This window comes from Phoenix dactylifera, chromosome 10, assembly GCF_009389715.1.
Source record: "Phoenix dactylifera cultivar Barhee BC4 chromosome 10, palm_55x_up_171113_PBpolish2nd_filt_p, whole genome shotgun sequence".
NCBI lineage: Eukaryota > Viridiplantae > Streptophyta > Magnoliopsida > Arecales > Arecaceae > Phoenix > Phoenix dactylifera.
The window spans coordinates 8,677,705-8,821,883 of NC_052401.1; the positions used below are offsets into that span (position 1 = coordinate 8,677,705).

General features: G+C 41.4%; 5 protein-coding genes across 7 annotated transcripts; 2 read left to right on the plus strand and 3 right to left on the minus strand.

Moving 5' to 3' along the window:
* The first annotated feature begins 3,230 nt into the window (after nucleotides 1-3,230).
* LOC103715847 lies at nucleotides 3,231-4,013 on the plus strand. The gene has a single exon (XM_008803614.4). It carries the CDS (start codon nucleotides 3,391-3,393, stop codon nucleotides 3,691-3,693), a length of 303 nt encoding a protein of 100 aa, XP_008801836.1. The 5' UTR covers nucleotides 3,231-3,390; the 3' UTR covers nucleotides 3,694-4,013.
* Nucleotides 4,014-12,880: 8,867 nt separating this feature from the next.
* Nucleotides 12,881-34,030, minus strand: LOC103715849 (chlorophyll a-b binding protein 7, chloroplastic). Its single transcript, XM_026807996.2, is given in 7 exon segments — nucleotides 12,881-13,095; nucleotides 13,232-13,507; nucleotides 32,315-32,421; nucleotides 32,424-32,549; nucleotides 33,219-33,256; nucleotides 33,389-33,571; nucleotides 33,930-34,030. Coding segments are annotated over 6 exon segments (717 nt in total). The 5' UTR covers nucleotides 33,541-33,571; nucleotides 33,930-34,030; the 3' UTR covers nucleotides 12,881-13,077.
* Nucleotides 34,031-47,624: 13,594 nt separating this feature from the next.
* On the minus strand, nucleotides 47,625-52,065 carry LOC103715850 (splicing factor-like protein 1). Of its 2 annotated transcripts, XR_003387319.2 has the most exons (3): nucleotides 49,653-52,065; nucleotides 48,711-49,231; nucleotides 47,625-48,623 (listed from the first exon to the last, which is right to left on the minus strand). XR_003387319.2 is itself a non-coding variant. In XM_008803616.4 (2 exons), the coding sequence occupies exon 1, from the start codon at nucleotides 51,987-51,989 to the stop codon at nucleotides 49,689-49,691; it is 2,301 nt and encodes a 766-aa protein (XP_008801838.2). In that variant the 5' UTR covers nucleotides 51,990-52,065; the 3' UTR covers nucleotides 47,625-49,231; nucleotides 49,653-49,688. The 2 variants fall into 2 exon arrangements, 1 of the variants encoding a protein (XP_008801838.2); XM_008803616.4 differs by having other exon boundaries at nucleotides 47,625-49,231.
* Nucleotides 52,066-56,185: 4,120 nt separating this feature from the next.
* LOC103715851 (ubiquitin-like modifier-activating enzyme 5) lies at nucleotides 56,186-93,513 on the minus strand. 2 transcript variants are annotated; one of them, XM_039130982.1, is made up of 14 exons: nucleotides 93,145-93,513; nucleotides 92,533-92,601; nucleotides 92,322-92,435; nucleotides 86,849-86,977; nucleotides 86,522-86,590; nucleotides 72,060-72,212; nucleotides 71,835-71,871; nucleotides 69,286-69,368; nucleotides 63,889-63,963; nucleotides 62,133-62,207; nucleotides 61,729-61,815; nucleotides 61,500-61,615; nucleotides 56,614-56,663; nucleotides 56,186-56,524 (listed from the first exon to the last, which is right to left on the minus strand). In XM_039130982.1, exons 1-14 carry the CDS (start codon nucleotides 93,241-93,243, stop codon nucleotides 56,382-56,384), a joined length of 1,299 nt encoding a protein of 432 aa, XP_038986910.1. In that variant the 5' UTR covers nucleotides 93,244-93,513; the 3' UTR covers nucleotides 56,186-56,381. The 2 variants fall into 2 exon arrangements, with proteins under 2 accessions (XP_038986910.1, XP_038986911.1); XM_039130983.1 differs by having other exon boundaries at nucleotides 92,533-92,592; nucleotides 93,145-93,511.
* A 26,187-nt stretch (nucleotides 93,514-119,700) lies between these two features.
* Nucleotides 119,701-121,347, plus strand: LOC103715856 (F-box protein At1g67340-like). The gene is made up of 3 exons (XM_017844878.3): nucleotides 119,701-120,065; nucleotides 120,168-120,330; nucleotides 120,425-121,347. The coding sequence occupies exons 1-3, from the start codon at nucleotides 119,776-119,778 to the stop codon at nucleotides 121,148-121,150; spliced, it is 1,179 nt and encodes a 392-aa protein (XP_017700367.1). The 5' UTR covers nucleotides 119,701-119,775; the 3' UTR covers nucleotides 121,151-121,347.
* Nucleotides 121,348-144,179: the final 22,832 nt, after the last annotated feature.

Genomic DNA, 144,179 nt, shown 5'->3' on the forward strand with positions numbered 1-144,179 from the left:
CTTAATAGGCCATGCAACATCTAAAGAGCATCAGTCGAATGAAATTGAGGAATCGCCTGAAATGCAGATTAAGCTTTCAAAAATTCAAAGTATACACGGAGTAAAAGTGGCCTATTCAAAAAAGGCTAAGTTCAAAAATTGAGACCAATCAAGTTTTGTGTCTTCTGTAAATTGAGACCAATCAGGTTTTACATCTTCTGTAGTTTAAGCCATCAGCCTAGCAAAAAGGCTATGATATAAATATAGAATGCAGATAGTTACAAAGGAAATAAGATGTGGAAAGTGGAACAAACAATCGAAACTAACTATTGAAACCACCAAGAGAAGTAGAGGATAGGTAGTGATAGGTCTCAACATAGAAAGCAAATAATTGTCTCAGAAAACAAGTCTTTCGTCAATCAGAAGCAATTAGTTCCTTTACTTTATCTTCCAATTATTTTCATTTATCCCGATTTTGAGTTATTCTTAGTCCATAGGTTATAGCATAGTTGCATAGCCACCACTTCTTTTTCTCAAAAGGTGACATCTTAAGAATGAAAGTCCTTGAAAGTCAAGGCAGTATGACCCATTATTATTCGCATCTCTTTCTAATCATACACTATGGTGCACTCATGCAGACAACCGACCTCCTTGTAGGCTTAGATCCCCTCTCCATCCTATCTTTGGAGATGAAGGTGCGAACATCTACATACAAAAAGATGCAAAAATTTCAGAGAGAGAATATTCCATGGTTTTAGATAAAAATATTTATTTTTTTCCCAATTATCTTCCAAGATTTCTATATGCCAGGTGAACCCTCACTATTTTTATCAGAAAATGCTTCATCTCACCCAAAAATAATGTTTAGGACCACCAACACAAATTTGAGCCAGATCCTACCCAAATATGTTTGTTGGGAGAGGAAGGATTGGAGTTCGATCCAAATTTTTTGAGATGTCCTACGAAACTAAGGAGCATGACCATTGACACAGGCCCTATGCTGATCTAATACAAGTTAAAAAAATAAAGGTTAGTACAATATTTTGGCACCAACACTCCAAATATATATAGGTATAGCATGGCTGACTGAATCTTGGTTATATTTGATTGTATGATATAGGAGGATATTAGAGGATTGAACTTTATGAACGCAATACATCTTAGCTTAGGTTGTTCCGATTGGGAGAAGAAAGATATTTTTTCTAATAATAAAATCTATACCTATACTAATATAAGAGTACATATAATTTTTGTTCATGAGCATTAACAGCTCTTCAGTCTCCCTAAATAAATCTTGGTCATCAATACAACAACCCAGGCCATATATATGCTTTCCTAGCTCAATAGAGATTCTTAAGGACTTCTGTTTTAGACCTAAAATCCTACCCTCATGGGTCATAGTGACATTCTCAAACATTTCTTAATTGCCCCATGCACCTCCCCATCATCCCCTCGTCTCGCACGCTTATCAATGTGACCGAAAGCGAGAAGACAGGCCATAGGAGGTTAATTGGCATTCAAGATCGATGTAACTCCGGACTAGACCTCTCCATGAGGGTCCGCCCGCTTAAGCTTGAAGCTTTTTGGATGGGCTTGGACTAAAAGTTTTATATTTAGTAGGTTGGGCTTAGAAAGTAAGCCTTATTAAACGGGCTGGACTTGAGCTCGGGTATTAAAGCCCAACACAAGCCCGGCCTGATCCGAAATTAAAAAGATCCAGATTTTTATGATTAAATACCAGGTTTTATTGATACGTTAATTTAATAGGAAAAGATCTAGAGAGGATTAAAATTGATGATGGAAATATTTAGTTATTCATTTTAGACATTTTAAAGTACTTTTAAGTATTTTTTTAGTATTGTCCCGTAATTAAGAAAAAGCCTTTGGCTAGAAGCCCAAACAAAGGCTGAGATGAGCTTGGACCGGAAAGTAGGCTTGAAGATTAGACCGGACTAAGCCTGAGCTTAAGTAAATTGAGTTAACCATTGCGCAAAATCCTACCCGCCTCAACCCATGAATAGACTTACTCAAAACCTTAATAATTAAGAGACGAGGAGCCAAGTGTTGTATCTAATAATCTTTCTCTAAAGATCGATGTGAAGTTCATTAAATTAAAAAATATCAGAATTCCTCTTCCATTTATGAGTTATATGACATCAAATGCATTATATGCATCCAGCCTCCGTTGAGAGAAATTTACGGTTATATATTAATATTTTGAGTTTTTTTATTTATCATTGTATTGTATACTTGACATTGTGATGCACATGTATCGCGAACCGCTATGCAAATACTGAAGTCCGTACTATAAAAAGTCTTCGTGTGACTTAGTTTGCGGTAGGTTGTTTGTTTATGACTTTGATTTTCTACTAGTTCAATCTAATTTTGTTAGCTCTTTCACTCCAAGCAGCCATAACTTCCTCACCTTTCTTCCTCCAACTTTTCCAACATCCAATCTCCCCATCAATTAGAGCCCAATTTCGGTCAAAAAAGAATTCGTTATGAACAAAGAACAAGTTACGACAACATGATTAAAAGGAATAAGTCAATTAGACAAAGAAACATTGACATGTGAAGAACCTTTGCAACTGAGATCCGATCTATCAATCCAACCTATGAACGATCCACTTTAAACAAGTTTGAGTTTGACATAACTAGGTTACGATCATAATGGGTCAACCCGTCTGAACTTGTTTTTTAAATGAGTTGGTTCAAAATTTAATATTTAACATGTTTAACCCATTTTGATCTGTTTAATAATTAAATCAGATTATAATGTGATCCCTTTAATCTGTTTAAAATCTGTTCTGATCTGTTCAACCTGTTTAAATCTATTTAATCTGTTAAAAATTTGTTAAATCCGTTTAACTTATTTAATAAATGAGTTACTTGAGTCGAATCAAGTTATATATTTAATAAAAAAAGATTATATTCAGATTTGAAAGTTTGACTCATTTAATAAACACATCAGACTTTGGGTTGATAAATTTTTGACTCTATGCACATTCAATCCGATCCGACTATATTGCGCCCTCCATTCGCAACCCTCAAAATCTCCAAATGCCAAAATAGCCTTCTACGGTTCGTTCCGTCCCACAAAACGGAACCCCGGAAGTCCACAGGAAAGGAAGCAAGAAAGCGGAGCCCCCCACGCCTCCCCTATCCCACTCCCTTCCAAACCCCGTCCGGCCACTAAAATCCCCAATCCAAAAATATATCGGAACTCCCTCAAACACGCCAGACGTGGACTCTTCCTTCCCCAAGCAAAACATGTGACACCTGATCTCTCACCCACGTCCTATATTATATAATCTCTCACCCAATCTCTCCCCCTCTCCAATTATATTCTTCCGTATATACCATTAGATTTCTTCCCCTAGTCCGCGGCCTCCCGGCGGAGGAGTTTCTCTGATGGGTCCGTTGGTGGTGGTGTCGCAGCTGGCGACGGGGCTGGGGGTGCTGGCCGGGGCGATGCTGGTCAAGTCGGCGATGGAGCAGCCGATGGCCGGGCCCGGGGGGTGGCAGCCGCCGCGGTGCGCCACGTGCAACGGCACCGGCCGGGTCGCGTGCCTCTGCTCCCGGTGGTCCGACGGGGACGTCGGGTGCCGGACCTGCGCCGGATCCGGCCGCATGGCCTGCAGCAGCTGCGGCGGGTCCGGCACCGGCCGGCCCAGCCCGGTCCAGATCAACCTCCGGTCCAACCGGCGGCCGTAGGTACAAGAGAAGGAGAAATATTGAAGATCAGCTTATGTATGGGGTTAGTGTACAAGATGGAGCTGATGCCTGTTCTTTCCACTGTACTATATCAGCATCTAATTATAGAAAAAAAGGAAAAGAAAAAAAAAGAGACAAAACTCAGTTTACGAAGCAAGATATGTTGTTGCTTTCTATCTTTTTGCTATGTTACACTTAGTGGTCACTTAATTTTAGTGGTGTATTATGACTCTTTTGAGGAAATTTTGATGTGATATGTACATCTGGATGTTCAAGTTCATAATATATGCTAACATGGCTATAAAAAAGTTCGATTTTGAGGGTCTTGCGTGATGATTGTTGTGAGTAATTCTAACTTGAACTCGTATGCTAGAACTTGAAATTTGTGGACTTATGGCACTGAAGTTTCATCTTCCGATTTTTTTTTAATAAAAATAATTTTTTTTTACTTGCTATATCTTATTATTGATGGTGCTATGAATCTCTTTCTATGACCTTGTAAAGGCAGTGAGAGACATGGTTGTATTGAGATGGTATTATCACGCCCCAAATTTAATGCATAACGGATGCTGCATATCTATATAGCAGACTATATAACCATACAAGGCTATAGATCATATCAAAATAATAATAATTTCGAAAAAATTAATTCAATTAAGAACTTTTTTAAATGGTTCTTATTCCAAAGTGACATAAGTCAGCATTTGCTAATTATTAACATAAATCAAATAAATTTTTCTAACTAGTCTGACTAAAACTTCAATAGCTAAAAGTATCTTTAAAGAACTAGCGCATTCCCCAAGCCCCAAGCAATCATACATCCAAATATGAAAAACAGAAAAAACATAATAATGAGCTAAACTAGCCCAGTAAGTAACATAACATCCCAAAATGGGGTCAAGCATGCCAAATAAAAATATTAACTAAAAAATAAATTATTTCTCAAATAATGCATATTTTTTTAAAAGTATATTATTGTTTTTATAAAGAAATACCAAAAATTCGATATCAGGCTATGGCCTAATGGCCATGTAACTCAGTGGCATGGATTAGAATGCACAAAGTGCCAAATACTATTATTATTAACCATCGGTGGTATGCTATCCAAATACCACTATTTTAATCACCGGTAGTGCAGTGTCGAAACTAGTTTCTCACAAATTGCAAGTTGACAGAGTTAACGAATAATTTTCATTGGTGGAGCCAGATTATAACCATGCTGAAAATGCATACATATAAAATAATTTTTTCATAATTTACCTAATCATATTTTTTAGATTTCATGACATACCACATAACATATTTTTAAAATAATTACTATCATAACATTAACATGTCTGACCCATTTAACTAAGAATAAAAAAGATAATCTAATCAAATTTAATCAAATAATTATTATTTTACCAAAAATTTGAAAAACATACTTTGAAGTATTAGGTTATTTACCTCTTTTTGCTTTAAAAAATTTCGCTTCAGTTAGACAGGTCAAATACACCTATTTTAATATAATTAAACATCATAAATTTCGTTATCATTGTAGAAGTCAAAATTAAATACTACTGGAGAACGATCTCATGCCCCTATATTAGGTCAGTCAAGTGACAGTGCCTAATTGCCCAGGTCGGTCCAAGTAAGGAGAAGTTAACTGGTCACGTAAAGATCAAAAGTGACCAAATTTCAAGAGATCTACCTAAGATTGTAATAATGGGCCGGTCCACTGTCCGAATATCAAAGCGATTTAGGGTCTCCAAACTGGGTCAACTTGGATCCGAGCAATAAGAAAAGTAAGGCTTACACTAGGATTCCTGAGCCTGTTTAGAGAGAGAAAGAGAGAGAATCTTAGCCCGAGTTCAACCAGAGGTCTGGGTTTGGTCCATCGATGGTACAGGCCATCTTGGATCATCAATGTATCTAGTCCACGAGTCAAGTAGAAAGAGAAAGAGGATTTGTGAGTTAATCCATAGATAATACATGAATAAATGATTGGAAGGGAACAAAAGGATTAGAAGAAGAAAAAGAAGACAAAAGGGAAGGGAAGAGAAGAGAGGGAGAAGAGAAGGAATAGAGAAGAGGGAAGAAGGTATGGCGGTGGCTGGGCCTTGGTGGCGAGGGTCGACATCCAGTCGACGACTGCTAACAGCACCCGGCGGGGCTTGCGGTGACCGGCGGAAAATAGAGGAACGAGCTCGGCTTGGGTCGGAATAGAGGAACAGAGGCTTGGTTAGCTTGGAACAGAAGAACAAGAGGAAGAGAGCTTACCAGCAGGCGACAAAGATGGAGGATCTCGGCCGCAGATTGCTCAACCGGTGGAAATTTTCAGCAGAAGGAGGGCGGTAATGCTTGATCCAAAAAACAGGGTGACAGGAAAACGAGAGATTAAGAGGGATTTTCGAGGGTGGCGAAACTCAAAGGTGGTGGCGCGTTGGTCGTGGGAGGCAAGGAAGAAGAGATGGGAGCTTGATGGTGGATCAATTGCAAAGGGATAGGGGATTTATGGGAGCGCTTTCAAGGGGGATAGACTCGAGGGTCGTTGTACTGCCGCGATTCTTGCAGCGGATGCGGTCGACTGAACGGCCAACAACCGTTCAAACTCTCCACGGAGTTGGGGTTCTACTACCCACAGAGTTGGCCACGATTCTGCGGCCTTATCTCCCTGAGGAAGGAGTAGAGAATCGCGATCATGATTTTCTATTCTGGTTCTTCCTTGAAATTTAACATACCTTAGATTACAAAAAGTTCCGGATATTTTTTCTTTATCTCATTCTCCAGTCCCAAGTAGCCACATGTTCTGAGTGGTTACTCCATTGGATCTTGATATAGGAAATCAAATGCCTTCTTAATACTTGTTTCTTTCTATCAACAATACGTACAAGCTGCTCATCATATGTCAAGTCTTCTCTAAGCTGCAAGCGAGTCATTTCTACCACATGGCCTACATGTAGAACATACATTTTTAACATAGAAACATGGAATGCATTATGAGCTCTACACAGTGAAGGTGGAAGTGCTAATCTGTATGCTACAGCTCCAACTCTTTTCAGAATTTCAAAGGGTCCCACATAATGCGGACTGAGTTTTTCATGAATTTCAAATCATATTACTCCTTTAGTAAGAGATACTTTCAAAAATACTTGATCTCTGATATGAAATTCTAATTCTTGCTTTTTATTATTTGCATAGCTTTTCTATCTGCTCTGAGCTATCCAAAGGCATTCTCTGATTAGCTAGATCTTCTATACTATTTGTTGAACAATCTCGGGACTCATAAGTTTTCTTTCACCTACATCATCCCAATAGATAGGAGATCTATACTTCCTTCCATAAAGAGCCCGAAGGGGTCATCTGAATATTTGTACAGTAACTATTATTATATACAAACTCAACCAAAGGCAAGTGACAGTCCCAAAAACTCCTCATATCAATCGTACAAGCTTCAAGCATATCTTTCAAAATTTAAATGGTCCTTTCCGACTGACCATCGATCTAAGGGTGAAAAACTGTGCTGAAACTAAGAGTGGTCCCTAAAGCTTTATACTGACTACTCCAAAAATGTGCTATAAACCATGAGTCCTTATCAGAAACAATAGATATATGTACCCTATGCAACCTCACTATCTGCTCAATATAGAGTTCTGCAAACTTTTCCAATATCATTCCTACTTTAAATGCCAAGAAGTGAGCTGATTTTGTCAATCTGTCTACAATTACCCATATAGCATCATAACCCTTAGGAGTAGAAGGCAACCCAGAGACAAAGTCCATTGTGCTGTGTTCTTACTTCCATTTAAGGATTGAAAGAGGACGCAACAACTCTGTCGGTCTCTGGTGTTCTACTTTAACCTGCTGAACAAACTGTGTGATCTCTCTCTTCATGTTATTCCACTAAAATATATATTCTTTAAATTCTTATACATCTTAGTACTCCTAGGATGCACTTTATACCCGATGTTATGAGCTTCTTTCGTAATTTCTCTTTTTAACACATAATCATTTGGAATACAAATTCTATTCTTGAAACCCAATGATCCATCCTTGTGCATTCTAAACTCTGACTAAGAACCTAACTCTACATCATTTTTAATCTTTTGCAGCTGAGGGTTATTTACTTGGGTAACAACCTTGTCGGTCTCTAATGTTCTACTTTAACCTGCCGGCAAGTCAAACATTGAGCTACGAACCGTGTGATCTCTCTCTCTCTTTATGTTATTCCACCAAAATATATTCTTCAAATCCTTATATATCTTAGTACTCCTAAGATACACTATATACTTGGTGTTATGAGCTTCTTTCATAATTTTTCTTTTTAACTCAAAATCATTTGGAATACAAATTCTATTCCTGAATCACAGTGATCCATCCTCGTGCATTCTAAACTCTGACTAAGAACCTAACTTAACATCATTTTTAATCTAGTGCAGCTGAGGGTCATCTACTTGGGCAATCTTGGTCCTCTCTATTAAAGTAGGTTGGACACGCAAGTTAGCCAAATACATATCAGGATCATGCCAACTTACTTCAATTTCTGCTCTTCTTAGATCTTCCAAAATACCTCTTTGGGAGGTGAGTAAAGTAGCAATATTGCATGTATATTTTCTGCTTAGTGCAACAACCACCACATTAGCCTTTTCGGAAACCAGGAAGATCTTTTGAAAAGACATAAGGGTATTCATTCACTACTGGGATATCTTCCAATCTCTAGTCTGATTATCTGGTATCGACTAATGTGGCAATGTATGCCATATTTTTCTTTCTGAGTAGTCGCTTTATTTGTATAGCATAGACAACTTAAGAGAAAGTATAAGCACCACTACCAATAAAGCTAAATTCAATATCCCCAAATATTCAAAATTTATCCGTTTATCATAGCAATCAATAGTAGCAAAATATGATGCTAACTAATCCATACCCAAAATTATGTCAAAGTTATGTATGTCTATAACTATTAAATTAGCAATTAATTCTCTACCTATTATCTGAACTGAACAAGACTTGTAGATCTGATTAGCAATCACCCCACCCTCGGCAGATGTGCTAACATACAAATCAAATTCTAATGGCACACGAGGCAGGTTATGCTTTTGCACAAATACAGATGACACAAAAAATGTGTAGCACTAGAATCAAATAACACATGAGCATAAATAGATGAAATTAGCAATATACTTGATACCATGATATTGGATGCCTAAGCATCTTGCTGAGTCAATGCATAAACATGTTCTTGAGTTCGCGGTCTCCCCCCCTTCTGAAGCTTGAGAGACGAAAATTGAGCTGAAGCAAGAGAAGCTTGCACTTGCTGAGTCTTAGTAGCTTGAGGCCCCTGAACTGATTAAGATTTCTATCGATTGCGAGGGCACTTTGCTATCTTATGACCCTACATTTGAAACAAGCACCGATTAACTGCCTACAATTCTCAATCTTATGAGTACCACCACATGCTTCACACTTCGGTTTATCCTGCTGAGTAATCTTCCCATAAGATTCTTACTTCCCTGAACACCAAGATTTGTCACGAGATCCGCCAGAATTCTATCTACCGTGAGTATCAAAATCTTTGCCCCTCTTCTCTGGCTTCCCACCTTTAGTATCTTGAGTTTTCTTCCAAATAACCTCCATATTCTTGGCACTATCTACCAAATTATCATAGTTTGCTGAGTGTACTGTGACCAATTTCCGACGTAAGTGAGACTTCAATCCTTCTTCAAATCTCCTCATCTTGGACTCTGCATTCATGATGAGGGTAGGAGCAAACCTGGATAGTCTGTCAAACTCGGCCTCATATTCATCCATAATCATAGCTCCTTAAGACAAATTAAGAAATTCTCTCTATCTCTCTCACTCGATTAGAAGGGAAGTACTTGGAGTAGAAAGCTGTGTAAAATCTCTGCCAAATAATTAGCTCATGCTCGAGAGCCAAATTGCGCTCCATAGACTTCCACCAATGATGGGCTCTATCCTGAAGCATAAAGATGACAAATCTGACCTTTTCTTCATTAGTGCACTCCATTGCCCTGAAAGCTTTCTCCATTTCATTAATCCAAGCTTCTGCCTCATGAGGATTAGTAGTGCCTTTAAAAACCAAAGGGGTCATTTTTCTGAATTCTGTTATACCCTTCTTTGATCAGCTGGACCAACATCCTGCCTGACTGAATGCTGAGGTTGCTGTCTCTACTGACGTACTAATCCAACAACCTCCTCAATCAATTCAAGCACCTAAGTTTGATTTTCAACCGCATTCCCTTGAATTATTGTTGACTGATCCAAAATTGGCTGATTTACAATTGATTGACCAGCCCCTCCTTACTGAATTTCGGAGGCCACATTCTGGTGCCCCGGACTTTAAGATGCCTCGACCGCTTGGTTAGTGGAGACTCTACCCTGAGGGCCCCCAACTGCCTCATTCAGACTACGAGCACGACGAGGCAATATTTTGATTTAGTAAAATAAAACAAACATCGTAAATTACATCCAAACAAAATAACACAAGGTTATTAACAAAAGTAATTAATATTATCCCCTTGTCTAGTTCCTACCCATCTCTCAACCTTTTCGACGAATTCTAAGGATCCTAAAATCTAGGCTTTGATACTACCAAATCTGTCACGTCTCGAATCCAGTGCATAATAGACGTTGCATACCTGTATAGCGGACCATACAAGCATGCAAAGCTATAGATTATATCAAAGCAATAATAATTTCCAAAAATTTAATTTAATCAAGCACTTATTCAAATAGTTCTTACAATAGTTCTAAAGTGACATAAGTCAACATTTGCTAACTATTAACATAAATTAAATAAAATATTCTAATTAGTTTGACTAAAACTCTAATAACTGAAAGTATCTTCAAAAGAATAAGTGCACTTTCTTAGCCCTGAGCAATCATGTATCCAAATCTGAAAAATAAAGAAAATATAATAATGAGCTACACTAGCCCAGTTAGCAACATAACACCTCAAAGTGGGGTCAAGCATGCCAAATAATTAGTTACAAACACGAAATATTGACTGAGAAATAAATTATTTCTCAAATAATACATTTTTTTAAAAAAAGTATACTATTGTTTTCATAAGAAAACATTAGAAACTCAATATCAGGCTATGGCTATATAATCCAGTGGCATGGGTTAGAATGCACAAAGCGCCAAACACCACTATTATTAACCATCGATGGTACGGTGTCCAAATGCCACTATTTTAATTACCAGTGGTGCAGTGTTGAAGCCAGTTTCTCATAAAGTACAAGTCGATAGGGCCAACGAATAATCTCTATTGGCAGAGGTAGATCATAGCCATGCTAAGAATGCATCCATATAAAAACAAATTTTTCAAAAATTGTCCACTAATATTTTTAGATTTTATAACATACCACATAACATATTTTTAAAATAATTATTATCATAACATTAACATGCCCGACCCATTTAACTAAGTATAAAATAGATATCATAATCAAATTTAATCAACCAATTATTATTTTACCAAAAAATTAGAAAATATATTTTGAAGCATTAGGTTACTTACCTCTTTTCGTTTTAAAAATTTTTACTTTAGTTAGACAAGTCAGGTGTACCTATTTTAATATAATTAAAACATCATAAATTTTATCATCATTCTAGAAGTCAAACAAGGTCAAAATTAAACACTATTGGAGAACAACCTCATGCCCCCAAATCAGGTAAGTCAGGTGACAGTGTCCGACTGCCCAGGTCAGCCCGAGCAAGAAGAATTTAACTGGTTAGGTGAAGATCAAAAGTAGCCAAATTTCAAAAAATATAACTAGGACTATAGTAATGGGTCAAATTTCAAAAGTGGTCGAAGCAGTTTAGGGTCTCTAAACTAGATCAACATGGATTCGAGTAACAAGAAAAGCAAGGCTTACATTAGGATTCCCAAGCCTATTTAGAGAGAGAAAGAGGGCGAGGAGAGAGAATCTTAGCTCGGGTTCAGTCAAGGGTCTGGGTTTGGTCTGTCGATGGCACGGGTCATCCTAGATCATCAATGTATCTAGTCCACAAGTCAAGTAGAGAGAGTAAAAGAGGATTTGCGAACTAATCCACAATTAATAAATGAATAAATGATTGAAAGGAAGCAAAAGGATTAGAAGAAGAAAAAGAAGACAGAACGGAAGGGAAGACAAGAAGGACTTTTGAACTATCTTAAAAATAGATACCGGCATAATCTAGAAAAGTCCTTGTAAAATGCATGATTTAAAGAGGCAATGGTTAATTTTCTTCAAGAGGGATAATTATAATTGGGTATCTAAAGCCAAATTTAGATGTTAGATGGCCTCCGAATCCCAAATGTTATACCCTTCAATGAAGGAAAAAAAAAGAGGGAGACAGAGTATCTCTCTATGTGGTTCCAATCCCAAACATTGCCAAGGGGATTGCTATACCTAGCCAGTTTACAGAAAAAATCTCTTTCCCATTTATCAGTTCAGTCAGTTTTTATGACAAAAATATATCTTCCGCTGATGTGCAATCTGAGTAACCCCCCATATCCATATCTGATCTAATGATCTTGGGGCTTATGCTCTCTCCTGTTCCTCTTACACAAGTCTCCATTTACCATGCCTTCCTGGATAATTAGACACCCTAGATCCTTCTACATGTGAATTAGCTAGCAGGTATTTTTCAGCTATCTTTTCCTGTTTTAACTATTTATGATAGGAGAAGTACGAGGGGACTGAGATCCATCTATGCAAATGTCTTGATGTGTTTATATGTGTCTTCGGCATGTGAATGTGAGTGTAAATACCTCCCTCCACCAACAGATACACACAAGAGACAAACTGCTGCGTCACCTTCTGATGCACATTTTAAAGTTAGTGTTTAAACAGTAATTTTATTTTTTTTTTTGTGTCTGTTTCCAGAAAATGATACAGAGTTTCTTCAAATTACTTATGAGATTGTTCAGCTTATTGAATAATTTAACCGGTCTAATTACAGACCACTACTTTTTGTAAAAACTTTTTATTATTTTTTTTTTACAAATTTTTTATAAATAGTTAATGTAAACTTCATTTTTCTAATAAAGGCTGGATGGCTTTGTCTCCCTCTCCATCAAAAAAAAAATATTTGACGGTTTGTGTTAACTTGCTTTGTTAACAAATAAGGTAGCGACTATTCAACTTGATCTTTTCCGTCTATCTTGCTGTTAAAGTCCTCATATTTGTTCTAATCCACATGCAAGCTTTCTAAAGCTATTTGTACTCGATTAAGTTGTTATATTAAACACTCGAGTATAAAGCAAGTATCATTTTTAATGATACAAACATCCATGTCAGTTACTCTCCTCTCTTCAGCTTAGCTTCTATTCCTGCAAAAGAGTTACATCATTATCTTTCCGATGTCGACTGCAACCAATGCTCCTCTGATCCTTCTTCACTTTGGGGTGAAAGCCTGAAATGAAATGGAGATATACTCAGACATTGCATTCTAGAGATTATGTATCCATGTAGTCATTCCATGCTGCTTAACTCTAGAAGTTTACTTGCACAGGAAATTAATGGAAGCTTATCTTGGCAAGGGCACTTACAAAAATAGTCGCATGGCCAGGGTCTGCGAGGTGAGCAAAGAGGTTATCGATTGGACCAGTGCCGGTGTAGATGGCTTGGAACCAGGCACCCATCACTGCCAACATCGCCAGCCTTCCATTCTTGATCTCCTTCGTCCTCAGCTCCTTGACCTTCTCAGGAGAACCACTTCCCCATCCCAGTGGGTCAAACCAGAACCCTCCCGGGTATCCTACATCAGTCCCCGTGAGCTTGTTGTTGGGGAAGACAGGATCAGTGTTCACACACCCAGGCTTGATGTGTTGGAATATTTCAAAATTCCGAGTCTGCCCTTCTTTGTCTTTTGTCTTTTTGTCTAGTGTACTTTCTTTAGTCCCACATTGGAAAGGAACAAAACTCAAAAGATCTTTATATAGTATTCAACCTTTTAACTTGGTGAAGCAAAGAAAGAAAGTAGCCCACGCGCGCATGAGCCCAATGGAGGTCCAAGCCAAAATTGGCGATTATCACGCGCAGGGGGACCCCCCCCCGCGGGTGTGGGCTTGAGCCAGGTTTCTTTTTGCCGTTTTATTTTTTGAATTATTTTGTTTGATAACGTCGCGTCTATCAGATCCGAGGATTAAGATAAGAAAACTTATCTTCCTCTCTCTCTGTTTTTTTCTGCGTTCCCGAGAGTCTTCTGTTTTCTGTGTTCCCGAAGAGGACTTCTCTGTTCTATCTTCCTGAGCGGTTCTGGGCTGTTCGATAGTATCACTGCATCTGCGGGTGTACGCTTGGAGTGATCCAGTTGTTGTATCCTGGAGGATAGGCCGCCATTACCTGCTACACCGAGATCCATTCTCCGAGGGGCGCGATCTATTCTTAAGGACAGTGAAATCACGCCTCAACTGATAAGTTCTTCCTTCTCTCCATCTATAATTTTACAACAATCTTAAGAATAGATAGATCGACATGGATTCTGCTATGATTACTGCTAGATCAATTCCTGATACTTCTAAAATTGAAAGTTTCAATGGTATGTATTTTAAGAGATGGCAAGAACGTGTTTATTCTGCATTGGATATGCTTAATTTTGCTCGGTATTTAAATCAGTCAAAACCGATAGAAGGGTCTGATGATTTTGACACTAAATTCAAAGAGTGGGAACATGGAAATAAAATCTGTAGACATACAATTCTGAGTACACTGTCAAATGAACTTTTTGATGTCTATTGTTCATACAAAGAAGCTGCAGAAATTTGGGAAAATCTGAATAAAAAATATGTGTTAGAAGATGCTGGAGTACAGAAATATGCTATAGGAAATTTTCTGCACTTTCAAATGTCTGAGGATAGGGATGTGTCATCACAAATCCATGATTTTCATAGGCTGGTTACTGATCTTAAAAATGAAGACATAATACTTCAAGAAGTTTTCCTAGCCGGCTGTCTGATTGAAAAATTACCTGAGTCTTGGAAAAATTATAAAAATAGCATGAAGCATAAAAGGAAACATATGAGTCTTGAAGATGTTATTGTTCATATTAGAATTGAAGAACAAAATCGAGTTAGAGACCGAGAACAATTGGCCAAGGAAATGACTTCCAAAGCTAATGTAATAGTCAGCAAACCAGGTGGGTCTCATTCAAAGTCCAAGAAGCCTTATCTCAAAAATGATAAGAAACCTAAGTTCCAAGGTCCTGGTTTTAAAAGAAAAGGAACTTGTTTTGTTTGTGGAAAACCTGGACATTATGCTAATCAATGCAGGTTTAGAAAAAGGAATGATATATCTGCTAAACCAAATGCTAATTTGGTGGAGACAGATATTATTGCAGCAGTTGTGTCTGAAACCAACATGGTTATGGCAGCAAAGGACTGGGTGGTAGACTCTGGGGCTACTAGACATATTTGTGGCAATAGGAGTGCGTTTACTTCCTACACTCCATTGAATGAAGGCGAAGAACAAGTGTTCATGGGTGATTCGAGACCCTCGCCAGTGGTTGGCAAAGGAAAAGTACTCCTCAAGCTAACATCAGGAAAAGTCCTTTCTCTGAATGATGTGTTGCATGTTCCTAATATCCGTTGGAACTTAGTATCTGTATCTTTATTAGGAAAAGCTGGAATTAAAGTGTATTTTGAGTCTGATAAAATTGTAATGACTAAGAACAATGTTTTCATTGGGAAGGGTTATTGTAACCAGGGTTTATTTGTCTTGAATGTAACCGAAACTATGAATGAAAATGTATCATCTTTTGCTTATTTGATTGATTCTGTTGATGTATGGCATGGTAGATTAGGACATGTTAATTTTTCTTATATCAAGAAAATGAAAGACCTAGGCTTGTTAAATAATATTACCTTTGGAAATGTGAATGATAAATGTGAAGTGTGTGTAGAATCTAAATCTACTAAAAAGAGTCATAAGTCAATAGAAAGAGAAACTGAATTACTTGGATTAATACATTCTGATTTAGGAGATTTGAAAAACACTTCAACTAGAGGAGGAAAAAGATTTTACATAACTTTTATTGATGATTATTCTAAATACACTAAGGTATATCTACTTAGGACTAAAGATGAAACTTTTGAAAAATTTCAGCAATATGTTACTGAAGTAGAAAATAAATTTAATAAGAAAATTAAAAGAATAAGGACTGATAGAGGAGGAGAATATGAGTATAATCTCTTCAATAAATTTTGTGAAGATAAAGGTATAATCCATGAGATTACCCCACCATATTCTCCTGAATCTAATGGAGTTGCTGAACGTAAAAATAGAACTCTAAAAGAAATGATGAATGCTATGTTAATAAGCTCAGGAGTACCTCTTTATTTGTGGGGGGAAGCTATTCTCTCTGCTTGTCACATTCAAAATAGAATACCTTATAAGAAAATTGGTAAGACACCCTATGAGTTATGGGAAGGTCATGTACCTAACCTTACATATCTTAAAGTGTGGGGGTGTTTGGCCAAAGTTCTATTACCTGAACCAAAGAAAAGAAAGTTGGGACCTAAAACCTTTGATTGCTTATTTATTGGTTATGCATTAAATAGTGCTGCTTATAGATTCTTGGTATTAAAATGTGAATCTAATATTATGGAACCCAACACTATAGTAGAATCTAAAAATGCTGATTTTTTTGAACATATCTTTCCTATGAAACTAGGTAAAGAAAAAATTGACTCTCAGTCTCATAATAAACAAGAAAAGGAGGCACATGAAAATTATGAAATTGATTTAAGAAGAAGTAAAAGAACTAGAAAAGAGAAAAATTTTGGAAATGATTTTTACACCTTTCTTGTTGATAATGAACCTCAAACTTATAAAGAAGCAATAACTTCAGCTGATGCACCTTTTTGGAAGGAGGCTATTAATAATGAAATAGAGTCTATTATGTCTAATCATACATGGACCTTAGTTGATTTGCCTCCAGGTGCTAAATCAATTGGTTGTAAGTGGATTTTTAAAAGAAAGTTAAAACCAGATAATTCAATTGATAAGTTTAAAGCAAGATTAGTAGCAAAAGGATACTCACAAAGAAAAGATATTGATTATTTTGACACCTTTGCACCAGTTTCTAGAATTTCATCTATTAGAGTACTCATTGCATTAGCATCCATTCATAATTTAGTAATTCACCAAATGGATGTAAAAACTGCATTCTTGAATGGAGAATTAGATGAAGAAATTTACATGGAACAACCTGAAGGTTGTGTTGTTCCTGGTAATGAGCACAAAGTTTGTAAATTAGTAAAATCCTTATATGGATTAAAACAAGCACCTAAACAATGGCATGAAAAATTTGATAAAGTATTGGTATCTAATGGCTTTCTAATTAATGAGGCTGATAAGTGTGTTTATAGTAAGGTTGTTAATAATGTTGTTGTGATCATATGTTTGTATGTTGATGATATGCTTATAATGGGAACTGATTTGAATATAGTTATAGATACTAAGAAATTTTTAGCTTCAAATTTTGATATGAAAGATATGGGTGAAGCTGATGTAATTCTTGGGATTAAAATAACAAGAAGTTCTAATGGACTTATGCTATCACAAGAACACTATATTGAGAAAATTTTAAGAAAATTTGAGCATTATGATAGTAAACCCGTATCTACTCCATATGATGCTAGTATACATTTAAGGAAAAATAAAGATAATGGTATTTTACAAATAGAATATGCTCGCATCATTGGTAGTTTAATGTTTTTAGTTAACTGCACTCGTCCTGATATTGCTTATGCAGTAGGAAGATTAAGTAGGTATACTCATAATCCTAGTAAGGACCATTGGAGTGATGTTCATAGAGTACTAAGGTACTTGAAAGGAACCATTAATTATGGTTTGTTATATCGTGGATTTCCAGCTGTACTAGAAGGGTATAGTGATGCAAATTGGATCTCTGATTCAGATGAGATGAAATCCACGAGTGGATATATCTTTACTCTTGGTGGGGGTGCAGTAACTTGGAAATCATCCAAGCAAACATGCATCGCTCGGTCTACAATGGAGTCCGAGTTTATTGCCTTAGAAAAGGCAGGTTCTGAAGCTGAATGGCTTAGAAATCTTGTGGGAGATATTCCATTATGGAATAAACCAACACCTTCTGTGTCTATTCTTTGTGATAACCAAGCTGCTATATATCGAGCTAAGAATAAAGTTTATAATGGGAAGAATAGACACATAAGGTTGAGACATAATATTGTAAGGCAGCTGCTTGATGATGGGATTATATCTCTTGAGTTTGTAAAGTCAGAGTTGAATTTGGCCGATCCTTTGACAAAACCACTAGGTAGAAAACTAGTGAGTGAAACATCGAGGGGGATGGGACTAATGCCTATATCAAAGTCAATAACGACAGAAACCCAACATGTGTGATTGGAGATCCCATGAAGCATGTTCATATGGGTAATAACAAGTCGCTAGTTGACTGTGAGTACACTATCGTATTTAATTTTGGAAAATCCATCCCTATGGTGTAGATAGTGCAAACTGCAGTAGATAAGGATGAGGTAAAGCTCTTAATGGATACCATAGTCCTTTAGGATGGTGTGTATACCTGCAGTACACACTTGATGGATCCACCTATATGGGTGTGGGAGTGGGGCCGCTTCCTATGAGAATTAGGCAGTTCTCTAAAGCACTCATGAATATCCAGGTAAGGTGCATGGCCTATTTGCACCAACCCGTTTAGAACAAGCCCAGAACTTGAGAGGTCAATGTGGGCTATGAGTCACTGTTTTACGTAAAGGACTTTTGGTTCATAGAAATTTTATGTTTCACCAAAAGTTCTGTAAGTCATACTTACTAGTCCTAAAAAATGGTTCATAGTCTCAAAGACACCAATTTGATGCATTGAACTCTCGCGCTCGTTAACTTATTATTGAATTTTAAAATATGTGGGAGATTGTTGGTGTTATGGGGGAATTGAGCCGCCATGCCCCACGTGATCGGCACGCGTATCCAGGAAAGCTACGGCTGCCCTATGATCCAGCATTCCGACCCCGAGTCGGACCTCCTCGGCTCCGCAGCCCGACCCCGGGTCGGCTGCCCTATGATCCAGCACTCCGACCCCGAGTCGGACCTCCTCGGCTCCGCAGCCCGACCCCGGGTCGGCTGCCCTATGATCCAGCACTCCGACCCCGAGTCGGACCTCCTCGGCTTCGCAGCCCGACCCCGGGTCGGCTGCCCTATGATCCAGCATTCCGACCCCGAGTCGGAGATCTTTTGATAACGACAGGCTATTCTCCAGAGGCACGCCGCGGCCTCCTGCTCCACTACTCCCTGCAACGGCTGTACCCGATGCTGCCCACGATCTCCTGTATCAACCGTACAAAGCGGAGCTCCACTACGCCCTGCCATGACCGTACCCGGCGCTGCTCCACGACGCCCCGTAACGGCCATGTCAGTGGCCATTCTATCGTGCCCCACGACGACAAACCCCCCTGAGAGACCTCCCAGCCAGGTATATATGCGGCTGGGGGGAGAAGGGGGGGGGTAAGCAATACCTCCCAGAGCACTCTCTCCCACTTGTGATTATCATCTCTCCTCCTCCAATCTCCTCTGACTTGACCGTCGGAGGGCCATCACCACCCTGGTGGTGGTGCAAGGCTTGTTTGCAGGTTCCTTGGCGGAAGGTGGAGCGCAACCAGCACCAACCAAGACAACTCAGGCGGAACCCCGTTCACACCGTCGTGTCAATCGTTCTCGGTTTGGACCACCAGCAACAGTTGGCGCTAGAGGAAGGGCCGAATCTCAGAACGATCGTAATGGCACGGCGAGGTGGTCGCGGAGCTTCCAATGCTTCCGGTCGCGGAGCCTCTCGCGCCTCTGGCCGGGAGGCTGCTGCGTCCCCAACACACTCTCAGCAGCATTCCACCGCTTCTCCTCCCATTCAGACGGTCGAACCTGCTCAGTTCGACCAGCTAGCCCAGCAGGTTCGCACCCTCGCGGAGGCAGTGCAGAATCTGCAGGGTGTGATCTCTCGGGTGCCGCAGCGGGCTCAGGAGCCGCTGCTCCCCGAGCACTCGCCTCTTCCTCACAACCCGCGCTCCTCCCTCTCCCATGGAGAGGAGCGCCGGCGCGGGGAGGATTCTCGAGTGCGGTCCATTCTGCCAGGACCTTCTCATCGGAGCTGCGCGGGGTACGAGAGGCGGACCCGGGCGCGTTCTCAGACACCCCAGTCCTCGAGGGGCCCGCACTCCAGTCGGTCCCCCTCGCGCCGCTCCTTGTCTCCCACCCACCGGTCGCGCTCCCTGGACCGGCGGGTGGACGATCTCCACAGACAGCTCCAGGTCCTGAAGGGCCACTCCAAAGATCCCTTCGCCGACTTGGAAATCTCCTCCCAGCCGGCGCTTGCCTCAAGAATCCTGCGGACCCTAAACCCGCCGGGATTCAAAATGCCGGCGATCGAACCCTACGACGGGGCGGCGGACCCACGGGACCACGTGGAGAGTTTCAGGACTCTTATGCTCCTCCATGGAGCATCGGATCCTCTCCTCTGCAAGGCCTTCCCGGCGACCCTCCGCGGCCCGGCAAGGGCGTGGTTCGCCGGCCTGGAGGCTAATTCCATCCAGTCCTTCCACCAGTTCACCCGTCTCTTCATCAGCCATTTCGCCGTCAGTAGCCGGCGAAGACTGGTCTCCAACTCCCTCTTCGATGTCCGGCAGAATGAGGGAGAGAGCCTGCGGGATTATCTCACCCGCTTCAACAAGGCAACACTGGAGGTCCGGAATTTGAGCCAGGAGGTGGCTCTCTCAGCCCTGAAGCGAGGCTTCCGGAAGGGCAGACTCACCTTCTCCCTGGACAAACGCCTGCCGCGGAGCTTCCCGGAGCTGTTGTCTCGGGCAAACCAGTATGCAGACGCCGAGGAGGCAGCCTCCCACCGGAACAAGGAGGCCGCCGAGGCTCCTCTAAAGCCCGGGAAGAAAAGGCGAAAAGAGGCACCCCAGAGGAGGAGCCCGACGCCTCAACGCCGGCGCAGAAGCCCGTCACCAGCAAGGAACCACGGCGCCACACGCCCTCGTTCTCCGCACCAACGCTTCAACCGGTACACCCCACTCCTGGCCCCCCGGGCCCAGATCCTCATGGAGGTCAAGGGGCGGGAGGACCTCCCGGTCCCGAGGCAGATGAAGAAGATCCCTGGGAGGAAGCCTTCTCGGGCGTACTGTGAGTACCACCGAGACCACGGCCACGATACCGAAGACTGCTTCCAGCTTCGGGACGAGATCGAGGCTCTCATTCGCCGAGGGCGTCTCGGTCGATATGTAAACGACCGACGTCCCCCCGCAGACCCGCGTCCAGCCGACCCGGCCCCTCAGGAGCCTCGGGAGCAGAATCGACCCGTTGCGGGAGTGATCCACACCATCACTGGGGGCTGCTCTCGGCCCGTGAGGAACGCAGGGGGCTCGGCGGAAGTATCAGGAGTGGCCGTCGCGAAGAGGCAGCGGGTCGGAAATGTAATCACTTTTTGTGATGAAGATGTAAAGGGGGTTCAGACTCCCCACGATGACGCCATGGTGATCTCTCTCACTATGGCGGACTACGATGTAAGGCGTGTTCTTGTGGATAGTGGAAGCTCAGCTGATATTTTGTATTACGAGGCCTTCCAAAAGATGGGCTTTTCCCGACAATTGTTGCACAAAACATCCACCCCCCTCATAGGATTCACTGGAGACGCTATCTCGGCCGAAGGTGTCATCGAGCTGCCTGTGACTGCGGGCATTGCACCCGCAGAAGCCACGGTGCGGCTCGGGTTCTTGGTCGTCCGTGTCCCCTCGGCCTACAACGCTATCCTCGGACGACCCGGACTGAACGCCCTTCGCGCGGTGGTTTCTACCTACCATTTGCTCATGCGGTTCCCCACAGCGGCCGGGATTGGAGAGGTCCGAGGTGACCAGCCGACCGCACGGCAGTGTTTCCTAGCAACTCTCAAAGGGAAGAAGCCCATGGAGGCCCTAAGCGTCGAGTCACTTGACGCCAGAGACGAAGTGGCCTTGCGGCACGGGGAGCCGGCCGAGGGCGTAATCGAAGTTCCCCTCGAAGAAGGCCGCCCGGACCGCACGGTCCGGGTCGGTGCCAACCTCGACTTGGAAGCTCGGCTCCGGTTAGTGGAATTCCTCCGAGCCAATGCAGATGTGTTTGCCTGGTCGGCGGCCGATGTACCTGGGATCGACCCGGAGGTCGTTTCTCACGCCCTCAACGTCGACCCGACCCACCCGACCAGTAAAGCAAAAGAAGAGACACTGTGCCCCGGATCGGATCCGGGTGGTCGACCAGGAGGTAGACAAACTCTTGGAGGCAGGTTTCATAAGAGAGGTGAGCTACCCCGAGTGGCTGGCAAACGTCGTACTTGTCCGGAAGGCGAGCGGAAAGTGGAGGATGTGCGTCGACTACACCGACCTGAACAAGGCGTGCCCCAAGGATAGCTTTCCGCTTCCACGGATAGACCAACTGGTCGACGCGACTTCCGGATATCAGCTACTGTCTTTTATGGACGCCTTCTCCGGCTACAACCAAATAATGATGGCTCCACAGGACGAGGAGAAAACTGCCTTCATAACAGACCGGGGGCTGTACTGTTACAAGGTAATGCCCTTCGGTCTGAAGAACGCTGGCGCCACTTACCAGCGCCTCGTCAATAAAATCTTCAAGGAGCAGATCGGCCGGAATATGGAGGTGTACGTGGACGATATGCTGGTAAAAATCCGCCATGCAGACCAGCACATTGCAGATCTGGAGGAGACTTTCACCACCTTGCGAAAGTTTCGCATGAAGCTAAACCCAGCGAAGTGCGCTTTTGGTGCTTCGGCCGGGAGGTTCCTCGGTTTCATTGTCAACCAGCGCGGGATCGAGGCCAACCCGGACAAGATCAAAGCCATCCAAGATATGTCCCCTCCGACCAAAGTGAAGGAGGTTCAGGAGCTCGCTGGAAGGGTCGCCGCGCTCGGACGATTTGTGGCAAAGTCGGCCGAACGCTGCCAACCATTCTTCAAGGTGTTGAAGCGCCCAAAAGACTTCCTCTGGACGGCCGAATGTCATGCGGCGTTCGACCAGCTCAAGGAGTACATGGCGTCTCCTCCCCTGCTGTCCAAGCCGCAAGAGGGGGAGATGCTCTACCTTTACCTGGCGGTCTCCCCAACCGCAGTCAGCGCAGTACTGGTTCGGGAAGAGGCAAGACTTCAGAAGCCTGTATACTACATCAGCCGAGTCCTCCGGGATGCCGAGACGCGGTACACGAAGGCTGAGAAGATCGCCTTCGCGCTGCTGACTGCGACCAGGAGGCTTCGCCCCTATTTCCAGGCTCATTCTGTCACCCTTTTGACCGATCAACCACTGCGGCAGATTCTCAGCAATCCAGAGAATGCGGGACGGCTGGTGAAGTGGGCAGTAGAACTTGGTGAGTTCGACATCCGCTACCAGCCCCGACCAGCCATCAAGGCCCAGGTGCTCGCGGACTTTCTCGCTGAGTGCACTGTGCAGGAGGCGGAACCTAAGCCGCCGGAGACACCCAGCCTCGATCTCCCGATCTGGACGCTCCACATTGACGGGTCGTCGAACCCTGAAGGTGGAGGGGCTGGGCTGGTCCTCACCAATCCCGATGGAGTGATAGCCGAGTATGCCTTGAGGTTCGGATTTCCAGTGACCAACAATGAGGCGGAGTACGAGGCCCTAGTGGCGGGACTCAAACTCGCCAAGGAGCTCGGCATCCGGCGTCTGAAAGTCTTCACCGACTCCCAGCTGGTGGTCGGGCAGGTTCGAGGGGAGTTCGAGGCGCGGAGCCCGACCATGCAGAGCTACGTCCGGAAGGTGCAAACACTCATTCCCGACCTCGGCAGTGTTGACATTCAGCAGGTCCCGAGGAGCGAAAATGCCAGGGCCGACAGGTTGTCCCGCCTAGTGGACTCAGACGCGCACAACTTGTCGAGGGCAATCTACCTGGAGACCCTGGATGCCCCGAGCATTGACGGGGCTGGAGCGGTGATGGCAATTGATCCGGAGCCGTCTTGGATGGACCCGCTCGTCGCCTACCTCGCCGAAGGAATCCTCCCTGAAGACGAAGATCAGGCCCGGCGGCTTGTAAAGAAGTCCGCCCACTACGTACTTTATGAAGGGAGGCTGTATCGGACCTCGTTTACCGCCCCCCTCTTAAGGTGCCTCCGCCCCGCGGAAGCGGCCTACGCCCTCGGCGAAGTCCACGAAGGCATCTGCGGATCGCACTTGGGGGCTAGGTCCTTGGTGCATAAGATCATGAGGCAAGGCTACTATTGGCCGACCTTGTTGGAGGACTCGAAGGACCACGTGCGGAAATGCGACGCCTGCCAGCGCCACGCCAACGTCCAGAGAGTCCCCTCTGTCCCCTTGGCGCCAATCACCGCGCCCTGGCCCTTCGCACAGTGGGGAATGGATATCCTCGGACCATTCCCCGTCGCTTCGGCCCAGCGGAAATTTTTGATTGTCGCCATCGACTACTTCACCAAGTGGGTGGAGGCAGAGCCACTGGCCACCATCACGGAGGCACAAGTCCGGAAGTTCGTGAAGAAGAACATCATTGTCCGATTTGGAGTACCTCGGGTCCTCATCTCGGATAACGGTCGACAGTTTGATAACAAGCACTTCCGGGACTTCTGCGAGGAATTCGGGATCGAGCATCGGTTCACATCCGTGTCGCATCCCCAAACCAACGGCGAGGCCGAGGTCACAAATCGGACAATCCTCCAAGGTATCAAAGCGCGGATCGGCCGGACGGGGCAAGCTTGGGTCGAGGAACTCGAGAATGTCCTTTGGGCGTATCGGACCACACAACGGACTCCTACTGGAGAGACGCCTTTCAGCCTAACCTATGGCACGGAAGCCGTTGCCCCCGTGGAGCTCGGACTCCCCTCGCCTCGGGTGGCCGCGCACCGACCCGAGGCCAATTCAGAGCAACTCCGAGGGAACTTGGATCTCTTGGAAGAGGCAAGGGAAATGGCTCAGGTACGGATGGCAATGTATCAGCAGAGGGTGGCCCGATATTAACAACTCCAAAGTCCGACCGAAGCTTTTCAGAATTGGAGATCTGGTGCTGAGGCGAGCTAAGGCATCTCAACCTACGGAAGGTGGGAAGCTAGCGCCAAATTGGAAAGGCCCGTATAAAGTTCGTTGGGTAAACCGACCTGGCTCCTACCAGTTGGAAGCCCTAGATGGCCGAGAAATTCCAAGGGGCTGGAATTCCGCTAACCTGCGGATGTATTACCAGTAGAACAACAAGGCCAGAAAGACAATTTAAAAAGGTGCAATACTTTTCATTTCAATAATTTCTGGTTACAGTGGCGTGCTCGTGTGATTACAAGGAATTTCCAGAGGGGAATTAGGGAGTAAAGAAAGTAAAGAAGAGGTGGGGACCCAAACCCTCAACCCAGGGCGGCTGCAGTCCCACCAGAAGTGGGTGCTTCTAACCGGAGGCGCCATCCAGCACCTCACCAAAAAGAGGAGGAGCCGCCGCAGAAGAAGCTCCCGCTGCCCCCAGGGGAACGCCGCCTCCAAAGGATATTCCCATCTTCCCCAGTGGTAGGGAAGAGAAGGGATTCGAGGGGGAAGAGTATATGGAGGCGCGGTCCCGGATTGAGCGTCCGGCGCAGAGCTCAACCGGGAGGCTGAACTTCAAGGAGGGGAGATGTGATCCCGGATGAAACGCCTAGAACGGAGTTCCGCCGGGGAGACCCTCCTTGTTGATCCCAGATGAAACGGCTAGTTGGCTGAAGTTGTAAGGGGAGCGCCTCCCCTTTCCTTCGACAGGAATCTCTCAGTCATATGCCAAGGAGGAGGTCCGCGATCCATGGCAACCTGCAGCTCCGGCTTGGCAAATTCCATCGTACCTGCACCTGTATTTATAGCCAAGCTGCGGCCCCCTGGTAGTTCCGATACGGGTGGCTCCAATAAATGCAGGCGCACTGAATCCGGAGCCGTTCCGGCTCCCGAGGCGTATCTCCCCGCGATTTCCTAAGCGTCATTCTCCTTAAATCGCATTCTTTGTGCAGGACGATCCGGGTGACGTATACCCCTAGGTCCACGTGTCTCCGCTCGCGCCCAGGCCGCATCCTCCTCGAAGAACCCGCGTATCGCGGCCGCTCAACTAACACTCCTCACCAGCAGCAACTGGCGATCCGATTTCCCAGGTAACGCATTAATTAGCGTTTAATACCCTTCTCGTGTTCCCCCCAGGCAACGCTTGGAGGAGAGGAGAAACACGGTCGCGGCTGGGCACAGAGAAACCCCGATGGGCGGCGAGCGACAAGTGGCCGACCAACGAGTGGAATGTCCCGAGGCTCGGCCCTCGGATGCCTGGCTAACCCGATGATCATCCCGGGAGCAAACTAGCCGGAAGCCCCGACCGGTCGCCTCGGCTTGCGCCAGCCTTGGCCGACCAACGAGCGGAATTTCCCTGAGGCTTGACAACCCTCAGATGCCTGGCTAACCCGATGATCATCCCGGGAGCAGACTAGCCGGAAGCCCCGACCGGTCGCCTCGGCTTGCGCCAGCCTTGGCCGACCAACGAGCGGAATTTCCCTGAGGCTTGACAACCCTCAGATGCCTGGCTAACCCGATGATCATCCCGGGAGCAGACTAGCCGGAAGCCCCGACCGGTCGCCTCGGCTTGCGCTAGCCTTGGCCGACCAACGAGCGGAATTTCCCTGAGGCTTGACAACCCTCAGATGCCTGGCTAACCGATGATCATCCCGGGAGCAGACTAGCCGGAAGCCCCGACCGGTCGCCTCGGCTTGCGCCAGCCTTGGCCGACCAACGAGCGGAATTTCCCTGAGGCTTGACAACCCTCAGATGCCTGGCTAACCGATGATCATCCCGGGAGCAGACTAGCCGGAAGCCCCGACCGGTCGCTCGGCTTGCGCCAGCCTAGGCCGACCAACGAGTGGAATCTCCCGAGTCGGCCCTCGGATGCCTGGCTAACCCGATGGTCATCCCGAGAGCAGACTAGCCGGAAGCCCCGACCGGTCGCCTCGGCTTGCGCCAGCCTTGGCCGACCAACGAGCGGAATTTCCCTGAGGCTTGACAACCCTCAGATGCCTGGCTAACCCGATGATCATCCCGGGAGCAGACTAGCCGGAAGCCCCCGACCGGTCGCTTCGGCTTGCGCCAGCCTTGGCCGACCAGCGAGCGGAAGAATTTCCTGAGGCCTAACCCTCGGATGCCTGGCTTAGCGCCGGAAGAATTTCCCTGAGGCCTAACCCTCGATGCTGGCTTAGCGCCGGAAGAAGTTTCCTGAGGCCTAACCCTCGGATGCCTGGCTCAGCCGCCGGGAAGAGTTTCCTGAGGCCTAACCTTCGGATGCCTGGCTTAGCGCCGGAAGAATTTCCTGAGGCCTAACCCTCGGATGCCTGGCTTAGCGCCGGAAGAATTTCCTGAGGCCTAACCCTCGGATGCTGGCTTAGCGCCGGAAGAGTTTCCTGAGGTTTAACCCTCGCGATGCCTGGCCTAGCGCCGGAAGAGTTTCCTGAGGCCTAACCCTCGGATTGCCTGGCTCAGCGCCGGAAGAGTTTTCCTGAGGCCTAACCCTCGGATGCCTGGCTTAGCGCCGGAAGAATTTCCTGAGGCCTACCCTCGGATGCCTGGCTTAGGCGCCGGAAGAGTTTCCTGAGGCCTAACCCTCGGGATGCCTGGCCTAGCGCCCGGAAGAGTTTCCCTGAGGCCTAACCCTCGGATGCCTGGCTCAGCGCCGGAAGAGTTTCCTGAGGCCTAACCCTCGGATGCCTGGCTTAGCGCCGGAAGAATTTCCTGAGGCCTAACCCTCGGATGCCTGGCTTAGCGCCGGAAGAAATTTCCTGAGGCCTAACCCTCGGATGCCTGGCTTAGCGCCGGAAGAGTTTCCTGAGGTTTAACCCTCGGATGCCTGGCCTAGGCGCCGGAAGAACTTCGGGAATCAAAGTCAGCAAGAAGCAACCAAGAGCTAAAAAAAAAAAAAAAAAAAAAAAGAGGACGAGGGCGAGATGAAGAAATATTCAACGTGCATTAATTTTCAAGGGCCGAGGCCCATACAATTGGGCAAAGCGCCGACATACAAAAATAAAAAAGACAATGAAAGGTACAAGAGGTCAGCTTGGAGGAACTCCCGGGTCGGGAACGCCGGGGCTCGTCCGCGGGAGGTAGGGAAGCAGCAGGAGAACCAGCAGGCGATGGCGCCGGAGAGGAGTCCAGGAGGGAGATCTCGCTCAGGTCAACTTCGGGATACTTAGCCGACACCCTTTGCCAGGCCCTCCTCGAAGCCCAAGGTGAAGGCTTCGGCCCCCGCGTCCGACGCGTCATGGACAAACTCGTCAGTACTAGCGATAGGTCCGCACTGCCTCCGACATATCATGGGCGAACTCGGCGGACTGGCGATAAGCCTCTACCGCCTGACTCGCCGATTTCCGCCCTCTTCTCGGCCAGCTCCGCCTCAGCTCGCTCCATAATCTGAGCCTTGGCCTCCAAGACCTTCGCCACAATCCGGCCTTCGGCCTCAGAGGAGACCCCTCAGCAGATCAGCCTGAGCCTCTTTATGCTCGCCTCGGGTAGCAACCCGAGCGGCCTCGGCTTTCCTTCAGGCGCGAACGGAGCTCTTGGACGTCCGTGCATGACTTCTCCAGGGCCGACTCCAGTTCGCCTAGTTGGCTTCAAAAGAGCGGATTCGGTCGCAGGCGTTGTCGGCAGACCGCTGGGCCTTCTCCCCACCGCTCTCGATAGTCCGCGATCTTCCGGGACTGCTTTTCAGCCCGTTCCTCCGCCTTCTTGACCCTGCTTTCGAGGCCGAGGCGGCTTTGAGTTGCTCCCGAGCCTCTGACAGTTGCTCCTCCAGGGCGGCGAAGCCGAGTGCCCGCTCTTCGGCTCCCGGAGCCTCGCCTCGAGGTCCCCCGGTCGTCCTGCCTGCCGCAGCCCGGCCTCCCTCTTCCATTGCTTTCAGCCGGTCCTCGGCCTTCGCCCAAAAGCCCCGCCTGTTCCTTGTAGCACTTCCTCCAGACGGATCATGTACTGGGCGAGCTAAGAAATAGGAAAATAAGGGAGTCAGGCGGAGAACAACAGAGCCAATAATGGTGAATAGACGGCCAGAAGAACTCACCGACATGAGACAGAACGCAGCTGGCGAGCCCCAACGTCAGAGACATCCAACTCCCGGACCCGCCGACGGTCCTTCTCCAGCAACACTGTTTCGATGAGATTTCGGGCGCCATCGTAAGTGAAGGCAGACCCCCGATTTCTCCCCGGAGCCGAGATGGTGGTTCTGGCAGCCTTACCCTTATCCATCGCCTGGAGAGAAGAGTCCGGCTGATCGCGCTCGGGGGCGGGGGTGCCCCCAGGAATTGATAGGGTCCCGCTCGGGCCGGGGCCTCGCGCGTCCCTCCTCGAGTCAATCAGGATGTCCGACCGCAGTCCGCAAGGCCGGGTCGGGGGACCGATCACGTCCGACCCGTCCGTCTTGAGCAGTGCTCAGTGGCACTTCCGGAGTAGCCGGCAACCTACCACCGGAGGGCTGATACAGCGTCAGCTGCCGGTCGGTGCCCACGACATCTCCCCTGACCGGTGGGCCCGGACTCGTCGGTCGGCATCGGAGGTATCTCCTTACGGGACTTCTTCGCCGGTGGGGCCCCGCTCGGAAGAGCTCGTTTCCTCCTCCGGACTGCTTCCAGCAGGGACGCCCTACCAACAGCCTTCGACTTCACCGACCGCATGACGTCGTCGACCTCTGCAAGAAGGACGGGATGGTCAGGGACTGAGAAACCGAAAGGAAGAAGGAACGAAAGAGAAGAAAAGAGCTAAAGAAACGATGGCGGACTCACGGTCGGTGGGGACCGAGCTCAAACCGACGTTCACCAAGGTATCCTCAGAAATAGGCGGCCCACCGGGGGAAGCTGGCCCTCGGCGACCAACCCCTTCAAGGCGGCGACGCCCCTCGGATTCCTCCCTCGACAACTTCGACAGGCCAATTGGGGACTTCACCGGCGTCCCCCAGATTGCCCTGATTTCCCAGGAGGGGTCTGCATCAACGAAAAAGAAGCGCTCCTTCCAGTGGTGAATGGAGGTAGGGACCCTCCTTGACAAGGCCGCACCCTCGCCGCCGCTGCGAAGCACGCACCACCGCCTTTTGTCCTGGGGGTGGCCTGACTCCAGGCCCGTCAGAGCTCCCAGAAAAACGTTTCAAGGGGCCTGGAATCGCATGCAAGCGACAGAAGAGACCTGGCAAGACGCGTCAGCAGCACGCACCACGAGTTCCGGCACCAAGTTGCGTCGGCTGCCATTCCTAAAAACCCCGGAGCACCTGTAAGGCACTAGGTCTGAAGGGGGGCAAAGCGGAACTCCCGGCCTGGAGGATGCCCTCATTCGGATGGGGATCTCCCTCGAGGAGGATGTAGACAATCCTCTCCTCGAGGCCCTGGAGCGTTGACATTGCAGGCCCTCGGAAGGTACGAGTACCGAGCCACAAATCCCGCTCTAAGTTCCTCGGGCGACCAGTTTTATGACTTGATGCATATCTGACCTCCCACTCGCCCATCCCTAATGGCCAATCTACGGTCAGGACGGGGTTCAAGAAGGAGGGAAAGGCGCGGAACGACTGGCGGCTGCACTAGTACAAAAAGAAAAAGTATGAAGAGCTCAAAGTAGAAGAGTGGAAACTCACTTGAAGAGGAGGAAGAACGGCTCCGAGAGCGTCAACAGGAAAAGCAAGCGAACGTTTCGGCGGCACAATGGTAGCGCAAAGGAGAAACTCGAAAATGTCCGTAAAGAAGAAGACGGACGGGGGAGGCCCCCGATTAAATAGGCGAAAGGGCAAGTGACACCTCGATGACGCCAGAAGACGCCTGGCCGCCGAAGGGTCGCTCGCACCCCAAAGGCGAATCGACACCATTAAGGAAGGATGTCCGCCGGAAATCCTCAGGTTGCCAGGTCAGCATCGCCAACCGCCATACGCCATAAAGAAGGCGGGAAGCTTGAAGCGCTGCGCGCCTCTCCGAAGGATGGCGGCAATCTCGACAACATCACTCCCTTCACCTGTTCCCCTTCTGGTTCCAGGCTCGGAAGCGGGGGGCTACTGTTATGGGGAATTTGAGCCGCGCATGCCCCACGTGATCGGCACGCGTATCCAGGAAAGCTACGGCTGCCCTATGATCCAGCATTCCGACCCCGAGTCGGACCTCCTCGGCTCCGCAGCCCGAACCTGGTCGGCTGCCCTATGATCCAGCACCCGACCCCGAGTCGACCTCCTCGCTCCGCAGCCCGACCCCGGGTCGGCTGCCCTATGATCCCAGCACTCCGACCCGAGTCCGGACTCCGCGCTTCGCAGCCCCGACCCCGGGTCGGCTTGCCCTATGATCCAGCATTCCGACCCCGAGTCGGAGATCTTTTGATAACGACAGGCTATTCTCCAGAGGCACGCCGCGGCCTCCTGCTCCACTACTCCCTGCATAACGGCTGTACCCGATGCTGCCCACGATCTCCTGTATCAACCGTACAAAGCGGAGCTCCACTACCGCCCTGCCCATGACCGTACCGGCGCTGCTCCACGACGCCCCCGTACGGCCATGTCAGTGGCCATTCCTATCGTGCCCACGACGACAAACCCCCTGAGAGACCTCCCAGCCAGGTATATATGCGGCTGGGGGGAGAAGGGGGGGTAAGCATACCTCCCAGAGCACTCTCTCCCACTTGTGATTATCATCTCTCCTCCTCCAATCTCCTCTGACTTGACCGTCGGAGGGCCATCACCACCTGGTGGTGGTGCAAGGCTTGTTTTGCAGGTTCCTTGGCGGAAGGTGGAGCGCAACCAGCACCACCAAGACAACTCAGGCGGAACCCCCGTTCACACCGTCGTGTCAATCGTTTCTCGGTTTGGACCACAGCAACAGTTGGAATATTTCAAAATTCTGAGTCTGCCCTTCTTTGTCTTTTGTCTTTTTGTCTAGTGTACTTTCTTTAGTCCTACATTGGAAAGGAACAAAACTCAAAAGATCTTTATATAGTATTCAACCTTTTAACTTGGTGAAGCAAAGAAAGAAAGTAGCCCACGCGCGCATGAGCCCAATGGAGGTCCAAGCCAAAATTGGCGAATCCGATCCGGAAACGTTTAACCGGCGCGTTGCGATTATCACGCGCAGGGGACCCCCCCCCCCCCGGGTGTGGGCTTGAGCCAGGTTTCTTTTTGCCGTTTTATTTTTTGAATTATTTTGTTTGATAACGTCGCGTCTTTTGTTTTGTTTTATCTCTTGATAAAACGTCGCGTCTTTTAAAAACGCCCGTATCTTTTCAAAACGCCTCTTCCTTTCTTTTTAAACCCTATCAGATCCGAGGATTAAGATAAGAAAACTTATCTTCCTCTCTCTGTTTTTTTTCTGCGTTCCCGAGAGTCTTCTGTTTTCTGTGTTCCCGAAGAGGACTTCTCTGTTCTATCTTCCTGAGCGGTTCTGGGCTGTTCGATAGTATCACTGCATCTGCGGGTGTACGCTTGGAGTGATCCAGTTGTTGTATCCTGGATGATAGGCCGCATTACTGCTACACCGAGATCCATTCTCCGAGGGGCGCGATCTATTCTTAAGGACAGTGAAATCACGCCTCAACTGATAAGTTCTTCCTTCTCTCCATCTATAATTTTACAACATGATGATGTCGGCCCACCTCCTCCCCTCAGCCCAACCAATCAAGATGAGCTCGATCACAAAGAGGGTGGTGGTGTCTGTGAAGTATTCCAGTTCTCCAGCAGTATACCATGAGGAGTGTTGAGAATGCCAATCTTCGTAAGGAGTTCAGGGATGAAGATTCCTGCAGCGCCCAACATTGCCCATCGGCAGTGCACGAGTTCTGCTTGCTGGTTCCATCTCAAGCTCTCTGGATCAGATCCTGTGGAACACCCAACAACCGTCAAATGTGCATAAGGGAATGCTTCTTTTTCCGAAGCTCCAGTTGACAAAACGGTTTTCGAAACTCTTTTCCTGGTGAGAAGCATTGATTATCGATTTATATGTGCAAGCTAACACATTATTTTTGAGTTCATAAGGTATTTAAATATCGTATAGTGAATATTTAGAATGCATGATCCAGTCAATATCTCTATTTTTTGTTTCAAATTGAAACATACATATAATGTGAGGACCCGTGCGGACATGTGTTTAGCTCCTTCGAACTAGTCATTTTGGATGAAGTCCTGAATTGTTACAAATGGTCATAGTGGACCCAACTCATAACCTATATGGACTAGGGAATACTGCAGTATGAATCAATTAAGGTTGACCACAGGTCGATCGTGATGCTTGTGATTAGATTTGAATTTTTAACCTGATAAAGGACATCAGGGCTTAAATAGGGAGAGTATGTAAGGATCCATGCGGACGTGTGTTTAATTTCATGTCGGTTATTTCCTAGGTAGATCGCTAACCATTTTGGGTGAAGTCCAGGCTTGTTAGATATAAAAAGATCAAATTTCAAAATATATATTTGCATACATTGTTTACTTACCGGTTTTAATCTTATCCTGTATAATAGTATAGTCTCGATGGATATTAGACTTACCAAGGCCTAGGGGATCAAATCCAAAATCTCCTGGGAGGCTGCATCCATGGAAGTTTAAATCGAGTTAATGCAAATCCTGCTTTTTTTGCTTCTTGATTTTCTGAGAGTGAATTATGAAAGGGAAAGATGTTGGGAATGATCAAAGAAAGGAGAAAGGAAGGAGTCTTCGCCTGCCATCAAGCCATGGAGGAGGGGTGCTGCCTGGGAACCAGAGGGGCCTCTCAGATGTTGCTTCAGCAGACACTGAAAGTGCTCGGCGTGCAGTGGGTGCTGTCGACTTCTTCTGCCTTAATTTTGTTCCTCCAAGGAAGGATGCCTTCATCGCACCCAGTCCATTCCCAGTCTTCTGAGAACTGAATTGCATCCATTCAAATTTATACAATGATCAGATATTCAGACATTTCCTTTCCTCGCACATTCGCTTGAGATATATCACATTGGTCAACAAAGAACCACATAAAATTTTAAAAAAATCCATGCCAAACAACTCGCCTTCATTTTATGCATATCAACCAGAAGGAAAAAGAAAAATCAAAAGCAAAAATTTTCTGTAAGCAAAAACTAATGTCGTATCTGTAAATTATAACAATTTACATGGATTTGTAGAACAGGCACACACACACACAACACAAAAGAAAGCAAATCTAAAACTTTTACTCTTTAGGAGATATTTTAGTAGAAGGAACTATTATAGAAATAATTTAACATTACATTCTTGGTCATTAAGCGCTTTTGAAGAAGATAATCTTGCCTGGCAACAGCAGAAGTGGGGCACAGACTGAAGCCATGTTGCTTTCTTTCTGGTGGTAGCTAGTGGGGAGCAGGATAAGAGGCACCAGTTTAATGCATGGAGCGGGCTTATCTTGGAGAGATAGGAGGCCGGTCTTGTGAGGTTCTTGTGTCTTGACACGTGGGACAGAGAATCTGGGTCTTGGATCCTTCACAAAGTTAGCTGACATGGATGTATGAAAATCTTGTGGCTTGTGGCTGGCGCCAAGCAGACCTTGGGCTGTGATAAAATCTTGGAAGGATGTGGTTTGGCAGTTGACAGCTTGGGGTGGTGATCCAATTATTAGAATCAGATCAAAGGTTAGCCCTATTCTCTCTTTAATCCTTTGAGGTTCCAGAAAATCTGTTAAAACATGACAAGATCTGATCCAGTTTGGTTAAGAACTTCGATCATGACCGTCAAATTTGAGTCTTATTGCATCAAGCGCCGCCCAATTGGGTCCATAATATCATTGCATGCATGCTGGATTTGAGTTTGTGTTCCTCTTGGATCTGGATTCATGGGTCATGATGAGATTGAAACCTAGCCTACGCAGTTGCCAAGAAGGACCATGGCTAATAGCAAGACCATAACAAGATTATCAATAGCAACTACATCTTATCTCGTCGAAATGGAGATAGCTCTTGGGCTTAAACTTTAAGCAGCAAGGCTCCATTAAAATAACTCTATATTTACAGACAGTGTGAATATGGTCCATTAAAATAACACTATTTTACTTTAGGATGCTATTTTAAATAGGAAGGCTCCATGAAAATACAGATGGCAAGCTTAGATTCTTGTCAAAGATTTAGATTCTTGTTCATAATTTTTTATTATTTTATTTTAAAATATTCAAATTCAGCATGTTACAAGAATTTTTTTTTTTCTGCAATCGGAATAAGTTGGTATCGGAGCTTCAATATTCATCGATGGGGATATTATTTTGGGGGAATCTTGCTCAGCGGTCCATTTATTGACCGAAACTTTAACCTTAAATCCCTGTTGACCGGTTGTTTAACAACTGGTCCATATATATTTTAACATTGCTTTATGGGACAAAAATGCCCCACTGCCTCTCCCATTCCCAACCGAAGAAGGAGAAGAAAAGGCAGCCGCCGGCCACGCCCACCCCTCCCGCGCTTGCCGCCGGCCACAGCCCGCCCCCTCCCCGCACCCCGCTGCCCCCCTTCCGCGCCGCCGAAATACCTCCGCCCCCACGGTGGGGAGGTGCCAAAGAAGAGGAGCCCGCTGCACCCCCCCCCGGTGGCCCCATCATGCGGCCGCCACCGTCCGACCCCCTTCCGTAGCTGCCGGCCTCGCGAGAGGAGAAGGAAGAAGAAGAAGGAGAAGGGAAGAAGAGAAGAAAAAAAAAGAAAAAGAAAAGAAAAAAAGAAAATGAAAGAAAAAGAAGAAAATAAAATAAAATAAAAATAAAAATAAAGTTAACTGTGTTCCTAGACAAGTTACTGTGTTCACAGACAACTTAACTGTGTTCACAGACTGGAGTCGACCCCCTTAACAGCAACGAGTCGACCTGCTCACCTGGAGTCGACTCTCAGGCTTTCCTAGACAAGTTAACTGTGTTCACAAACAAGTTAACTGTGTTCCTAGACAAGTTAATTGTGTTCCTAGACAACTTAACTGTGTTCCCAGACAAGTTAACTGTGTTCCCAAACAACTTAACTGTATTCCTAGACAACTGTGTTCCTAGACAAAATTAACTGTGTTCCTAGACAAGTTAACTGTGTTCCCAAACAACTTAACTGTATTCTTAGATAATTGTGTTCCTAAACAACTTAACTGTGTTCACAGACAACTTAACTGTGTTCCTAGACAACTGTGTTCCTAGACAAGTTAACTGTGTTCCTAGACAAGTTAACTGTGTTCCTAAACAATTTAACTGTGTTCCTAAACAACTGTGTTCCTAGACAAGTTAACTGTGTTCCTAGACAATTTAACTGTGTTCCCAGACAAGTTAACTGTGTTCCCCAGACAAGTTAACTGTGTTCCCAAACAACTTAACTGTGTTCCCAAAACAACTTAACTGTGTTCCTAGACAACTGTGTTCCTAGACAAATTAACTATGTTCCTAGACAAGTTAACTGTGTTCCCAAACAACTTAACTGTATTCTTAGATAACTGTGTTCCTAAACAACTTAACTGTGTTCACAGACAACTTAACTGTGTTCCTAGACAACTGTGTTCCTAGACAAGTTAACTGTGTCCTAGACAAGTTAAACTGTGTTCCCAAACAATTTAACTGTGTTCCTAAACAATGTGTTCCTAGACAAGTTACTGTGTTCTAGACATTAACTGTGTTCCAGACAGTTACTGTGTTCCCAACAATTTAACTGTATCTTAGATAACTGTGTTCCTAACAACTTACTGTGTTCACAGACAACTTAACTGTGTTCCTAAACAACTGTGTTCCTAGACAAGTTAACTGTGTTCCTAGACAAGTTAACTGTGTTCCCAAACAATTAACTGTGTTCCTAAACAACTGTGTTCTAGACAAGTTAACTGTGTTCCAAACAACTTAACTGTATTCTTAGATAACTGTGTTCTAAACAACTTACTGTGTTCACAGACAACTTAACTGTGTTCCTAGACAACTGTGTTCCTAGACAAGTTAACTGTGTTCCTAGACAAGTTACTGTGTTCCAAACAATTTAACTGTGTTCTAACAACTGTGTTCCTAGACCAAGTTAACTGTGTTCCAAACAACTTAACTGTATTCTAGATAACTGTGTTCCTAAACAACTTAACTGTGTTACACAGATAACTTAACTGTGTTCCTAGACAGTTAAACTGTGTTCCTAGACCAGTTAACTTGTCCCAAACAATTTAACTGTGTTCCTAGACAAATTAACTGTGTTCCTAGACAACTTAACTGTGTTTCCAGACAAGTTAACTGTGTTCCCAAACAATTACTGTGTTCCTAAACAACTGTGTTCTTAGACAACTTAACTGTGTTCACAGACAACTTACTGTGTTCCCTAACCAATTAACTGTGTTTCCTAGACAAGTTAACTGTGTTCACAGACAAATTAACTGTGTTCACAGACCTGGGGTCGACCCTGCTCACATGGAGTCGACTCTCTCAGGCTTTCCAGAGAGCTGTTTTTTCTGCCTGATTTCAGGGGTCGACTCCAGCTCTTTAGGGGTCGACCCCAGGTCTTCAGGGTCGACCCCAACTCTCTTTAGGGGTCGACCCCCCGAGTCGACCCCAGCTCAGCATAAGTCCTACAATAATTTTCTAATAACACTTAACTGTGTGCACAGTCGAAATAACTGTGTTCTGGGTAGAATAAGTGTGTTCCGGGATGATTTAAATATGTTCCAAGCTTATTTAACCGTGTGTCATGTTAGATTAAGTGTGTTCCAAACTTATTTAATTGTTCCAAGCTTATTTAACTTTATTTTTATGTTTTCCTTTTTTTCTTCTTCTTTTTTTCTTTTTTTTTCTTCTCTTCTTCTTTCTTCTTTTTTCTCCTTTCGCGAGCTGGCGGCACACAGTTAAGTTGTCTGCGAACACAGTTAACAGGACTGTGCACACAGTTAAGTGTTCTTAGAAAATTATTGTAGAAGTGAGCGAGTCGACCCAGATTCTCACGAGTCGACCCCAAGCAGAGCAGGAGTCGACCCCAGTTCAAACTTTTTCTTTTCTTTTTCTTTTTTTTCTTCTCTTCTTCCCTTCTTCTTCTTTCTTCTCTTCCCGCGAGGCCGGCGGCGCCGGAAAGGGGCTGGGCCACGGCGGACGCTGGAGGAGGGCGGGCCGTGGCCGGCGACAGCCGCAGGACGCGGGACGGCGCCCTTCTTCCTCTTCTTGGCACCTTCCCACCATGGGGGCAGGGGCGGAGGCATTCCCGGCGGCGCGGCCGCGGGAGGGGGCTCGGGAGGAGGCGAGCCGGGCCGGCAGCGGCCGCGGGAGGGGGCAGGCCGCGGTCGGCAGCAGCCGCGGCTGGGGAGATTACAGTTTGGAAAGTCTCTGAAATTCTTCTTCTTCGGAAGGATGGGAGATCATGAGGGAAGGGGCATTTTCGGTATCTTATTTCAAAATAAAAGGGGCTCAGGGACCGGGAATTACAGTTTGGAAAGTTTCTGGACCGGTTGTTTTAGATTTAATTAACAAGGACTTTTTGTTACAGTGGAGTTTTTAGAGGGATGGGAAAGTCAATTACCCTATTATTTTATGGTCCAAACCTGTGCATGGTACAAGCGGACTGAAGAACAACTATTGGTGCTCGAAGTATAATAAAGGAAAGGCAAAGATGCCTACTGCTTCTATTTTAGCAGATAATGATGTGAAGGGTCGTCTCGCACAACTTAAAAGAGTAGATCACTGAGCTCGTGTCCCGAATAACACTTGCTGTTTCTGCTGCCAAAGCTATCTCAAATGATTTGGGTCAACAAGAAGTCGAGCAGTGAGTTAAAATCAACCCATAAGCACTCAAAATCCCCAACTTCAGCCTTTCAAAGTTGACGCACAAACTTTACCTGGAGCACTTTGATCCTTTGGATTGAAGGTTGGAGAGTTTTTCAGTTCCGAAGGTGGCAGAAGTTGCTGATTCAATAGAATGGAGCAATGCGTGTGGCTGATCCAAGAGGAAGGAGGATCTGATGTGTGGTCCTCCTGTCACGAGTACAGAAAAATCTAGCTCTTTGCCAAGAGTTAATATATTTATTCATTTATTTATTTGCTTCATAGGGACTGTTTAATTGCTGGTAAGTCAATTACATAGTTGGCCTTTCAAACATTAAGTTTCTAAGAGAACAATTATGCTAGGTTTACCTTTTCTGTTATGATACTAAAAACACTATTGCGTGCTGTTGGGGGAAAAATGGATTGCTCAAAACAACATGGATATATCGCTGGCACTTGATGGCGGGCGCAATGGCGGCAACCCTCAAGGCACCCGACCTCAGCGCGCCCGACCTTAAAGCTTGCAGCCTTGATCTCGGCTAAGTTGAGCCCGATCGACCTCAAGCCCTAAGAAGATCCAGTCAGAGGAAGAAGCAAACCCTTTCACTCCACCGAAAATCAAGTCCCCCTCCTCCTCATCCGGAATCTAATTCCGCAATCTTCGCCTCAACGGCTGCCAACGATTAAATGCGCACGATCTCAATGAACCGCCAGCCAGCCCAAAATCTTGGGCCTCTACGGTAATTTATTAACTCACACGATCACGTCCAATCACTACGATAACTCATTAATTCGCACAATCACGTCACAGATAACCTTCTGGAAGAAGATCTTTTTTTTACGTAATCTCCCTGTTTGTTCCAAAAAAAACCCTCTGACTTAAGTATCGGAGGGCCGGTGCCAGAACTCCCGCCACCGACTTCTTGCAGATCTCTGGAGAAAGCTGTCCACCGCCGCATCCCCTGCCGGAGCTCCTCCTCCTCAGTCCACGGTCACCCCCGGATCCAGTTTCCAGCAACACGTACATCCTTTGATGCATCTCTGCAACCGAAGGCGGCGCTTGCACCATCTCCGGCATCTCAATTGGCGATATGATTTCCATACCAGATGATCCACTGCTCTCCATATCCTCATCTAAAACATCATCCTGATGGATGAATGCTGTTATGGAGGATGTATGTGGCAGTTCCTGATTTTTATTTTTTTTTAAACACAATGAAGATGACCTGGATTTTTTTTAATTTTTCCCATGAGCTTGCTCGGTTGATTTCTGGGAGAACCTGTTCGTATTGGAGATAATGAGAATCGTCTAAAGTGGGGTAGCAATGACTCGACTGAGGTCAGATCCAAGGATGCTTACAGAATAGTTTCTGGTGAACAATCACGTAATTGCTAATTTAGCTGGATCAGGCTGATCCCTGGATCAACAAGAGCACAAACCTGATGATTGAAAGCTTTCATGGGGAAATTGCCCTGTAAAACCTTGTTGAAGGGTGGATTTCTTTGATACGGTTACCATCAAAGGGATTTTTTTTTTCTTTTGTTTTTTTAAGCGGCTGCTATATAGCACTGATGTGAATAAATCCACTACTATCAATCACCAAAATATCTCAAAAATGCCCAGGAATAGCAGCTGTAGGCTCCCATCAAACCATCAAAGAGAATCCAAAACTTGCTCCGTGGCAGACATCTCTAGGCAACTTGCGCCTTCAGGTGTTCAGACATATATGGTTGGGTTATGGAGATCCATATGAAAGCAATTGTATTACAGAATGAGTATCACAAAGCCAACATGTTCAAAACTCACCACCGCACTTGGAAGCCTTGGCTCATCAAGCCCTTCTAGGTCTACTTTAGTTAGAAGTAGCAATTCATAACCCATTTATTAACCCAATCCGCAATAGATCCATTTCAGTTTTACATAAATAGATTCAGATCATAATATATCAACCTATCTGAATCTATTTATTAAACTAATCAGATTTATGTTTAACTTATTTCTGTCCCGTCCAACCCAGCGCATATAACCATTTAACCCCATTTAAACCTATTCAACTTGTTAAAAATCTACATGTTAAAAATCCACTAAACTTGCTTTACCAAATTCATCCTGCTCAATAAACAGATCATGCGGGCTATTTTGGATCTCAATTTCTCTGTCCAATAAGTCAGGTTTGGTTCGATAAATTTTTCACCCAACCTGGTCCAATTGCCATCCCAAACCCATAATTATTTGAAAGGGCCTGCTACTGGCGTCATCGAGGTGAACTCCAATGGTACACTTTGTACCGAGGGGAGGCTAAAGAAGCATATGCTGGTGCGGATTTCATAAGGATATTAAAATATCGATTACTGGTTGCAAGCGACTTATTTGAAGTTGCTGCTGCCTGGGAGGGTCTAGGGCACGCCTGCAAGATTATCCACGCAAAGCACGCGTGGCTGAGAAGGGATTGCAAGACGATGATCACTGGACCTGGGCCAATAGAAACGTAAGTCTTACCAATCCATAGATGCGGGCGTATCACCCTCTTATTCTATCACATCCTTGGATCATGCCACAGAAAAACAAAAGAAAGAGAGAAAAAAAGAAAAGAAAAAGGAAAAAGAAAGAAAGAAAGAAAGAAAGATGGATCCCGATGTATGTGAAGAAGATGAAGAAGAAGAATGGATGACAGTACACCCACATCAGCTGCAACTGGTACCGTTGATCCAAAATTTCTGATCACAATCAGACCGCTGGCATGGGCCACCAATCTGTACAGTCCAGGTGATCCCCACACACAATAAACATGCTCCTGACAAGTTAATGATCTGAATTTAATGATATGATTTTGAAGCAGCACTTCCATTTCAGCAAAATTGCTTTTCCAGGGATGTTCACAAACTAGTAATAAATTTGCAGTCAACACTAATTCAATCAAAATACATAACGAAGTAGCATTTCAGAAGCACAAATCACAAGTATCCGTGAAACATAAAATAAAATCAAATTTGAGTAAATGGCTGACAAAATCAGTGTGTTCAATAAATTTGATATATGCAGGATGCACAACACTATTTATTCTGTGATCTTCACATCAATATTGAAAAATCTCCAAAAAGCAGCACTCTTTATCAGACCCATAGACAATTCAAGAAACTTTGCAGCATTAATTTGTAATTCTATTACTGCGTGGGAAAAAAGAAAAGAAGAAAAAATAAAAAGAAAAGAAAACTCTCCTTACAGATGTTAAACAAAAGATGAACAAACAAAGAACTGCAAACAGGTAGGAAGAATGCACATTTCCACAAGTATCTATGATTATAGTTAATGAAATAAATAAGCCTTACTCATAATTGCCATGGATTGGTTTTAATGAATTCTGAATTCTTGACTATTCTTTTCTAACAAAGGCAATATCTATAGTCATTGCAAGTTTCCATCAGATCTATCAGAGATTCCACCTATATCAGATTCCTTGACCTGACACCTCCATATATCTTCAAACCAACAAGCTCTCCACCATCTCATTCTGGCTGTTGCAAACGCTGTACTTCCTCCAACAAATTCATACTTCAACATAACCTCCCCTCCCCACATTCAACATCCATCATATCAGTCCTTTTTTCTTTTGAAAAGCAAATAAATACATTAAATATAGAATATAATTGATACAAATGTAGTCCTTAGTATATTGGGTGCATGCAAGCCAAATATGCCAAGCAGTAGCATGAAATGGCACAGTAGATATCATGCCAGTGCCAGGCCAACACACAGAACTCCGATCCTCTCAAACAAGGAGTAAAGTGCGATGTTGTGCCAAGACATGCCAAAGCCTGGCATGCACCGGCACAACCAGCACACATGCAATAGGCATGCAGTCATGTCACATACTGATAAGGCACTATCATAGCAGCTGCCTGACCGGCGCAAACAACATGTGGAACCTTAGTTTGAGCCTTCTATATCACACCCAACATTCAAATATACATGACAAAATAGCGTACACCACTCCTTTACCTCAAGCATCAACCACATATCACCCAGAGGCACCTCAGCAGTTTTGCATCTTGAATCCATAAAATATTTCTTGTTTGTTAATTTTCATTTGCGATAAATCCAAAAATAATGATAATAAATAGTTTGCATGATCTTTTGTTGATGCTATACCTTATTTTTCTCAAATCCCATAAAAAATTAAATCCATAGAATCACTGTTTTGTTCTTTTGATTGGGTCCATGCACTTTAGCTGTCCTAAAAACCAGCCCCTCGTCTACCAATCTCAAGTTAGCATTTAACACTAAACTCATCAACTCACGTTGTATCATCTTCAACATCACATGTTACATTATTAAATAACAAGTTCATCCAAGGTTTGCCGAACCGGGCTGAATCGCCCGGTTCAAGTAGTACCGAGCCAACCCGATGCAAAACCGGATCGGTTCGCCATTTTAATTTGGTTCCGCCCCGTATTGGCCGAAACTGCAAAGAGACCGGCTGGAACCGATTCTTTTCTAGCCGGAACCAACTAGAACCAGCCGGTTCGATGCCGACTTGGTGCAAACCGGTCAGTTCGCACCAAGTCAACCCAGTTTCAGCAGGTTGACTGTGGGCACTGTGGCATTATTGTCATAGTGTTGCACCATTCCGATTCGGTACCGAACTATACCGACCCTCAACCGGTATGGATTACGGTACCGGTTCGGCGGTCCTTGAGTTCATCCATGACCAAGGATCGCCGAACCAGTACCGGTAGGCGTACCGGTCGGCCACCGGACCGGTTCGGTACCGGTTCGAACCGAACCAAATTGGTAATGATTCGCGCATCCAAAAACCCAAAAAAATTTGGAACCGGTGTGAACCGACCGGTTCGAATTGGTAATGATTCGCGCATCCAAAAGCCCAAAAAAATTTGGAACCGGTGCGAACCGACCATGCGGACCGGTTGGTTCGCACCGGTTCCTAGCCGGTACCGCTTTTTAACGTCGAACCGGACTGGTTTGGTACGGGATGAACTGGCCGGTACGGGCTGAACCGGCCGGTACGGGCCGGTTCAACATTTCTTGTCCATGAGAAGCATAGATGGAGTGCCATATGTTATCTTGTTCAAATCTATAATATTGCTACCGAGTCGCATGTAAATAAATGTCAAATGGAGACGTACAAGTCGTTGACAAAGCAAATTCACAAAATCTAGATTATATGCAGATATACATTGGAGCAATATCTAAAAAACTGAGAGGCAGTCCTCGTGTTGTTCTACAAATAAACATGGACAAAAATTAAACAACAAAGAAATACAGCCAGATGTCCACCATAATACAGGGTCAAATATCTGATATAGGACTCCTATCATCATTATCATCATCCCAACATTTTCCCTTCAATACGAGATTAAGTCACCAAGGCTTCGTAAAAGGAATTAATTAAACTTTTATACTAGATTGTTAGTGTAACATATACCATTAAAAAGTGGGCACCCGTTGAACTTTAGATAAGAGGGCCATCAAGCCATGCCACAACACCAAAAATTATGGTTGCCTAGCAGAGACATCTACCTTATTACTTGGAAAGAGCTTTGAGAAAGAGAAAAGATGACAAGGATTAATTTAAATTACTACATTCATCTTCCAGACACAGTATGAACCAAAGAAAACAATTGAAGAACTCCTAAACTTGACCGAAGTGACTCAACTAGACAATGCTTTCAATCAAGCATAAACACAATACAAAAGATTCAAAATGCTCAAATGCTCCCCATAGCTAAATTTGACCTGCAAGTCCTTTCACTAACAATGTTATCCACATAAAAGTCTGTTATCGAAACATGAATCATTTAGAAACGCAAGGGATTTGACCTCTCAATCAGCTGATGCAAAGGGCTCATTTTCCCCAAAGGTTTATAAAACTAAGAAAACTAACATGATAATTAGGTGATGTTAAATCTATAGGCATCATATTTCTCCTTGATGACAACATATAATCAGAATTACACATTCCAGATATCAGATGCGAACAAATCTTGGTAATGAATGCATTTCCCACCAAACTTACATTTGGAAATTGAGTATAGACATATGAAATATATGACATAAATAGTTTCTATTGGCAGTGGGAGAAAGAGAAGCCTAAGATGTATGCCTCCCGTATATGAGGGAACTTAAGGTGCAAGGTGCATCCCCTGTTGGAATCTCTTGAAGTCAAATGTCCCACTTTACAAAGTCTCACCAATGAGATTCAGCATTTCTGGAAGCCTCATCTTGAGGCTTGAGGCATGAGGCAAGGCAAGCCTCAAACTAACCCATGTACAGAACAATTATTTTCAAACAATTTGTTAAGAATATACAATAAGTGGAAATAATTGTGAGAAAATGAACTCATCATCCATTGACAAAGAATTTGTTCCCTATTTTAGTAATAAAGTAATAGTAAATATAGTCTTCTGACTTAATAGCTTATAGAAGACTATCCATATCAATGGCCTGCTGATAGAGTTTGATATAATGCTATTGAAGTGCATCAAAGAACATTTTATTCTTAAGTTTCTTAAGAGGCAGGGCACTTGCATAACACGTCAAAAAATCCAATCTATCATCCTGTTCAAATATAATTTTCACACAACTCCAAAACCAAAACCCCTGGCTAAAGATAGAACTAAATCAAAATTAGGTCAGCTTTTGAGTTTTCTTTTGAAACCAACTCATGGAACCAACTAAATTTATATGTATGGGGAATAGGCGCTGATTTGTCTACTTCTTTATTTCCTTAAAATTGGGAAGCATTTTCCCATGTTTAAGCTCAGATTTACAAGAACAGGCAAATGGAAACATTGACAATGTCATTACAAAGAAAATTTAATTGTAAGAAAATTCATTAAAAAGGGGGAAAAAATCTTTTCAGTGACACACCAGCTAAAGTCACTGCTAGCTTTTTTTTTTCAGTCTAGTTCCTCTCAAAGCAGGAACTTTCTTCAAGTCGCTTCAAGGCAGCCAAATGCCTGAACTGATTCCCCATCTCTGGAAGTGACTTCTGATGCCCATTTAGAGGCAACCAAACACATTATCCAAAGTATAGCATGAAAGATCAAGTTATCCAAGTATAGCGTAGAAGTTCAACTTATCCAAAGTGTAGGGGCAATTTCCTTCCTCAAATTTGCAAGATATGTGGCAAACCAAACAAATTGAAAAGTAGATCTTCCTTTTCATATTCCATCAGTTTCCTTATGACCAAACAAAACCTTAAAAAACCTATTAGGGATTTAGGGAATAAATATACTTTCCTAATGTTAGTATGGTTATCCTACACTAGAGCACAAATATCATGTAGGTTATCATGTGTTAGATTATCATCAAACAATGAAGCAATGTTTTATTTTGAAACAATGTGGAATATAACATCTTAACTTTATTTTCAAGGTCCTCATGCAAAACCATTGCAACTGTACAGCCCGAAGTCCCAAAAGAATTCTATACCTTGTAAAGTAATGTCTAATTTGTTTGTCAACTGGTTTTCGTTCAACTATTTCTCTTTGTTTGCTAGACATTTCCTGGGCTTTTAGTATTATTTCAGCTGAAACTACAGAAATATATTTGGAACCACCACAATGTCCAAAACTCCAAAAGCTCGGATCTTAGTTTGATGACAATGAAAACCATGTTTCTAATTGCATATTAAGCTTCCCAGCTCATATAGTACATACCACTTCAATATTTGAGTTGCACTTCTACACTTTATTCAGACCAACGAATAACAACAGCTAATTATTCTGCAATAGAAAAATAATTTGCTGAACACTTTTACACGCAACATAGAAAATATTAATAGTCTTGCATGAAGTGACAACCAAGATACTATAAGGTGTAACATTTCTGCCAAGGAGGCAAGCTTATGCCAAGAAATGCAAAAAAGGGGACAAACTAACAACTATTTCAATGAAGTTGTACATCACTTCTCACATGGTTGTGATACCACTAAAAGTACAACATATCCATTGACAATGCACATAGCTGAAAGTATTATGTCAATAACATACAAGATGATGCCAAGGAGTAAAACCATGGGAAAGCACATGGTTGAAAGTAATATGAAGTGAATGATAAAGAATCTGACAAGTGACGAGAAGAATTCAGAAGTGGATATCATATAAGGTTTTTTATTAATTCCACCAATAAAACATATATTAAAAAACAAGAGTGTTTAACATTGAAAAGGTTCTATCTATTAACTTTTTGATTGCTAAAAGATATTTGATTCCTATAAGAAAACTTGAATATTAAGAATACATATAAATCAGTTATAAAAGTAAATAAACGAACTTGTATACAAACTCCCACAATGGCTTCTCTCTCTCTCTCATGACCATTATCTCCCTCAAACTTCTTTCTCTTCCTACCAACTTTATTGAATAGGCTCAAGTCTTGTGGCCTTTGTACTTCTCATGTCTGCCTCCTGATTCTAAAGCGAATAATCATGCCATTTATTTCAAAAAATTAAATATTCACTAAATGCCTAAACTTGTCTTTAAAGTCTGCGGAAAGGAACTTTAATGCCACGTTTAGATATGTATCTCCCCTTTGATCTTTATTCATTTCACAAGAAAGAAATAAAAGAAAGGAAAAAAAAAACATTCAAGGGTTTGATGGAGTTTGATCTCCAAAATAAATGCATCCAATTCATAGTTTCACTCCACATTCTTATCAGTGTTTCCACATCTTTGGCCAGGTCAACAGTTTCAAGAAAATAGAAAAATGGCAGATTTAGTCATTCAGTGTTAAGTACAGCAATGTGGTAGAGGACTAAACCAACTCCAAAGAAACAACATTAGGCAAATAAAGTAGCTATCTTGGGTTTATGATGGATACAAGACCTCATGTATATCAGGGTCGTGAACATGTACGATTCAGCACTCACCAAATTTCTTTAAGTTTCAAAACTTATAAGCTTTTCTCTCTCCGTGTGTTAGTTGCAGGAATTTTGCTCCCATACAACATATTCCGTGCTTGCTCTCAATTCCTTCGGCAGGAAATAGTGGAGATCTGGTGAATTGACAGAGTTGACTTCAAGTTAAAGAACAAGCACCTGACTGATCAAAGAATTATTACTTTATTATTTGGATTGGTTTGCTTTCCATTTCGCTATGATGTTTCACTTCATCCCCCCATCCCCCTCCTCGCCCCCGCCCCCCCACCCCACCCTCCCCAACACACACACAAAAGATAAGAAGAGGAAAAATATAAAAACAAAGCAAAATAAATTAAAGATAATCTTTACAAAACAAAAGGTCGAATGTTTATACTTCAAATTGAATCTCAACAATTATATGACTTGAGAATTCCTAGTTTTTCTTATTATAGGGATGTTTTCATACTTCCCTACAGATTATGAGAATTAACATTTCCAATTTTATATGTTCTACATTGAGAAGAGCACACATGATAAAAGATTAAAGTTTGAGATTGCTGCTCCGAAGGAATTTGCCCTCCCTGCTGAACTGCAAGAAAATATAAGACTTCAAAATCTGCCTAAACAGCTTGACTTATCTAAGATTCGAAGAAACCCAAATAACATAATACCAAGGCAATGGGCTGCTTTTGCCCAACTGCATATAAGTTTTTCCTGCCTACCTAGCTTTAAGTCTCTCTTTAACACATACCCGTGGTGAATTTCTTTGACCTCCGGAAGATGGTAATATCTGCACCTTACCAGTAGCCCCACCATGTATCATGACCAAGCTAGAGCAATTCAGTTATCTACATTCTCCATTTTGCATCAAGTCATATTGCACTTGCAGCAATCATGTCACTAACAAGTTAAGAGTGCATAATATGATAAATAAGATTTTTTCAGAAAAGAAGCCAGCAGAGCCATAGGTTGTGAGAATAAAATATTGTCAAAGGATAGAAGAACTGGCATGCTGATGAAGTGGCACCAGTAATGCAGTGACCAAAGAAAGGATCCATCATCCTGCGGCTTATGCTCAAAAGGACAAAGCAACATCAATGGATAACAACATCAACTCATAATACATTTAAAACACAATGTAACCATATGGCTTGACAGACATCACCGATGCTGCAGAACTTCGTTAGAATATCAAAATGAACAAAGGGAAAAAAACATATATGCAATTTTTTTTTAAAATATGCCCCATTTCCATCTGAATTCCAGGCAGTACCTGATGAACTAGTGATTATCAATTTTCGCAGCATGTCCTCCCAGCTCTCACCTATAAACTGGGAAACATCTCTAAGCAGTCTATGTTAATAAAGCAAAAATGAAAAGCATCAATATGTGAGTTGCGGAGTAAATTGAACATTTACCCACTCTGCAAACTGTATAGCCAGAAGGCTTCCTCTGAAGTGTGACAGCCAGAAATTTCAGCCAGATCCACGCATTCAAAAATGTGTAGAACAGCAAGAAGATAATTGCACAAATGACAATAAAATATTAAGCAGTTAGTGAACTAGATAATCAGCCAAAGAACAATAAGTCATATAACATGTCTCAAATAAGAACCATCATGAAGTAACCAGTAAACAACCCCTAAAGAAGTTCCAGACGAAAGCGGACAGGGAAAAGAACAGTATCTTGGTGTGCAGGTTGCAGAAAACCCCTCTGCCTGAGAAAGAAATCCAAAACCACAGAAAAATTGTAACTATCAAGCAACAGATGTATCAAGTACATAAATTTGCCACTGTGAAAATGATCAGGTCTTTCAGCCCAGCAGTTTCTGCAATGGTCATAAGAGCACAGCAAGGTTAAAGATGTGAGTCCCAAACTTCCAACTAGGTGAGCAAGAGGAAATAAATCAGGTTGACAATATCTCCAAGAAACCTCAAGCCTGCCAAAAAATTTATCACCAACAGTATCCAAGTTAAGAACTGCCAAAACATGAATACAACCAAACAACAATGCGCAACAATAGACAGTGCAATTATTAGGTCATGAAAAGAAAAGGGACAAATGGAAGCACAGCACGGCTGTTTCCAGACAAGCTAAGCTGAAAATGCCTCCTGCTCAATAAGAAACAAAAATGTTGAATGCTATAGTAAAGAATATACACTAATGAATCACTTCATATGAGCACGTTTTTCCCCCAGTTCATGTTGTCCATGACTTAACTTTATAAAATCCACGACAAGCTTGCAAAGCTAATGTTGATCAAAATTTATTGACTTCATAAAATTAATCTTTGCAATTAATCATGACTTCACTATGATATGATCTAAGAAAAAGCACGTATAGGCAATCTGAAGCCTTACCTTTCTGTGCAGAAGCAAAATGCTTGCTGATCAACATCACTTCATCTCTGACATGAATTTCTCATAGTCCGTGTCAGCACCATAAGATGCCGACTGTTCTGCAGTTGAAGCGGGCTGAGGCGGCGGTGGATTGGAGGCCCATGGTGCATTTGCAATGGTTTGAGTGGGATCAACAGCCAGAGGCGGCACTGGTGTAACTGCAGAGTAATAAGGTGTATATCCATAAGGAGGAGGAGGTGGATACATTGGAGGAAAGTTCGGAGCAACGGTACTGCTGTAAACATTGTTTGGCACAGCCTGGACAGGTGTGGTAGTGCTTTGTGATTGCACCCCGGGAGGGTAATTCTGCATTGAATCACTTGAAGATGCAGATTGAGGTGCAGTGCCCAGAGGAGCAGTTTGAGATGGAGTGCCAGGAGGAGCAGTTTGAGGTGCAGTGCCTGGAGGAGCAGTTTGTGCCGGAGGAGGGTATTGCATGCCATAAGGTGGCACAGACTGGCCTTGAACGGGGGTGTACATGCTCGAACCTGGTGGCTGCGGAGAATATGAAGCATATGGAGGGGGGACTGGAGGACCCCATGGAACTGGTGCATAACTACCAGGTGGTGGTGGAGGGTTCGCGACAGGCGCACCAGCCATATACTGTTGAGAAGGATATGTAGGTGTAACAGGAACCGGAGGAGCAGGAGGCATAGCAGGCTGAGGAGGTTTCCCTGCTACTCTTACAGCTATAACTCTGCCTTCTAGATGATACCCATTCATAGCAGCTATTGCGGCATTAGCCATAGAAACATCTTCATACTTCACAAAGCCATAACCTTTGCTCAACCCAGTGGTCCTATCCTTGATAACCTTAGCCATCACAATATTCCCGAAAGAGGAGAACAATCTAATCAGTCCGTCATCATCGAGAGTAGGCGGCAGATATCCTATATATAAGTTTGTCTCATCGTATTCCTTCTTGATCCCATTGGCTGCTCCAGTGCCTGCCGTGCCCCCAGCCCCACTACCACTAGCCCAAGGTGGATTGCTCCCCGAAGAGCCCGAACCGATAGCCAACACCGAGCTCTGCTTAGTTACAGAATCTGGCGCAGTCCCGCCAAGCTCGGCCAAGAAGTTCTGGTACTCATCATCCATCTTCTTCCCTGATCCTTTCATTGGGCAATCTATCGTGGGGTGCCCTCCATCACCACAAATCTTGCACTGCACATCGATCTTAAAGGTGGTCGTTCGGGCAGGGCAGGCATACTGCCGGTGCCCGGGCTCGCCACACAGCCTACAGAACTCGTCATCCCTGATGGTTCCATTAAGCGCGGCGAGCTCTCTCAGCTGCTGCCTCTTGTGTTCATTCAATACTTCATCGACAGGCGTCAAGAGCTTCTCCACCATGGCAGCAGCAGCATCCAAAGCCTCCTGAGTCTCAGCCTCGACCAACACGTGCAAGTCCTCGTTTTCCGAGAGGTCCGGCTTCAAGTCCCTCTTCTGCTGCAATCTCCCTTCTTTGACCGACCCTTTGCCCCGGATCACGATCTTGGCACCGGTCTCCTTCTCCATCCTCTTCTGGGTGTTGCCCCTCGGCCCGATGATGAGGCCGATAAAATTGTATCCCGGGTACTCTTTCATGGGGATGTAGAGCTTCTTCTGGAGCTTGGGGGGGCGGTAGTCGGCCGGGGGCTTGAACGCCGGGTTCCTCTGGATGAGCTGGGAGATGATCCCCTGCCGCTCCTTGGTGAGCCGCTCGCGTGCCCGATACTCCCTGGTGTTGATCCTGATGCCCATGTTGTCGTAAATCGGCTCGGGGGAGGGGGATCGGGCGCCCTCCGGTCGGTCATCGAGGGGCATGCCGGACTGGAGGAGGCGGCTGATCTCAAGGAGCCTAAGGTTGAGTGCCTGGACCTCAGGGTCGAGGTCGGCGGCGAAGTCCTTCATGAAATCCGGGAGCTGGACGACCGGATTCGGCTCCTCGTTGGCCCACCGGGACTTCCGCTTCTGACCACAGCTAGACCCATCGCCGGCGCTGTCGCCGGACTCTGCCGGGGTCTCCCAGCGGCTGCGGCGGCGGCGGCGGCGGCTGGTCTCCTCCTCCCCAGCCGACACCTCCTTGTCGGTGCCGCTGTGGGTCACGGCGGACTTTCCGTTCTCGGAGACCAGCAGCCTCTCGGCGGCGGCGGTCTGGCCGTCGGGTTGCTCCGGCGGGGGGTTAGGATGTAGCATTTCCGGAGGAGGGGGAGGCGGAGGGGGGTTGTGGGGATCTAGGGTTTGGGGTGATGGATTGGAGGGAAGATCGAGAGGTTGGGGATAGGAGGCTAGGGTTTCGAATTGGGCGGATTCCTCCATTGCAGAGGGAGGGAGAGAGAGAAGAGACGAGCGGAGAAAGCTGAGTCGGTTCGGAGTTGGATGCGAGAGACTAAATGTTTCGTGTACCACCTATATATGGAGGAACACGGTCTATGGTTGCGAGGACCGGAGAAGATGGACGGTTGTGATCAACCGACTGAAGTGATAAGAACCGGATCACGGATGATCCGACGACCCATGTGACCGCTGCTTACGTCACAAATATCCCGTACTCCGGCAAGGGTTCGGCGGTACCTTTCGCTCGAAAGAACGCTTGATCTTCTGAATCCCAGCAATCAAAGATTCTGAGTATGTATATTATATATCTAGACTTGAATAACTATGACATAGGTGGATCTATTTCCCTTTCTCCTATTAAATAAATTTTATTTGAACTTCAAACTTTTGAAATATGTCAAGTATTATTTACCACTATATCCAGAAATAGAAAACAATAACAAAAAATGGCATCATTATTTGAGAAAATTACTACTATCAAACAAAAAAAAAAGACTGAACAAATAAATGATAATCTTTTCAACTAGCACAAAAATCTCAAATTAAAAAATTATTTTATTACCATTATCCTCCAAAATTACTATCATTCAAATAAAATTTTCATTGAATAATTTTTCTTTTTATAATAAATGATGATTTTTCTTCTTTCGAAATATGATGATTTCTCAATTGGCACAAAAAATTGGAAAAAATAATTTTACCCTTTGTAAATAAACGTTCTTTAATATTTAATAAAATAATTTTAAGATTTATTTATATAATGTAATAGATCCTATGTTGATACCGCATCTTAACAATCTAGCTTGTGATTAGGAACAAATGCTACATGGATTAAGGTTCTGTTTGGCAAAACTTTTGGAAGACTAGAAAGTATTTTTTGGTTCTTCAAAAGTACAATGATATAGTAGTGTTCCATCTATCTCATGGCAACACGGTTGTGCCAAGGACAGTGCTACTGAAGATTGAGCGGCTACTTCGGGGCTTCCCATGAGGCTCGCATGGAGGCGGTCGAGGGGAGGAGGGCACTTGATGGCGTGGGAGAGCATCTACCTCCCATTCAATGAGGGTGGCCTTGGGGTTCTGTCTCTCCTGAAGAGATGGGAGATGCTCATTGTCTGGCATGCAGTCCGCTTTCTTTTAGAGCCGCAGAAAATCTGGAGCCGAACCATGGCAGCCCGCTATGGGCGGGTGGGCCCTGAGGCATGGGCCCGAGAGCGGAGATGTTCCTTCATGTGGCAAGAGATTGCGAGGTACCTACCTACTGCGTTGGTTCACACCATATTACTGATAGGTAATGGGCGCAGCATTGATGTGGCTGAGGACTTGTAGGTAGATGCCCTCCCCTTGCGGCATTGGCCGACTATGGTTAGTGTCGAGGTTGCGGAGGGCCTGTGTGTCTGTGCTCTCCTTGTCCCTAGGGGGGCTGCATGGGACGAGCTTAGGCTGGTCCAGCTTTTCGGGGGGCATTTGGCGAAGAGGGTTCGATCCCTCCTATTACCTAGGTGCACAGGTCCAGACGTGCGGGTTTGGGGCACCTTTACCAGGACCAGCGTCAGGGTGGGTGACCTCTTCCGCATTCTCCGGCAGTAGTACGAGCCTGGGCCAGACTGCGCTTGGGCCTCCACCCAAGGGTTGCACTGTTCCTCTGGAAGGTGGTTTGGGACCGTCTTCCGACGAGAGCAGTATTTAGTGGATGAGGATTTCCTCAATATGTGGGGATTGTGGTGCATATGAGACGATGGACTATGCCTTGTTCCAGTGCACATAAGCTAGGGTGACCTGGCGACTGGCAGGGATCCCGCGGGAGGTTTGGGGCTGGAAGGATTAGTTTTTACAGGACATGCGCCAATGTTCGGGTCCCCACTGCTCCGCCAGGAGGCGGCTCAAGCGATTTGCACGTCCTACCAGATTTGGCTGGCTAGAAACGCTCGAACCTTTGGCGAATGCAGTATGCCGCCGAGACTTGTGGTAGAGAGTGCCCCAGTGGAGATCAGTCACATCATACCTGTCGAAGGAACCTTAATAACTTGGGACATTTGGGGTTTTCATTCTACTTCGGCAGCATCTCATACCATGTTTTTCACCTGAGAGCCTCATCTCCAAGTTTCCTCAAGGTCAACTTCGATGGATCTGTCTTGGACGGAGGTACGAGGGGCGGCGCAGGTTTTATTATTCAGAACCCGTCTACCAAAGTCGTGGCTGCAGGGGCCGTCAACTCTTTGACATATCAGTTCCGCGTGCAAAGTTGAGGGCCGTTTGGGCGGGCCTTCATCACGCCCGGCGTGTTTTACGGGCCAATTCCATCATCCTGGAGGGGGACTCGGCCACGATCATCAGCTGGATCCGAAGCGTCTAAGGGGTAACGGTTGCGTCCACCCTTTGCTCCGAGATATCTGGACAATGGTGAGGGATAGAGGGGCCTTCCAGGCCAAACATGTCTTCCGTGAAGCTAATAGGGCCGCGGACTAGGTGGCTGCTTATGTAGCCAGTCACTCGGGTAGTACCTTATGGGCTAGAGATGGAGAGTTGCCCTCGGCACTCCGAGGTATTTTGTTTTTTGATTTTATTGGGTGCATTCATACTCGTCTGGTATGATCTACCCGCCTTAGAAAAAAAAAGATACAATGATGTTTGGTAAAAAATCGAGAAGTTGTTTTTGGCTCTGTCAAAAAGATGAAAAGGTCCACTTAGGAAAAGCTCTATTTTGGAGATTCTCTCCAAAAATGCTTTTTCACCAACGTCGAAAAGCAGTTTTGATTTTAATAAAATTTTTTCGATGACCAAAATGCCTACCAACAAATCTTATAATTATATCTCATATCATATCATATCATAATATATTATTATACTATAAATATAATATAATATAATATAATAACAAATTAATAGTATATTTTGTTATATTATATTATATTATAATATTATAATATTACAAAAAAATATATTATTGTAGTAATACATAATTATAATATAATATATTCTTATCTTTTATTATAAGCATAATGTCACATATTATTGTAATCATACTTTTTTATTATTATAATAATAGTTATATTACGATAATATAAGATATTATTATAATAATAATATTATAATATATGATTAATAATATAATAGATTCTAGATTAGATTATACTACGTTATATTATATTCTATTTATATCATTATATTATATTATATTATGTTATAATTATAATAATATTATATTATGTTGTAGTAATATTGTACTATTAATAATACGTTACTATATCATATCATATCATATCATATCATATTATGTTATATTAATAAGCTATAGTATTCAATATTATATTACACTATATTATAATAATATTATACAAAATAATAATATAATAAGATATAATATTATATTGTATTATACTTTATGCAATATTCTTTATTATTATATTATTATACTAAAAGCACTTTCTCATTTTGGATAGTTGTAGTATTTAAGGATAATTATTATAAATAGTAAAATTGTATCTCATAAAAGAAACTTTTCGACGATCAATCCAATCACATTACTTTATCTAAATCTTAATTTTTTATCCTACTAGTAGACCTAGCTTAAATTTTCTGCTGTAACCCAGTGTGACTCTCTTCTATTGTAGCCTAATACTACAATCTTAGCCACTTCCACCTTCTACAAACGGTAATATAATAATAGTGAAAGTCCTTGAAGGTATGGTATTTAAACCCATGTTACACTCTATCCTCTTTTTGATTAATACTTTTCCGGCTAGTCCAAGCCAGCGACGTATTAATCTCATCCGGAACGGAATAGAAAGGGCAGCAGCACCCTACTCAAGGTGTTATGATGAGACAAAGGCCATTATTTCAAACTATGGTAAAGACACCATCTCCCATTCCACTTCTTCCCGTCCTTGTATAGATATTCAAGTTGGCATCACCTAAAACAAAGCATATCAATCATATTACATAAATAATAATAATTTTAATTAAATAGTATTGCAGTAATTTATGTCCTATCTTGGATGTGCATTTGTTTATTAATATGTCAAAAACTGCTTCACATAAGACACACACACACGTGTGTGTGTGTAGAGAGAGAGAGAGAGAGTCGCAATTTTTTTGCTATACCTTCTCCTCGCTGAACATTGCATATACTAGACCTTTTGCAGCTCTCCAGACAGGCAAATCTACATTCAGGACCATTTGGAGGAATGCAGGTTAAGTGAATAGGAAATGAAGGTTTCTCCTAATTAAGTCATGACACCTTCCCCTCATTTCCCTTTTTTTCATTTCAGAAGGGAACCAGGGAAGCTAATGTTACTGATAAATACCCTTTGCATTAGAAAAAAAAAAGAAGAAGGGTTCAAATAAAATTGCAAGGTCAATGTTTCTGGAAGGTCAGGATGCATTAAGGGCATCGAGCTGCCGCTGGAGATCCTCAAGATCATCTACCACAGGGCACGCCTCTCCAACCACCAGTGACTCCGGATATTTGCCGGCACTTGGGAGCTCGTGGATAAGACCTTCTGGAAGAGCATCATCTGCATGTGTTTGAGAAGAGGTGCAGGAATGAGAAAGAGTTAAACCAAGAAAAGAGAAAATAGAGGCCATGCCATGGAAGAAAGATCACCTGATGCACTGCAACCATTCGATATTTCCATCTTGCTATTATCAACAACACTGTATAAACAAGTACAATTAGTGTAACATGAAAAACTGCAGTCTTGTAAGGAAAAACCTATGAGAACTTTTAACATGAAAAAGTGATGTGATATTGCAGATTTTAGGAAGATTACAATTTAGAACATAAATATAAACTGCGCAACACATAATAGCAGTCTAATTTTATCTGCAAGCTGAAGCATGCATTATCCCATGAGCAAACCTAACAACATATAAGGTCTGATATTTTGTATCACAAGATGTGGCAGATGGATGCCAAGATGTCCAACTCAAAAGTTGATATCCATTGAACTATGCTAACTATATATACATGCAATATTCTAGGCTAATGTAATGGTGTAGCTAAATTTATTCGGCTGTCTGCATCAGTCGAATTAATATAAAAATCATCTTTATCGTTGTTTATGGAAAAGAATTAAGATCTCCAGCAGCAGTTTGTTTAAAGATGCTAATAATACTTTCATAATCTAGCGTCCGGTTAGCTATACATTAGTGGAATGCAGAAAATAATATGAAATCCTCCCATCTACTAATATCAGCAATAGCAGCTCCTTCATATCGAGACTTGCTCAGCTAAGCTCCCAGGAGAATTAAAATAATATACCGCATTTTCCATGCCTACTAAATTTTAGTTTTCTTTTGGCAAAAAGGTGGTAGTGATTTTGAAGGTTCTTCAATATCATTCTCTCCTTGCCAGAGTATCACTGTAAACAAAGGGATGCATTGACCCCCACCAAAATTCCACATGTATTAGGTTTCAGCTTTCAAGGCAGTGCCAGTGAGTTTTTCGTTAGTCTATTTGCATCAACAGAAAACCATGTTTATTTCAAATTCAATACATGATAAAAAGCAATTCACAGCCATTAAAGAAGGTTATCTGACAGTTTCAAAAATCTTCAAATTGGAGTGCAACCAGACAAACATGGTTACTTGTTATTACTTGATGACATTCAATTAATTTGAGAATTAGATTAGTAAGAGCATGTATTAGTTCCTTATGAACTCAATATTTGCCTTATAATCTTAATGACAGATTATCTGGGTTAGTATCACATGCAGCATCTTGACAACAGTTTCAAACTACTATTTTACATGCAAACTTGTCTATACCTGTCCTACACCAGGATATGACATGAATAGAGACATGTCAGATATGCCAGATCACAGACCAGAAGATGTCCATTCAGATGATATGCAACAAGATGAATGATCTGTTGTGATTTCGATTATTTTTGTGCATCATGGACTAGTCACATATGATTGCACTGACTGATACCATAGTGTATCAGTGCATATAGCGTAAGACATGCATCAAAATAGTCAGCTTGGCTGTAAGTTCTCACTAACAACAGCAGAAAAAGCAGAACCCACTCATCAGGTTTAGTTCCTTGGAACAACCTTTTTTCTTCCAAACAAAAACACCATATTCTCTACTAAAATCAACCTGGCTTGATTCAAACAGGGACTTGAGAGGGTGTATCTAAAGCAAGGTTTTATGTGTCAGTCCATGCTGAGATCCATGTCAGCCTGCACATTCCCTGTTGGGCCAATGCTGGCACCCAACGCTAAGGTTGGTACTGACTAAGGAGCGTGCTTGTCTGCATCGACCCATGCCAGTTCAGCACAGGTTGCTATTGCTCAGGACGGCACCATATGAAGCCCGAAGGGCCCCTCACATCCTTTCTTTTCTTATTTAGGTGCGGCATGGAGCCACCAGACAGCATGACCCATGGCAGCAGTACTTAACTACTTGATTTGAAGTGAACTTCTGGATTGATGATCTGTTGCTTCAAGTTCATGGTTTGTTTGAAAAATTATTTATGTTATTTAAATAACTCTTCTCTTCTCTTATGAGATATAGACGCTCTCTCTACAACCAATTCTCCTTAAGAATAAAGGCATTTCCTGATTGTAGACCACCCTTACCTTTACTTTTTAGGTCCTTTGATACACAAGGAACTGTCTAAAAGTGAAAGGCATCATTGGTAGGCGTCCAAACGGACATTACTAGGTGATTGGGGATAGGTAGGCGCAATTAATCGGTAATCGGGAATTCGTTAAACACTATCTGTATAAATCGATCCATGATTAAATCAAGCAAAGGATTTAATGGATTTAGAATTTAAGAAATGGGTCAGAAATTAGAAATAACCATGCCAAACCCTTCCAAATGGGATTAAATGCTTATAAGTTGAGACCATGTGAAGTTTTCTTCAAGAGAAGATACGACATCAAGCAAAAAAACAATTGTACCCAAAAAAAAGGTAAAACCAAAACAAACTTTTTCTAAATCTAATACTTTTTTGTCACATAAAAATTGTTAAGCAAGAAAAAAATTTCTAAAAATTAATTATACTAACATATATGTCAGTTTTATCTAGGTTTGGCTTAACCTATTTGCCAACAATCAACCATAACCATGAAGACATGGGAAGTGGACAAAAGGAACCTAAAATTTACTAAAACAGGCACAAAAAATGTGAAGAAATACAAAAAGGCACCTAAATCAGAGATAAAAAATCTCTAGTGGACAGAAATTAGTGTTTAGACAGGCTGAATATGAAACTAGAGCAAGAAAATCCAGAAATGTTAGAGTACATAAATTACGTAAGTTTAAAGTATTTTCAGAGGCAAGATAGAAAGCCCTACCTTAATCTTAAATACTATAAAAGATTCAATAACTTATGTCAAGAAGCATTTTAGACCCTTAGATTTAGATGGAATAATCTCAAATATTCAAAGTATTTCCTATACATGAGTCCCTTCTCAAATTCCCAAATTGGTAGGGCATAGATCAGTTACAGCTTAATACCTTTCTTTGAATCTTCCGTGACCCTCGTTAACAGCAAATCATCTTGGAATCCTCTTCCTGTTCCTTAATCCTTTTAAACTCCCATACCTTCTCCAATTCTCTTGCCTACAGCAAGTCATCCTGGCATCCTCTTCCTCTTTCTTAATCCTTCTGGACCCCCTTCTTCAATTTTCTCGCCCAAGGCTTCCTATCTTTTGATGCAAAAAAACAAAAGAAAGAAGAAAATTTGTTACCACCTTCCTCTTTCTCAGTTCCATGTCCAAGAGCTCAGCCCAATTTCTACTCCCCTCCCTCTCTTAAATGCAAGCCCAAGGTTTCCAACCCAACACCTAATCTCCACCTTCCATATTTAGTTAATCCCATAACCAAGTCCCTTGTGCAACTCCAGGGATTCTTTCCTTCTCCTGTACCTTGTAGCCCAAGTGTTGACCAGACTTGTGGCCCATTAACTACACTGGAAGTTTGATCAATAAGATGAGTCTAACACTGCAAAAACAAACAAGTCACCCATTGATTATATTATATAACTTCATATTTTCAGTTATCAGTTCATAGGCAATGGGCCTAACAAAATCCATTCATATATTTTGTAGTTCCTGTGTAGATTCTTAATATTGTTCAGTCCATGTTGGATGGACATTATGGCTTGTTTAGGCCTATTATTTGAATGCATAAGTTGGTCAAACTAAAGCCCAAAATCACATCCCCCCCCCAAAAAAAACACGCACACACACAAAAGAGAGAGAGAGAGAGAGCGCACACGCACACGAGAGAGTCTAAATCCCATGCATTGCACTGTCATAGTGGGAACTTTTCATTCCCACCAAGAACGACAAGAAATTTTCAAGAAGAAAATAATACACCAATGTCCAGTCAACATGTCAAACAGAATTGTCAAATCCTTTAGCAACCATACTCAAAATAGTTCAAAGCTTTTGTCCGTAACTCCTGTAACTTGAAAACCAAAATTCTTGATATCTATTAAACAATAAATAAAAATTTAATTTTTCTTTCATTGGTATTTTAGTTCAAAGTGCATTGGCACATGCACTTTTACTAGTCAGATTAAATTGGACAACATCAAGTTTTTTGACCACAGACCTTTAAATGTGTTGTTGCAATGATAACAAGACCACATTTAGAAGTATAGAAGGGTAATTCTATCCATGGTTCACCGTACCAGCCCGAACCGAGCGGTATAAAGCGTACCGTACCATACTGGTTTGGCACTGGTACCCGATATGGGAGACGTATCAACCCTTGGTATGCCAAAAAGACCACATACTGTATTGACACAATACTAGTGTGGCACCAGTACATGGTCCAATACCTATAAACAACAATAAGTGATTGAAACCTAGCATAGTCAGGATGACAGCAGAAAGCACAGTAAAGATGCGGGGCACGATTCACTTGCTAGGACTTGTTGTCGCTGAACGTGGTGACACAGTAAGGATTAAGGGATACAAGCCTAGATAGGATACCTACTAAAATTCTTCCCATAGCCCTTCATCCTATTAAGTTCATTAGCTCTTTCAAAAAATGAAAAGTTTAAGATTGAAAGGGCGGCATGATAAGTATTGACCCAGCTATTGGATTAGAAAACAAATGCGCAATTCTCAAAAATAGTTCCTGAAGTTGTCATATAAAGCCCTTCGATCATGGATATGAAGTTTAATACCATGAAATTTGAAGAATAATCATGCATCCAAACATACAATTATGAAGATTTATGCACCCAAATGAGCATGATGCAGGAATGCATGTAGATTTAACTACAGGCACAGACTACTATAAAGAATGAAATAACACATCAGTGGGCAACATGATGAACATGTGCATACAGTAATGCATATACACCATAAATGTAGCATTGTGATCATCTATAACATTTAGGCATATGTGAATATTATTTGGTGAAAATATAGAATATAATTTTCCTCTTCAAAATAGAAAATCAATCTGTGTGAATGTATGATGATAGTAGGAGTGAAATAAGATTATTAAGAAGAAGAAAGTACCTTATATTCCACTCATTATCCAAGTGAAGGGGCCCTTCTCTTACTGCTGATATTTCAACTTCGATCTTTGCCTTAGCTGCAGCATCTCTAGCTGGTTTTGTTTGGATGTATTCCTTCTGCACAATATATGTTGCCTTAGCCATAAGAGATGTACAATACAATGGGAAGCACATGGATTTTAATACTGCAAAATGCTAATTCATGAATAGGCAGCATGCAAATTATATACCTGTCGCTCAAAACATGCCAAGTTTGAACACTGTGGATTTGGTCTCATTTCCATGGTTGGAAAATAATCTTTAAGTGAATTATATCCCTGCATGTAAATGATGTTATGAAATTCAGCCAGAGAAAGCTCTAATATCAATACCTCATAGAAATTGTATAATTTTCCAATTAATTTAGCTTTTGCTGATTGCCACTGAGTTTAACAATTTCTATTAGGCATTCATAGATTAATTCATACGCTAAAACTGCAGATTTTTAACCCAGAAAAACAAGCTATGTAACATATGAATGCTGATAAAAAGACTTACAACACAAAGTTGCAGTGATGGTGATAAAAGAGCTACATAAGTACAAGAATTTATGTACAAGTTGATTATGGATTAGTTTTTCAAGAGCTGAATTTACCAAATAAGGAGAAACTTGCCCAAACTTCAGCAAGTATTTAAGTGCATTCTGAACTAGGAGACCAGCAACAACCCCCTGAATAGACAATGAATCTCCAGTTAGCATATATTGGATAAAGATACCAATGCTAGCACAGAATGAACAACTTGTCCAAGAACAGCTGATCATAAATCATACCATGAAATGGAAAATCATCATCACCACATCAGAAAAACAGAAAAAGAGAATGAAAAATATGACACACATACAACATTTTATGTTTAATCTTCCCACAAAATAAACAGACAAAAAACTGTCAGAATATTACACTTATTAGTAAAAGTTCAGAAGCTGCAAAAGAAAATTATTACCATGACAATAAAATATATTATCAAGGTCACTGAATCAACTCTTACAAAAAAAGGCAATTTCAATATGTTTTGGAGAAAATATAGGTAATAAATTAACAGGTTGCAAATTTAAGTCCAATGCAAGAAAAATTGAGTTCGGAACCATGAGTAAGAATTTGTAGCAGATGCTGAGATTCTTGTTTTCCATAATAGGCAGAACGGTTATAGATATACTAAAAAGTATAGGAAAACATTGCAACAGCACTAATTTTTTTATGTGAAAATAATAGTTTGTCACAATCAAACCATAATAGCCAATAACATCATTATACTCCACTGATCAATTTTATCATGGCAATTGACGTAAGAGCTGAATGACAAGAAATTAAAATTGAGGGTATGATTCAAATTCTGGAGACAACAAATGGAAGATGATGGAAGAACACAGAACATTTCCAAATGAGAAAAAAATAAATAAACACCTTTATGAATGTCATAAGAACAATATTTTGCATAAAAATAAGCATATGGGCCAAAGAAAAATCCCACATTGCAATGCATCCTAAAATTCCTGCCAAATTAGTAGAATTAATCTCTGACTTAAAATGCAACTAAAAACAACATATGCTACTCCCGGAGAAAAAGTTTTTGTAACTTAAGGAAAGTATTTCATGGTGGTGAATGTGTTAAGATCCATATGAAGGGAAAAGCAAAACGTATGGATTATTAGCCAGAAGGCCCATAACCCCTCAGATGTTGTATATTCATTCAATGCATTTCACATGTAACAAATTTACACAACTATGCACAGCCCTGTAAATATAAGCCTCCTATCTTTCAAGTTTTGCATGAAGAGCTTTGCTTAGTAATTGACACTAATCCATATGGGATCCATGTTTTCAAACATAAGTGGGTTATACGTGGATCCAGAAAGCTGTTCCTATGTGGATGGCACAAAGATTGCTAGTTGAGGTATCTCAAATATCCAATGAAATCCATAGAGAATCATAGACTAGAACTGTCTGAATGGGTGGTAGGTAAATTGGTTATATAAACAACCCAACATACAGAATTGAAGTTGATGTCACGTTCTCATGTAAGGAATGTGCTCAAAGTACTTGGATACAAAAAAAAATCTACCATACAACTACATGTACATAAATATGCAACAGTTTCTCTAGCCAATAGTCCCTAAAGTTTATATGCTAAGAATGAAAATACAACACTTCCTATCATAAGTTGGACAAATAACATATAGGATCGCGAGACAACTTCTAAAAATATCATAATTTTAACAGAATGATTTTGAAAAAATTAATAGTTGCTTCTTGAAATGAAAATGAGCCTAGAACACCTTGACTGTTATTTTTTTTCCTAACAAAAGTGAAACAAAGAAGACAAGTAAGAAGGTAAGAAAAGTCTCTTACCATGGTTGTTGGCAAAGATGCAGCACAAACACCTTCTCGCTTGAGCGTACGTTCATCCACTCCAGATGCTACAACCTATAACATATTAGACTTTTATCAACATTTTCATGCAGTCCAACGATACAAATAAAAAAGCAGTTTAATGTTCACTTGGATCTTCATCAGAGCATACAGAGAGATGACTCTTATGTGAATGAGACATCACATTAATTTCAAGTTCATTCAAAACATCAAATAGTACAATTCACATAAAAGGACTGACATATTAATTATGCAACCAAGATCATAGTGATCCTCCTAGAACTGAGAGGATAAAAAAAAATTTGGGTAGAAAACTGAAACAATGAAAGATTACCAGTGTAATGAGAGCCTTCAATGGGAGATAAAAAACAATATCCTAGGTGGACCATTTCAATATGTAGAAATTTAACATCCCCATCCATATTCTGGCATCTAAATATTTGCTATCTTATTATCATCTGTACGAAGAAAGTAAATGATGCATATTTGCTCACTACCACTTATTTGCACCGAACATTTAGCTCCCGTAACCAAATCAATAGAGAAATTTTGCTCATACAATATTCAAACAACTGCCAAGAGCATTAGCTTCTCTGTACTAAAAATTTCACTAACAATACGCTGCTTAATGCAACTAATAGCACACATGAGCTCAAGGTATGTCGTATTAGCCCAAACTGGGCAGTATAGGGCGTACTGTGTTGTACCGGTTCGGTATAGGTCTGGTATTATGCCAAAAAAATTTCGTACCGTATCGAGACTGTGCTAGCGTGGCACCGGTACGGGGTCCGGTACCGAGACGGCGAATCTTCCATGAGCTGTTGTATTAATGCAACTACAAATGCTGGAGAGATCCAAGCTTCAAAGAGAGCTTTTGTCAAGACTTGTATGGAAATTTTTTTCTCCCTATGGATTAACCTCAGTTTGAGGCTGAGAGATGACCTAAGATGTCTCAAATGACTTTTACAACTGCTCCTCCAGTCTGGAATTTGGTTCTTTCAACAAACATTTGCTAGTGCCACAGTGAAATTCCATTGCTTTTCATGTTCAACTTCGACTGCAATCCTTTTCCATGGTGATGTTAAGGACTGATATACATTGGCGAACCTTTCCCTAACAGCTTGAGCTTTTGAGATCTAGTGATAAATTAACATGGTATTAGAGCCAAAGGTCATGGGTTCAGATCCCATTAAGATTGATTTTATGCATTTATTTTCTCGAGTCTTTTCTTGTCTTGACTTATTCCCAAGTTATTCAAGCCAAGTTGACCAATTATCTTTGAGTATTCTTGATTCATTCATGCCTTCATGTGCATGGTCCAAACTGCACGCAAGGGGGGTGTTGATCAGTGTTGCAAGGACATGAATACAAGAATATAATTTGGATGTGGATCAAGTGACTGACTCAGCATGAAGGAAAAGGGGGGATACAAGGATAGGATAAATATAATTTTAACTGAATTATATATTTGTACCTTTAAACATTGTTGGTTTAAATATTAGAAGAAAATATTAAAAAGATATTGTTTGCTAAGCTTTTCAATATACATGTTTTTCTTTCAAATATCTCAATTAACTTAAAGATATAAGAAAATAATATTTTGTGAAGTTGTTTCAATACCTACATCTTTGACTTCTCTAAAAAGAAATACTCAATCCTAATATCAAAATAAAGAATAATTGTTGGAAGAATTCAAACTCTCTTCCAATCTTTAAAAGTGGATCTCAAGGAACATCATAAGTAGCCAAGTGTTTAATACATATCCAACTCAGATTTGCATCTGATACAAATTTTTGGAGCTGGATGTAAGTCTCTAGGTAAAACAGGTTTTAAGGCCTTAAAAGCACTACTTATCTCTCCTATGACACCACTCTACAAGGCATAATGAAGTCTCTAGGAATTGCACAAGGCATCAGTTACCAGTGTTAAGGCATGCAAAATAGTCATTAAGGCATCTAAAATAATTATAAGGCACATGCATTCTAAGAAAGTGGCATTACATATTTAGGAATCATTTTTTCTCATATTTCACGGGCAAATTCGAAAGGAAAGGATGATGTAAAACTCCCACATAGTGCTATTTTATTAAGAGAGGAAAGAAGCAAAGAAAGATGTTAGATATATGAGAGACAAGATATGAGAAGCTTTAGAAAAATTAAAAGAATGCGTAGCATATAAAAAATTGCAAATAGCAATCTCGTGGACTATAATACTGCTAAGATAAAGCAAAATCCATGACATCATTGTATAGTCAGTAATCACATCTTATTTAAGTGCTTGATTGTATTAAAGAGGGTCATATAAGAACCACATGCACAAATAAAACTACACACGATACACATCTGAAAGGCAATCATCAATGTTGCGACTAGCAATGTTTAGGGTTCGTCCAAACTAGGAGGGTGTTGTTGGAACATACTATTCCGATAGGAAAACAGGACCACAATGCCCTGCAAGACACAGTCATGTACTGGGATGTCCCACCATCCATCCCAATTAAAATCGATTGGGACATGGCTGTTAGGGGACTTGGTTCGACCAGTACCCAGCATACCTGACTATGTTGCCTGATTCCAAGAAGAAAAAGGGAGAGCACCTAGGACAATGCTCTCTTTACCTTTGCCTTATCATGGGGTTAATGCAAGCCAAGTTTGAGAAAGAAAGAGGGGGGGGGGGAGAGAGAATGGGAGAAAAAAGAGACATAGAAAGAAAATTGATGTTTCGCTTATATTTGATGGCATAGTTCGCCATACCGGCCTGAACCAGGCGGTATAGGGTGTACCATACCATACCAGTTAGGTACCGCTATCTGATACGGAAGGCGTACTGATACTCGGTATGCTGGAAAGAATTTGTACCATACCATACCAACACAATACTAGTGTGGCACTAGTACGGGGTCCAGTATGAGATGGCAAACCTTATTTGATGGCAACTTTTCTAAATATTATTGAAACCATAAATCTCAATATTAGTACCGACATGATACACTTCATCATTGTCTCAAAAACAACTTAAAGATGGAAAAAACTAAAAAAATATTCATTAAAAATTTATTTAAGATAAAAGGTTAAAAAAATTGAAAAACAAATAAAAATACAAAAGAAAGAATATGTCTCATCTAGTACTGGACTATCATTAGTACCTTATCATCCCAATGAAATGCTTCTATAGATCTTGGTGCCAATATTTTAAACTTTGGCGACTAGTCCTGTTTTACCTAGTTTGTTGGTTGGCTTGGTATGGATTTCAAGTTTGCAATTCGAAATTCGCTATCTACCTACAAACCCAATTCGAGAATAAGATTAGAAAATATATTTTTCGATTTTAAAAATATTCTATTTTTGATTATTAAAAAAGGTGATTGTTGGAATCTTATTTGACTTTGTAATTCCAATGAGAAAATATTAGATCAATAATAGAAGGTTAGTAATATATTATCATGGTGATAAGCTTTAAAGTCTATACACCATTCAATCTTATATAGAATTTATATCACTTACACTTTGAACAAATTTTAAATTGAGAAAACATTGCCTCCACCAGACCACCACTTCCCCGCGTTTTCCAACTAACTAGACACCTCAACTCCTAGTGGCCACAGATCCCCATTTCACTTGAAATTGAAGTCCCATTCTCGCAGGAGTCCTCACCAAATAAGGCAATAGGGTCTTTCTGTCCAAATAAACTCTTAGAAATTGAATTATATAGAGTCCTCTTGCGAGTTGGCAATACCAATTTCATTTCGTTTAAGCTTCCAGCGATTATGGTAACCTGGACTAGGCTTAGTCTCATGACCAAAAAATTTCATATCCCATCTCATTCTCATCATCCAAAAATAGGGCTATCAAATGCCATGAACTTTCTTTTTCCTCACTAATGTGATTGCCTCTCCTTTATTCTCCCTGTGCATATTCTAATAGTAACAATTGTTGCACTTCTCCTTAGTGTATCCCTCTGCTGACACACATAACATGCACTTGCACGAACAAAATCAAAACATCTATGCAAGATACTACGAAGTTTGTAGAAATGTAAATTCAATATTGTTGCTTTCTGATGCATAGATCTGAAATATTTTTTTCCGCATACCGATGGCTAGTAAAAGAATAAGAGCGCTTTAACCATATGCAACCACATGCAGCAGCTCTTTGAAACTTGTGTCAATAAATGTTTTTTCCGCATACCGATGGCTATTAAAATAATAAGAGCACTTTAACCGTATGCAACCACATGCAGCAGCTCTTTGAAACTTGGCTCAATAAATGTTACAATCTATGCTCAATAGAAGATAGGACGGTTGCTGTCATATAGTGAATAAGCCATTTTAAAGCACTGCAACATTCAGAAGAAATGGTAAAAGTCAACAGGCACAACTAGCCATGCAATTATGGTTTTCTTCTTTTTTTTTTGTTGGTGTAACCATGTAAGCCTCTATGGAGGACCTAATCAAATATATAGAGGATCTAATCAAATGTTTATGGCTTAAACGGTAGCACAGAATAGCATGCATCAATGAAGACAAATTAACCCAGCAAAATTAGAGGCCTAAGTACAAAAAATAAAATCTAAAAAGCAGATAGCAAGTATCATCATTCTTCCTCATATGATGGACAAGCCATTTACTCTTAATACATGCACCTTGAGGTTGCCTCATAAGCAACTTGACACTTTCAGTTTAATGTAAATCCTCATTAATACACCATTGTGCAAGTATTGACAAACTTCCTTTCCAGGCCAGAGGCTAACCCCAAATCCAATCAACCAGAACCATGGGCAAGAAGAATTCATAATCTTAAATCCCAAAGAAGGATGGTTAACTTGCCACATTTGTTCTTATCTCATGCACAGGCATGACTTCAGTTTGAACATCTCTTCCAATGTTCTATGTTCATGCACAAGCATGCACCATTATGTATAAGGATAAAAAGAAAAATCAAATGCTCAACAAAACTAGAATTCCATAAGTGATACAATCAAAGTAACATTCTAAATTCAATTGCCAAGTCCCCTGCTGTAGTTACAGCATATCAAAACAAATATGTTGCTCTATATTTAATCACAAAATGCCCTTAAGATAATATGATTCACCTACTGTAGTTTCAGCATATCAATGGAAATATCACGTTCAAAACTTAATGACAAAAGATCCTTGAGATAATATGCTAGTTGCTGCAGAAAGCAAAGCCCTCATACAAAGTGGTGAACTATGTACAACTATCTCTCTTAAAAAGGTTCATAAGGCATAACAGGACAAATTATGAGCCCAATACAAAGGTCACTGGAAAAAAGAAATCCAGGAAGAAAATATTAATGTCAAAACATTATAATACCACCTCATGGTCCTTCACCTCAGACAACAGCATATTAACTTACCAAAGGAGGGGCACATGCAAAACAAGCAGTTTCCCCAGGAACCAGCAGTTGTATATGACCTGAAACAGCATCTTCTGATACACCTGCCACAACAAATCTTAAATTTCAATTTCATTCATTCTTCTCCACAGCACAGCTGATGATATATCATCGACCAATCCATTCAGTTATTCATATTCAGCATCACAGAATTTGAAATTTTGAGCTTAAAGAGAGACGGACAAATAGAACAAATAGTTTAATGTCCGCATTCTAATCAGCAATATGTCGAACTTTCTGAAGTATAGATTATTCCATTTGTTTACTAGAAGATGGTTGCCACAAAAATTACAACATACATATAGCCAAGGACTGCAAAACCGACTTGAACAGCCCGGTTTGAAGCATATTGTACCAAACTGGTTCGGAACCAGGTCGAATTGCTGGTTCGGTATGGGAACCAGTCCGTACTGATCTGTATGGGTCCAAATCCAGCAAAACCATCCCCCTTGATACCATCCCTTATCCCCCAATTTCAGGTAGTACCATAAAAAGTAGGAAAAAGGGTCAGAAGTTGTCTTGGTATGTGGTGCGCACCGTGTCATACTAACCATACTAATACAAAATCAACAACATACTAGTATGATGCCTGGCACCGAGATTGCGGACCTGCATATATCTCAAGATAAAAAAATTTAGAGATGTCAACTTCATATATATGAATCAGGGGGCTTTTCTTCTAGGTTAAAACAAGTTGCAAAAGCTTTTGCATTTGATTTATCTTGAGTCAATGGAGCACTGAGGACAAGGACTAGGCCAAGGTTCGCTCTCAATTAAGGTAGCGGGCACTCCTATAAATGCCAAATAAGAACTACAAGCCCCATCTTGAACTAGAGGTCATAGACTAGGGAAACCCCCAAATGTCAGTCTCTTCAGATATTTTGTTGAATGATCTTATTGACGGTGAAGCAGGGTATTGAGTAGACTGAGGAGCAATGGAGGGTAGAACAGGCAATACAATGTATAATTGAACAAATAAGGAAAGCAAAATATAGGTTAGATGGAACAAATGGAAGATTTCTTGCAGCCACAAGAACACAATATCCATAAATGCTAAATATTAGAGTACATATTACCCTATTACTCTACATGTATGTATGCATACGGCTATAGCAAGTATACCATTTGTATATAGCAGATATATTTGATTTTTTCCCTCATGAGCAGAAAAACATATTTCCAAGAACACTTACTCTCCTTGTAGCATCAACTCAAAGCTTTTTTCTAGGGATTCATGAGAAAACGAGAACTTAGTTTGAAGGTTTGAAGGATCCAATACTCCATCACCTACTGATTGCATCATCATTGGCTCCAAATAATTATTCAATTTGCAATAGAACCTCGGGGATCTGAAGCTATTGTTAGGGTGAGGCAAGAACCTAATATGGTTGCAGAATTGCACATATATCCTTATTTCTCTTACACTGTCAATGTATCTGAAACCCTGTTTTTCAATCTCTGACTTAACAACAGCCAATACTTTTAAAAGCTTATACACAGTTTGCTATTTAACCTTTTTATCTTCTTCCCTTACAAGCCATAAAGTCACTTTTTTGAGGAGAAAGAATAAGTACGAGGGCAACCTGTCTTATCCAAGTTACGCACAATGTGATCAAACTAAGATCTTATCTGGCTTCTTTGTCTACCGTGTGTATAATATTCCAACTTAAACCTTCATGTGTGTGTACATTGCTTTGACGTCCATTGCACATAAGTATACTAAGACTGGTAGTCAAACTACATGGTGTGACATCTAAATTAATGATCAACAGTTCCACACTGTTCATCATTATCTACAATGTCTGGAGAGACTACAAAATTTACCTACACATCAAGTGATTACCAAATGAGTGATTTTTCGACAATAGAATAATAGATTAACTTTGACTATTGGTTGAGAACCATCCAAAACACCTAAATTCTGCTGTGCATACATGTTTTAAGATATGTAGGAGAGTTGAATGACCCAAGATGATGATAGCCACAGACCTCTAAGTTAACCTGGGAGAATTAAAGTCATCCTCACATTTATATACATAGTAACATGAATATTCCTTATAAAAAGCCAACCCAAATTGATGGAACAAGGCTTGGTAGTTATGGTAATATTTCGAGCACACAACAAACCAAACTTGAGTGAAAAAAATCTCAAAAATTATAATGAAATTGAGAGAATTTTTACAACATAAAATTTGATTCATAATAACCAATATTTCTATATCTAAACCCAGTTCTGGATTTTTTTTCCTTATCTCCTCCAGCACCATGCTGGTTATATGGAGCTATCTAGATAATAACAAATCTTTCTTGTGTGAAGTTACTGCTAGATTCTGAAAACAAATCTTTAGCCAAAGAGAGCTAATATTATCAGAATATACCCTATAATTACAGCTCATGGACACATGTTACTGTGATATAGCAGCACACCATCAAATGTCTCAACAAATAAACAGAAAATCACAGCAATAACATGATTAAACTTCCAAAATAAATGAGAGTGTGCACGTTACCAGACTCCATCCATGTCTGACCCAGCTCATTGCAGGCCTGAACAACAAAAGTAACGACTGTTCTAGAAACAAATCAAAAAGAAAACTAGAATACCCATGGTGAATAATAAGAAAAAGGTATTATTAAATTCAAGAAAAAAGATAGCAAAAGATGATAATTACAAAATGATAAAATAATTTTTGTTGTCATTTGGAAAAACTCATCATTCTGGAAAGGGTCATTACCTGGTTCACAACCATACGAGCCTCGTAGTTATCAACACAGCTCAAAACAAGATCAATTCCAGTACTACGTCCAGATTTCTGAGAGCCTTTTGCCCTAAGGCTTTCCGTGAAGATTTCAAACCCTTTCACAGTTGTGATGTTTAACGAATAGCTCTGAGGACAAGGAAAGCATTAGTCGCCACAAACAGTTGAATATGAAGAAAATAAAAAGATACAGTAAATGAAGACAACTTTGACCGCTATTGAAGATCGAAAGAGATATTATACTTCTAATTACAAGCAGTTAATAGGAACAAAGTGACCGGCATTAATCAAAAATTCATAAAGACACATATAGAACTTGTGGCAATATATGTCAGATTGGATGTATGGATTAAAATTTTTGGACTCTTCGCTGCAATCATTTACCCTATCATACATTTATTATACAGCTAATGAGAAATAGATGAAAACACGCCTCATTGATCTAGCATATGGTGGGAGAAGCAATCTTCTTTTAGGGTGTGGCCACATAGCTTTGGGACACGAGTAACATTTCATAGACAACTTTGGATCCAGGCAATATTTTATGATCTTACCATACACAATATTGAGCAATAACTAAGGGTCCACAGAAACAAAAGACTCACAACGATGAGAATGCAAATAGTTTATGCAGTTTTTCAGCTCTTGGTCTATCTGAACAATCAATTGTCAGCCTATTAGCCAAACCAAAATGAGATACAAAACCTGAGAAGCCTCAAAAACTATCCTACCAAATATATTTCAGCCTCCGTAAAACATAAGCAACATTTAGGTTTTAAGCAAACTCCAAAAATTCATCATCCTATAGTTCTTCACCTGGACATTAGAATTAGAAGAAGTGGTGGATGAACCAACCCAAAGGTCCTTATAAGGGTTACTCAACAGTCCACACCACATGGGTCAAAATTTCCACATGCTGCATCAGCCATCCAATGTAGGCGTTACCAACTGCCTTTCCACCTATATTTTCAGGGATACACTCATATTCATCACATCATTTTGCACGTGCATGTCTGGATTCCACATTTGAATCTCTACTGACCCTCATGTTCAAGTATGCATTTGTGTACCAATCTAAGATTTTTCTTTTTCCCTTTTCCATAATAGGCAGTAGATACAAGTACAACTAGTGAAATGCTAAGATATAGCAGCTTAACATTTGTGTTAATGATTCTCGTGAAGACTAGACTATAGTTCTCTAGACGATCTAACGTTGACTTAATAATAGTGATCTACCTTGTGTTTGTGATAAGAATGTTGATTTTGATCAGTTGTCTAGTTTTTATGATAGAAGAACGCTTCCAAAGTTGTGTTTTTTAGTTTTTTATAAAACTTCTCCTGCACTATATTATCACCGTATAATGAGGTTGTTATGCCTATAGTTCTTTAGTAAGACAAGTCAATTAGAACTTCCATAAAAATCACCAATTTTTGCTTACTGAGCAGTTCTGCACACATGTAATATACACAGGTGCACATATACGCATGTACGAAGTTCAATGAGAATCCTCAAAAATCATTTTGTATACCATGGTGATGTCTTAGAGTGGTAGTAAATAGTATTAAGTTTTGGACCACGATGCACTCACACTTGAGAATTCTGGGTTTATTGACCAGCAACTTTACATATTCTAAATGAACTTTCAGTAAGTATTTTGCCTATAATAAATCCAAGAAATTAATGATTTAAGGGTGGGTTCATACCTACACTCATATTATAATATAGGTAGGTTTAAAGTTATATCAGACCTCATTTTTTGATTACTTCATTAAATAAACAGAAACAACAATATATGTATCCTTGTGGTAACCATACGCTGCCTAATCTACACTTTTTCCCCTGTTCAACAATTGTATTAGCATCGCTATGTGACACAAGTAACCATCCCAACTATTTCATAGCAACCAAACTCACATTTCTGGGATGCCTACAGTTCCTGACAAGCATCTTACTCCACTCCTTTACCATATAGCTTTTTCCCCTAGTCATTTATCAAACTATCAGCAGTTTAATAGAGCAGTAGCATTTATATATATCAGCCATCTACTCATTGGATGGTGATTTATTTATATCAATCTTGATGATTTCCTCCTGAAGATGTTGAATTTAGTGAGCAATCACTTTACAAATTTCAGAAAGAATTTGCATATAATACACTCAAACATGAGATGAGTGAGAGTTCAGTCCATCTCTACACTAGTAGAAGTTATTGATGGATGCCAAAAGCTCGCTGTTCAGTTATCTATAGAAATAAACCATAATCCTGGACATAACCATCAAGCTTCTTGTAACTATTTGGAATAAAGCTTTATGAATCATCCTTTGTCATACATTATTATATGGTGCTAACAATGATGTTATTTCCGTGTTACACAAAAGAGGCACGGATCATATTTTTGTAGTTACAAAAAATATCACATGTTACTCTGTCTGCATTTTGACCCTTTTTCCTATGTTCAACATCCACATTAGCATGGCCACAAGAGACCTGTTTATGCCAACAATCTTTTAGCCTACACTTTGTAAAACCTTATTACACTGATATATTGAGATATCATCTTCATTGATACCAAATCTCTGCAGCAGTTTAATGTTTTCATATCTCTCAATCATCCAATTACCGATTGCACAATACTATTTTGATCCATCATTTCATCATTCCATGACATAAACACACGCCCACACTACACCCAGGTGTGTAAAAGAAAAAAGGATAAAAGAAGGATCATATTTTGCTTTTCTACCTGTCAGAAAAACATCATTCAGATTATCATAGCAACTCTTAATCATGGATTTAGGTAGGTCCTCATGGATTTAGGTAAGTCGAAACTTTTAAGAAGATCTCTCTGACTTCATTTGTGGAAGCATAAGATAGAATAAACACCAAGACTACTACATACTTAGCAATTTGCCGTCCATGCTTGGAGGTGATTCCTGCTACACCCCTCTTCCAGCTTCAAGCCTAGAAAATCAAACCTTAATATAAGTTCTAAAGCTGCAAGAGTTTTCTTAGACACAAGAATTTAGCCCTTGATAGGCATAACTAGCAAGGTTGGAGAATTTTATTGCTGATGCTGATGGTATAGAGCCTGTTAAAAATGATTGACAGATACTGTTTCATAAATCCATCTACTACGTCAATAGAGGAAATGTTGATCATTATTTTAATTTTCTTGTTAAATTACCAGCTCACAAATTTTCCACATACTTACTCAGCATTCTCTTAGATCTTACTTGTTAACAAAAACACTAAAAAGAAATGCTTAAGCAAACATATTACCTAGACTCATGCCTCCAACTTGAAGGAACCATGTCAATAAGTATCAGCAAGTTGGATATGTTAGAAACTTCAGATACCTCTGTTTGCATGTTCTAAAGATGGTGAAGAGTCCGACTTTCAAGAGCAAGTCAAACACAAATCTCAAATAAATCCTACCTGTTGCCCAAGGTGACAAGCCAAGAGGGGGGGTGAATTGGTTTCTTTTAATTTTAACTATCTTACTTGTGTTAAATAATGAGTTAGTGAACTTAAACAAATCACAATGCAAACAACAAGAAGTATAGTGGTTCGGTGCTCTCCTTAGCACCTACGTCCACTCCCCAAGCGACCCCTTGGGAATTCACTATAATTCCGCGGATTACAGTTGGATTGTTTTCCGGGCTCACAATCCAAAAACCTTTACACTTTGGTTTTTCGGGTTCACCAAAAACCTATGTTGGTTTTACGGGCTCACTAACGAACCTATGTTGGTTTTACGGGCTCACCAACGAACCTTTACAATTGGTTTTCCGGGTTCACCAATCAACCTATTCCGTTGGTTTTGCGGGCTAACCAACCAACCTTTACAAGTAGTTTAATAAACAAAGAAAGAAGATTTAAACTCCTAGATGAGCAAATATAACAATATAATCTACAAATAAGAGTTTAGAGAATAGTTATCGCTTGATATGACTTCTCTCTTCTTTGTCAAGGATGCTTCACTCTTCACGGGTGGACGGAGCTCTTAATGACTCTTTGAATCTGCTCAACCACTTTCTTTTGACTCTTGAATGAAGCACTTGGATGAAGAAGATTAGGGCACTTTGTCTTTCTTGTGTACTCTTTGATATTCTTGCAAAAGGATGTTCTCTCTAATGAATAGTGCCACTTTAAATAGTTTTCTTCATCCATTGGACAAGCCCCAATGGTTAGAATTCAAAAACTAGCCGTTATTCACTGTTGGAAGGACAAAAAGTACTTCTGCAGAACTAGCCGTTATGCTTCTGCCCGTGTTTGGGTCGGCTCAACCTGTCCTTGGGTCGACCCAACTTTCACTTGGGTCGACTCAAATTTTCCTTGGGTCGACCCTCTCAGAACCACAGAAACTTGCAATTCAGCCTTCCTTCACTTGGGTCGACCCAACATTTCTTTGGGTCGACTCAAGGTTTAGTTGGGTTGACTCAACTTCTTCTTGGGTCGACCCTCTCAGGATTTCCAGAGAACCTTTTCTGTCATCTGTTCTGTCTTGCCTTTGGGTCGACCCACTCAGGGTTTGGGTCGACTCAAGCTTGGGTCGACTCAACTTTATCTTGGGTCGACCCTCTCAGTATTTTCAGAGAACCATTTTCTGAGTTGTTGAGAAGCTTGATGTTTGGGTCGACTCATGCTTTCCTTGGGTCGACCCAACTTACTGTTCATCTGTGCCATTTTTGCAGAAGTGTGCCAAATGCTTTCTTGATGTGCCGGGGTCGACCCAATCAACCTTGGGGTCGACTCAATCCACACTTTGCTGCAACTCAAGGTTAGATTCATCCATATAAACAATGAAATGCATCTTTATATAATTATACGAATATACTGAGAGTAACAGACTTACAAATGAAGTATCGAATTAACTTATAACATACTCTCGATTATTGCTTGTTAATCATCAAAATAACACTATCATCCTCAATCTCCCCCTTTTTGATGATTACAAAATATAGAGTATGAACCTATTGATACTTGTCTTAAAATCAGTTTTAAAAGGGCTCAAGTTGCTGAATTTTAGCTTTTCAAATATGAGAGTGAAGTCTCCCCCTATTTCATCCAAATGTTTCCAATTTGACTTTTTGAATTGCTCCCCCTTTCAATTATATTTCATTAAAGATGAAACTCCAAAAATTTGAGATAAAGCATGAGTTTCAGGTTATGTATCGAGGTGTGAAAGGTGCGTGCCAAATTCTGAAATTCTATGTGCCAAATTCTGAAACTCAATTGAAATTTTAGATTTGATCATTTTCATTGTTACAAATTGCTCCCCCTTAAATGTATATGCTTTCCCATTATAATTTTCAATTTGTTTTACAACTTATTTCTCTTTTCTTATACAACTTATTTCTCTTTCTTTACTTCTCCCCCTTTTTGTTATCATCAAATAGGTGCATGGAAATAGATACAATAAATAACAAACATTCAAACTTCATTGATCAAAATAGGAACATTTTAGTACAATAATGCCAAAAACAAAAGCAAATACAATGTTCCTCAATCAAAGTTCAAAGTACATGATAAACACAAAATACATATGAGAACTAGATACCTATCCTAGGCTCTAAACAGAAATACTAATATCAGCCTAGGGAGTATTTAATGGCTGGGATCTAGTCCTCATCCTCCTAGTGTACGTGGCGAGGGGAGGTTGAGCCTGATGAGACTGAGTCTAGCGTTGAGCACGATGAGCTGGATGACTCTGTGCCAAAATCTCTTACTCAGCTGCCTGTGGCACAGATGGTCGATGAACCTCTCTCTCTCTCCGTAGAGCTCCTATCTGCTCTCTCAGATCACTGATCTCAGCAGTCATGACATCGAGTCTGCTTGTCAGCCTATCAGAGAAAATCCTCGTCTGAGCTGATATAAGCTCAGTCATCCTACTCCAATACTCATCTGTGTCTCCCGCAGGAACAGATGACGAAGGTCCAGCCTCTGAAGGTGCAGTAGGATGATCCATATGCTCCTCATCCTCAGGGATAGGGTCTCCAATATCTGGTGCATCACCCTCTGGTGCATCACCCTGAATTCCTGCTCCAGTATGAACCCACTGCCCGTTCACTTTCTCATAGCCCATGCGTATAAGTGATCGTGCAGTGTATGTATCAGTATGAAGTAGCTGCCTGGAGATCTCCCCCTCGACAGATATGTCGTGCTGTCGGAAGATCAAGGTGAGTATCATACTATAAGGCAGAGATACTCTGGAGTTGCAGATCACCTTCCTCATCTGCCTCAGGATCATGACCGGGAGATTCAGGGGAATACCCTGAATAATATGCTCCATCACTACTAGATCTCGCTCTGTGATGAGATCGAATCTCCCGCTCTTCGGAAATAAAATCCTATTTATGATACTGAGCAATAACCTCATTTCAGCAGAAAGAGAGCTAGCTATTACCTTCTCGGAAAAGTCGAAGTTTTCATTTTCCATTATCAACTGTAGGGCTCTCATCTTATTTTCAGGCTTTTCTGGAGTGGCTCCTTCACATGGAAGATGAAGTAGCTCACTCAAACTCTCCTCGAAAACTCGAACCCTAACTCCTCGAACTTCCGAAATAAGCCCTCCCATTCCAGTTTTGAGGAAGGCATAGAACTCCCGAACTAATCCGGGGTAGATCATCACATCTAGGGAGCAAAGATACTCCCAACCTTGCCTTTGGATCCATTCCCTCAAACGGAACCCTTCTTGATCAAAGAACTCGGAATGGATCCTTCTCCCCGTTGTAACTGGTCTCCCCGCAAATCTTGCAAGTATTACTGAGGGGGAAGGAGGAGGAGGTGGCTCTGCACGTGCCTCACATTGTGGAGACACTGTAGATGGCTCCGTAGCATGTCTTTCCTCACGTTGGATCCGTGAGACTCTTCCGGATCTCTTGGCTACGGCTCTTTTGGGTCCCATTTCTCCAAGATCTTAAAGTAATCTACTGTTTGGAGATGATTGGAGGAGTTTGGAGAGTGGGGAATAGGGTTTTCAGAAGAGGACAAGGGCAAACAGTGCCCTAAAAGAGCTCTCGGGTCCCCCTTTTAACAGTGGGGTCCCGACGTTGGGTCGACTCAAGAATTTTCTTGGGTCGACTCAACGTTGGGTCGACCCTATTCTGGGTTGGGTCGACCCAAGTTCAGACATTTTTCCTTTCTCTTCCTTTTCGCTTCTAAAAATTTTTCTTGCTTCCAATCCTTACAAATTCTTTCTGGAACAATGATACATGAGTAGGGAATCTATAGATGACAAGTTTGACTCATGTTTCATGAGTTTTTAGAAATGGGAGGAATGTATTATGAGACAGCTTGCTCCCTTTTATATCTCTTCAATAAAAAGGATCACATATGCCTAATTCCCTCCTTAGCGTGCAGAATCTATCTTCACTCAAGGGTTTTGTGAATATGTCGGCTAATTGTTTTTCAGTGCATATATGCTCAATACATATGTTTCCATTTTGCACATGATCCCTAATAAAATGATATCGTATTTCTATGTGTTTGGCTTTAGAATGCTGAACCGGATTTTTAGTAAGATTGATGGCACTAGTACTATCACACTTAATAGGAATATTATCTAGCTTAACTCCATAGTCCTCTAGTTGTTGCTTAAGCCATAGTACTTGAGCACAACAACTACCAGCAGCTATATATTCAGCTTCAGCTGTTGACAGTGCCACTGAATTCTGCTTTTTGCTAAACCATGATACTAAGTTGTTTTCTAAGAATTGACATGTACCACTAGTGTTCTTCCTACCTAATTTGCATCCAGCAAAATCAGCATCTGAGTATGCAAGCAAATCTAGACAGGAGTCTCTTGAGTACCATAATCCTATATTCGTAGTTCCTCTTAAATATTTAAGGATTCTTTTAACAGCACTTAAATGTGACTCCTTAGGATCTGATTGGTATCTAGCACATATTCCTATACTAAATACGATGTCTGGTCTACTAGCAGTAAGGTAGAGCAAGGATCCAATTAGTCCTCTATAAAGCTTAATATCAATACTCTTTCCTTTTTCATCTTTGTCTAGCTTACTAAAAGGATTCATTGGAGTACCTACTCCCTTATGATTTTCATTCCCAAACTTCTTTAGTATTTCCTTTGTATACTTAGTTTGATGAATGAAAATGCCTTCTTTAGTTTGTTTGATTTGTAATCCTAGAAAGAAACTTAGTTCTCCCATCAAACTCATTTCGAATTCTCCATGCATTAAATCAGCAAATTCTTTGCAAAGAGTATCATTTGTGGCACCAAAGATTATGTCATCTACATATATTTGTACCACTAATAGATTTTTGTCCTTTCTTTTGAGAAATAGTGTTTTATCTACATTTCCTCTACTAAAGTCATTATTAAGCAGAAATTTGCTTAATCGATCATACCAAGCCCTAGGTGCTTGCTTTAATCCATATAATGCCTTATGTAGTTTAAACACATGATTTGGCAATTCATGATTCTCAAAACCAGGAGGTTGCTCTACATATACTTCTTCCTCAATAAAACCATTTAAGAATGCACTCTTTACATCCATTTGATATAATTTGAAATCCATGAAACATGCAAATGCTAGAAGTAGTCTAATGGCCTCTAATCTAGCTACAGGAGCAAATGTTTCATTAAAATCTATTCCTTCTTCTTGATTGTATCCCTTAGCTACAAGTCTAGCTTTATTTCTTATAACTAACCCATTTTCATCTAATTTATTTCTAAAGATCCATTTTGTTCCAATTACTGAATTATGCTTTGGTCTTTCAGTTAATGTCCATACATTACTTCTTTTGAATTGATTTAATTCTTCTTGCATGGCATTTATCCAATTAGTATCTTTTTCAGCTTCTTCATAAGTCTTAGGTTCTATTGTGAAACAAAAGCAAGATAATCATTTAAATTTCTAAGAGATGATCGAGTTCTTACCCCTTGAGATGGATCACCAATGATTAAGTCTTTAGGGTGTCCATATGCATACCTCCATTTCTTTGGCAAGTTTTGAGATTGTGGTGGCACGCAATCATCTCCCTTATCTTGAATTGGCACGTCATCAATATTCAACTTTTCAAAGTCGATAATTCTTGCATCATCATCAAGAATATTTTCTTTCCTAGCAGACTCACTATCAGACTCATCAAATATGATATTAACTGACTCTTCCACTACAAGAGTTCTTTTATTAAATACTCTGTATGCCCTGCTAGATGTGGAGTATCCTAAGAAGATACCTTCATCTGACTTGGCATCAAATTTACTTAGATCCTCCTTGCCATTGTTTAAGATGAAACATCTACATCCAAATACTCTAAGATATTTAGCAGTTGGTTTCTTATTCTTCCAAAGTTCATAAGGAGTTTTCTTGGTTATTGGTCGTATTAAAACCCAATTTAGAATATGGCAAGCAGTGTTTATAGCTTCAGCCCAAAAGTACTTTGAAAGATTTGACTCACACAACATCGTGCGTGCCATTTCTGCCAATGTCCTGTTTTTCCTTTCAACAACCCCATTTTGTTGAGGCGTTCTAGGTGCTGAGAATTGATGTGAAATACCATTTTTATTACAAAATTCTTCAAAGTGTTGATTTTCAAATTCAGCACTATGATCACTTCGAATTGCTACTAAGGTGAGCTTCTTTTCATTTATGATATTACTATATAGTTTCAAGAATTCTGAAAATGCTTCATTCTTATGTGCCAAAAATGAAACCCATGTATATCTTGAGAAATCATCTACAATTACTAGTCCATATTTCTTCCCTCCTAGACTCGCAGTTCTAGTGGGTCCAAATAAATCCATGTGTATGAGTTCAAAAGGCCTAGTTGTTGATACTATATTCTTTAATTTGAAAGATGATTTAGTTTGTTTTCCTAATGAGCATGGTCCACAGATTTTGTCTTTTTCAAAAATCAGTTTTGGCACATCTTTTATTAATTCCTTCTTGACTAGTTTTGATATTAATTCCATACTAGCATGTCCTAGTCTATGATGCCAAAGCCAACTTGTTTCATTTTTCTTTTCTTCATTAGTAATTAAGCATAATCCATTTTTCTTGCCTAAATCATGAAGATCTACCAAGTAAATATTTCTTTGCCTTTGTCCTACAAATACAATGCTATTATCTTTAGGATTTGTGATTATGCATACTGATGCTTCAAATGTGACTTTAAACCCTTTATCACAAAATTGACTTATGCTAAGCAGGTTATGTTTCAAACCCTTAACTAATAAGACATTTTCTATAAAAATGGATGGAGTAATGAAAATTTTACCCTTTCCAATGATATGCCCTTTACCATTGTCTCCATAGGTTACTACTCCACCCTTCTTTGATTCCAAGGTGACAAATTGGTCTACGTCACCGGTCATGTGTCTTGAACAGCCGCTATCTAGATACCATCGTTTTTCCACTTTATCAGCTGCAAGACACCCCTGCAATCAAGATCAAGAAAGAACTTTAGGTACCCAAACTATGTTGGGTCCTTTAGAGTTAGTACTTGATGTTCCTTTTGGAACCCAAACTTTCTTGAATTTAATCTTATGATTATTACTTAATTTGTTTTGACTGGACTTTCTATAGTTACATTCATATGCTTTATGTCCTAATTTATTGCAGCAATGACAAGTAATATTTTCATTTTAGCTTTTACAAAAATGTTTTTTAAGAATTTTTGTTTCCTATTTGTTTTATATCCTAATCCAGCCTTATCATATACAGCTTTTTGACTATCAAGAATCATATTTAATTTGGTAGAACTAAGTGTAAACTTATCTACTAAGAATTTATATTTTTCAGCATCTTCTTTTAACTTGATATTTTCAGCAATTAGATTCTTGGTTTCATTTGTAAGTTTCCTACTTAATGTTTCATAGTTATGAGATAGTTTTAACTTATCTTTGATAAAAGATTGATTTTCTTCTTTTAGAACTTTATTTTTATTGATAAGTTTCTTATGTTCTTCCATGAGTTCTAAGAATGCATCATGTAATTCATCAACAGTAAAATCAGATTCAAGTTCAGAATCTACCTCATCGTCATTGGCCATATGACACATTTGGGCCGTCTCTTGATGATCTTTCTCTTCCGAACTTGACTCCTCACTTTCACTCCATTCAGCCATGAAGTTCTTCTTTTTCAGTTTTCTTGCCATCCATTTTAAATTTGGGCAATCTATCTTATAATGCCCGAGTTTGTTACACTCATAGCAAATAGGAGTTTCTTTTTTCTTTTCTTTGTCCTTACCCTTTTCTTTGCTTGAGCTACCTTTGAGGAAGGGTTTCTTTTTATATAATCTATTCTTACCTCTCATAAATTTTCTGAATTTTCTTCCAAGCATAGCCATCCCTTCTTCATCAAATTCATCATCATCTGAATCTTCCGATTCAGTTTGTTGTTTAGGGGTGGTAGTCTTTAGGGCAATGGACTTTCTTCTCTTGACCTCATCTTCCGAATTTTGCCTCATTGTCAACTCATGGGTCATGAGTGATCCTAGAAGTTCCTCTAATTGCAGTGTGTTGAGGTCCTTAGCTTCCTGAATTGCGGTTACCTTGGCCTCCCAAATTCTTGGTAAAGACCTGAGAATTTTTCGCACCAATTCAGAGTTAGTGTAAGACTTTCATAAACTCTTAAGCCCATTTATAATTTCAGTAAAACGAGTAAACATATCAGTTATGGACTCAGTAGATTCCATTTTAAACAATTCATACTTGTGTACTAATATGTTTATTTTTGACTCCTTAACTTGATTGGTCCCTTCATGAGTGACCTCAAGTTTGTCCCAAATTTCTTTAGCAGAGATGCAAGTAGATATTCTATTAAATTCACTTACATCTAATGAGCAATAAAGTACATTTATAGCTTTTGCATTTAACTGTGCCAATCTTCTATCACTTTCATTCCAATCCATTTCTGGTTTGGGTATGATAGTGCCCTCTATATTAAGTGTGGGTATGTGAGGCCCTCTAGTAATGATGTACAATAATTCATAGTCTAAAGCTTGAATGAATATCCTCATCCTAGCTTTCCAATATGTGTAGTTTGTGCCATTAAATAGAGGTGGTCTATTTGTGGATTGCCCCTCACTCATAGAACATCCCACTTGGGTTGTCATGATCTTTAACTCTTGATTGTGAGATCAATGAGTACTATTGGAGCACCTTGCTCTGATACCACTTGTTGCCCAAGGTGACAAGCCAAGAGGGGGGGTGAATTGGTTTCTTTTAATTTTAACTATCTTACTTGTGTTAAATGATGAGTTAGTGAACTTAAATAAATCACAATGCAAACAACAAGAAGTATAGTGGTTCGGTGCTCTCCTTAGCACCTACGTCCACTCCCCAAGCGACCCCTTGGGAATTCACTATAATCCCGCTGATTATAGTTGGATTGTTTTCCGGGCTCACAATCCAAAAATCTTTACACTTTGGTTTTCCGGATTCACCAAAAACCTATGTTGGTTTTACGGGCTCACCAACGAACCTATGTTGGTTTTACGGGCTCACCAACGAACCTTTACAATTGGTTTTCCGGGTTCACCAATCAACCTATTCCGTTGGTTTTGCGGGCTAACCAACCAACCTTTACAAGTAGTTTAATAAACAAAGGAAGAAGATTTAAACTCCTAGATGAGCAAATATAACAATATAATCTACAAAGAAGAATTTAGAAAATAGTTATCGCTTGATATGACTTCTCTCTTCTTTGTCAAGGATGCTTCAGTCTTCACGGGTGGATGGAGCTCTTAATGACTCTTTGAATCTGCTCAACCATTTTCTTTTGACTCTTGAATGAAGCACTTGGATGAAGAAGATTAGGACACTTTGTCTTTCTTGTGTACTCTTTGATATTCTTGCAAAAGAATGTTCTCTCTAATGAATAGTGTCACTTTAAATAGTTTTCTTCATCCATTGGACAAGCCCCAATGGTTAGAATTCAAAAACTAGCCGTTACTCACTGTTGGAAGGACAAAAAGTACTTCTGCAGAACTAGCCGTTATGCTTCTGCCCGTGTTTGGGTCGGCTCAACCTGTCCTTGGGTCGACCCAACTTTCACTTGGGTCGACTCAAACTTTTCTTGGGTCGACCCTCTCAGAACCACAGAAACTTGCAATTCAGCCTTCCTTCACTTGGGTCGACCCAACATTTCTTTGGGTCGACTCAAGGTTCAGTTGGGTCGACTCAACTTCTTCTTGGGTCAACCCTCTCAGGGTTTCCAGAGAACCTTTTCTGTCATCTGTTCTGTCTTGCCTTTGGGTCGACCCACTCAGGATTTGGGTCGACTCAAGCTTGGGTCGACTCAACTTTATCTTGGGTCGACCCTCTCAGTATTTCCAGAGAACCATTTTCTGAGTTGTTGAGAAGCTTATTGTTTGGGTCGACTCATGCTTTCCTTGGGTCGACCCAACTTACTGTTCATCTGTGCCATTTTTGCAGAAGTGTGCCAAATGCTTTCTTAATATGCCGGGGTCGACCCAATCAACCTTGGGGTCGACTCAATCCACACTTTGCTGCAACTCAAGGTTAGATTCATTCATATAAACAATGAAATGCATCTTTATATAATTATACGAATATACTGAGAGTAACAGACTTACAAATGAAGTATCGAATTAACTTATAACATACTCTCGATTATTGCTTGTTAATCATCAAAATAACACTATCATCCTCACTACCAAAATGGCATTAAAGACAGACTTTTGACATTTCCAGAGCATGGTTAACAGTGGAGGTTAGACATTAATAACTTTGTAGAAGGTCGCATATTTATAGCCTCAGATAATTTTGGAGTTAGGGTAAGGAACATGTATTTTAACAGCAGAACAATCAGTAACCTAACCTTTCAGTTTTCTTGGAGCATCTAAACAATGGCACACTATCTATCATGCTAGAATCCTCATTCATTATGCTTGATGCCAATGCTCTTTTGGTATAATAAACAATAGCATCTGAACAATCTTAAGTTTCAGATTTTACACTTGTTGACCATCTTTCAAGGTACATGGAAGCAATCTTTATTTTCAAGGATTATGCTTTCCTACATACTTACCAAATAGGTCAAACTAGTGAAATGTTTAATATCAAGAGGGGCATATGCTGATATGAATTATTAATTACTAATAAGTTAGTTTCTAACAACAAAAGAAACAAATTGCCAATTAATAGAAATTAAACAAATGCCATCTTCAAAAATTTCCTATCACAGAATATGATAAGAACTGGTACCAATCTAATCCAATTTAGAATTTTGATAATATGTCCAATGTTGATCTCTTTCATTCTTGCCCAATCAGACACTTGGATATATCTGAATCCTACCCTCTTATTCATGCCCATGCAACAATGCTGGCAAGTTGATCAGGTGCCTGACTGTTTGGCTTGACAGAAAGCATTCCCCATGTATAACTAAGTCATAACTCCTAGAACAGTAAGAATTAAATAGTCAATATGTAAAAACTTACTTCCAACGCAACATCTGGATTGATATCTGAAAGGGTCTGGACAGCAGCATCTGTCTTGGTCATGCCAACCTATATGGGAGAAAATTGTTTAAGTGAAGAGGGCTCACCCCTCAAAGAATAAAATTTCAAAAGACAACTAATTCTTGAACTACAAAAGTGTGCAAAATAGATGATCAAAGTTACATATACCAGATATCCAGGTAGACTATTGATCTCAACATAATGGGGGAAAGAACAGATAACCATAGTTCATCCCCACCCTCCGCCCTCGAGATAAATATGTATAGATAGATAGAGAGAGAGAAATCTTAAGAAGAATCAGCATGCCTGGTCAGGACGAAAGAATAACCTATTCATGTTAGCTAACTCCACTGTGTCATAGTCATACAACAACAGGCGACCAATTCCACACCTTGTAAGCATCTCTGCAGCAACACTGCCTACACCACCTATACCCTGTGGCAACAACATAAATTTCAACAATTGTGAAGTAACATTAAAAATAGATAATAGTACCGCATCCTAAAATTTCATGAAAGATTAAGAAATTAATGCTTCTTAATAAGAATTGGTCAACAAACTACAATGTAGATATACAACTTAAAATCTATGCATAAAGATCTTAAGCAATGGTAATCATTGGCCTCCAAAATACCTTCCAAAGAATCTCAATTGAAAATCAAATAGTGCTTCATCCCAAGGCTTTAAGTATCAATTATGGTACCTCTACCATTATACAACTGGTCTAGTGTTGGTATGGCACATTTTTATAGTAGTGATCATAGTATGTTGTGCCGGTACTGGGCACCAAACCGGTTGCCCGGTGGCACGGGTCAGTACGGGCCCACGCCGTGCCAGGCCAGGCCTGTACCGACACAATAGAGAAGGCGGAAGAGAGGGCGAATGGGAGAGAGGAAGAGAGAGAGAGAGAAGGAGGAGAGAGGGAGGGAGGCCGCGGAGGCCGATGCCTGGGCAGAAGGTGGAGGCCGCAGCCAGGTCTCCTATTTCCAACTTCACTTAAAAATCATAATTTTTTTAAAAAAAAATGAAATCGAAAACAGAGGACACAGCCGTAGCCTCCGCCTCCTGCCAAAGCGTCAGCCTCCAACAACCCTCCGCCGACCTCCCTCCCTCTCCCTCCTTCCCCCGCTTGCTCTCTCTTTCCTCCTCCTTCTCCCCCTTCGGCAACGGATTTCATTTTCATTGCTGAAATTGTCCGAATCGGCCACCGGGACGGCTTGGTACGACCGGAACCGTCCGGTTCGGAACAGTTTCACCGACTCTGACACTATGTATGAGGGGTGTACCTGTTATTGATCCCTTACTAGTAGAGTATTGCACACCTAATATATACCAATACAGACTGGTACTCAAAAATAGTGCTCCTCTACTCTCAAACCGTTTACTACCTCAATACCTTCTTGGGTTCATCATATACTTGGTTCCATTAATAAGTACAATGATGAAGCTTCATCTCTTCATACTCCATAGATGTTGATTATGCTAGAAATTTTATCACCCAGCATCTCACTATTCATTTCTTGAGCTTCATTAAAAAGGCCATTTGCCCTTTAAAAATTAAGAAGAGGGATCTCCTCTCTTACTACAACACCAATATATCACTATGTAATAACTCACAAAGTGAGCTAGACCTCACACTTTATCCTCTTAGGCCTTAATATCACATTTCCCTCCCAAAGTGATATTCAACTTGATAGTAGATTGATTTTCCATTAATAGACAAGGCATATTAAATGTATTTTATTTTTCTTCATTCATTATCATTATCTATATTGTTATGCTCTTGGTTACACACCAACTATGACATTTATTTGCAAAATCCCCAACTGATCTACATTTCCAGTATAAATCACGTCAAGTGTGAGAATATCAAGGTACGTTGTACCGGTACTGGTAGGCGTACCGGTCGCCTGCCAGACCGGTACGATTTCGGTTCGGACCAGTTTGGCATTAAACGTGCCCACGCGGGCGCGCTACCCCGGAGAATCACGCGCGAGGCAGCGCGCCCGGAGAATCGCGCGGGCGCTCTTCCCCACGCACAAGCGCGCTGCCCAGGGCCGGCTGAACCGTTAGGCGACCTAGGCAGTCGCCTAAGGCCTCGACCCAAAAAAAGGCCCACGCCCACCAAACTCCCTATAGCTACAGTGAGTCGCAGTAGAGCTACCGGCTACGGGCTACCTCGACAGGACGTGGAAAAACCTACTCACCGTCTACCCGTCCCAATCCCATCGCCCATTGGCCACAGCAAGCAGGAACCTATTCGGCAGCCTATTCCTTCGCCGCCCACCTACTTCTCCATCTCCCAACAGACCCTTCCCTTCTCTACAAGAAAACACCGGAGAATAGGGGACTCCTTCCCCTCTCCCTCACCCTCTCATAGTCACTGATAGTGATCAAACCCTCCCATCTCTTTCTGATCCCTCCTTCCTCGTGCGCTCTTGTAAGAGGGGAGGGAAGAATCCTCCCGCGGCCCCGCCTGATAGAAGAATCTGTGATTCTTGCTCATTGAGTGGACTCTGAAACCGTAAAGGGATTCTTGGTGCTCGCCGCACCTGCCTCGCAAGTAAAGGGACTTGTCTCGCACTCTCGCTACTATTTTCTTCTCGATGATTTATGATTCTCTCCGGAGTTTGTTATCTTGGAATCTTTGATCTGACGCCGAAATGGATCTTGAGCCGCGGACGGCGCAAAAATGAGCTAGAAGGAGCTGCAGAGTAGTTTCTTTTGTTGTTTTTGTTTTTCATTTTGTGGCATATCAGACATTCAGATGTTGAAGTTGTTGATTTGGAGTTGGTCTTCTTATACACCTTGTTACTAACTTATGTGTGGTATTGTTCTATTGGTTTTACTACTGTGAGGAATATGTTATTTTTATTCGATCTGTATATCAGCTTGTCCATGTTGCAAAGACTAACTCCATTTACCGGTTTTGGTGTGTATTCCCCAGGTGAAGCCGAGGAGGAAGAAAAGGAAAGAAAACATATTACACTGCAAGACAAACTGGATAAAGAGCTCTAGGAATTCGATAAACGGCTAGAGCAAAAAGAGGTAAATGAAATTTCAGATGATGCTTAATTTGATTGTCAACTGTTTGACTGATACTGATGATAGTTTTTTGTGGATGTGTATCCTTTAGACAGTATGAATGAAGGCATAGTTTTTTAAATCAAAGAGATTCTTGCTTCTGTTGTGAGTGATATAGACTGAGAAATTTCAGTCTTTTCATATCAAAGAGCTAAACTACATTATCTTCCCTAGGAACTTCTTTCAAAGCACAACAGTGCTACAAGATACTATGCAACAATATGAATAATCTATATTTGCAGATATGTTGATGTTCAACATGTATGAGCATATTCTGGAAGCCTGACTGTTTCTGTTACACTCATATTTGATGCCTAATTTTGATCATTCTTTTCATGTACTTGAAGATTTGTGAAATTCCTTTGGCTGAAGAGTTCTGGGACACATTATTTCCTTGTTTACATTTGTAATCATGTCCACATAATCTGACATGACTTCCTCTTTCTCTGTAATAAAATATTGAGGTTCTATTACTTTTTTTTGTTTTGGTAATTTCCAAACTTTTTTCTTGAAGGTTTAAATGATGTTGTTTTTTTTTTCCGGTTTACAATTTGTTAAATTTAAGTGCTAGGCTGGCTTGCTTGACTTTGACATACAGGAGTTGCTTCATTTGTATGCGTTCATATATACATCTCTTCATTTTATCTACAATCTATCATTCTCTCGCTGTTTTTTTAATATTTCTATTTATCAAACAAATGCATTCCTTAATAGTAAAAATTCAGAACTACTTATTATGTTATTTTTTCATCATTAAAAAAAAAGGCTTTCTCTAGTGAGTTCGCCTTAGGCCCCCAAATGCATTGGGCCGCCCCTGGCGCTGCCCCGAGGGCAGGTACAAGTGCGAACTGGTCTGGTTCGCACCGGTACTGGGCTTGTACCGCTTGGTTCCGGGCCCTTTGGAGCCGAAATCGTTTTCCATACTTGAATCGGACCGGTCCGATATAGGCTGAATCGGCTAGCATGGGCCGGTTCAGCATACCCTGTGCGAGACATGCTCAAGATTAGAATTCTCGTGGCTCATCACGATTCTCTAGTATGAGAGAGGTGGGTCTCTTTTAGATGTATATATTACATCCACCACACGATTTCCAGGCAAGAGTTAAGTTTTGAGTCTCAAGACTAGTTAGCTGATGCAATCTCAGTTTGCTCAAGTGCATAGAATGTGCTGCTATAGCATATTTGTCATAAGCTAGGACCCTAGCGCAAGCTTCAGAGTTACCCAGCGGAGGAATAAAGCAAGATATGTAATAAAAGTAAATCCAAACCTTAAATTTTGAAAGCAATTATCAAATTTAAATTAAATGCTGAGGATCTAGATGCAAAGAAAGACACTAGAGAAGGGATAACTAATAGCTTCTTGCTTCACTAGCAAGGACTCATTGTTGTCAATGATTCCACCAACTGACACCTTTGAAAAGCTCCATGACTAAGGACTCCACCAACTAGCCATTTCGCGAATCCCCAAAATCCATAGGGTCATGCAGAATCTTCCACGACAAAAGAGAATTTCATAGTGTACCCAGTAAATAGAAGGTTTATTTATTTATCTATGATCAAAATTAAGTATGTGGGCGGTATTTATATAGATGGGCTGTTCACACCCATGGAAATCCTATTTCTACATGGATGCAATTTTCCTACAAAGAAAAAGAAATGATAATAACAAGAAAAGAGTTTTTTAGGTCCTGTAGGACTTGTAATCCAACTAACAAGCGTTTCTTAAAAAATAAAACAAGAAAATTTGACCAAAAATCTAGAAAATTGTCCTTAGTTCGAGAAGGCCATGGAATAGTATTTTCATAATTAAGTTGAATTTCATCAGCAATTTGTCAGCATGACATGTCTGCAACAAAATGGCCATAACTTTCTCATCTCAGCTCCAATTAAGATGATTCAAGATAATTGGAAAGCTAACTTGATATTGGACATCTTGGAAGTGATTTGGGCTTGAAATTCAACTTATAGTGATTATTGTGATATGATCTTTGGAAACTCATGTGTGGTGGATTGTAACTTGACCTATTATTGACTTATTTGTGAAACTTGAGTTCATTGAATATTAGTGAGTCAAGTATCACATTGTGCTTTTCTTTCATCAAGTTTTAGGGAGGTCTAAAGGCAGCCCAGGAGACTTGTGGCAGTGAAGGATGTAGAATTGGCTATCGTGCTTGTTCTAACATAGTTTCCTATGCGTTCATAACCCTCCCTTCAATATTGATGATGTTTGGCCATATTTACACACCCTTTGAGGCTTTCGATCGTGGAATTTGTTGTAAGAGGGTCCAGAGTTGAATAACCATAAAGTCGAGTATGCTGGTTGGCATTGACTTTAATCATATATCTCAATAAATACTATTTTTGCTCAATAAATCACATTTTTTTGTAGACCATAAGATATGATTTATTACAACCTCAAAATGACTTTATTGGTTACAGGTTCCTACAAAACAAGAAATATTCTTAAAGCAGGCTGTGAGATCAAAATTTTCAATTATTAAAGTCATTGACGTAATTTTGAACTTGATAAGGATTTGTTTAGAGGCATCCATATTTGATTGTTTTATATCTTATTCATTACTCATACTTCAAGAATCGTTGCTGATCTTGGTCTAACTCAGCATCAAATTTACTAAGAAGCTCATGCAATTTAAATGCTTATAAGAATTAAGGAAGAGATGAGACAAATACACACGACTATTGCAACTGAGAATTCTTGGATCCTTTCATAGTTCTCCACAATGCCCATGCGCTGAAGGGCCATCAGCCTACTATAGGGGTTGCTGTCTGCCACCTCGGCACTCATATCCTGCACATCACTCCAGATGCATCATAACCACAAAGCAAAGTTAGCAGCAATTAGCATATGAATATGGGTTGAAAAATGGTTTTTGTAAGAAAAAGACCTTGACTTTGGAGCGCCGTGAGGTCCCAAATTTCGTAACATTCATGATTCTCACTATTCGCTGTTGCATCTACAGTAAACACCATAAGAACCAAAATTTGATGGATATTCAACAATAAGCACATTAATGAGGAGTCTTCAATCTGATTTATTTCCAAAAACAAAAAACAAAAAAAGAAAAACTCGGGGAGGATAATGCCTTCTTTTGATATATAAGATTATGGATCCAGAAAAGGAAAAGAAGAGGAAACAATAGAAATCAGTTTATAATGGCATGGTTAAGCAATCCAACGAACAACGTGGTCTAACAAAGAAACTAACAAAAAATACAACAGAATTTATCAAAAAGAGAGAACTTTGCAGCGGAAGGCAAGTCAGGAGATCCGACGCATGAGAGAAACAGATGAATCGATCCTTCTCCAACTAAGAAAAAGACCTGACATATCGGGAAAGATCAAATCAGATCGCAAACTATCGCGGCAAATGCTCCATTAAAACGAATAAAGAAAGAGCCAAGATTAGGACCGCATAAAGGAACGGAAAATACTAGAATCAAACAGAAAATTAAAACAAGAAATCAAAGAACAAGGGGAAAGAGTGAGAGAAGGGAGACCTCGTCGACTGAATGGAGGGATTTGGCATCGGATTGAGATCGCTTCAGCGATTCGATGTCCTGGAGCAGCGCCTTCAGCTCTTCCTCCATTGCCGCCATCCCTCGCTTAGCTTCAATCTCCGGAGATCTCAATTCCCAGATCCTCCGCTTCTTCTTCCCCGTCGGAGGGTTATTTGAGAAAGCGCGCAGTTTATGCGCATCCCTCGAGGCGTTCGTCGGGGAAACGGCGGGCGATTCGCCGGATCACCGCGAAGAGTAACTCGAACGGGTCTAGCCGGATTCGGCGCGGATCCGAATTGTAAATGGACTATTACAGCTGAAGGCCATCAGCAACGGGCTGCTTCTTCTTCTTCTTCTTCTTCTTCTTCTTCTTTTTTTTTTTTTTTTTTTTTTTTTTTTTTTTTTTTTTTTTTTTTTTTTTTTTTTTTTTTTTGGTGTACCGGCATGTCACTGCAAACTATGAGAACGCCTATAATAATCAAAAAGCAAAACACGCTTTGGTGCCACCGGCACTCGGTCCAACCCCCCATAGAATGGCCCCAGAGTGGTGTGCTGCAAATGAGGCGATCCAGTCCGCCGCACTGTTCGCCTCCGGAAAGATATGCGTGGCTCAGAAGGAGTCCAACTTCCCCACAAGATGGCAGATATTATAGACAAGAGGGTGCAGATCTAGCCTGGCACGCCTGCTCCGAATCCGATCGACCACTGTAGTTGAATCTCCCTCAAGTAAGACCCGCCGAGCACCCAAGTACACTCTAATCTAAACGACGCCCTTCCATGCCGCTCGCAACTCCGCCACTGGGACAGATTCATCAAAGATACGCCGACCTCCAACCGTAATCAGTCTGGAGTCGTGGTCTCTGATCACAAAACCCACACTGCATCTGCTACTGTCCTCTGAGATACTACCATCAAAATTTACCTTGAGAAAACCAAAGGGTGGAGGCTCCCACCCATTCTTTCTTGGATATCATGTGTAGACAAACATGTCTTCAAAGGCTAATACAATAGTTGATTGGCTGGTTTTCTTTGTTGTTGATCATAATAAAATTAAGGCAAAAAAAATCTTATCTGTATTATTTTGTTATCTTCAACAGATATGAGTGGTTACTTCTGTTCAATTAAACACCAATAAGGCCGAATATAGATTTGGATTGGCCGGATATACTGACTTAACAATTGAACTCGAATTCATATGTTGTCACATCAAACAAAAGCAAAAGTGCATTTTATTTTTTTTCAATGTTCAACTAGCAAATAATCCGTGCAATGCAGCGGAATTTAATTACTAATAAAAAAATTCGTAAGGAGGTAAGAAAAAGTAAAATTTATAGTTGTATCGAATATTACATGGCGCACAAAAATGTTGGTAAGTTTATTTGAAATGATTGTGGCATGAAAAGCTGCTATTATATTTAGATGTGGATGGTATCTAGATATAAACGATACATTTTTTTTTTGCAAAAATATAACTACAATTAATACTTTTTATTTAGAGGTAAAGGATGTCTAGATGATATCTAGTTCGTTTGAAATGATCATTCAATGAAAAAACTGCTATTATATCAAGATGTAGATGGTATCTAGATACAAAAGTTATTTTTTCTTGGTATATAGTTACAGACTATGGGACGGCATCGTTTTGAGATTTAAATATACACCTGATTAGCATTTATATGAGAATTGATATGAATAAATGCAATAAATTCATAATGATAATCCAAAATAAAGTACAGAAGAAATTTGTTAGTAAATTTTTCTTAAAGCATGATGAACAATTTTTGTTCCCTATAAGTTAAACAAAATAATTCAGCACATTTAATTTGGGATAGAGCAAATCCAAGCCGTACTTAAAACTTTCGGATAGAGCAAACCTTTAGGATTGTTGGTTTGAATCTATCCATAAGATCATTAACCATGGACTCATCCCCTGCAAGGCATTGAAACAGCATAATAATTTATTAAAGACATGCAAATAAACTACAGCTTTTTCATGTATCTATTTAAGAACCCATCAACCGAAAAGAAAATGACTTGAGCAAATCTGGTAATCCACTACAACAAAAAAAAAAAGAAAAAAGAAAAAGAACAGAGAGGAGGTGTGGGGAGGCGGAAGAAACTTTATCATAGTCTACAAAATACTGATAAGTTTGTTTGTGATGATCACTCCATGAAAAAGCTAATATTATATCTAGTTGTAGATGGTATCTAGTAAGTCCATGTCGAAAAATATAGATCCACATAAATAAATTATATCGGTCAGATATTTTCATAGCTGCTAAGATAATAGTATCAAGATTTTTATATACATTATATTGAGGGATGCCCGATACCGATACAAATTGAAATCTCGCCTAAGATTTCAATCAAGATGAAAACCTTGTCAAGGAAAACATGAGATGAAAACTTGTGCATATTTTAGCCAAAAGATCATGCAATCCATAGATTATTTTTTGTTTCTAATGAAAAAAAATATGCGAAAACTTCAGAGTTGTCACAGAATCCTCTTCAAAAACCTTCAGTAGATGTAAATTGAACACTGAAACAGTGTTCACACTCTATCTACAAAGTGGGGGTTCCAAGCTTGAGTCTTGGGTGGTGAATCTCCTAGCATTTAGATCTATATAATTAGAACTCCATCTTTTCTCTAATTTTTTTTAAAAAAAATTGTAGCAATTGCTCAAGCTCTTGGAGCTATAGCTCTCATTTAGAAAGACACCACCATTTAGGACTCATTTGGTTCGAAAGAATATTTTCTCATAGAATATTTTTTTCGAAAAGCTAATGCATGGATATATGACATCTGAATATGTAGTTTTTGTTTGTTTAGTTGACTATAGAAAAATGGCACATTTCAAAGTGGCTTATGTTTACTTGAGCATCTACTTTCTTTGGAAAATTGTGCAAAATACCTGTTATGCCCTTAATAAAAGAAAAGATTTTATCTCATTCTATCTAAAAGCTTAAGAGCACGTTTGGAAAAAAGAACCCAATTTTCACCTTGTGTGAATTGGACTTTTCCATATCCCATATAGATTTTTCTTTTCTATGAAATGTAAGAATCTTATTGCATGGAAAAGCTACTTTTTCACATCTCTTCTTTAAAAACTCTAATTAAACACAAGGTATTTCTCCTTTTTTCTATTGACCATACTTTTTCTCCTCCTCTTTCCACGGACGAAGCAAAACTCTAGAGTATTTCTGAACACCAGTATACTATGTGGTCCCATGGTCCATTGCAATTTGAGACTCGAGCTGGCTATGACTGAATGCTTCACGAGCTATTGCTTTACTTTACTTTGGTACCTTTCTAATTCTCATAAAGATTAATTAGTTTTATGTTTTTTATGATGATGATGATGATTATCATTAATCATTATTAGAGAAGTAGAGAATGTCGGCTTGGAGCCTAAGCCTTGGGTTGGTCCAAGGGCACCGGATCATGTGCTAGCATGATGGGCAATGCACTCATCGAGGAACAAACCAAATACGTAAAGCAACATCCATGGCTCCATCCCCAAATCTTCTCTTCTATCCGATCTCCAAATCCAAGACAAGTTAACCATTAAATTCTTCAATCATATATTCAATATATCAGCGAAGGCAACATAGCATGCTGAATGAAGGAATAAAGACTTACATCACTGAAACTCATGTTTAGCATGCACCATTGTTATTAATATGATATTACCACTTTCTCTATCCTTACTCTTTTAAATCATTTTATACTTACATATGCATGGCTTAATTTTGAAAAATTACTATTCAATTATATGTCAAAGACCACGATCTCTCATATCGACTGATAATGATCGATGAGGTTCTAAGGAGTTGATCTTTAGAATATCCAGGCTTTTCTTCTTCGCTTGTGAACTTGTGAGCTATGAGAATGAGCTTAGTCGCAAGCCAATCAAATGAAAAATGTTATCCAACGCTGCTCTATTTCCCTCCTCATTTCCTCTTTAACGTAGCTATAATATAGTGCCCAATGATAGCCACGTGTTTCTTTTAATTTTTCTTTCCTTGCAGGGTACAAAGTCATCTTTCTTTTATGTATTGCATCAATCCTCAACTACACTTAAAGAGGAACATAGGCATAGAATACGGTTGTAATTGGTAGTAGCAAACTCAGCCAAGACACCCAAGGCCAACCTTTTTTTTTTGGGTAAATCAGATAAGTTAAATTATTCGAGTATAGATATATCTGTGGGATACAAAAATAAAATACTAAAAATTGAGCAATAAGATTCATAGTAGAGTCCTATAGTGTAGTCCTAATGTGAGTGTCCATATAAGTAGCCATCTTAGCTTCTCTATAGATATATGATACTTTAAGAGAGAGCAATATATATATGCATTATTTGCAAGCAATCCTACCAAAAAGGATAAGGTTTGGCATTAGAAGATTGTAAATTTGAGAACCATCTAATAACTATCAATGAATCCCCCTCTAAGCAAATATAAAATGCCCTCAATATCTATGTAGTATGAGTCAACCCTTCCCATATAGTATAAGGCCCCTCCCATACAACCGTAGTTCCACCATCGACGTAGGATCAAAGATTATGACACCACCTGCATCTAATAGAGCATCACTAGCACTCCTTATAACAAAGGCCACTCTACCAAAAGTATATCTTTCTCATGTATATTGCGATGTAAGTTGATCTCAAGAAAGTAGGAGGGTGATGGCTCCTGAGAATAATATGTTGTAAAGATGTAGAAACTGCATTGAAAGAGTATAGATTACTCTTAAAGTCAAAGTTGTTAACCCTGTTAGTTGGGTGTGACTGGATCCTACTCTCATTCTTATACATCTTAGAAGTCAGAAATCAGCAACATTATGTGCATTATATAGTGGGACCCACCTCGTTAAATGTCGATCACCAAGTGAAATACTTGATATCATCACCACCAACCAACCAACTCCACGTCAAAGCATAGATGTGTTTGAATGTAACCTTGTATCGAATGGGTTTGGGTTGTATCTTTTGCGTGAAAGAATGATTGATCTTCTTTCACGATGTCGACCATTGGATCATGCTGCGCATAGATCTCAAAGCACACTGAACTTCTTCATTCATCCATCTATATAGATCTCAAAGCAACCATTGTGCGATCCAACGGTGGATTTGTGCAAAGGAAGGGAATCCTTCTTTTGTGCAAGAGATACAACTTTTGTTTGTATTGAATTTTGCTGGGCTTGGTAGGTGGTAACATGAAGAGGAGTATATGACATTATTCTAGTGTTAGGGAATAGAAATAGAGTTTGGCACGTGAGATCCTAATGTAAGTGTCCATATAAGTAGCCATCTAATCCATTGTACTATTAGCTTCTCTATAGATATATGATACTTCAAGAGAGAGCAATATATATATATACATTATTTGCAAGCTATCCTACCAAAAAGGATAAGGTTTGGCATTAGAAGATTGTAAATTTGAGAACCATCTAATAACTATCAATGAATCCCTCTCTAAGCAAATATAAAATGCACTCGATATCTGTGTAGTATGAGTCAGCCCTTCCATATAGTATAAGGCCCCTCCGATGGAGCCGTAGTTCCACCATCGACGTAGGATCAAAGATTATGACACCACCTGCATCTAATAGAGCATCACTAGCACTCCTTATAACAAAGGCCACTCTACCAAAAGAACATATCTCTCATGTACATTGCCATGAAAGTTGATCTCAAGAAAGTAGGAGGGTGATGGCTCCTAAGAATAATATGTCGTAAAAACGTAGAAACTGCATTGAAAGAGTATAGATTACTCTTAAAGTCAAAGTTGTTAACCCTGTCAGTTGGGTGTGACTGGATCCCACTCTCATTCTTATACATCTCAGAAGTCAGAAATCAGCAACATTATGTGCATTATCTAGTGGGACCCACCTCGTTAAATGTCGATTAGCCAACCAAGTGAAATACTTGATATCATCACCACCAGCCAACCAACTCCATGTCAAAGCAGAGATGTGTTCGTATGTAACCTTGTATTGAATGGGTTCAGGTTGTATCTTTTGCGTGAAAGAATAATTGATCTTCTTTCACAATATCGACCATTGGATCACGCTGCGTATAGATCTCAAAGCACACCGAACTTCTTCATTCATCCATCTATATAGATCTCAAAGCGACCATTGTGCGATCCAATGGTGGATTTGTGTAAAGGAAGGGAATCCTTCTTTCGTGCAAAAGATACAACTTTTGTTTGTATTGAACTTTACTGGGCTTGGTAGGTGGTAACATGGAGAGGAGTATATGACATTATTGTAGTGTTAGGGAATAGGAAATAGAGTTTAGCCCATGAGATCCACATGATAATCACTATGATAGGATCGATACCTATCCATATGGATATTGTTGATCTTCCTATCTAATAAAAATTTATTGTTTTTATAATTTATTCCTTTTTATACATTTTTTATTTGGAAGGGTGTACTTTGCTTTTTTTTGTTCTCAAAATTGAAGTAAGTGAAATATCACTTCTTACAAGAGTTACAGCGGTGACTAGTATCGAGATATATCATCAAATCCTTTCATATACTTCGAAATTTGCCTTTAATATTATATTATATCAGAGTAAAAAAATATATATTGAAGATATTGTCTTTGAAACAAATTCTATCATATTAGATAACAAAGTGCATGTTCTTGCGATTGTTTTTGCGTGCTACTTACAAGTCATACACTAGCCCATAGTAATAATATTCTTAAAACCTTCAAAAATATCTTGAGTTATTCTTGATTTTTTTCCTTTAATGGATCTTCATATATGGTGTCCATATATGTCTTGGTGCCAAATAGGTTTGATGTAGTTTGAGTCCTACAATGGATATTTTCATTATTAGCATGCCACATTGTATGAGAGGCTTGGTGTGATTCAAAAGGTTGATAGTTTTGATGCACAAGCCCTCCCCCTTCAGCCCCTTTTCATGTTGTATGTCCTGCTTAAAGAATGGAGAAAATTTTTCATAATAGGAGTTGATTGCAACTAGATCATTGGCTCATAGTGACACAAGAAGATTGGTGTCGTATAATATGACCTTAAAAATAAAACCAATATGCTATTGTTAAAGTGCGTGGAAATATATCATAATAAGCAGGTCAAAACTATGGGAAGTCATGATTTAGGATCATTCTGGTTTTTTATTTTCAAGTTATGATTTTAAATATGAACCTAACCTGTTGACTAATTAGATAATTTTGAGTCGGTGAAAAATTGTATAAAGCCATCATATCATTTAAATAATACAAGGTCTAACCTAAATATAGTAATGAGATGTTGAGCTGGTGTGACCAAATGATTTTTGTAATACTTTCCAACCCTTGAACCCTATTTTTCGATTCGAAGGCAACAAATGGGCCAGTGATCATCAACTATTTAGGAGAAACCACATGTTAGGGAAATGATGCATAAACATGTGCTGCTAAATGTTAATCATTAAATTTATAATGCCCCCCCCCCTTTCTCTTTTTTTTTTGAGAAAAGCCTTTTTAATTACATTTTACTTGTTCTCAAGCATTTGTTAAGTTCATATTTATTTAATCTGCTACAAATTTTCAACTTGAGTATTTTGACTTTATGAGTGTTGCTGAGTTTATTGCTACATTATGACAAAGAAAAAGACAATTATGTACATGGCATAAACAACCTAATTAGATTCCATAGGTAAAGCAAAACAATTTAAGAATCTAATAATTAGGAGTCACTTTGCACAGCAAGAGTCACATGAATTTATAGTGAGAAGTGCAAGTTGTCCAACTATTAACATCTTTTACTTTAACTCTTCAATCTAAATTGGTGGTTTTTTGGGGGTGGGATCGTATGAGCACTAGTGCACCGGATCCCACTTATATTTCCCAACTTCACTATAAAAAAAGTCAAATTTGGATGCCGTTGTGCATGGGACTATAGAAAACTAATCATTTCACTTCAAATAATTGATGATAGGTTTGATAAAATAAATGATAACTATGACTAAACATGAGAACCATTACTGTCGACCCATTAACCTAGTAGAGTCTCACTAAATCTTCCTTCTTTGCTTTCAATTACATCTGAAAATGACTTGTAAAATTTATTATGACCATCTCATATTGGTTGCCCCTGGATCCCATTATTAACAAGTGGATCCATAATTTCTTGTACCAATTATTCCTAACACATTACCAATTTTTCTGGCCTAAATCTACTTGTTGCTAATAGATTGGTAAGAGTACACGTGCATAGAAAATCTATACCTTTACATGAATCCAAATGCCAAAACACACTAGCTATCATATTAGTATGTCTTATGATGATGTAATTTAGATTGATTCATTCTTGTATCCATCCACCATACCAACTTGTTTTAATTTCTAGGTACTACGGCCCATGGATTCGACATCCCCATCCTTATCCTCTTCTGTTACGTTCCCCTCAATGCAATCTTTCTTGCACATTAAAAGAATAGAAAGCAAAGAAAAAGCGAAGGTAGTCACAAAATAGGTAGGGCAACTCATCAATTGCTTCCATTCCTCCCACTTGCCTTCAACTTGGTCCCCACGAAATAGTTGAGATACCCTACACTACTAATATATCCACCAACTTGGTCTCAAGATGTTGATCCCCAATATAAATTAAATAAACTATGGTCAGCTAGCGAATATGTTTAGTCTACTCATGTTTGGACTAGCATGGAGCATGTAATCCTAGCAAACCTCCATGCTTGGTGTAGTGTATAATTTTTTTTCCTTTAAATTTTAAAATTTTTTGCTATTAACACAAAAATTTCTGTAAAAGAGCCATATATATGATATATAACTTTCTTACTGCTTGTCAAACCAACAACCTACATAGCTCTAGTTGAAAAGATAGTTGGGTTACTCATGAACTTTGAAAATTTTCTTCATGTGAGGTTTCTATATCATCCTAGATCTTTTTTTTGTTTCTTTTTTTTTTTAACAATTGTCTTCGATGAAGGCATTCATTGTTTGTTTGTTCTTTAAAATTATTACTGGTAAAGTAAAAGCTTATCCCCTTGCAAAGAGTTGGTTGATGTAGCTCAAAGCTCACATATATTCTACTAATATCCTTGTTGCTAGGGCAGGTGAGGTTTGCTACTTTGTTGAAAACAAAAAGTAGTTCACTGGACCAAGTTGATTTGAGCTTCTTTCTTATCCAATTCAGTTTTTAAAACCATGAAACTCAGCTTACTTGGATTTTTAGTTATCCATTTGGATCGGTATTTCGAATGAATTAGCTCGCAACTCAATATAAAAATAATAGTATAATTTTAAAATAAAAAATAAAGAAATTTTTTATATATAGAATACATTTCAATATATATATATATATATATATATATATATATATATATATATTAAAATCAAATAATAACAAAAATGCATAATGATTGATAAAAAAATCCTCTTCATTATACAATAGCTAATACCCATTTTTGATTCTAAGTAACTATATAAATTATTGATTGGCATTTCACCAAAAAGAGGATATATTAAGAAAAATTTAAATGCTTGAATCTTCTCCTTATCTAGAAATTAGAGAAAGAAAGAACATTCAATTCATTGTTGCTTGAAGTAGAGATTGTAGTTTATCTACAAAGAGGACATGAGAGTCAAGTAGTGTTCCGAGAGCAATTAGGAGAGCAGAGGTCTCTTAGAAAATGAGAGGATGCGAGTAAATAAAAATGGAAAACAAGAAAAAAAGAGATAAGGATGGAAAGGACGCTCGAAGTCTCCAATTGCCAAAATAATCCTGTTGCTTTAAACTCCTGTAGAAGTATTTTCTTCTGCAAATTTTAATTAGTAGTTCATTCGATGATTGAGTGATCTAGACCATCAAGTTTTAAAACACTTGCGAATTAAAGCAAGCCAGCAATCAATTCCATTAAAACACCATAACTGAACTTCCAGCCATGTTTAAAAATAATGAATGTCATAATGTTATTAAAAGTTAACATGATATCATTTTATATCATCATTTTTTTTATTATAAACTAAAACATATTATCAATTTTTGCATCATTCATTGTAATAAAATAATATTCCAAATTAAAATTTTGTAAATTTTTAATAAATAATACTATAGGACAAATGACTCATTTTATTCCTATTATCAACCTTTCTATTATGAATATGAATAGCAACCTTTCTATATTCATTAATTTAATTCAAATAATTACAGCTGAAGCAAAACAAGTGAACAATGACAGCCATAACCCTTGTAACGGTCAGCAACAGTTTCAAATTATCTTCTTTAACAGGATCATAAAAACATTGGTCAATACAAGCTTCAACCCACACCCACAGACAGGCCATCGAACTGATAAAGCTGCAATTGTTTTCTTTCACAAGCCCCAATCATTCCGGTGCCTTAAAAGGTGAGACTAGTGTCCCCAACCACCAATTAAAAAATTACACCCATCCGGAGGATCTTAGATCCCAGGGGAACCACTCTTGGTGGCGAGTCCATCTGAATCCGTACATATGAGTCATGAATCCTGGCAATCCAATCAGTGGACCCTCACCCAACTAAATGTGCCTCAGCTTGCCCATTTTCCGGATTCAATCTCTCAACCACCCTGCAAGTGTTGCGAATGGCTTCATTATTCAAGGCCGGGGCCAATTTTTTTTATTATTATCAAATAGTAGTAGCAGCAGCAGCAACAGCTACTGGGATTGAACCTCTCAACAATATTTGATACATGCATCCAATAGCATCATCAAAAGCAAGGTAAGACAACTATCTAACAAAGGAAGAATTCCAAACTATTTGTGGTACTTTTTAGATGATCAGTTGCTTGATTGGCTTTCCAAGATGATAAACCTTATCGGATGTTTCTGGTAAAATGGTGAGCTGGATGACCAGTGACATTGATCCAGAAAATTACAGTTGCAGAGTCCCTTTCAAGAATGATGATGTTAGCTCCTGATTGAGTTATAGCAATCTGCGCATCGAGCCAACCAATGGTTAGGCCCGATAGACACCTGAAGAATTTGGCTCATAACTTGCACAGAACCATCAAAATTCACCGTGTTCCTAAGAGATAAGGTTGGAAGAAGGGACACTCTTAAGGAGAATGGAGTGGAATGGCAAGAAGCTCCTTGATGGACAGGATATACTCCTATTTTGTGCTTTAGAAAGTTTCAAGAATGAGAAGTTTGATAATCAAAACTTTGAGGGGCTGGAATGTGCAGCAATTTTTTTTATTCTGCTTTCTTAGGAGTATAGTGATTTGTTTATTCTAATATCTAGGAATAAGATGCATCTCTGGGACTACTCTCTTTCAAAATTTTCTTCTCGTCATCATCTCTTGTTCATGACTGACATCAAATTTATTAGTATCTTGTATATACGATGTCCATGAAAGTAGATTTTATGGAGAGAAATTTGGGGAAGGAGATGCAACCCCAAAGTTTTAGTATACTATTTTTTTGTTAAAAAATGGAATGGGAGGAACTCGAGCTGAAGATTGGGTGAAGGACGGCGGATGAAGCTTGAACCCAGATCATTAACACTAATTTCCAAGAACTTCACCAATTATACTAGTTGACATCCTTATTTTCATTACAATAGTGAAGATAAATTTATTTGGTATCTTGCCAATGCTTGGGCGATTGATGATGAACTCTTGAATCCCTTTCTTTCCATCTTTAATGGGGGAAAATTTTCCATTTCCAAATAAGTGTAAAATAACCAGAGTATATACATCCTGTTTGCTCTTTATGATTTACATCGTATGGACTAGCATATTATATGATGCACACAGAGATAGACTTGATTGGAGTGAAATTTGGGGCGGAGCCGCGACTTCAAAATTTTCACTATAAATTAGAAAAAAATATATAGATACCTTTCTAAATTTGTGCCATCTATATATAGGTTCTAAAAATTTTAAAAATATCAATTGGCCGCTAAATTTTAAATATATTGCAATATAATCCAGTCATCTATCTCTGTTATAAAAAGTTATTACGATAAGGGCATCTAATAATTAAGCTTTTGTAAAATTTCAAAATCACCCTTTCTACTAACTTAACAAGAGAACTCTTGTTTTGATGTGAGGAGAGTCACATGTACATAGTACTTTGAAATTTGTGCAAGCAGATAACTTATAAAAAAAATTAAGCGCTTTGAGATCCGTGCAGAGGGACGAATGATAAAAGATGGTATGCTTTGAGATTTGTGCATACGGATGGATGACAAAAGACAGATTGCTTTGAAATCTATGTAAGCGGATAAATGATAAAAGATAAAGTGCTTGGAGATTTGTATATGTGAATGGACGATATAAGATGGAACATTTTAAGATATATGCAGATGAATAGGTGATAGAGGTAAAAAAAAAAAAAAAAAAAAAAGGATAAAATAAAAGCATCAAAATGTCTGAAATGACCACAGTATTCCGCACGTCTTCCACTCAACTTGCAAAAGATATTTTGTCAAAATCCAGACCCATTAGATACGCCAGAATCTTATCCAGCCGTTTATATCCGTGCGATTGCCATTTCAGATATATCTCTTGCTGCCTTTTGGTTACGTATGTATTTAGCTTGGAGCTGAAGACTTTGACTGTACAAGATCACGTGCGAGCTCGGAGGCCCATGCAGGGAACAAGCCAAGTGCGTCAAGCAACATCCCTCCCTTCCTCCACTCCCAAGTTTCCATCTCTTTCACAAGTCCCAACTAAAAGGAGAAAATAAGCATTCTTATACACTTAAATATGCTGTTATTTAACTACTTAATTAAAGATCAGAGGAATATGGTATTAGGGAATGAGGAATGAAGAATTACCCATAATTCCACAGAATCCCAAGGCACCACAGGCACACCTATTTGTGCACATGTATTCAGAGTCTTGCCCCTCATGACAATAGAATGACCATACTGCCATCCTTCACCAACCATGCACAAGAGGACTCATGGCTACACTCACAAGATTTAATTTTAAGTCAATCTTTTAATCATAGATCAACACTAATGTGAGTGCATTAAGTATTGATGTATGTATACGATATGCTAATTAGCCTTAGGATGCAACATTTAGATGCTACTTGGGTTTCTATTAGCTAATGTGTCCCATATGACTGAAATTATTAGAGAAGAACCCTTGTTGTATTTATATGAGTTACTGAAAATAATAATTCCTCATCTATCTTAACCTAAAGCTTCTATGGACGTTTATATTAGTTACTGAAATATAATATTTGCAATTATATTGACTACTTGGATATGTAGCTAAACATTTCCGCAAGAACAGATGTGATTAAACTACATAGAAAAGTTGTGTAATCATATTATATGTACTTAGCTACAAAGGAGTCCAAATTACATGCAACCAACCAACCAGACGGTAGTGTGACGTTTCATAAGCAACTCATAGTACACTAGGCTTTCTAAAGCATTGCCTTTTTTTTTGTTGGGACATTTCTTCCGGTCTTTCAAATGTCCTTTTTGTTTTTGGGCTTTGGACTCTTCCTTCATCCATTGGCTCCTTCCTCTTTTCAGTTACAAGGCCAGTCCATTTTAAAATATTACATAGCCATCTTTGTAAAATTAAGTCAAGAACACAATAAAAATCAAAACTAAACATTACATGGACATCCTCACAAGATCGAATAGCGTATTTATGCAAAGAACAAATTTGGGTGCATTTAGTGTTAAAGCATGTATATTTATACATATGTGTGTGATCGTTTGTCTGATGCTACTCTAAGAAATACATATAGATGAGAGTCAAGTTTAATTTATAATAGCATGGAGATAAGTAAACTTTTGTTTATTGATTGCAATGGCGACTGATGTAGCTTAAGCCAGAAAAAAGCTGAACCGAGCCGAACCGGCCGATTCAGTCCGAATCAAGCCGATCAGGTTTTCAACCAGGTCGGTTCGGCAGTAGAAAACGGTTCTGGCTTCTAGAGGGCCAGAACTTGATTGGCTTTGATCGGAACCGCCGGAATCGACCAGAATTGGACAGAATTGAACGTTTCCGTCCGGTTCGACTCGGTTCGAAACGGTACCGATTCGTACCAGACGCCAACCGGTACGAGTCTCCATACGGGTTCGGCCAATCTTGGCTCAAACTCATATGTTTAAACAACTAGGTAGTAATGTGACAAATGTAGCAATTATATAAGGCTTAACATTAACACCTAATTACTTTAACCTAGACATTTTTTTAAAAAAAATAAAGGTTGTACAGCTATTGAAGTATAATCCACAAAGGATATCAATAAACAACAAAACAAGCTTAGTTGCCATCGTCATCTCAAACCCAGCTACAAAAGAATCCACTTATATGAAGATCTATCTAAAATCTTACAACCATGACTATCTAATAGTACACCAGCCTTATGAAAACCATCCTCTTTTATCCAGGATAATCCTTACAGTACTCTAAAGCTGCAATTGGGTTGAGTTGACCTATGACCCGACCCAATCTGATCCAGTTAGACCCGACCCAATTAGTTTTTTTTTTGGGGAGTCAATTTTAGATCGTTTACCCAACGACCCAATCCGACCCGACCCGAACTAGAATTACCCATTTAGACCCACAGCTCACAGGCACCCATTTGCCCTTGTTAGTTTTCTCTACTAATTCTTCCCCCTCTCCCTCTCTCTCCCCTTCTCCATTCCACCAAAGCCTCTACTAAATTCTCGAAACTCGACCCCACGGCCGCCAAAGGTGTCGTGCCTCCTCGTGCCTCCCTGGAAGCCCCATGTCATCTCTAGAGGACTAGAACCCTCCTTCACTATGCCATCCTCCTCGACAAGGGTTTCGGCGATGTCCACTCCTCCTCCACGACCCTTATGGAGAATGACCACATCGCTAAGCAAAACCCTTACCTCCGTCGCACTTAGATACATGTTGAGGACCTTTCAGGCAATAGAGACAAGGATCATCGGTCGCTAATATTACTGTTGAACGAGAGGAAAGTCGTCGCATTGAGGGAGTTAATGATCACCCACACCAAATTTGTGTGCAAGGATGGTTGCCTTCGTGTTGGGCATTCCAAAGCCATCATTGAAGCCAGAGGGACCAAGCACCTCTCAGCTCATGTATCGAGGGGAATAGGTCCAGATTGATGTGTTGATCATCCTCTTCTGCTTCACTATCCTTAACATGCCAGATAACGAGGAGCTTCCAAGAGCCGAAGTCCTTGCAGTGCCCACCTAGGCGCTTCAAAGCAGGCGAGGGAATGGAGAGATAGAGTTGGAGAGGTGTAAGGAGGGGAGGGAGGTTGTGGCAGATGGGTAAGAGGCAGAGGAGAACGAACCAAGCCAGATCTTGCATGCATAGAACTTCTGGTGAGATAAACTCCAATAAGGACTATAGAAAAAATAAAATATTCTACAAAATTCTCATTAAAATTCTATGTTAAAATTTTATGTTATAACCGAGACCTTGACCTGGACCCAGACCTGACTTCGACCCAGACTAGACCCAAACCTGATCGGGACTCGACCCAACCCGGACCTTTTTTGGGTCAGGTCTGGGTTATCCATGGATCTGATCCGATCCGATCCAAATAACTCGTTGGGTCAAAAATTGTAGTCACGGATCCGATCCGATTCGATATGATCTTCAATTGGGTCGGGCCTAGGTCCAAAATTAGGATCTGAATAAAAAATCAGATCGGATCGGGGTCATTCAAGATCTGACCCGATTCAACCCATTTGCACCCCTACACTAGTCTTCTTCCGATGTCCTTTCAGTTCCTTGATCACTTGTCCGCTTCCTCCCATTCTTCGCTCATCTACCGTTTCTAAGTTGTTACAAGGGCTACCTTCGTCCCGTTAAGACTCGAACACAAGAAACCTTGGCAGCCAAGCCAAATAACCTCGTCAAAGGCTTCGAGGTTTCTGCTATTCAAAAAGAAAAAAAGTACAAAGCTACAAAACCAGTTATTCCGTGACCTGGAAGGAATAAAAAGGGGATAAGGATACCGGAATAGCGGCCGCACGGCCTCTCGAGCCGGCTCGCGGTCGTTCGGTCCGGTCCGGGTGAGGGTGCCGTACCGTGCGGTTAATGGCGTTGACCCCAACTGCGGGTTTTGCACGCGGCCTTCAATGCGACCGGGTGGCACGTGATAGTGGTGACACGTGTGGGGATCTAACGGAGCCGTGTCTGTTCGGCTGACGACAGGAGGGCTGTCGGTTGACAACACGACATATCACTTCGGGGATGACGTCACCATCAGCTGACTATGGGTCCCACCCTTACTAACTCGAGACTGCTTCGAGCGCAGGCGAAGGGGAATATCTCACGTCATTCATTGGAATAATCTCTCGCGAGAAATTGACTCGAAGATTTCTTTTTCTTTCTTTCTTTTTTTTCTCTATTTTTTTTTTTAAAATTCTCCACCTCCCTTGAGTTCCATCTGGGTGCTAGGTTAGGGTAGGGGTTATATCGAATCTACACTTGGATCGCTTAATGGTTACTTTGAGAGCTATACAGATGAATGAATAAAGTATTTAGAATGCTTTGAGATTTATTTATAGAGTGATCCAACGATCGAGGCCGGAAAAAAAAAAAATCAACATTCTTTGCATGAAAGATACAACCCAAACCGATTAGGTTATGGGTGCAAGACTTGTGGAGAAAGATTAGACCAAAAATGCAAGGTTGGCAGGGGATGCGTGTCTGCATGGAAACAAAAGCGGATAAGAAAGTGCATGTGACGGTGTACAACATGCCTTCGTTTATAGTTTATACGCACTGTCTCTCTCTTTCTTTATGTGTTTCTATGTAGTGCCAGCATTTATATGAGTATCATGTTGCTTCCTTTATAACTGATATTTCCATGTTAAATATATAAAATTGAATCCCTTTATGTTGTAATTAGTTTTGAGTTAGGTTAGACTAAATGTGGATTAACACTCTCTTGAACCATCCTGCTCTCTCTACATGTAAGTGTATATTCTTGCGCATGCATAAATGTATATATCCATTTGTCATATCGCTCCTTTTACAACATGCATTCGCACCTTATATATAACCTTTTTCATCATTGTAGTTGTAGTTATTACAACAATTATGCTTAAATTCCATTAACTCGTCTATTACCCAAAAAATAAGTATTCGTCCAAAGACTATATGCTCAGGACAAAGGTCATTGTTTTGCTTATAAATGCCAATAAAGACAGAAATCCAATGCTACCATAACAAGATAACAATATTATTGGACTGTTTTGGTGGTCGAAGCACGGTTTCAATGATAAATAATATAATGAACTTGTTAATTAATTAAGTACAATTTCAAATTTACATATAGGAGCTGATAACAATCTAATTAATTTTTTCAAATAATTTTAAAAAATAAAAATATTACTTGACCTTTTATCAAACAAAGTCCTTGATAACTATTTGTTTTCGGCATTATTGGATGATCCATAGAGCCAGAGGACATAAATGGTGTATCAAAGTCCCAAAGTAGTTGTGTCCACACACAGAGAGAGAGAGAGAGAGAGAGAGAGAGAGAGAGAGAGAGAGAGGAAAAAAAGTTTCTTATAAAATAAAAAAAAAATCTTTGGATAGAGCAGTGCGCATACAAAATTATCCCCCAAGCGTGTCAAGGACCGACTTGGTGGTGCCAAGTTGCAGGAGTCCACTTCATGCTCGAGTCCACACGAAAACCATTTTATGAAATCTCCATTGAGCCAAAGGTGGCTTACAAAGCCAAGGAGAAGATTTATGGAATAATGAGAAGATGGCGTAAGAGTTAGGGGTTAAACAATGAAGTGGAGTTGGGTCTTTGTCTTGGGGCAATGGGGACATAAAAAAATAAGCACAGGTATGATCTCACCAGTCTCACTCAAGGTGAGAAGAGAGGAGGAGCAAAATCTGGGGCAAATCTTGGACTAATGGAGAATAAAACATAGACAAATGCTGCATGTCTTTGACTCGATTTGGTTTAATATATAGTTTAAGATGCTCTTCCTATCAACCAAACAGATAAGACTGGGGGCTGGAATTAAAGGTCCCCTGCTTCTAAGTAAAGCAATCAACTGCTCCTCTATATAGAAGAGAGAGTTGCTTAAGCTACCTAGGGTCAACCTTAACTTCATGCACTGGGGACACAGCTTTGACAATGATATAATGGTGGCTGAAGCATCTAGTTTGCTTCAATAATTTAAGGCATGCAGCTTCAAGGATGCCGTGGATGCTTTATGATCACATCACGGTCTTGCCATTTGTTGATAAATTGAGCGTGTCAAGGGCATTGGATAAATGTTATATATAGATATTATGACTATGACAAACTCAAAGGACTCCAATTGGCTCCAAATAATTACTATCTCGATTGGAGGCTCATCCTCTCAAGACGCAAAGAAGGATTTAATTGACCTTGATGAGCTCACCATGAAAGAAACTGCCGTTGGACGCAATTTTTCTTTTCTTTCACATGAAACTAGTAACAACCAATGTGGCCCGGCTTAAAGCATGCAATCAATTAATGTTTAACTAGCATCATTTCTAAAGGCATTCAGAGGAGATTGAAAAAATGTATATAGAGAGAGATTTTGAGAATTTTACTCGTGTCACAATTTAGGTAGTATAGAGATCGATTTATTAAATCCTTCACCTACTTTTCTAATTCATTCTCTTGTTTAATTTGATTTGGCTTGTTATCACTTTTTATTTTATTTTATTTTATTTTGGTACTATGGACTACGGTAGCTCACGTCAGTCTGGCGTGAATTCTACCATTAGCGTCAAAAGAAAGAAGAGTACATAAAGGTATAAGAGCAAAACCAGTCTCTGTCCATAAAAACTCTTTCAAGTGGTGAGCAATAAAAAACATGATCCAATCTGCTGCCGTGTTCGCCTTCCGAAACACATGGACCACCAGGCTCTAGATGTCCCTAAATAAGGGGTGGCCATCACCCTATCGCCCGACGTCACAAATCCACTCAGTCACCGTAGTCGAGTCTCTCTCTAGGATGACATGTTACAGGTGCGCCTCCCGCCTGCTGCAATCAACCTAGAGTCGTGGTCCCGGTATAACTTTTCTTTGAAAAAATAAAAATCATATGAGATACAATGCACAAAGAAATAGAAAGAAAAATGTCATGAAATGATTGATATTTTACACCATCAATGTGAATTGTATCAATCATCTTATGCTGCATCAAATGTCGTGCAGCATGATTTATGGGAAATTGGTTTTTCTTTTTCTTTTTTTTTTATTTAACGTCTCATGCACGTGAGCGCCATTCGGTTCCGGTTTCCCAAAGGGAGGAGACCGGTGTGGACGCAATAAGCCGTTTGCGTACGAGGCTCGCAATCATGTGACACGTGGGACCCACTAACCAAGCAACAGACTGGTCCCACGTGGAAGGTTAGGACTGGTTGTTATCTACCTATAATGCCATGTCATCAACCCTATCACTAAGTGCCCCTTGTGGTCACCGAAGTCAAGACGCCTTTGAGCAACCCCAAGATAATATTTATTTATGAACAAGCAACGTGACGGGTCCAATGTTTCCGAGCTACGCATAGGTTTCATCATGGATGTCACGTTTTGACGTGAACTTCTTGTTATTTTTACTCCGACGTCACACCCCGCCGGCGACCGCCATCGGAGCCCATCGCAGTAATTTTGGAAGATTGCATCACAAACTATAGCTTTCTTCCATGTTTGGATGGGTAAAGTTGACTCCGGTGTCAAAATTAGAGTTCGTTACAATTGCATTGGCTGCAAGAGAAAATTTCAAAAGAGGATAAAAATATTTTATTTTTTTAAAATTTTGTTTCTACTTTTTTTTAGTATTTAAATTCGATTCCAATTACAAACTTTCTCATTATTTTCTATTTTATTTTGGTTGGAAGATAATCTTTTATTTCATGATATAGAAAAAATAGAACAGGATAAGCTTATAGCTATATTAAACAGTGATTAACAATAAGAGTGGTGCTCCGAAAAGTAGGAGTTAGCTCCATCATATGTGTCCTTCATTGCCTAGTTTCAAAGAAGAAAATAACTTTTCCTGTTATGAAAAGGACTGCTTGATCTTGCAACTATGGAGAATTCAAGGTAGTCTGCATCCCAAGGAAAATGGAACATGAATTTCTACAGAAATATACCTTGCGGAAGTCATGATTAGGATTAATACCGATTTGGAACTATTAATTTGGAAGCTATAGGAGGGCTTATATCGTGTTTGTCACGTTGATGTTTATTTATTACAATATCCTTAGGATGGGTGAAGGTGACAGCATGTTAGTTTCTTTCAAGATCAGGACGTAAACATGTTAAAAGTTTGGGATCCAAGGAATGCATTTTGACACGATATCAGAGTTAAGAACACGAAATTAATGTGGAAGAGTTGGATACATGAGTGGATATTGGTGGTTGAAGTGCGAAATCAATAATAACAAGCTTATGAGTCATTAAGAATTGTACTTTTAGTGTATTAAGGAAACATCAAATTAAATGATTGGACGACAAGCAAGGCAAGATATGCCTCTTGCTTGTACCACATCCAAATCGGTGACGATGTTCTAAAATCAAATCAAATGACAAGCCTCAGAAGATCCTATAAAATAGATCGAGTGATACATCTTCAAATCGGTTGTGCAGATGCCTAAGGTACAAGATAAAACATTAAGAGTATAGACCGAGTGATTATAGTATAGACTCATGAAAATAAGAGCTATCAGTCTAAGATGAGGATTTTAGTCAAGCGAAGCCTGAGGATAATAGTTGCCATATCTATTATGTGGGAGTAATAGTCAAATTATCCAAAAAAATGAAAAGAGTGGTGGCACTACCTATATGCATAAAAGTAGTAGTGACATACTAATAAGGATAAATGGCAGAACTAATATATGACACTCATCTTATCACTACCTAAGACGTTAGTGAAATAGTAGCACTACTAACCACTCTTATTAATAGTGGCCCATATGACACATAATAATAATAATAACAACAAGTATAGAGATAGTTAAATGAGCGTCACCTATACATATCATATTGTATGCTAAAAGAGATGATCTTTTAACATTGAACATATCAATGAATTCTATTTTATTTTAGCATTTCTTTATCCCCCACTTTACTTTTTCATAGGACTCCATCCTATGAGTAGTATTAACTTAGATTTCTCCTAGCATAGCTTATGCTACAACCTATTTCAATCCATTTTCTTCGAACGATGGTGTGATGGTAACGAAAGTTCATGAAAGTTAAGACACTTAGACCTATGCTACTCTCGTAACTTTTCTTTGATTATCCTTTTTTTAATTGCCCTAATACTAATATCACACTGCATGCCTATCTATCAGCTTTGCTATTGACTTATCAAATAAGCTTTCTAATATATCCATCTCTAAGCAACAACAAAAGCTTTGTACCAAACACCTCTACATCTATATTTAATTATTATTTTGCTTATTGAGCTAGTCCCATTCATTAGAATAATATGTATCATATATCCTCTAATTTTTTTAATACAGCCCAAAAACAATTTTTAGACACAAAAACATGTGAAAAATAAGAACTTTTATTTTTATCACTTTTTTTATTTGTAACATTTTGCATGATCAAATGTGGATAGGTTCATGCTCGGTGCCAATCGGATCCATGTATTTTATATTTAATATTTTTTTTATAAATTGCATATAATATTTTATTGATATAATATATTTTTTTTCTCTTCCCCTTGCTCCTAATCTGTTTGGCCAAATCTCCATGAGAGACTGAAAGCCATCCGCTGCGGAAGCGAATAGCTGGCCACCACCGCGTTCCTCCAAGCTCTCCGACCTCCTCCGCTCTAAACCCATCACGCAATCCAATAGCAAGGAAAACTTTCCCACCTCAATGGCTGCCGTCGCCTCTGCCACCGCCAGACACATCTACTTCTCCGACCACAAGGTCATCGCTAGAAATAGCAATGCAGCCATTTGTAGCAGCTCACGTCCAGTGTCATCTTCGACCACGCCACCAAGATTCCCTCGCCACCCTCGCTCACGATGAGAAGCCACCCAGAAGCACTGCAAGTGTTTGTGGAAATGCATGAGACGACAGCGGAGCCCGGCGACTGCCACTCGGATGCTCCCCTGGTCGCAGTGCTCCGGTCATGCTGTGTGGAGAGAGGCAGCTCCCAACTTCTTCTAATTTTTGACTCGGCCTCCGGTTTTTCTTCAGGGATTATATCTCTCTCCGTAGGGCATCAGACATCGATCCAAGAAATTTGCAAATTAGCAAATCTTATGCTTAGAATGGCATAATAATTTTTTTTATTAGCATGATTCTGTATTAATTTATATTATTTTTTTTTCTTAGCATGATCTTGTTAGAGTAATTTTAAGGATCACATGAAAACTTGTATCAGTCGATAATATTTTCTATTATTAGTATGATTTTATATTATTTTTCTTGTATGAAGTTTGTACATAAGTATATGTAACTTCTGATATGTACCGAATATAATGGAACAGAGAAACAAAATTATTTCTCTCTCTCTCTTTCTTTTGTTGCCTTCTTCTTATGCAAATATTTTAACAATGTATGAAACCTATCCAGTGTAAATACAACCATGGAAATCAGAAAATAAAATATTCTAAAATTTTAAAAAAAATATTCATCGTAGTAGTCCATAGTTCCTATATAATTGGCTACGTATATTGCCATCCATTCTACAACACTATCAATGTTACAGACCTTTAACTTTATAATTTAGGATAATATTTTCTGGATTGCTTTGCCAACAAAAATATATAGTGTATGGATAAAACACTCGATGTGATATGCGAAAAATTCCACAGCTTGTGTACAAATTTTCAAACTTTAGTTGGGAGACATTGTTTGTCCAAGTCCTACTAGGATTTGTATTTTAGTTGGGCTGGTTATGAAGTCAATTGGGAGTCCTAATTATTTGATGACTAACTGAGTCAGTTTAGGAGTGCTGGATTACAATTCAGGGGGAGCATGTTGAGGTGGCCAGGGGCAGGGAAAGGAAAAGGTGAGATGGGTCTCCTACTCTAACTAGGAGAAGAATATTATAATGATTGTGACAATGTGAGAGCCTGGTGTTTGCAGGAAGTGGGTCAAGTGCTTTGGCCTTGGAAGTCTTTTGCTCGGTGAACAGCCAGTGTCCTTACCGAATTTTTTGGCCTGGGATGGGGAGAGCCAACGCGCTGTCCTTTTAGTGCTTTGGTTTGAGTGTTGGCATTGGAGAATAGGCAAGGGTGTTTGGTTTCCTCCGGTGCAAGTTGGTGGAGTTTATGGTCTTGTGCTTTAGGGCATCTTGGTGAAAGCTAATAGTACTTTGACAAGTTTATAATATTTTCTTTTTTTATTTTTTTTAATATTATTTTTTCCGTGTATCGATCAAATTATGGTGCTTGCTCGTGGTGCTTTTGTAGGATTTTCCACAAATTTATCATAATTTAAGATGATGAAAATTACTATAAAACTTTTTTTTTGTTTGTATCATTCGATATTATGTTTGTTACTCGTTCATATTAAATCTCTATAACTATTTTAGTGCAAGTTTCCCTTGATATGGATAAATTGCTGCATGTCACAATCACACCACATGGTCTTGCAATAACAAAATTAAATCAAGTTTTGTTTGTGATATATCTAAATGAAATTTCCAAGAGGAGTTGTTATAAAATTAATATTTTGATGCAATTTTCTTTTTTGGGGAAAAAAAAAGCAGGATAGTAGTCCTAAGACTGCTAGATTTATGTAAATCATGGTGGTGAACAACTAAAGATCATGCATCAATAAACCAAAGCTAGCTTAGGGGCACATGAAGGTGAAAAATTTATGCCGGTAAGAAAAAAAAGGATAAAATGTTTATGAAATTTTTAACAAATGCAATTTATATTTTAATAAGCATGAAAGGGTCGCATAATCAATCATTTATTCAATTGACCATGTAAGAAAGGCAATTTATACAATCAACCAGTAAATATTCTACTAGATGACACAGCAAACAAAAGAGTGTACGTAAAAAATAAATTATGCAAAAAAAGAATGAAAATTAAATTGAATGAATAAAACTAAGAATTTGTTTTTGTTATTAGTCATCGACACTGCAGAAACAATAGTGATCATAACAACTATTCTAGGGCTAGCAGTTGATCAAAATGGGCATTTAGTAAGTTCTCTCTCTGCATAATATTCTTGTTTAATCAATTCTTATAAAAATAATTTTCATTTTAGCATGGACAATGTTTGTTATAGGTCAATGCAGGAATATTATGCAACAAAAGCTGGATAAACATATATGGAGATCTACCTAACCTTATTCTAGTCATAGTCCAAGTGGGAAGAAATTGGACATGCCTAGCATCACCCCTTGAGTATTTTTTAAAATAATGGCAAGAAAACTATATTTGTGTCAAAAAATTAATATCCACCATTGAAATCCAATTGCTGATCATAATTCAATTTGTCTTACGAGCTTTGATGTTGAATCTATAGTTTAAATCTGCCCACCAAATTTATTATATATACCATAAACCAGTACATAATATAGGAGGCATACTGACACTCGCTATGCCAAAAAAAATCTCGTATCGTGTCGTACTGACATAGTATTAATGTGGTATCTGTACGGAATCCGGTACTAAAACAGCGGATCTTGATAACTACAATTTAGATCATTATGTAGTCAAACAATAAAATGAAGGGAGAACCACCAATGTTCTAAACATGCCTAGAAATGAGGAGAGAGAAAGAAGATCAATGATTTGGACAGCAGTTCTGATCTCATGGTCTCACAAGGCCCTTTCTTTATAGCACCAAATTTCCAAGACCAACCTCCTCAATTTTGTCCCCATGCTTGCCTTTTCCTAATACCATAATTATCTTCAGAAACTTTTCCCTAATAAGCTAATATATATGTCACAAAATTTGCCCTTTCCTTCTTTGGGTTTCACTCAAAATCTCAGTGGGCTCAATTGTGTTGTTATTGCCTAAAAAGACATGGAATCCAAATAAAGCCCCTTTCTCTTCCATCTCCATGCAAAAAAAAAAAAAAAAAAAAACAATAAAAACATCTGGGTCCCCATATAGCCGTTAAGAACATCTGGTGTCTTATTTCTTTCACGAGATCTTAGCCATTGATCTTGTGAAACTAGAGACCAGCATTTATGGTAGAATGTAACAGAATGGGAATGACTGACTGAGTTAGAAAATTTGACCGGCCCTGCCTGAGTTTGTTAAGGCAGTTTTGTTCCGTTCTGGGTCTGACCACAGTTAAAAAGTAACCGTAGTTGGTAGATCCAAACCAGAAATTTAACTGCTTTTCTCCCAAAACTAAACATCTCCCATAACAATGTTTAACTTGGCTCATCTATTTGTCTAAAAATAATATAAAATTTACTGCTTTACTTTTTGATATCAAGACCCTCCCTTGTCCTAATTTTACCTCGTAATTCTAGCCATTATGGTTTAGAAATTGAGTTGTATGTATGAAGCATATATGAACATATAAAATCTTTTGAATTCATTTGGTAAACATAATTAATGAAGGGTATGCGATATTCCAGATGAACGTATGATGTAATGTAGTAGATCTCGTAGTTTACGTAGTTATAATAAAAAAAATTTCATACTTTTTACTTAGAAATTTTTATTATAAGTGAATACTATATATATCTAAGGATATATACACAAGAATACTGGCTTTATACGGAACAGACAACTAGAAGAAAGAAAATATGCAAACTAGAGAACTATCAGCTTTAAGAATCATCATCATTTATTTATTTATAATATATAAGATCACAAGCTTTGCACAACTATTAACTCTATCGATCACTATGGTTTATTTAATTATGAACAGGCAACCCAAAAAATTGAAAAAAAATGAATAAATTAGATAACCATCGAGTCTATAAAGCATTGCCATTTATTTATCTATGAACAAACACAAGAATGCAAATTTTGGAGACCTATTAGCTTCATTGATCACTCTTCATAATTTATTTATGCACAGATAATGCATATATCTCGAGAAAAAAAAATAAATAGATTAGACAACTATCAAGCTTACCCATCATTGTTATTTATTTATCTGTAAACATTTATAAGAAACTAAGTGTTCCATGAGTGCCAACTCTATTTATCACTCTGGTTTATTTATTTGTGAATTTACAACATAAATAACTGAAGAGAAAATCAGACAAATCGATTGCACTGACTTGGTTTGCGCTATCTGGTGCAATTGAATTGTCCTTCGTTATAATGTTTATGAAAAAAATAGCACATCTAAACTAGATTCTCCTGTATATTTTTCAGTAAAATCTTTGAAAAATGGTTACTATGGGTAAGATGACATAAAGTAGAGACATAAAACCTAGGGTATAAGTATCAGGGTAGGGGGGCTTGGAGCCTTTCGCTGTAAGCGTGCTCAAGGTGGAAGCAACCAAGGCGACCGGTCAACGGACTTTGACCGTGCGTTACATCGTAAATACCGCAAGCCTCGGAGGGCAAAATGGTCCATCAAATGGCCATCTAGTGTTCTCCGTTAGGACAATATATATAGAGCCAGGAGCCTCGTCCCTTTGCTCCCTCAGGGGCGTGCCCTGAGATCCTCTCAGAGAGAGAGAGAGAGAGAGAGAGAGAGAGAGGCTTTCACCTCCGTAGAAGAATCTTAGCTATGCGAACGAGACGCGGCCTCTGCTACCCCTGTCCATATTCCGAATCCGGGTCGAAGGAGGCGGAGGAGGGGGCTGGTAGTGTCGGGATGAAGAGGAACAGGGGAGGAGAGGAGTCGGGCCGCCGGAAGAGGCCGCGCGCGGCGTCGGCGGAGGAGGAGGGTGCAGAAGCTGGGGGAATGATGGTGGAGGGCTTTTTCGACAACCTTCCTGATGATCTCGTGGTCTCTATCCTCTGCAAGCTGGGCCACTCCGCCTCTTCCCCCTCTGATCTCTTCGGCATCCTCATCACGTATGTGCTCCTAACCCTAGAAAAAAAAAGATTTTTTTTGTTGATTTTTTTCACCATTTTGTGCATTTTATGGCAAGAAACTGACGGTTTTTTGGTTTATAGATGCAAGAGGCTGCAAAAATTGGGGATGAATCCCCTGGTGCTGTCGAGGGTCTCGGCGAAGGCGCTTGCCGTTAGGGCGAAGAACTGGTCGGAGTCGGTGCACAAATTCTTGAAGCAGTGCGCCGATGCCGGAAATCTCGAAGCTTGTTACATCCTCGGCATGGTTTGGCCCCTTCGCTGCGGTTTTTATTGAGAAAGAAGGAGCGATTTTTAGGAGGGTTTGAAGCTAAAACGTTTATTTTGATTTGGGTTCGCAGATCCAGTTCTACTGCCTGGAGAACAGAGGGAGCGGGGCGTCGCTGATGGCGCGGGCGGCGATCGGGGCGCACACGGCGGCGCTGTACTCTTTGGCGGTCATCCAGTTCAACGGCAGCGGGGGGTCGAAGAACAACAAGGACCTCCGCGCCGGCGTGGCCCTATGCGCCCGCGCGGCGACGCTCGGCCACGTCGACGCCCTCCGCGAGCTCGGCCACTGCCTCCAGGACGGCTACGGCGTGCGCCAGAACGTGGCGGAGGGGCGGCGGTTCCTGGTCCAGGCCAACGCGCGGGAGCTCGCCGCCGTGCTTTCCTCCACCGCCGACGCGGCGTGGCAGGCCCACCGCCACCACCGGCTCTCGTCGGGGGGCGCCGCGTGCTCCCTGCTCAGCGATTTCGGGTGCAACGTGCCGGCGCCGGAGGCCCACCCGGCGAACCGGTTCATGGCGGAGTGGTTCGCTATGAGGGGCGCCGCCGGCGGAGACGGGCTGAGGATGTGCTCCCACGTCGGCTGCGGGCGGCCGGAGACGCGGCGCCACGAGTTCCGCCGGTGCTCGGTCTGCGGCGCCGTTAATTACTGCTCTCGGGCGTGCCAGGCCCTCCACTGGAAGCTGGCCCACAAGGCCGAGTGCGCCCCCATGGACCGGTGGCTTGACGCTGCCGCCGCCATCGGTGGCCCCGCAGGCGGCGGAGCACCGCCGGAGAACGGCACTGGCGCGGTGAACTAGACCAGATAGAGAAGAAGGGTAGGCCGGAGGCGGTTTTTTCTTTTTTGTTGTCCATTTTGTTTTTTGAATTTGTTTTCATGTTCTTTTTCCCTTTTTGTACAGCTGTTAAAAATGTTTTCTTTTGTTTTTTTACCAAAAAACTGTTTTCTTCCGAGTTTAAAGCACAATAACAGTAATTACGGTGACCATCTGACGAAGCCGTTACAGGAAACATCTTGCGTGCTTCGGAAATGCTACCAAGTAAGATGTGAAAGAGAATCGTTAAGGAAACGGATGCAGGGCCAACTGGTATTTTTTTTTTAAATTTTTATAGTTCACTTCTAATTCTCCCTCAGGTATATTTTAAGATGTTCCCGTGTCCAGTTATTAGATCGGCTTATTATTTTAGTCTCAGCTAGATTTTTTAAAATTTAGCTATTTTTGATTTTTATCTCATCAACTAAATTTATCTTACTTGGACCAATTATATTTTAAATAAGATGGAAAATGAGACCTTTGTTGACTTTTAATTATGGAGATTTTTAGGGTATATTTGGCTGATAAAAGTTGGGAAAATAAAAATATTCTAGCCAAAGTTTTATTTTAATTCTAGAGCAAAATAAAAATACTTCAATTTTTTAAAATTTAATTTAAATTTTGTTAGTATTTAAATTTTATTTTATTTTTGAATTTGGTTTAAAACACGATACAAATACATTAGAAAATATGATTATTTTAATTTTTATTCCAATTCATTAGCTCCTGTTCGGATCTCTAATGGATGGATTGCATGACGTCCGTTGGATGGATTAGTTTTGCATATTTTTTGGCCAAGTCTCTTTTTTTGGGATTGGGACGCATTCTTTTTGATTTTTTTCTCCTTAAAATTTAGTGTGTGTGTGAGAAAGAGACAGAGGGAGAAGTGGAAGAAACAATATTGCGAAGGACGTGTTAAAAGAAAAGACATATGGGGTTGGCAACGGCGAAGAAAGGAAACTCCCCCCAAAGCCAAAAAAAAAAAGAGAGAAAGAAAGGAAACTCCCCCACGTCTCATATAAGTGCGTGGCTCGTGAGCAGCTTTTATAGATAAATAATGTTTTCTTCTGAGCAACTTTTTAAAATACACTCACACGAGGTGGACCAGGTTAAAACGCCTTTGCGTTGGGGTTAAGCTTGTAACTCTGGCTGGAATAAAGTGCTCTCAGTCTCCATGACTTAATAACGCTCGTTTTAGGTTTTACCTGAGATTTGAAAACTAACATGGTAATACCAAAGGAAAAGGTGTGAAGGAGGCAAATGGTAGTGGGCGAGCGCAGAAGGAATCCTATGCTAAAGTGTTCTTTTATTTGATTATTTATTATTATCGACTTTAATGGTTTATCCCCAATCTAGCTACTATTCCATAAGCAAATTTGTGAAATAGAATATTTATCCTGTTCTATTCCAGGAACAAGTGCTGAACAAGCCATTTTTGGAAGGGTTGATTGCTTGCATTATTGAGGCTTAGTTTGGAATGAGGATAGGTGGGATAAGGTATTTATCCTATCTTATCCCCGAGATAAATGCCAAACCGAGCAAAGGTTTTCTAGAGCTTCACGGATTCCACAACCCCTACTTTACATTCCCATACTTTCATTAGCAACCAAAAAAAAAGCAAGGATATGTTTGTCTTTTTTTTTTTTAATCTAAATGATTACTGACTAAAGGGAGTGAAAAAGAAAACTAATTCTTAATTCAAATTTTATATTATTCCTACTTATCCCACTTTATTCCGTAAGTGGAATGCCTATTAAGGATAATAACAATAAACTTTCCCTGAAGTTCTCATCCTACTTCCAACCTAGGTTTTATAGCTCAATTAAAAAGAAGGGTGGATTTTTCTTTTATCCAAAAAATAAAATATAATGTTAGTCATACCATTTTGTGGGTATCCTAGGATACAACTAATTGTTCAACTGCTTATCCCCTTGTGAATTAGTCCTTAAAGTTAGGGAATAGAAATTATTGATGAAAAATAATAAAATACAAAGCATTGCTAATTTAACTTTTTTTTTTTTGTCTTAGAAAGAGAGGTGGATTTATGTGATTCAAGGCTTTCTAGGCAGGATCTGATTAAAAAGACAAAATTATGCACCACAAGTAGTTATTCCACCTAATTTCTTACCTATCCTGAAAGTGCCTATTTGGTTCTTGCTTGCACAAGGTAAGGTCACCTGCACCCACCTGCTTCCATGCTGCAACAGTAGAGCAGTACTGAACTTGTACTGCTCACATTATGTGTTCTGTTGATTTGTTGGTAGGTGGATGTGAATGACACATTAATTGAATGGCCTAAAACCTTGGGTAAAAGAATTGCTCCAATTGAATTAATGAGTAAATAGTTACAAGTAGTGAAACAAAGACCAATCCAAGGGAAAGAGGCTAATATCTAATCAAAACCTTGGGTTGATTGGAAAGGCTAGCAATATATGAAAGTATGGATCCAACATGGATATGGCCTCCTTAGATTTGATGCGAATAACAAAGCAAGAGATATAGGTCAGATTTGATCATGAACCAATGGTTGTTACCTAGACTTCGGTGGTTCAAGTTTGCAAGACTTGTAACCGACCAACTATATCGAATTTTAGAAACAATTCATTGTCGATTTAAACCAAATTAAAATAAAATCTAGGTCTAATAGGATCCAAATCTAACCCATCACATCTGTATTTGTCTTAGTAGGTGGGGTGGATGGTAGCTATGAAAGAAGAATTGAAACCAAGACCAGATAAATGAATGAAGACTTGACTTGTATTGAAATGAACACAAATGTTGATAGGCTAGTCCACCTGTATTTTTGGACATGGACCCTACTTGGATTTAGTGTTAAGTCATAAAGTTAGGCTTATAGGTCAGGTTTGATTCGAATCCTACCATCCTAGGCTTGTTTCTTCAATTTCAGTGGTAGTTCAAATGTGCAATAATATATACAATGCTTAAAAATAAAAAAAAATCTCATGGTAGGGTTATAACAACTTTGATGAACCATAGGTTTAATAGGACCTTTTAATAGCCCATCACACTAGTATTGCTTGACTAGATTATCGATTAATAACCTTCGTGGTTCAAATAAAACAAATCAAGATGTTGGATCTTTGCAAGAAAAACAAGTTTATTTTTGAAAGTTGCAATGATGTAGTGACTAAGAACAGATAAAATGGTTGGTGCGAAGGACATCTAAATATTATCAACAAATAAGAACCTTTTTTTAATAATAAAAGACATAGAAATGATACAAGACTCGAAGGAAATTCGATCATAGAACATCTTTTCAACGGAAGACGGGTGGAGTCATTAGTATAAACTTGTTTGGCTGCTCCAACAACCAATAAAAGGTGCAGGACTCATGATGTAGTTCATATTGAAGTAAAATCTAAGAGGAAATGTGGTGTTATGGTGCTATTGTATTTCTCAAGAATAAAAGTTCTAGGAGAAAGTCACCTAGAGAGGCTTATAAACATAGAATAAGTGAAGTACATGTTGCTCTTTGCCGATCTTTTTATTAGGATATTAAGTTTGTGATAACTAATGAATCTAGTTTATCATGTAGCATATGTCCTTCAACTTAACATTTTCCTGCTGTCTCATCAATTAGAAACTTTTTTCTCACGATGATATGTACTATAAATAGAATTTTAATGCTATAAATAGCTATTAGCTCAGATAGTAGGCATCCAACTCTCCAGAGGAGAGATTCCAGTATCAATCACTGAAATAGTTAATAATTTCCCTACTGCTTATAAAATGTGAAATGTGTTTTGTACTAGTTATAGTATGATGTTTTCCTTTATTGTTTTGGATGTGGTTAAGTATGTAGCCATTTTGTACAAGTAATCCAATCAAACTTGCCAGCATTAGGATCAAGTGCACCTTTTCTTGGTTACAAAATGTACTTAAAAATTTGATTAGATGGTACTAGTCAAGTAGGCAGTAAGCAACCTTTTCCAAATTTAACTAAATAAAAAAATCATGCCGTTGAATCCCTCCACATCAATTCGGATGAGGAGCCACTAAGCACTCCTTTTAAAACTCCATAACGTGACATTCAAGTGGAGTAATTACCTGTAGGGTTGTTTCCCTTATCTATAATTATGGGTGAGAATGAGTACTCTTGTAGGGTATTGCTTGTTTTAACTTGACCATCATCTCAGATAATTATATACAAGGGATTAATTAGATGTCACATAAATAGGATTCGACATACTAGGTTATGTTTTAATTCTATTAGACGATTAGCTCCATGACTGAGGCATAGTATATTAGTATACATGTACAAATAATTTGCGTCAAGGTCTATCTCGTTCATAAATAGACTAAACATATATAATATAGTCACCTCAAAGTTTCGCATTCCATCAAATTTGTTCCATGACTTATCATTGCCATCTCTAGCTTATTCCATAATGGTTGGCAAATTTGGAATTCTATTCCAAATAAGGTTGACTCAGCCAACTTGATGGGCTCAGATGGTCGCTTCCAAAGGCTGTGGCTTCAAGTATATGGCGCAATAAAACTTACACGAAGACAAAGTTACTGATATCTTATTCTGGATGAGTTGGGGACCAAGGCAGTATCAGAGTCAATTACGAAGACTAATATCGGCGTCATCTCTACTACAATTAGGCAGAATTTAGCTTTATTACAACCACCACAAAATATATTCCATCATGGTGTCGAAGATTTATTTTGAGTTAGAGTTTATATAAAATTAAAATAACTAAAACAAATCAATGTAGGTTAGTGTGGGCCATATTTGGACAGCCTCCATCGGATAAATTCCAACATGGCCATCTCATCCAACATGCTGGTAGACTAGTATTCATGCAGCAGTACCCACAACCCCCACCAGATAAATTCCAACATGGCCATCTCATCCAACATGCTGGTGGACTACTATTCACTCTAATCCTTTATTCTCCAATCTTTCATTTTCTTTGGATTTATTCCCATGCCCCCTTCTTTCTCTCTCTCCTCTCTTTCTTTCTCTCTCCAATGAGACCTTGTCAATCATTCCAAGTTTATATGCTAGCTATTCCCACCACTTCTAATGGCAAATTATACCCTACACCGCATGCACCAATATGGTTGTGCATCATGCCAATAATCTCATCTTGTTTTTATGGATTGATCACTAAAACTGGCTTATGTGAATGAGGCCCATAGAAATAGAAATTATTAGTTGGACTAGGTCCATCATAGGCCAATCCAACCAGAAAGAAACACGTGTAATAGTAAACCTCTCATTTCTTTTGTGTGTGTGTGATAGCAACATATATATGCTATGACGAATTTATTAGTGGTCTATAGTGGATCTAGTCTAACTAATAAATTTCTTCTATGGAAAGGAGATGAGGTCATTGGCATGGTGCATCACCAAGTGATGTATGCGGTGTAGGCTTCCAATGGGTCTTTTATAGATTTATTGGTGAAATAAAAATCTTCTAGTGCGCGCACCAGAGAATATCGCATGGGGCTAGTTTTCTATTTTACCGTGTTTTCTTTAGCACCCATCTTAAAGAGAAAATTCAATGACTTAGAAAAGAAAGGGCAGATAATATACAATATGCAGTACATGGCCAGATGATATATATCTGGCAAAATAATTATCCAACGTTCCAATATACACCTCCAAGTAAATCAATATATAGTTTCAAGAACGTGATGTTTACCAATATATGCTCTTGCTGGAAATTGGACCCGGGGGCTGCCGCGAAGCCAGGGGAAGGAGGAGCTCCGCTGCCGGAAAGGCGGACGGCGGTGCGCCGGCCGGTGACGTCCTCCTGGAGGGGTGTAAGTCCTGCAAAAAAGCCGGTGGCCGGGCTCCCCGGCGCCGGCCCTCCGATGCTTAAGCCAGAGGGGGCAGATATGTGGAGAGAGCAAGGAAGAGAGTATATGGAGAAGACCGCCGGAATATTTGAATAAGATGAAGAAGATGAAGAGGGTGATATCCTCTATTGTGTCTGTGCTGTTTACTTCTTTTTACCCGGTCCAGGAGGGTTCTGTCCGGGGTGCCCCCTCCCTTTTCCTCCAGGTTTTCTTTTATAGAAGGATTTTTGTTACCTGAGAGGTGATAGGAGGTTTGTCCTTTTGTGTGATAATTGGGCACGATTTGGCCCATTAATGGCGTAGTGGAAAACGGGACCGAATCGGACCGGAATCAGGGAGTTGTCACGGTCGATCGGACCTGTTGGAGTGGTTGAACCGCCGGCTATGGTGGGCCTGGGATCCGTGGATGGTAAGTGCATTTATTACCGAATGAACCGGCGGTCAGGGAGAGCCATACGCTCTGATGGTTCAGTGATCCGGAGATCGTCTTGGGCCGTGCTCATTAAATGACTGGGTGCATCGGAGACTTGAGGGAGTCTCATGCATTAATAGCAGGTCATGCCGAATACCTGCAGAGATCTTATGCCTTGATGGCTTGGAGATAGTGGCAGGCTATAGTAGAGTCGCGTGTATAGCCGCCGGACCTTTCGAGAAAGCTTGGCGGGGAGGAGTATTAGTCAAGGCATCGGCTCAGCAAGGGTGCCGAGCCGAGCTGGTCGCCCAGAGGGGCGCCCTGTGGCGGGGTTGCTTCAAGTACTCCTGGTCGGCGCCCTTTGAGTGGCAGGCTATAGTAGAGTCGCGTGTATAGCCGCCGGACCTTTCGAGAAAGCTTGGCGGGGAGGAGTATTAGTCAAAGCATCGGCTCGGCAAGGGTGCCGAGCCGAGCTGGTCGCCCAGAGGGGCGCCCTGTGGCGGGGTTGCTTCAAGTACTCCTGGTCGGCGCCCTTTGAGTGGCAGGCTATAGTAGAGTCGCGTGTATAGCCGCCGGACCTTTCGAGAAAGCTTGGCGGGGAGGAGTATTAGTCAAGGCATCGGCTCGGCAAGGGTGCCGAGCCGAGCTGGTCGCCCAGAGGGGCGCCTTGTGGCGGGGTTGCTTCAAGTACTCCTGGTCGGCGCCCTTTGGGCGAGCACCTTCTAGCCGAGCGCCTCTATTTGGCGCTCTCTAGTCAGCGCTTTCTAGTTGAGCGCTTCTCTGGTCGGCGTCCGCTGGTCGGCTGTTCCTATCCGAGCATCTCTACTTGGTTATTTTGATTGGGCGCCTCTTGGCGCTCTCTCTGGTCGGCGCCCTTTAGTCGAGCGTCTTCCTGGTCGGCTCTTTCTAGCCGAGCATCCCTACTTTGGGACGTTGGTTGGTCCGAGCGCCTCTTGGCGCTCCGGTCGGCACTCTTGGGCCGAGCATCTTTTCAGATTGGCGCTCTCTAGCCGAGCACCCCTCTGGTTGGTGCTCTCTGGTCGGCACCCTTTGGCCGAGCTCCTTTCTGGTCGGCGCTTTTTGGCCGAGCGCCTCTGTAGTAGTATGACTTTGGGGTTTTTCCCCCAACACTACCCCCGACTTTCGAGTTCCAGTTGGCTACCAGCTGGAGCGCGGGAAGTAGCTTTAGTTGGGCCGTTACGGATTCCGAAAATTTTTAATTTACTGCGCATTTTGAATTATCGGAGGCTTCGAGGTGCCTTTAATAGGCGGCGTCTCTTCTTTCCCGAAAAGCCTCATTATTGGGGCACCTTTCGTGAAGCGTCCTCGCGTCGTGGGCTCATGATGGGGCCACACGATCTTCGATTGCGGACGCCTTTCCGCACGATCCGATGGGGCGCTTCAGTGTCCGAAGCGCTAGCCCTAATTAAATGCGTCGTTCTGTCTTTTGGATCGACACGCGTCGCCATCTAAACAGGATACAGCGTTTTTCTCGCTAATCTGGGCCGTTGGGGAGGTCTATTTAAACTCTCCCCTGGCCCCTTGTCCTCTTTCTATTGCCTTCTGCTTCCAGCTTTCCTTCCAGTCTTCCTCAGACTGAAGTTCCTTCTCTCCGGCGTTTCCCTCAGGTCCCTCTTCTTTTTGATTTCTTTTTCTCGCAATGGGTTCTCTCCCTAGCGAAGTCGAGTCCACCATGAGCGTCCTGGAGGTCGAGATGACCGAAGAGTGGTTCTTCCCTCTTCACGGGTTCCGTTTGGAGCCCGCCAGGCGGAGGGACCGGGTAACCGATCCTCCGGTAGGCCGGATCGGAGTGCATCTGGAATCGCTCTGGGCCGGCCTCCGATTTCCTCTTCACGGCTTCGTGAATGAGTTGCTAACAGTGTGCCAGTTGGTTCCGGCGCAACTCACTCCGAACGCCTAGAGGACGGTGGTCGGTTTTCTATCCCTGTGTTTACTGCAGGGGATTCCGACTTCTGTCAACGTCTTCCGGCGACTTTTTATTTTTAAGTCGAACCCGGGAGACGGGGAGTGGCTTTACATCGCCCTTCGGGCGGGTCGGCCACTCTTTCAGGGTGCCCCTTCGTCCATTCATGGCTGGAAGGAGAAATTCTTCTTCCTTGGTTCTGCACAGTCCTGGGGGTTTGACCCCCGGTGGGGACCGGCTCAGCTCAAGTCCATCAACAAACCCCCCAGACTTTCTCCACGTGAGCAGGGGATCCTCGACGCCATCCGCAGCCTCGGGGACGGCATCTTACTGAACGGCCTCATATGTGAGGACGCTTTGGTGAACGTGGGCTTGCGCTCGGCACGTCTCCACGGTAAGGGTAGTCACAGTCTCTTTTTATTTCCTTACTGTTCTAATGTTCTAATCCTATTCGCCTTTGCAGATATTGCAAAGATGGTGACGAAAAGCGAAGTTCTTTACGCCCGCTTCCAGAAGAGAGCGGCCGAGCTCTCGGGAGAGCCCACCGAGCCGAGAAAGAAGCAAAAGGTCTCGGCAACCTCGACTCTCTCGGCGGCAGCGGTGGCCGAGGCGGGTCCTTCCCGCCCTGCGCATCCCGAGGCGGGGCCTTCTCGCCCCGCTGACTCTGAGGCGGGTCCTTCTCAGCCTGCGCGCCCTGAGGCTGATCGGAGAGAGGGCGCGGGTTCCGGGGGCTCGGGCTCCAGAGGAGCCCCGATGGCGCCTCCATGCCCGGCGCCCTTGGCGCAGATCCCTGGTCGGCAGGACGCTCCAGTTGCCGACCAGGGGAGGAGTTCAGCGGGTCCCGTGCTTGCACGCCCCGCTATAGTTGTGCGGCGGTCAGATCGGCCGCTCGTCCGACCCCAGCCCCCTAGCTCCGAACTGGGGGGCAGTCAGGGAGCTTCGGGGTCGGCTCTACCTAGGCCAGCCGATGCTGGCCTTCCGGGCCCATCGGGCTCGGGGGGACGGGTGCCCCTTGCACCCACCTGGTCGGTGTTCGAGGGAGATTCAGCCCTCGAAAACCCTCGAGTAGCGCTGGAGGTATTCCGGGTCGCGCTGCTCCCAGCTGACCGGGCAATGATGCAGTCCATGAGCTATAATGCTTTCATGGACTATACCCGCTGCAACGCCGTCCGGGTAAGTAAAATCTTCCACTTGTGTAATCCGGATAGATTTTCTACTAGTGGCGCCTTATATTTTTCTTTTCGTCTCTTTTACAGCATTTGCACGAGACGGAGATGCTGATGCACCTAGTCCAAGAATACCAGGAGAAGGCCCGGAGGTGCCAGCGCGGTTATGACGAGGCCCAGGCGAGGTACCTAGCCGCCGAGGCGAAGTACCAAGCCTCCGAAGCGAAGTACCAGGCCTCTGAGGCCGAACGACAGGTGCTCCAAGGAAAGGTCGGAGCATCTGATGAGAAGATTCGAGCTCTGACCGCTAAGCTCGATGAAGAGAAGGGCGCGCATGCATTGGCGAGGTCCGAGCTGCGCGCCGCAGAGGCTCGATTGGCCAAAGCCGAGCAGGCGTTGGCCTCCCGCGAGCAGGAGGTGGGGAATGCCCGCCTCCGACATTCGGAGCTCGGGCGGGAAATAAAAACACTCGAGAAGAAGGCCGCCTACCACGAGGCTCGGGAGCTCGAGGCTCGGGAGCTCGAGGCTCGGGAGCAAGCTTAGAGCGCGGTGGCGCTCTTTCGCGAGTCGGAGGAGTTCCGCGACCTCCTGGAAGAGGAGGGCGTGAATGGGCTGATCCAGGGCTTCCGGAATTTCCGTAATCAATTGCGGCGGCTCCTCCTGGATTTTGACGTGAACTTGCTCCAACCGGGAGCAGGGGTCGAAAGGCCGGATGCGGAGGCAGATGCTCCGGAGGCCGAGGCAACCGAAGCCGCCCCCGAGGCTACTCCCATTGCTGCTGAGGCCGAGGAGGTCCCGACTGCTGAGCCCGCCGCTCCCGACACTGCCGAAGCCGAAGTGGTCGAGCTCGGGTCTTAGTGTAATTTTGTTTTGTTTTGTGAAGTCGGGATGGCCTCCCATACTTGTAAGGGTCAAACCCGAATTTTGTACTTAGCCTACGGGCTTTTTTGAAATGAATATACATTTCTTTTTTTGGAAACTCGTCTGTCATAGTCCAAGTTTTTCTGCTCGGATCCGTTTTAGGTTCCGAGGATATGGGCTCTAGGGCCTCAGCTTTTCCCGCCACAGGGTTTGAGTTTAAGTTTGGCTTGCCGAGCTCCTTTGCTCGGTTCTTCAACCAGCGGTATAGCAACGCTTGTGCTCATACCAAGGATTTGGGCTCGGAGAGTCTTCCCGAGCTCAGTCTAGAATTCGACCGAGCCCTAAGGCGGTCTCTAGGACTTAAAATTTATTTTTGCGAAGTTAGTAAACTTCGATCCTCGCGTTGCCGGGGCGGACCAGATTCGTTTCCAACGAATGGGTCGAATGCTCGTCAACTCGTGACGGGAATTCACCGGACTTAGTATAATAATATGCTGGTGTCATGAGCACTCCTTCGTCGAGGCGATTGAAGACGCTCCTTTGCTCGGCGTCCGTTCTTTGAGGACATCGGCAGAGAAAAATCCAAGGCAATGTAGAAACATTAAATGAATGGGTACCTTGTACCGTATGCGTCCTTGCGCCGAGGCGACTGAAGACGCTTCTCTGCTCGGACTCCGTTCTTTGGGGACGTCGGCAGAGAAATCCAAAAGCAGAATAGATAATGTAAAAACATTAAATGAATGGGTACCTTGTACCGTGTGCGTCCTGGCGCCGAGGCGATTAAAGACGCTTTTCTGCTCGGACTCCGTTCTTTGGGGACGTCGACAGAGAAATCTAAGAATAGAATAGACAATATAGACATTAATGTAGAAACATTAAGCAAATGGGTACCTTGTACCGTGTGCGTCCTGGCGCCGAGGCGACTAAAGACGCTTCTCTGCTTGGACTCCGTTCTTTGGGGACGTCGGCAGAGAAATCCAAGAATAGAATAGACAATATAGACATTAATGTAGAAACATTAAGCAAATGGGTACCTTGTACCGTGTGCGTCCTTGCACCGAGGTGTCTGAAGATGCTTCTCTGCTCGGACTCCGTTCTTTGGGGACGTCGGCAGAGAAATCCAGCGATGAAGAACGAGCCGAGCTCGTTGGTTGAAGCTGGTAGAGAACGAGCCGAGCTCGTTTGGCCAATAAAGACAACATCCCAACGTATCGGGGCATCCCGATGAACCGGGGCATCTCGACGTCTCGAGGCATCCCGGCCGAGGTCGGGGTAGGAGCACGAGCCGAGCTCGTCCGGTCAGAGAGGACCGCTACTCAATAGTCGATGGAGCACGAGCCGAGCTCGTCCGGTTAGAGAGGACCGCTACTCAATAGATGGAGCACGAGCCGAGCTCGTCCGGTCAGAGAGGACCGCTACTCAATAATCGATGGAGCACGAGCCGAGCTCGTCCGGTCAGAGAGGACCGCTACTCAATAGATGGAGCACGAGCCGAGCTCGTCCGGTCAGAGAGGACCGTTACTCAATAGATGGAGCACGAGCCGAGCTCGTCCGGTCAGAGAGGACCGCTACTCAATAATCGATGGAGCACGAGCCGGGCTCGTCCGGTCAGAGAGGACCGCTACTCAATAGATGGAGCACGAGCCGAGCTCGTTGATGGAGAGCGCACCACAAACTCACGGACATCTTCAGGGAGTCCACGCAGGTACTCCATCATCCCGAGGCATCGGGGCATCCCAACCGTGGTTAGGGAAGAAGAATAAACCTGATGCCATGAGATAATCAGGAAAATTGGTGAGCTCGGAATAAGTTCGCAAACCATCAGTTTATTGTGAAATGAAATTCATAGAATGAAATTCAATGGTTGAATAATGGGGAACCCCTTAGGGTTCTACTGGTGGTACACGCGGAGATTTTCAGAGCTCCAGCTCCGCGGAATGGGAGTCCCATCTAGAGACTCCAATTGATAAGTTCCGGGTCGGCGAATGCGCGTGACTCGGTATGGTCCTTCCCAATTCGGGGCCAGCTTCTCTCGCTCAGTTGGTCGGGAGGTTTCAGCTCTTCTTAGGACAAGGTCCCCTGGTCTGAAAGATTTGACTTTGACCCTGGTATTGTAGTACTGAGCTGTCTTTTGCTGGTACCTCGCCATACGCACTCGGGCGACCTCCTTTGTTTCCTCGATCAGGTCGAGGTTGCCTCTGAGCTGCGAAGAGTTGGAGCCAGCATCGTGGTGCTGGACTCTTGGAGAGGGGAGCCCAATCTCTAGTGGAATGACGGCCTCCGTCCCATATGTTAGGTTGAAGGGAGTCTCGCCGGTGGGGACGCGGAACGTAGTCCGGTAAGCCCACAGGACATTGTATAGGTCTTCGACCCATTGTCCTTTGGATTTGTCGAGCCTGGTTTTGAGACCCTACAAAATAGTACGATTTGTTACCTCGGTTTCTCCGTTTGTCTGAGGATGCGCGACCGAGGTGAAGCGGTGGTCAATGCCAAGCTCGGAGCAGAACTCTCTGAAATGGATGTTGTCGAACTGGCGACCGTTGTCAGAGATAAGGATGCGGGGAAGTCCGAATCTGCAAATGATGGACTTCCAGACGAAATCCCGCATCTTCTGCTCGGTGATCCGGGCGAGGGGCTCAGCTTCCACCCACTTAGTGAAATAGTCGATGGAGACGACCAGGAACTTCTTTTGCCCGGTGGCCAGTGGAAATGGCCCGAGGATGTCAATTCCCCACTGGGCAAAAGGCCAAGGGGAGCTGATAGAAGTCAAAGGAGCCGAGGGCCGGCGCTGAATATTGGCGTTCCTTTGGCACCGGTCGCATCTTTGGACGAAATCCATAGCATCCTTCTGGAGTGTCGGCCAATAATATCCTTGGCGCAGAATTTTATGGGCCAATGCTCGCCCTCCCAGATGGTTTCCACAAATCCCTTCGTGGACTTCGCGCAGGGCATAATTAGCTTCTGTTGGGCGAAGGCAACTGAGGAGGGGAGAGGTGAAGGATTTCCGATAGAGCTTCTCCTCGTATAGTATGTATCGGGTGGCGAGGCGCTTGATTCGGCGAGCCTCTCGTACATCAGCGGGGAGGGTTTCGTCTTGCAGATAGCTGATGAGTTCATCCATCCAGCTTGGCTCGAGCTCGGTGCAGAGGGTCTGCTCGGGCTCGTCTGTGCTGGGCTTTTGGAGATATTCCAGTACTGCCTCTTTGGGAAGCTCGCTCATGCGAGAGGACGCCAGCTTTGATAGCTGGTCGGCCCTGAGATTCTCGGACCTGGCAATATGTTGAATGTGGAAAGAGTCCAAGGTCGAAGCGAGATCCCGTACCTTCTGGAGATACTTCTGCATGGTCGGGTCTCTGGCTTCGAAGTCGCCCACAATTTGGTTGACGACGAGCTGAGAATCACTGAAGGCCTTCAAGTCCTTCACTCCTAGCTCTTTGGCTAGCTTAAGCCCGGCGACGAGCGCTTCATACTCCGCCATGTTATTGGAAGCAGGAAACTCGAGGCGCAGGGCCTGCTCGGCGACCACCCCCTCCGGGCTGGTGAGAATAAATCCTGCTCCACTACCCCCCGAGTTTGAAGAGCCATCGACATGTAGAGCCCATGTACTCGGCTTCAGCCCGGTGTTTGATGTCAAGGAGGGAGTCGGATGTCCGTCGTTGGGGCTGGCTGGCGGCAAAGTTGCCAGCAAATTGTCTGCCGAGCTGCTCAAAGGAAGAGACAGTACTCGGCTTCAGCCCGGTGAACCAAAGCCGGGCTGGCCCTCGGAGTGTCGCCGGAAAAGCTTTGCACATCATGGCCTCCGAGGCTCCTTGTAGGGCCATTAAGACCCGGTAACTCTCCAGGTGGTCCAGGAGATCAGCCTTGCCGTTGTAGGGCTCCACCTGGGGCATCTTGAACCGTAGTGGGACCGGTTCATCTTCGATCTCCGGGGAGAAGGGAGACTTCGTAGTGAACTCGAAGTCGTTATCACGTCCTGATTTTCTCCCGTGGAGTGCCTGGATTTGGCGCTCCAGCATCTCGACCTTCTTGTCGAGTTCATCATTCTGGAGGATCGCTGCAGCGGTTCGTTCGAGCGCAGGTTGTCCTGGAACCGACTCAGCTTCTGAAGGCTGTGGCCAGCCTCCGTAGCCTCTGGCTGGGTGCTCTCTCCAGAGGGAGGCCTGGACTTGGGAGTCCTGACCTCGAAGGGGAAGTCCGCTTGTAGGAGGCTCCGGTTGAGCTGAAGCCGGAGGAGGCGGTGCCGTTGGGATGCCCCTGGGTTGTAAGCTTTGGACAGCGGTAGCCAAGGCTTGCACTTGTTGCACCAGGGCATCAAACTGCTCCGGCCGGACTTGAGGGGTTGACTCGGCCGGAGGTGGTGAGTTCCGGATGGAATGCTCAGGACTGGGTGGAGGACGTCGAGAGGCGTTGGAAGCCCCTTTGCTTCTTAGCTTCATGGCAGCGAACTCGGGCCCTTCCTCTAGCGCCAACTCTTGCTGGAAATTGGACTCGGGGGCTGCCGCGAAGCCAGGGGAAGGAGGAGCTCCGCTGCCGGAAAGGCGGACGGCGATGCGCCGGCCGGTGACGTCCTCCTGGAGGGGTGTAAGTCCTGCAAAACAGCCGGTGGCCGGGCTCCCCGGCGCCGGCCCTCCGATGCTTAAGTCAGAGGGGGCAGATATGTGGAGAGAGCAAGGAAGAGAGTATATGGAGAAGACCGCCGGAATATTTGAATAAGATGAAGAAGATGAAGAGGGTGATATCCTTTATTGTGTCTGTGCTGTTTACTTCTTTTTATCCGGTCCAGGAGGGTTCTGTCCGGGGCGCCCCCTCCCTTTTCCTCCAGGTTTTCTTTTATAGAAGGATTTTTGTTACCTGAGAGGTGATAGGAGGTTTGTCCTTTTGTGTGATAATTGGGCACGATTTTGCCCATTAATGGCGTAGTGGAAAATGGGACCGAATCGGACCGGAATCAGGGAGTTGTCACGGTCGATCGGACCTGTTGGAGTGGTTGAACCGCCGGCTATGGTGGGCCTGGGGTCCGTGGATGGTATGTGCATTTATTACCGAATGAATCGGCGGTCAGGGAGAGCCATACGCTCTGATGGTTCAGTGATCCGGAGATCGTCTTGGGCCGTGCTCATTAAATGACTGGGTGCATCGGAGACTTGAGGGAGTCTCATGCATTAATGGCAGGTCATGCCGAATACCTGCAGAGATCTTATGCCTTGATGGCTCGGAGATAGTGGCAGGCTATAGTAGAGTCGCGTGTATAGCCGTCGGACCTTTCGAGAAAGCTTGGCGGGGAGGAGTATTAGTCAAGGCATCGGCTCGGCAAGGGTGCCGAGCCGAGCTGGTCGCCCAGAGGGGCGCCCTGTGGCGGGGTTGCTTCAAGTACTCCTGGTCGGCGCCCTTTGAGTGGCAGGCTATAGTAAAGTCGCGTGTATAGCCGCCGGACCTTTCGAGAAAGCTTGGCGGGGAGGAGTATTAGTCAAGGCATTGGCTCGGCAAGGGTGCCGAGCCGAGCTGGTCGCCCAGAGGGGCGCCCTGTGGAGGGGTTGCTTCAAGTACTCCTGGTCGGCGCCCTTTGAGTGGCAGGCTATAGTAGAGTCGCGTGTATAGCCGCCGGACCTTTCGAGAAAGCTTGGCGGGGAGGAGTATTAGTCAAGGCATCGGCTCGGCAAGGGTGCCGAGCCGAGCTGGTCGCCCAGAGGGGCGCCCTGTGGCGGGGTTGCTTCAAGTACTCCTGGTCGGCGCCCTTTGGGCGAGCACCTTCTAGCCGAGCGCCTCTATTTGGCGCTCTCTAGTCAGCGCTTTCTAGTTGAGCGCTTCTCTAGTCGGCGTCCGCTGGTCGGCTGTTCCTATCCGAGCATCTCTACTTGGTTATTTTGATTGGGCGCCTCTTGGCGCTCTCTCTGGTCGGCGCCCTTTAGTCGAGCGTCTTCTTGGTCGGCTCTTTCTAGCCGAGCATCCCTACTTTGGGACGTTGGTTGGTCCGAGCGCCTCTTGGCGCTCCGGTCGGCACTCTTGGGCCGAGCATCTTTTCAGATTGGCGCTCTCTAGCCGAGCACCCCTCTGGTTGGTGCTCTCTGGTCGGCACCCTTTGGCCGAGCTCCTTTCTGGTCGGCGCTTTTTGGCCGAGCGCCTCCGTAGTGGTATGACTTTGGGGTTTTTCCCCCAACATATGCTATATTACTAGGTGATGTACACCTAACAAAGTAGTCATTCGGCATCTCAATACATACCTCTAAGTAAATTGATATAAAGTTATCAAAATATAGTGTTCATCAATATACACTACACGACCAAGTGATCCATATCTAGCAAAATAGTCGTTAAGTATCCCAAGACGCACCTCTAGGTTAATTGATCTACAGTTTTCGGAATATTGTGTTCACCAGTATACAATGCATGGTTAGATAATGCACACTTATCGACTTTCTGATATATATATTGTAAGTTTTTTTTATACACATCAAATAGCAACCCAATACATACCTCTAGACAACATGATAAACAATTTTCAGAATATGGTGCTTACCAATATATAGTACATACCTAGTAAAATCGTCATCTAGCATCGATTAATATATATCTAAATAAATTAATATATAGTTTTTAGAATATGATGTTCATCATTATACAATACATGTTCAGGTGATATACATTTATTAACTTCCTAACATATGTGATAAGCTTCTTTGATCCTCGAAAAAAAAGAGGAATTTGGAGAGGGGAAAGGGAGCTGAGGAGGAGAAGAAGGCTTTTATGAAGGGAAGAGACTGCTTGACTAGAAAGAGGACGGAAGGAGAGAGAGGCTCGGCAAGAAACAAAAGAGGATGTAGGTGGATAGCTCTCTTGGTACACATAATTTTATTTTATTAGACTTTTTTAAATTATAAGACTGAGGAAATTCGTTAGCAGCAGGAGTGCTATTTTGATTAGACTTTAATTTTTTTTAAAATGGATATTAAAGAAAATATAACAAAATATGAAGATCGCCGCCGGAGAATTTTTGTTCTTCTCCGTGATGATGCAAGATGCATAGTGTTAGTGGGTCCCACCATGAGTTGAAAAGCACCTGCCACGTGGCGCTACAAAACAAAAGGCATACGTCTCGGGGACTCCACGCGTCATCACCTGGCTAACTCCTTTTATTCTCGGGGATAAGAGGAAGGGATAAGAAGACAAGAGGGCCACAACTGTTCTCCGGATCCGCAACCCAAAGAGCCAATCCTGGCCGTAGGATGTGTCCAGAGTCACGTGCGGGGATGTCGACAAAATTGCCCGCACCAGCCCGCACGTGACGCCGTTCCTGTGGGCGGAAAAGCCGACAAATGTCCGGTTCGAGCCGCCGCAAGAATCAGGCGGGAGTGGCGTCCCAAGCAAGCCCCCCGCCTACGCGGCAAAATCAAATAACACGTGGCGCCCATGCAACTGCGTCGGACAAGATACTAGCGGCGAGACGTTCGATCGCGGCAATATATCACGAGTTCTTTCGGAGCCCCGCAGATACGGTATCGTTTGCCGAAGGACTCGGTGGATTTTGGTGAAATTTTTAATGGACTCACATCAAGTGGGGATATTTGGGGATCCTTCCTCGTTAGAATTCCTTCATCCCATATTCCTTTGCTCTAACTTTCATGCCAAAAATAGTAGTGAAATTAATTATTTATTTATTTTAACTGGGGGGTGCAGTGAAGTTTAAACTAGCTACTGTTGGGATTTGGGTAGGGGGAGGTGGAGGTCTAGAAATGGGGGAAGATAGGGATGTTGCTTAACGCATTTGGTTTGTGCCCTTTCATGGGGAGCGTGATGGCACGTGGTCCCGCACGCGGCAAAGGCGGTGGCTCTCGGTGCCGGCATGGGTGCTTTAGGGGACCAAGGGGTGGCGGCTTTGATACCTTTTACATGTGAACAAAAAAAGAGCTGATTTAATCAAAATACGCCGCATCAGGTCGAATGAGACAGTACAGAACGTACTGTATCGTACTGATTCAATACTAATATCTAGTACGGATGATGTGCCGATATTCGAAATGCCAAAAAATTTTATACCGAATAATATCGACACTGTACTAATATGGTACCGGTATGAAATTTGGTACCGAGACTATGAATCTTGAGTTTAGCAATTCGAAATTGGTCTTCATCGAAAACAATGAGTGTGGTCCCATTTTCCTCCCATCTCAAGCAGTTGCTTCCTAAGACATCCAGGAGACTGTTTAGTTGTCATCTTGATGTGATCATTAGTTCTGATATGTTCCATGATAATGAATGTGAAAACTCAAAAAGGGAGAAAAGTGGAATCCACCATCTCTCGTGTCTCCTCCAAAATTTGATGGAGATCGACATAAGTCTCCGAATTTAATTTCATGCTCCATGATTTTCTTACATCAAGATGCAAACTAATTTTTTTTTTTTCTGCCAGGCAAAGACAAAATGACCTAACTAGAATCAATCTCGTGTGATGTGCTGGGATTCTTTAGGCATCAATGTCGTCAATTATTAGACATAAACAGCTATCTTGGAGGCCCTACATTAAGGCGTGAACAGTAGTGTGTTTTGGAGAATGCCAAACGTTTTACATCGGAGAGTACTGGATTAGTTATAGATAGCCATCATGTAATTCAATTATGAAGACAATTAACTATCAAATAGAGTACGGTGTACTCCACACTGTATAGTCTATCTATTTAATATTTATTTATTTTTATGATCAAATGATGTGATGGCCATTCAGAACTATACAGCACAGGATCCAAACTCTCAGAGAAATGACAAACAAATTAACATTGCCCTTGGGTATAGCAATTCAAGAATCACCATGACCCATGCCCTGGCTCGACACCAACGCCTCTTGGCTCGAGCCCTGATGGTGTCATGATCCTTGTCCTGGCTCCTTTTTAATTCATTGTCCTGATATTGGCTAATCCATGACGCGTGCGTGGTAGCTTGGCTGGTTCACAGTTGGCAGGAGAGAGCAGACAACCAAAGAAAAGGTTGGAAGCCACGAAGATGGTAGCACAATTGGAGCGGGGCTAAAATTTTATTGAAGTGACTCGGATTCGAAACGCACGTGGAAACTGGATGCCTCTGCCTGGTTTGCCATGTGGAGTCGCCATCTGATCCGTCGGTACTGAGGTGGCGCTGGGGTGACATACTCACACGTGGATGATGAACCTAATGGGGAAACCCAAAGATTAGAGAAGGTATGCGGAAACTTGCGGCCTGCATCGAATATTCTCTGGTGGAGGGGGGGCCTAGTGGGGCTGCTACGCGGGTGAGGTCCCCCCCCCCCCTCTATTTTTTACCAAAAAAAAAAAGAAAGAAAATGTAGGATCATAAAAGACAAGTTTAATTCAGCTGTGGGCTTTGCCAATGTTGAGTTCGTCATCATTTGTTCATGCTGTTTTGTAAGGCCTCCCCTTTGTACGGTAGGGCTGTAAAACAAAAAAAAAAAGCATAGCTCGGGCCAAATCATTTAGCACCTATTTGCAGAATTCGGTAAAATTGAACTGATTTTTTTATTAAATTCATAGAGTAGGCAGTCCATTTGAGTACCTCTGCAGTTCAAATCTTGTAGAAAAATAAAAATTTATGATTTTTTTTTTCTTTCTGCAAGCCAATATGCCCATAGATAGAGTTTAGGTAAGATTGGAATGGATTTTTAGAAGAATAATGGTAGGACAGGCCGACATACTTGATTTCCATAAAAAACCTAGCCCAATTCTGATGGATTTTTCAAACAGGCCTTTAAGTGATTTAGTAAAATCTTGATAATATTTTCTTTTTCAAAATTTTTTAGGATTGAACTTGGACATCAAAACATGTGCAAGATGATGGGACTCAGCTTAGAATCAGAGCTGTGCAAGTGGATTTAAAGGTGCTTTCTAGGCCTAGGATAGAAAGATCAGATCTGGATCTCTATCTCTATCTGAATTTTGGCTCGACCAATGATGCCGGTCCAAGTATTTTCATATATATATATATATATATATATATATATGCTTTCATTCTTTGTGTCCTTAAGGTTAATATTGCGAGGTGATATTATACATAATGTAAAGCTAGAACCGGGCATGCAGCCTTTGTTCTTTCCAAAATCCCAAATATGCTTTGCTTTCTCTCTTGCTCTCTGCGGTTCTCTATGTTTGATAACCCAAGCCTTTGTCCACTCATCTGAAGACTTTCCCCATGACTAGTTTGCCACAAGGGTTTATGTTTAAAAATCTCCTCCTTAGTTACTCTATTCCAAGATTGAATCTATTGTTTCTTAGTGATCAAGGAAACCTCCTGTCCTTGGGAATCCTTCTTTGAGTTTTTCTGATCAGCATTGCTCATGAATCTGGGCCGGTTTGAGGCCCGCTGGTCTTGGTTAGCTTTGGGTTGGGCCATGGGCTAAGCCCAAGATAAAGTGAGTTGGGTTTGGGCTTAAAAATAGAATCCAAAAAAATTCAGGCTGAGCTCGAGTGACTGATTACTAGGCTATAATAAAATAGATAAGGGTGGCAAGGCATGGAACAAGAGGCAAGTGAGAGAAGTATCATTTGGTTGAGGACAAAGGAACGAAAACAAGGCAGTAGAATGAACTATAAGGGAGTTGGGTCCGAGCTGCCAACTTTTTTGCAAAGATTTTTTTCAAGGCCCTTGTGACTACATCAAGGACCATGTGGATTGGGTCAGAACTTTTTCTAAATCTTTTGCTGCAATTTTTGAAACTAGGTTCAACTTACTATAGTTCCATGGGAACAATAGATTTGCTTGGGTGCATTAATTAAACTCAACAAAATATCCACTCTCCAAATATGTTGTTTTTGATGGAAACATGATAATTTTGTGTTGGTTCTAGTTCGTACTTGGCTTAATCCACTCCAAATTAGACTGCAGGCCTTTGTTTGGTGCAAGGCTACAAAACGGTTTGCCAACTTAGCCTTGGATTGAAATGGTTCCCTAATAGGATGTTGATATATGGTATGTCGACACACTTGAAATACTATAGTGTAAAAATATCATGTACAGATATAGTGCACTTAGAATTAAGAGTATAATAAAGCTGACACTAATCAAGCATAGTTTGAAATTAGTTCCAAATTTGAAGTTTGATACAACATTGACTCATTCATTATTTCATTGTTCTAATTCTGAACTGAGTTTACACAAGTTTATGTTTGATAGGCCTGATAACATTAAAGTAAACTAAAATCAATCTAAACTTATATGAGCTTGATAAAAGCTATCTCAGTTCAAGTTTGATAATTAAAGTTTATAATCTCATCCCAGAAATTCAGATAATATCCACTAATTGAAGCCTTATTTTTGCAATATTAAAAAGCTAACGCTATTAGATGTGCCCTCAAATGTACCATCAATCTATGAAACATAACAAATAAATTAATTCAATTTTTCCATATTTCATGACTTTAAATATATGTTAAGCTCTTCTCGAGTGGAAAGGGTATCTCTAGCTTCCTCTCAATTCTAAAATCAATCCACACTGTTGACCAAAATATGTACCAATAAAAATATCGAGAAATAAAAAAATCATATACTTTAGTGGTTTCTAACCAATGTACCATGGGAAAACATGAATGATTTCTAGAATGTTAGTGTGCTAATGTATATGATATTTAAATTAAAAAACTATCTTATCAATCATGATATATAGATATATTAAAATATATATTTAAATTAAAAATTAATGGAAAATGTTTAGATCATACAAAAGATGATCTTATATCATTTTAATTATTTATTTCTTCGTCCACATAACGCATACATTAGATATTGATAAAACATATGATTTTTTTTCTAGGTATTTTTAATGGTATAGATCAAGATCAATACTGGACATCTTTGATTTGGATGTCTCATTATTAATTCTAGAGTAAAAAAGAGTAGATACCCCGGATATCTTCTCTCTGTAGAGACACACATACACATCTATATACATACATACATATATAAATACATACACACATACAATATTTATACCATACATAGACTAGTGCTTATGATTTGATGACCGGTCAATAACAATCTTAGAATGCAATTCAGTATAGACCGAATAATAGCAAATCTTTAAAAGAATATCTTGGGCGGACCAAAATACTAAGGGTGTAGGCCAATTGAGAATCGATCAGTAAATAAAGCATTTAGCTAGTAGGCTAAAGTTGTACTTAGTCAAGTGACAGAGTAGGATGGAACTGTTATATTTTCAAATATGAAAATACATCAAGAAGATCTTGGATTATCATGTTAATCACAATCAATGCGGAATATAAAACTATATAGACATACCTGTATCCATTGCTAAAATCTGTCCTTGCTTTTAGAGAAAAGGATCACCCTAACAATGTTCCTCAAGAGTGTCTCACGATGGTTAGAGGCACAAATTATATTGTAGGTGTGAACCCTAGAGTCTCTCATTTCTTTTATAGGTCTCCCACCATCAAGAAGACCATAGGACTCTTTTAATAGGTTTTCTACCAGCAAGAAAACCAAAAGGCTCTTACGAGCAAGAAAACCAAAAGACTCTTTTAATAGGTTTTCTACCCATAAATGCAATTGGACTAGTAATGACCCATAATCCTTTAATTGGGTATTATAGGGTGTGTGGGACACTTTAATAGAATATTAATTTATAATATTCTTACATTCTCCCACTTGACCCATACACCCATAAAACAAAATAAAACATTCTTCGTAATTTGAAAATACTTCAAATTTTTTATTTTTATTTTTTATAAACGACTATTATGGGTTATGGCATTAAAATCATACACGTGCACGCTTTTCATTAGAAAACCTTCCTAGTCCAATATACTTCATATGAGTTCCATT

Coding starts and splice junctions, on each gene's coding strand:
- LOC103715847 (XM_008803614.4), top strand. CDS start 3,391: ATGGGTCCGTTGGTGGTGGTGTCGCAGCTGGCGACGGGGCTGGGGGTG.
- LOC103715850 (XM_008803616.4), bottom strand. CDS start 51,989: ATGGAGGAATCCGCCCAATTCGAAACCCTAGCCTCCTATCCCCAACCT.
- LOC103715851 (XM_039130982.1), bottom strand. CDS start 93,243: ATGGCGGCAATGGAGGAAGAGCTGAAGGCGCTGCTCCAGGACATCGAA. Junction 61,816..62,132: donor GGCAAGTTTCTCCTTATTTG/GTAAATTCAGCT, acceptor ATTTACATGCAG/GGATATAATTCACTTAAAGA. Junction 56,525..56,613: donor GAATGGTTGCAGTGCATCAG/GTGATCTTTCTT, acceptor AAACACATGCAG/ATGATGCTCTTCCAGAAGGT.
- LOC103715856 (XM_017844878.3), top strand. CDS start 119,776: ATGCGAACGAGACGCGGCCTCTGCTACCCCTGTCCATATTCCGAATCC. Junction 120,066..120,167: donor CTCTTCGGCATCCTCATCAC/GTATGTGCTCCT, acceptor TTTGGTTTATAG/ATGCAAGAGGCTGCAAAAAT. Junction 120,331..120,424: donor CTTGTTACATCCTCGGCATG/GTTTGGCCCCTT, acceptor TTGGGTTCGCAG/ATCCAGTTCTACTGCCTGGA.